Here is a 144179-nt window from a genome sequence, read left to right as displayed (position 1 = left end):
TGATTGTGAAATGCTCATGGTTACAAAGAAATACTTGAAAATTTTTGTGGTACTTGTAGACTGGTTGATGATTATTTACATGTAAATTTCATGGATTTTGGATTCTTGGTGTTTGAGTTAGAAATTTTGGAACCTAGGTGTGACAATTTGTGTCACACCTCATTGTGTCAACTTTCTGGATTTATTTGAATGACCTATACTTGTTAGAATGATGTGAAATTTTGCATGGAGGTTCATTAACATGTTAAGGAGCTATGTGAATTTTTGTGGAATTTTATGTGGCATTTTCAAATTGATTGCTATTTTTCATCTCTGGTGTTCAATTGTGCAAGCTTGTGTGACATAGGTTGGTAGATTTAATGTGAAATGCTCATATGGTATTGAATGATCATGAAATTTGGTATGATTGTTGTAGACACATGATAGGACATCCCTGTTTTGGTCCCATTCATTTCTTTATTGTTTTCATGAACTTATGAATTTTTGAAGTGAATGCATGTGTTGATGCCATGGTTTGGAGCATGCAATTGTGTCTGTTTTTGTTGATTTTCATTGACATAGTTCCCTTTGTCCAATTGAGCTAAAATTTGACATGCTAGGCCTTGAATATGTCCTGTTTAGGTGTAAATTATTTGAGGATTTTTGGAATTATTTTGATATGGAATTGAATGCAATAGTTCTATTTGGATGTTTGAGGTTCCATTTGAACTAGTTTGGATTGTTTGGTGCATAAAATGGACATGGGGAATGATATGAACATGGGACCAATTGTGTTTGCTTTGGTTTGACATTAATTTGACTTTGGTTTGAGAATACCTTGCTGTTTAGGGATTTTTCTCACCTTTGGACCCTAGGCTTGGCCTAGTGGTCTTGTTGCTAACATTTGCTTGATTTTTCAGGATGAATAGCACTATGCACATGGAGAGTGAATCAAGTTAATTGAATTGGTGTTGTGTGATGTTTGTACACTAACATAGCTTTGTTTTGTAGGTTGTGAAGCTTGGGCTTGAGCTCATAGCTTGCTTTTGTGTGCCTTGCTTTGTATAGTCTAACTGATTGACTGTTTGCTGTTTATAGTTTATCTGCTTGAGTACTGACGATGCTTGATTGATTTCAGGTACATTTAGTTGCTCAAAGTTCATACTGAACTTGCTTTTGCTGCTTGCTTGGTTGTATAAACCACTTGAGGTAGGACTTCTAATCTTCATGTAGTCTGGAAGACCTGGTCTGTTATTTGGCCAGGCACCTGTCTGAAGTCCTCCTTAAGAGGCAATGCTTGTGATTGTTTATTTTTGAGCCCAAGCAGGTAAAGACCTCTATGAGGCAATTGGTGGAAGGTAGGGATAAGCAATCTATCCCCCACTATTCTTGTTGTGTCATCCCTTTGCTCACACTGCTGTGTGTTGATGCATTGGGATACAAACCCAAGATCTTGTGCAATGCACTGTGTGTCAGAGTCTCTGAGTATAGAAGGGTTCCCACATTCTGGACCCATGCTCATTTGTCAGAAGCTCTCCCTGGCCAAGGATAAGAGCTGTGAGGTCTCATCCTCACTTCATCCTTTCATCTGCTTCACCTTAGCCTCTCAATGGCAAGGTTAAGAGCAAACACAGCCTATACAGATGACTTGCTGAGGCAGTCAAACCCATTGATTGAGCCCACTTGATTGGTTATAGTGTGTGCTATGTGGATATCTGTTTTAGATGCTTGTGTTGATTGAGATGCCTGTTCTCATTTGATGTATGTTGTATGCTTGTATGCTTGCTTCTTTCCTGGTTAGGATTAGCTTGCTTATGCAAGTAGGATAGAAAACCTGAACTTAGGGCAATGATGCATGATAACACTAGGCTCGAGTACAGCTCCCTGGTAGTGTGTCTCCCTTTGTTTCTGGCTAGATTTTCAGTCCCTTGAGGGGGAACTACATCGCCCTGATCCTTGTTCCAGACGAGGTATGTAGGCAGGTGGTCGTGCGAGACCACTCCGGGCAACCTTTTTCTTTTTTGTGTGTGTTGTTTGACGCTTGCTAGGCTCGAGTTCCCGACTCCTTAGCCAGTTGTTGTTTGTTTGTTTGTGCTTGTTGTGTGCTTGGAAGCTGATGTAAGTCCATTGAGTGGCATTCGGGTTCCAGTGTGGGTTTGTTGGGTTCGGATGCTGACTTAAGTCCAGGGATTGGCTGTCGGGCTCCACGTTTGCCCTTTTGCGTGTGTTTTGGTTCGGATGCTGACGTAATTCCATTGAGTGGTAGTCGGGCTCCATGTTTGCCACCCTTGTGTGTTTGATATGTTTGTTTTGTTTGGCGTGCGTGAGCCGAACTACGGTAGCTCTGATTCTCGTTCCCGACGAGATACGTAGGCATAGGATGCGATGTCCTATCGAGCCCCCTTCTTCTAACCCCACCTGTGTATCCGGTAGCGCGTGTGTATGATGTTTATAGCAACCTTTTCTTTTCTAGAGCGTGGATCCCGTCGAGTACGACGGACGTGAGGGGTGCTAATACCTTCCCCTTGCGTAACCGACTCCCGTACCCATTCTCTTTGGTCGCAAGACCATGTCCTTTCCAGGTTTCTCTGAGCGTTTCCTTTCCCTACCTTGGGATAAATAACGTTTAGTGGCGGCTCTGTGTTGTTTTTATTTCAGCGCTCGCCGGTTGTTTTTCGCGGATGCGACAGTTGGCGACTCTGCTGGGGACTAAACATGTTGACCTATGCTGGTCCATTGTCCCTAAGCGAGTCTCTCCTAGCGCTTTAGTGTAGGTTTGGTTGCTTGTGTTGTTTATTTATTGCATTCATTATTCTAACCCTTGTTTATATCTGCATTAAATATTTGCATGCATCATTACTGTCATGTTGCCATCTTCCTCTGCAGGTGGTTCTGTTATTTGGGGTGGGTGTTCTGAGTGGGGCTAAAACCCAGGCCCGAGTGTACACCTAGGATTAGTGTGGTCTCACGTCGCTCATGTGCCGGTTGGGCATATTGTGGCTACGTGACATACCACAAGTCGGACGAGGTTCATCTGAGAAGTGCTCTTCCAGTGGGGTTTTCCACTTTGGTTGGGTTATCTCTTTTGGGCTGTTGACTCTGATGACCGATCATTTCTCGGATCTTTGGTTTAGACGATCTTAAGGGAGCTACAATGGCACACCCGAAAGGGCAAACCCATTGAGTATCTCCGCCCGATTGTCGAGACTATTATCCGCCTTAGGGTGACCTGATTAGAATTTACCTGTGAGGGGAGGGGTGATTTATTCAGATGCATATTTAGATGGTGACTCAGATGGTGACTCTTTGTTCCGTGGATCAGAGGCATATTTTTGAGTCGGATTTATGGCCATTTATTTCTGTGACGCCGGAGTACTGTCCGTGATTTATCAGTGGGGATCCGTTTATTTCAGGATTCCCCGGGCCGAGATATTTATCAGTGGGGATCCGTTTATTTCGGGATTCCCCGGGCCGATTCAGATGATTGGGAATGTCTGCTCAGAGACCAGTGATGATGATGATGTATCTGTCTTCCGTTTATTTCGGAACCCGTGGGTCTGATTGATGGTTGTACCCTCCTCAGATGGTTATGATCAGTTCAGGAACCAGATTCAGTGCAGATGATCAGATGGCTTGGAGGATGGCAACGCATTGCATTCATTCATCAGCATCATTACATCTTGCATTAATTGCATCTAACACATGTTTACCCATATGCAGGGACCCTTTTGATCGAGATCCTGGTTGAGAGATTTTCTATCCAGATATGAGAAGACCCGGCTTGAAGGACGATGTTGCTTACAGTTTCTTCGACCCAGATGTCAGTGTATTGAAGGATATGATAGCATTGATTACTCCTGACCATGTGGGGTTGTTTCGTGAGGTGTATGGGGGTATTCTGAAGGTGGTTATCAGACTCGCCGACAGAGACAGGAGCGCCATTCATACTCTTCTTCAGTTTTATGATCCCGAGCTGAGGTGTTTTGTCTTCTCAGATTATGTGCTAGGGCCCATGTTGGAGGACTATGCTGATATTTTGGGTATTCAGATCAGGGATCAGGTTCCTTTCCGTGCTACTAAGGAAGAACCTGATATTGGTGGGATTTCTCGTGCTTTCTATCTGAGTCCAGAGGTAGTGAAGGGTAATTTGAAAGAAAAGGGGAAGTTGCCTGGTTTTCATCTGAGTTTCCTGGAGGCTATGGCTAAGGAGCAGTCAGAGATGGGGAATTGGGAAGCTGTCTGTGCTTTGGTTGCTGCGAGCATTTATGGGATCATTCTGTTTCCTAACCAGAAGAATTTTGTGGATATTAATGCCATCCGTCTGTTTGTTCGAAGGAATCCTATCCCTACATTGATCGGAGATGTATATTATTCGGTTCATAACCGGAATGAGAAGAGGCGTGGGGGATTGATTCGATGCTGTGCGCAGTTATTAGTCAAGTGGTTTATGGGTTACTTACCATCCAAGGGCGCTTTTGTTCTTCTGGGCCAGAATGTTAATTGGGCGACCAAACTGATGGGTTTGAGGGCTAAGGACATAGATTGGACTCACAGTAGCGGAGTTGGACAGGATTTTATCTGCAGTTGCAGGGGTTTTCCTAATGTGCCGCTTATAGGGGTTCAGGGTTGCATCAATTATAACCCGACACTTCTTAAGAGGCAGATGGGATTCGCTATGGAGCTTCCACCGTACAAGAGTGAGGTTCAGGAATCTGTGTACTTCCCAGTTGAGGGTAATCAGGATAAGGTGAAGCAGGTATCCGAGGCATGGCGCAGCATTCAGAAGAAGGGCAAGGCTTCCTGGGGTAGAGCTAATAATAGATCTTTTCCTCCGTTCGATGACTGGCTCAGTAAGAGAGTGGAGCTTACTTGTCTACCATTTCCTATGGTCGATCCGTGGTATCCGTTGATTGAGGAAACTCCTTCTACTGTTAGTATGGATGAGTTCTTGGAGATAAAGCGGGAGAGAGATCAGCTGCTTACAGAGAAGACAGAACTGGAGATGAGTGTTGCTCGGGTTCAGAGAGTTAATCAGGAGCTCAAAGCGAAGATGGAAGATCAGGACAAGCGACATGCTTTGGAAGCCAAACGCTTTGAGATGGATACAGCCTATTATGGGAAGATCAGTCAGGCCTTAGCATCGTCCAACCGGGAGCACGACCTTACAAAGGAGAAGCTGTTCAGAGCATCCAAGGTGATTGAGGATGAGAAGAGGAGGCAAATCATTGTCAGGGATCAGAGAGAAGACAGAGTCAGAGGTCTCATTGCTGAATGGGAGGCAAAGCTGCAGGTCAAGGAATCAGAGAAGCTGAAGATCATCGCCGAGAGAGATCACTACATGGTTGAGAGAGACCATTACTTCAGGCAGATGAAGATTCATCAGAAGGAAGTCGGAAGACTACAGCAGGAGAACACCGAGCTCAGGTTTGCCGCAGAGTTCGCGAGGATGGAAGACGAGATAGGGCCACCTGCGGGACCCTCATCCAGTTAGCTCTTTCATTTGTTGTTGGATTACCGTCAGGCTTGTTGACGGAATCCACTTGTCTGTATTTCTTTCCTATTCTGGAAGATTGTATTTGACTTTGTCAGCTTTGATGTATGACTATGGCACTGTTGGTGCACTTCTTGCTATGTGACGGTGATTTTCATTCAGTGGTTAATCTTCAAGCTTTATTTGCTTTACTGTATGCACTTACACAAGCACACACATGGTTGGGGGTATTCATGCTAAATCACATATCTCCGATCTGCACGATGAAATCAACACTGAATATCAGAATGTTAATACCAGATTGTTTGTCTCAATGATGCCAGGATCGAGAGATAAAGTGTCCTTCATATGGATAGACACTGCATTCATGCATAATCATAATAACTTGTGTTTTATTTTGCAGGTGACTATTACTAACGTGCTTGTTTGTGACAGGAATCATTGCTCGTGCTCGCCGAGTCGTACCTCTGCACTCAACTCGCCCTCACCGATATTATACCAGAAGAAACACTCCCAGACTCATGGAGCTTCCAAATGCTGACATTCTCGAGCTAAAGGACAAAATGAGCGAACTGATCAATATAATGCAAGGTTTTGCAGTTGGTCAGAAAGCTCTGGCTGACAAGGTTGAAAAGCTCGAGCGGGCTTCTGCAGCAAATAGTGGAGTTAACTTGGATGGAGTCTCCAACCAGGGCATCGGGGGCAGTAAGAGAGCTACTGTCGGGATGGTGAACAATCCTGCTGGGCCGAGTCAGAATCAGAGAGATAATCTGGTGCCTCCGTTTTATGGTTTCGATGAAGATCAGGAGGAGGATAGGGAGGCTGACCAGTTCTCGATGCAGAACGAGCCGTTTGTGCCTTATAACGCTCCACCTCAGAATAGGGAGATTCAGCTGCTGGCTGAAAAGATTAAAGTGCTTGAGAGCTATGCCACGCCTGGGGTGGTGAATATGTCTAACATGGGGTTGGTAGAGGGGATTGTGATCCCTCAGAAGTTCAAAGCGCCGGCGTTTGACAAATATAACGGTAGTTCCTGCCCAGAAACTCACCTCCAAGCTTTCGTGCGCAAGATCTCTGCGTACACGACAGATCAGAAGCTATGGATGTACTTCTTCCAGGACAGTCTGTCCGGGGGATCTCTAGAATGGTACACCAAGCTGAAGTCTGCTGATATAAAGAACTGGCAGGATCTTGGGGACGCTTTCTTCAAGCAGTACCAGTTCAACGCTGACATGGCTCCGAGTCGTACCCAGCTGCAGGGTATGTCTCAAAAGCACAATGAAGGATTCAAGGAGTATGCTCAGCGGTGGAGGGAATTGGCTGCCCGGGTGCAACCTCCTCTTGTGGATCGCGAAATGTCTGATTTGTTCATGGGGACCCTGCAGGGGCCGTTTGCAGAAAGGATGGTGGGTTGTCCCGTCACCAATTTCTCTGACATTGTGGTGGCAGGTGAAAGAATTGAAAGTTGGTTGAAGCTGGGTAAGATCCAGGGTACTGCTTCTGCGTCTTCTTCCGGTTCGAAGAAACCGTTTGGTAATAATGGTGGGCAGAGGAAAAAGGAAGGAGACACAAGCGCTGTTTATACTCAACGTGGACCCAGTAGGGACCGTTACTTCCAGCACAATGCTGCGGTAACTATTCCTGCTGAGCCTCAATCAGCACAGCAACAACAGCAGCAACAGCAGCAGAGACAACCCTTTCAGCAGAGGCAGCAAAGGGCTGGTTATCAAGTCCGGGGCAGAGCGCAGGACAGACAATTCGATAGGCCTCCGGTGACTTATGCCTTCTTGTTCAAAAAGCTGCAGGATTTGGGCCTTGTACAAACCAGAACCCTGGCACCTTTGAGACCTGATCAAAGGCCAGCCAGCTATGACGAGAATGCCAAGTGTGAATTTCACTCAGGTGCGCCTGGGCATAACATTGAGAACTGTAAAGCTTTTAAGCACACAGTTCAAGATTTAGTGGATTCAAAGGCCATTAATTTTGCTCCATCTCCCAATGTCAATGCCAATCCCATGCCTGCGCATGGTCAGAGGGGGTGAATGCCATCTCCGAGGAAGATAGAATTGGGCTGTCTGATGTTGATCAATTGAAGACGCCTCTGGCTGAGGTCAAGAGGTTGTTGTTGAAGAATGGGGTTTACCCGGGCTGCGGGTCTGAGTGTGCTGAGTGCACTATTTCGGTGAATGGTTGTGAGCTTCTGAGGAAGCATGTCCAGGGTCTGATGGACGAAGGGGTTATTATGATTGAGAGGGCTGATGGAGGAAAAGATGAAGTCTCCACCATAACAATATATTATGATCCGGTTGATTTGTCAAACCTTAGTGAGGAGGCTCCAGTTACCATCACGGTACCTGGGCCAATTCCCTACGACAAAGATGATGCCGTGCCGTGGCATTATGGTGGGGAGGTGTACTGTAACGGAGAGAGATTGGAAGAGCAATCTGCTAGTGAAACCACCGTGCTAAAGGTAGATAATGCCGGTCCCAGTGGTTTCACTCGCAGCGGTAGGATATTTGCTCCGGATACGTTGAGAAGGAGTGAGGAAGAAAAAGAGAAAAAAGAAAAGGCTGAGGCTTTAGCCAGGGCAAAGGGGAAGGCTGTGGTTGAGAATGGAAGTACTCCTGTGATGACACCGACGCCTGCGGGGTCGGATAATAAACTTGATGATGAGGCTGAAGAGTTCCTGCGAATAATCAAGAAGTCGGAGTATAAACTGGTTGATCACTTGCAGCAGACTCCTTCCAAAATTTCAATTCTTTCACTGTTGCTGAGCTCGGAGGGGCATAGGGAGGCCTTGTTGAAGATATTGAAGAAGGCCTATGTTCCTCAGGAGATCACCATTAATCAGTTGGAAACCGTGGTATCTAACGTGCATGCTAGCCATGGGCTGGGTTTCACGGATATGGATTTAACTGTGGATGGGAGAAACCACAACAGGGCGCTACACATAGCAATGGAATGCAAAGGAGCCGTGCTTTCGCACGTGCTGGTCGATACCGGCTCCTCTTTGAATGTGTTGCCGAAGAAGGCCTTGGCTAAGTTGAACTGTGATGGGCTGATTTTGACCCCGACTGATTTGATTGTGCGGGCGTTTGATGGGTCAAAACGGGCCGTGTTCGGAGAGGTGGAATTGCCGGTAAAGATTGGCCCTGAGGTGTTTAAGTCGACCTTCTATGTCATGGATATCCAACCGGCTTACAGTTGCTTGTTGGGTCGCCCATGGATCCATGCTGCGGGAGCAGTCACCTCGACTTTGCACCAGAAGCTGAAGTATATTTGGGAGGGCCAAGTCGTTACTGTTTGCGGAGAGGAAGACATCTTCGTCAGCCACTTGTCCTCGTTTAAATACGTTGAGATGGACGGAGAGATCTGGGAAACGCCGAGCCAGGCTTTCGAAACCGTCAGGGTGGAGAATGCTCTGTTCGCGAAGCGAGATGAAGAGAAACCGTCCATCGCTTCCTACAAGCAGGCTGCTGAGGTGGTTAAAAGCGGAGAGGCTCCTGGCTGGGGCAGAATGATGGAGGTCCCTGCGAAGAAGGACCGTTTCGGGGTTGGATATAAGCCGAGCCGAGGCTCTGGGCCAAGCAGGGGAGGTCGTACGTCGGTAACCTTCGCGAGTGCCGGAATGCTGGATCCGGACCACATCTGCATGATGGGTGAAGATGCTGACAGCGACTGTGACATGGACCGGTGGATAAAGCCGTGCGCACCAGGGATGGAAATCCACAACTGGAAGGCCGAAGAGATCATCCGGGTCACTCTCCTCGAAGAGTAATATTTTTCCTGTTTTCATTGTTATAAGCATGCAAACCATACGTGTTGCCCGACACGTGATGGTTCATTGTAAGGGCCACCTCATGTTCATAAATTTGCAAGATTTTGCATCATAAATAAAGGATGTTTTTCAGTTAAAAGCGGTGTTCCCTGTTTTTCATTTATTTTTGCAGTTTAAAAATAAAAACAAATAAAAATGGCAATGTTTTCATTTTTCTTTTCAATTTCACACCGGTTCTAAAGTAATGCATGAATCAACATTCATGCAGATGCGATTCCTCTCCGGATCTCATTGATAACAATTCTGTTACACCTTCGTATGATTTCGACAATCCGATCTATCTTGCTGAAGAAGAAGACGAAGAAGATTGTGAACTGCCGGAGGAATTAGCCAGGTTGTTAAAACAAGAGGAGAAGGTGATTCAGCCGCATGAAGAGCCGATTGAGGTCGTGAACTTGGGTACCGACGAGGTGAAAAGAGAAGTGAAAATCGGGGCTGCTTTGGAGGAAAGTGTCAAGAGCAGATTGGTAGTGCTGTTGAAAGAGTATGTCGACATCTTTGCCTGGTCTTATCAAGATATGCCAGGGTTGGATACCGACATTGTGGTGCACAAGCTACCGTTGAGAACAGATTGTCCTCCAGTAAAGCAGAAGTTGCGCAGAACTCGACCTGATATGGCAATGAAGATTAAGGAAGAAGTGCAGAAGCAGTGGGATGCTGGTTTCCTTGCTGTCACTAATTATCCGCCATGGGTTGTGAACATCGTGCCAGTCCCGAAGAAAGATGGGAAAGTGAGAATGTGTGTGGACTACCGAGATCTGAATAGAGCTAGTCCGAAAGATGATTTTCCATTACCTCACATTGATGTGTTGGTAGATAATACAGCTCAATTCTCGGTGTTTTCCTTCATGGATGGGTTTTCTGGCTATAATCAAATCAAAATGTCGCCAGAGGATATGGAGAAAACAACGTTCATTACACCGTGGGGCACTTTTTGTTACAAGGTGATGCCGTTCGGTCTCAAAAACGCCGGTGCTACTTATCAGAGGGCCATGATGACTTTGTTTCATGATATGATTCATCATGAAATTGAATGCTATGTTGATGACATGATAGCAAAGTCCCAGACAGAAGAGGGGCATTTGGTAGATCTGGCCAAGTTGTTTGACCGGTTGAGACTGTTCAGACTGAGGTTGAATCCGAATAAGTGCACGTTCGGAGTGCGGTCCGGTAAATTGCTGGGGTTTATTGTGAGCGAGAAAGGAATCGAGGTTGATCCTGCAAAGGTAAAAGCGATAAGAGAAATGCCTGAACCGAGGACGGAGAAAGAGGTTCGTGGTTTCTTAGGTAGATTGAACTACATTTCGCGGTTCATATCTCATCTAACTGCCACGTGTGAACCTATATTCAAGTTGTTGAGAAAAGATCAAACGGTCAGGTGGAACGATGATTGCCAAGCGGCATTTGAAAGAATAAAAGAGTATTTGCAGGAGCCTCCGATTCTGATGCCTCCTGTGGAGGGAAGACCGTTAATTCTGTACCTGACAGTCCTCGAGGGGTCTATGGGGTGTGTATTGGGGCAGCATGACGAGTCTGGTCGAAAAGAGCATGCCATATACTACCTTAGCAAAAAGTTTACCGACTGTGAAACAAGATATTCACTGCTCGAGAAAACTTGCTGTGCTTTGGCCTGGGCTGCTCGCCGACTGAGACAGTATATGCTGGTTCATACCACTTTACTGATTTCCAAGATGGATCCAATCAAGTACATTTTTGAAAAGCCAGCATTGACCGGACGGGTTGCGAGGTGGCAAATGATCTTGACTGAATATGATATTCAGTACACCTCTCAGAAAGCAATAAAGGGGAGTGTATTGTCCGATTACCTCGCCCAGCAACCTATTGATGATTATCAACCGATGAAGTTTGAATTCCCTGATGAGGACATCATGTTTCTCAAATCGAAAGATTGTGAGGAACCGATCCCGGAGGAGGGGCCCGACCCTGAATCCGAATGGATTCTGATGTTTGATGGGGCCGTTAACGTGAATGGAAGCGGTGTTGGTGCTGTTTTGGTTACGCCGAAAGGATCTCACATTCCTTTTGCTGCCCGGCTAACATTTGAGTGTACCAACAACGTAGCTGAATATGAAGCTTGCATATTGGGGATTGAAGAGGCGATTGATTTGAGGATCAAGAACCTTGTGATATATGGAGATTCAGCCCTGGTGATAAATCAGGTTAACGGAAAATGGTATACGCATCAGTCTCATTTGGTTCCGTATCGAGATTATACGAGGAGATTGTTGACGTTTTTCACCAAGGTGAAGATGCATCATGTGCCCAGAGAGGAGAATCCTTTGGCAGATGCCTTGGCTACTCTAGCTGCCTTGATTAAGGTGCAGAGGTGGAATCAGTTCCCCAGTGTGGAGATTGGTCGTCTGGATAGACCGGCTTATGTGTTTGCTGTTGATACAGCACCTGATGATGAGAAGCCGTGGTATTTTGATATCAAACGCTATCTTGAGACGCAAGAGTATCCTGAGGGAGCATCCAAGAAGGACAGAAAGACTCTGCGGAGGTTAGCCATGGTATTCTACCTGAATAAGGATGGGGTTTTGTACAAGAGAAATTTTGATTGGGTCTTGCTCAGGTGTGTTGATGATACAGAAGCAAGCCAATTGATGAAAGAAGTTCATGAGGGTTCGTTTGGTACCCATGCCAGTGGGAATGCAATGGTAAAGAAGCTGCTGAGGGCAGGTTATTACTGGATGACAATGGAGGCCCAATGTTTTAACTTCGTGCGGAAGTGTCATAAATGCCAGATTTATGCTGACAAGGTGCACGTGCCTCCAAATCCGTTGAGCTTAATGTCGTCTCCATGGCCGTTTGCTATGTGGGGCATTGATATGATCGGAAAGATAGAGCCTACAGCTTCGAATGGGCACAGATTCATATTAGTGGCTATTGATTACTTCACCAAGTGGGTAGAAGCGGCCTCTTATACGAACGTGACAAAGCAGGTAGTGGCCAGATTCCTCAAGAGAGACATCATTTGCCGATATGGGGTTCCCGAGAGGATCATTACTGATAATGGTTCTAATTTGAATAATAAGATGATGGCAGAGCTGTGCCGGGAATTCAAAATTGAGCATCATAATTCTTCTCCTTATCGTCCGAAGATGAATGGGGCGGTTGAGGCAGCCAACAAGAATATAAAGAAGATTGTGCAGAAAATGGTGGTAACCTATAAGGATTGGCATGAGATGTTGCCGTTTGCATTGCATGGGTACAGAACGCCGATACGTACATCTACTGGGGCAACTCCTTTCTCATTGGTATATGGAATGGAGGCGGTGTTACCTGTTGAGGTTCAGATTCCCTCTTTGAGAGTCCTGATGGACGTAAAGTTGCAAGAGGCTGAATGGGTAAGGGCCCGGTATGAAGAGTTGAGCCTAATTGAAGAAAAGAGGCTGGCCGCCATCTGTCATGGGCAGTTGTATCAGCAGAGGATGAAACGTGCTTTTGACAAGAAGGTGCGACCTCGGGTGTATCACGTGGGTGATATGGTGCTGAAAAGGATCCTTCCTCCTCAAAATGATCGAAGGGGCAAATGGACACTGAATTATGAGGGTCCATTCGTGGTCAAGAAGGTTTCCTCTGGCGGAGCCTTGTTGTTAACGACCATGGATGGTGAAGATTTTCCATCCCCTGTGAATGCAGACGCAGTTAAAAAATACTTCGTATGAAAGAGACCCGCTGGACGAAAAGAATAAAATAGTCCAGGCAAAAATGGGCATCCCGGCGAACCAAAAATAGCAAGAAAGGTTCGGGCAAAAATTAGGGATAAAATGAAAAATGTACACCCGGCAAGTCGAAAACCTGGAAAGGCGACTTGGGCAAAAATGGGTATCCCGGTGGACTGAAAACCCGAAAGGGCGGTCCAGGCAAAAGAGGGATTGAAACGAACAACTGCGTCTAGCATGATCGTTTGCGCTTTGGTTAAAACATCTTGGATAGTACCCGGTAGGGATCAGTTGGAATTGTCTTGTTCAGAAGGCAGAAAGCAAGGAGAGTCTGAGGACATATGGGGTGTAACTGAGTTGGAACTCGATGAGATCACGGGTTTCACATTGCCATTAGGATAGATTTTTCCTTTTGAGCGCAATTACCTCTTTTCAGGAATTGCTTCCTTTTGTATTGCTCATTTGAGCCACACTTTTCAATCAATAAAATGCACATTCAGTCAAATAATTTTGTTTTTGTTTTTCATTATCGCTTTGATTGCAAGAACATCCAATTATTTTTGATAAAGAATCTTTGCATTTTAATACATACAGGTTCCTTCCAATGCATGTATATAAGATTGAAGCTTGAAATCTTATTTGGAAGGTCGAGTGACCCAGGTGTTGAAATCTTGACGCGTTTGGGGCACGGTTTTATCTAACGGTTTGTTTTGCAGGAACTGTTAGATATTTTTTCCACTCACTTGCAGGTTGTGGTGTGGAAGCTTTGATGAAAACAAAATCCCCAGCGGAGTAGCTTTCGTTCCTCTAGCAGGGTCTGGATGGTATTCCCCCAGCAGGTTGAAGGTTGCTCATTTCCCCAGCGGGAGTGTCTGTGAGGGTTCCCCTAGCAGAGTTGGGAGTGTATATCCCCAGCAAGTCCAAGAGGCTGTTATATCCCCACAGAGTATGGTGATGGTTCTTCTTCCCCAGCATGTCCTCGAGAGGGTTGGGTGCAAAGGAGATATTCTCCAGCAAGGGTTGCCTATTTCCCAGCAGCAGTGCTATTCCCCCAGTCGGGTGGAGTCGGAGCAGTGACGAGTTCCTCAGCAGAGCATCTCGTATTCCCCAGAAGGGTCCCTTGAGGGGGATATTTTTTATACATTCATCATGAAAAAATAGCATGGCATATTGCATAGAAAAATAAATAAATCGCGTAGCATATCCATGTTTATGGAGCATTACGCAGAAAAATCAATCATACATCATTGCAGGCATAAGCTAGTCCCAAACCGTGGTTACCGTTTGCGAGGTGGTTTTGCCGGAAAGTGAAGGTGTTACTCCGAGGAGTTTAGCCTCATGATTTGATCAAAGTGATTCCCCAGTAGTGCGATACTGGAGGAGGTTTCTGTCGTGCGAGACGAAAGGTGAAGATGTTACTCTGAGGAGTTTAGCATTAGAACGTCAGAGCAGCAATGTTCCCCAGTAGTGCGATATTGGAGGAAATTTTTCCGTCGGACAGAGATGGAAATAAAATCAGAAGACGTTTTGCGATCAGCGCAATTTCGGGGTTCAAATGGAGAAAAGGAAATGTTGAGGCATTTTCTGGGGTTCAAATGGAGAAAGGATATGCTGAGGCATTTTCCGGGGTTCAAATGGAGAAAAGGAGATGTTGCGACATTTTCTGGAGAACGGGGTTCATTCTGGCGATCGAGAGTTATCGTCAGGCGACTGGGGTTCAAATTGGAGGTCGGGGTTCATTATGTTGGCAAAAAGGAGTGCTGAGGCATTTTCTGGGGTTCAAATGCAGAGATCTGAGGATCGTTTGCGCCAAGGAAAAATTGCGGGGTTCAAGAAAACGAATAAAAAAAAGAGTGCTGAGGCATTTTCTGGGGTTCAAATGCAGAGATCCGAGGATCGTTTGCACGGAGAAAAATTTCGGGGTTCAAGAAAATGAAAAAGAGATAAGAAAATTTTCGGGGTTCAAGAAAACGAATAAAAAAAAGAGTGCTGAGGCATTTTCTGGGGTTCAAATGCAGAGATCCGAGGATCGTTTGCGCGGAGAAAAATTTCGGGGTTCAAGAAAATGAAAAAGAGATAAGAAAATTTTCGGGGTCCAAGAAAAACAAAAGAAAGAAGAGAATGAGAGTCCCGAGTGGATGTGTGGTGTTCAGGCCATGGCTATCCCTGCGTTACCATTTATTTTGGTATCCAGGTCGACGTTTCGTTCAGAGTTTGTTTCTTCGCCGATGCTGACAGGCGTTGTTAATTATTTTCCCATCAGAGTGCAAATTGTTCGTCTGTTCTTGGTATTCAATCACTCTTCATCCTGATCATCCGAAAGCCGAGGCTATTCGTATCGACAGGTTCACAGTGGATTGAATAGGGGCAGCTGTAACACCTCAAAATTTGCCCTCCTCTCTTGGGACTAGCATTAACATATTGCATTTCATTTTTAGGTCATTAGGCATCTCATATTGCATATCATGTGGTTACATTGTGCAAGCCATCTTCCCAAGTCTTGATCGGAAGATGAGGAAGTCAAAATGCAGCTAGGGTTTTACTGATTGATCATTGGCCATCTGAGGATTGGGCTGTGAATTAGGGTTTCATGGTTCTCAATGGATATTGGTCTTCATATTGATTGAATTGATACATCATCATCATCATGATTTGATTTAATCAAGTGGTTGAAGAAGATTCCTTGAGATTAGGGTTTTGACCACTGGTCAACCCTAATCAGTTGTATTGGGCCAGTAAGGGCTGGATCAGGAGATGGGGTTTGTGATGGATATGGGGTTCATTTTGTGATTATATTGAGATTATTGAGGCTAGGGTTTCACCCTTGAGCCATTTCATCAGGAGATTGGGGCTCAATTTGATCAATGCATTGCTAAATTCATCTATCAGCTGAAAAGTCAATTGTGGTCAACTGTACATGATCTGATGGATTTGGAGGTGGAAATGAGTTGGATACACTTCATTCATGTTGGAACAAGTGTTATATGACATCTCAAAGCTTAAAAATGAAGAAAATCAAGTCAGGACAAAAACTGCCAAAAATAGAAAGTGACTTGTAATGGAAGTTTCCAAAAATGGAAAGTTTTTGACCTCAAAATAAAATGTCCAAGGAAGCTTCTAATGAAAAATTGTTCAACATGAAAGTTGTAGATCTTGTTCTCACCTTTCCAAAATGTCCAAGAACTTGAAAATCCCATGTATGGTTGGAAAATTATGGCTCAGTGAATTTCAAAAATGACCCGTAATCAGGAGGCCATAATTTCCACATGGAGCATCCAAATTGCAAGTTCTTTATATGCACAAACTCCATTTGACATGTACTTCCATGGTGCATAATTGGATTTTCTCAAAAGTGGTCAATGCAAAAGGTCAAATTTCAACTGGACAGTTAAATGGACCAAGGGCAAAATTGTCCAACTTGTGAAATAGTTGGAATTTTTGAGTGGGGATTTTTGCTACACTTCATAAATGGTATTTGAAAGTTGTTGGAATCATCATAACATGGCTAGGCTTCATGGTTTGGAAATTGGCCATTGAAATGAAATTGCAAAAATGGACAAAGTGCCATCACATAGTGAAAATGAGAAATATGCATCCAATGAGAGTGAAACAAGTTGCAACAGCTCACACATGTCATTTTGAGAGTGTGTGAGCTGTCAATGAGCTGGCATTGGCTTATATGTGAAAGTACCATTTTGTCCCTAACTTGAAAATTAGCCATTTCACTAATCATTCCATTTGGTTAGTTAAACATGGTTAAGTGGTGATTAAGCAATCATATATATTCATAATCATCATCTAATCATAACAGAAAAACACATTTCCCAAAATCAGATCTCAAATTCTTGGAATTCTCTCAAATTCTTCAAGAACACCAAAAGGCCAAATTCACCAAAACTTCTTCAATCCTTGCTCAAGTGCGAAATTTCTTTTGGCATTGATCTTGATTCATCATCATCTCCATCTGTTTCTGCATTTCATCATCAAATTCGCACCAAAACTCAATTGTACAAGATAGCATCATCCATGGCAAGTCAAGACTTCAAGCACTAGGAGCTACTACAGTCGAACCTGATTGCATCATTCACCTTCTGGAGGATATTGCTACATCTGTTTGTGGAAAACACGCACGAATTCCATCAAGAACAGCACTGCATTCCAGGTACTTGATTTTTTCGAGTGTCACGATTCTTCAAGTGCTTAGGTGCGTTTTGTAGAGCATAGAACGTAGGTCATCGTGATATAGGTGGTTTGTGAAATAGTGAACTGTAGGCTGAGAAATCTTGATTTGAAGATATGTAACCAAACCCTAACTCCATCGATTTAGAAAATAGAGGAACAGTTAGGTCGAATTAGGATGATATTTGGATTCTACATGTTAAGACGGTTCTAACCATATGCCACATGTTGATTTTGGTCTTGGTTCATGGATCATCGTGTTCTTACTTTTTCTGGAAATTTCTGGGCAAAAACGAAGCATGAAATGGTGTTTGATCCAAAATCCGGTTTGAATATTTGAACTGAGTGTTTACCGCCCCCGCGTTTCCATAATTACCACTATGCCATTGGTTAATTTAACTTAATTATATTAATTCTAAAAATCATTAAAAATTCACAAACATCTTAAAAAATTCATAAAAAATTCATAAAAAATCAGAAAAATATGGGGATTTTTGTGTTGACTTCCTTTTTGACTCTAGAATTTTATTGACCTATTGATTGAAGTTGTGCATGGTAATATTTGTGTTTGACTTAGGGTTGTTTCACATGTGTGACATTTTGATACATTGTGCCATTTTGATTGTGAAATGCTCATGGTTACAAAGAAATACTTGAAAATTTTTGTGGTACTTGTAGACTGGTTGATGATTATTTACATGTAAATTTCATGGATTTTGGATTCTTGGTGTTTGAGTTAGAAATTTTGGAACCTAGGTGTGACAATTTGTGTCACACCTCATTGTGTCAACTTGCTGGATTTATTTGAATGACCTATACTTGTTAGAATAATGTGAAATTTTGCATGGAGGTTCATTAACATGTTAAGGAGCTATGTGAATTTTTGTGGAATTTTATGTGGCATTTTCAAATTGATTGCTATTTTTCATCTCTGGTGTTCAATTGTGCAAGCTTGTGTGACATAGGTTGGTAGATTTAATGTGAAATGCTCATATGGTATTGAATGATCATGAAATTTGGTATGATTGTTGTAGACACATGATAGGACATCCCTGTTTTGGTCCCATTCATTTCTTTATTGTTTTCATGAACTTATGAATTTTTGAAGTGAATGCATGTGTTGATGCCATGGTTTGGAGCATGCAATTGTGTCTGTTTTTGTTGATTTTCATTGACATAGTTCCCTTTGTCCAATTGAGCTAAAATTTGACATGCTAGGCCTTGAATATGTCCTGTTTAGGTGTAAATTATTTGAGGATTTTTGGAATTATTTTGATATGGACTTGAATGCAATAGTTCTGTTTGGATGTTTGAGGTTCCATTTGAACTAGTTTGGATTGTTTGGTGCATAAAATGGACATGGGGAATGATATGAACATGGGACCAATTGTGTTTGCTTTGGTTTGACATTAATTTGACTTTGGTTTGAGAATACCTTGCTGTTTAGGGATTTTTCTCACCTTTGGACCCTAGGCTTGGCCTAGTGGTCTTGTTGCTAACATTTGCTTGATTTTTCAGGATGAATAGCACTATGCACATGGAGAGTGAATCAAGTTAATTGAATTGGTGTTGTGTGATGTTTGTACACTAACATAGCTTTGTTTTGTAGGTTGTGAAGCTTGGGCTTGAGCTCATAGCTTGCTTTTGTGTGCCTTGCTTTGTATAGTCTAACTGATTGACTGTTTGCTGTTTAAAGTTTATCTGCTTGAGTACTGACGATGCTTGATTGATTTCAGGTACATTTAGTTGCTCAAAGTTCATACTGAACTTGCTTTTGCTGCTTGCTTGGTTGTATAAACCACTTGAGGTAGGACTTCTAATCTTCATGTAGTCTGGAAGACCTGGTCTGTTATTTGGCCAGGCACCTGTCTGAAGTCCTCCTTAAGAGGCAATGCTTGTGATTGTTTATTTTTGAGCCCAAGCAGGTAAAGACCTCTATGAGGCAATTGGTGGAAGGTAGGGATAAGCAATCTATCCCCCACTATTCTTGTTGTGTCATCCCTTTGCTCACACTGCTGTGTGTTGATGCATTGGGATACAAACCCAAGATCTTGTGCAATGCACTGTGTGTCAGAGTCTCTGAGTATAGAAGGGTTCCCACATTCTGGACCCATGCTCATTTGTCAGAAGCTCTCCCTGGCCAGGGATAAGAGCTGTGAGGTCTCATCCTCACTTCATCCTTTCATCTGCTTCACCTTAGCCTCTCAATGGCAAGGTTAAGAGCAAACACAGCCTATACAGATGACTTGCTGAGGCAGTCAAACCCATTGATTGAGCCCACTTGATTGGTTATAGTGTGTGCTATGTGGATATCTGTTTTAGATGCTTGTGTTGATTGAGATGCCTGTTCTCATTTGATGTATGTTGTATTCTTGTATGCTTGCTTCTTTCCTGGTTAGGATTAGCTTGCTTATGCAAGTAGGATAGAAAACCTGAACTTAGGGCAATGATGCATGATAACACTAGGCTCGAGTACAGCTCCCTGGTAGTGTGTCTCCCTTTGTTTCTGGCTAGATTTTCAGTCCCTTGAGGGGGAACTACATCGCCCTGATCCTTGTTCCAGACGAGGTATGTAGGCAGGTGGTCGTGCGAGACCACTCCGGGCAACCTTTTTCTTTTTTGTGTGTGTTGTTTGACGCTTGCTAGGCTCGAGTTCCCGACTCCTTAGCCAGTTGTTGTTTGTTTGTTTGTGCTTGTTGTGTGCTTGGAAGCTGATGTAAGTCCATTGAGTGGCATTCGGGTTCCAGTGTGGGTTTGTTGGGTTCGGATGCTGACTTAAGTCCAGGGATTGGCTGTCGGGCTCCACGTTTGCCCTTTTGCGTGTGTTTTGGTTCGGATGCTGACGTAATTCCATTGAGTGGTAGTCGGGCTCCATGTTTGCCACCCTTGTGTGTTTGATATGTTTGTTTTGTTTGGCGTGCGTGAGCCGAACTACGGTAGCTCTGATTCTCGTTCCCGACGAGATACGTAGGCATAGGATGCGATGTCCTATCGAGCCCCCTTCTTCTAACCCCACCTGTGTATCCGGTAGCGCGTGTGTATGATGTTTATAGCAACCTTTTCTTTTCTAGAGTGTGGATCCCGTCGAGTACGACGGACGTGAGGGGTGCTAATACCTTCCCCTTGCGTAACCGACTCCCGTACCCATTCTCTTTGGTCGCAAGACCATGTCCTTTCCAGGTTTCTCTGAGCGTTTCCTTTCCCTACCTTGGGATAAATAACGTTTAGTGGCGGCTCTGTGTTGTTTTTATTTCAGCGCTCGCCGGTTGTTTTTCGCGGATGCGACAGTTGGCGACTCTGCTGGGGACTAAACATGTTGACCTATGCTGGTCCATTGTCCCTAAGCGAGTCTCTCCTAGCGCTTTAGTGTAGGTTTGGTTGCTTGTGTTGTTTATTTATTGCATTCATTATTCTAACCCTTGTTTATATCTGCATTAAATATTTGCATGCATCATTACTGTCATGTTGCCATCTTCCTCTGCAGGTGGTTCTGTTATTTGGGGTGGGTGTTCTGAGTAGGGCTAAAACCCAGGCCCGAGTGTACACCTAGGATTAGTGTGGTCTCACGTCGCTCATGTGCCGGTTGGGCATATTGTGGCTACGTGACATACCACAAGTCGGACGAGGTTCATCTGAGAAGTGCTCTTCCAGTGGGGTTTTCCACTTTGGTTGGGTTATCTCTTTTGGGCTGTTGACTCTGATGACCGATCATTTCTCGGATCTTTGGTTTAGACGATCTTAAGGGAGCTACAATGGCACACCCGAAAGGGCAAACCCATTGAGTATCTCCGCCCGATTGTCGAGACTATTATCCGCCTTAGGGTGACCTGATTAGAATTTACCTGTGAGGGGAGGGGTGATTTATTCAGATGCATATTTAGATGGTGACTCTTTGTTCCGTGGATCAGAGGCATATTTTTGAGTCGGATTTATGGCCATTTATTTCTGTGACGCCGGAGTGCTGTCCGTGATTTATCAGTGGGGATCCGTTTATTTCAGGATTCCCCGGGCCGAGATATTTATCAGTGGGGATCCGTTTATTTCGGGATTCCCCGGGCCGATTCAGATGATTGGGAATGTCTGCTCAGAGACCAGTGATGATGATGATGTATCTGTCTTACGTTTATTTCGGAACCCGTGGGTCTGATTGATGGTTGTACCCTCCTCAGATGGTTATGATCAGTTCAGGGACCAGATTCAGTGCAGATGATCAGATGGCTTGGAGGATGGCAACGCATTGCATTCATTCATCAGCATCATTACATCTTGCATTAATTGCATCTAACACATGTTTACCCATATGCAGGGACCCTTTTGATCGAGATCCTGGTTGAGAGATTTTCTATCCAGATATGAGAAGACCCGGCTTGAAGGACGATGTTGCTTACAGTTTCTTCGACCCAGATGTCAGTGTATTGAAGGATATGATAGCATTGATTACTCCTGACCATGTGGGGTTGTTTCGTGAGGTGTATGGGGGTATTCTGAAGGTGGTTATCAGACTCTGCGACAGAGACAGGAGCGCCATTCATACTCTTCTTCAGTTTTATGATCCCGAGCTGAGGTGTTTTGTCTTCTCAGATTATGTGCTAGGGCCCATGTTGGAGGACTATGCTGATATTTTGGGTATTCAGATCAGGGATCAGGTTCCTTTCCGTGCTACTAAGGAAGAACCTGATATTGGTGGGATTTCTCGTGCTTTCTATCTGAGTCCAGAGGTAGTGAAGGGTAATTTGAAAGAAAAGGGGAAGTTGCCTGGTTTTCATCTGAGTTTCCTGGAGGCTATGGCTAAGGAGCAGTCAGAGATGGGGAATTGGGAAGCTGTCTGTGCTTTGGTTGCTGCGAGCATTTATGGGATCATTCTGTTTCCTAACCAGAAGAATTTTGTGGATATTAATGCCATCCGCCTGTTTGTTCGAAGGAATCCTATCCCTACATTGATCGGAGATGTATATTATTCGGTTCATAACCGGAATGAGAAGAGGCGTGGGGGATTGATTCGATGCTGTGCGCAGTTATTAGTCAAGTGGTTTATGGGTTACTTACCATCCAAGGGCGCTTTTGTTCTTCTGGGCCAGAATGTTAATTGGGCGACCAAACTGATGGGTTTGAGGGCTAAGGACATAGATTGGACTCACAGTAGCGGAGTTGGACAGGATTTTATCTGCAGTTGCAGGGGTTTTCCTAATGTGCCGCTTATAGGGGTTCAGGGTTGCATCAATTATAACCCGACACTTCTTAAGAGGCAGATGGGATTCGCTATGGAGCTTCCACCGTACAAGAGTGAGGTTCAGGAATCTGTGTACTTCCCAGTTGAGGGTAATCAGGATAAGGTGAAGCAGGTATCCGAGGCATGGCGCAGCATTCAGAAGAAGGGCAAGGCTTCCTGGGGTAGAGCTAATAATAGATCTTTTCCTCCGTTCGATGACTGGCTCAGTAAGAGAGTGGAGCTTACTTGTCTACCATTTCCTATGGTCGATCCGTGGTATCCGTTGATTGAGGAAACTCCTTCTACTGTTAGTATGGATGAGTTCTTGGAGATAAAGCGGGAGAGAGATCAGCTGCTTACAGAGAAGACAGAACTGGAGATGAGTGTTGCTCGGGTTCAGAGAGTTAATCAGGAGCTCAAAGCGAAGATGGAAGATCAGGACAAGCGACATGCTTTGGAAGCCAAACGCTTTGAGATGGATACAGCCTATTATGGGAAGATCAGTCAGGCCTTAGCATCGTCCAACCGGGAGCACGACCTTACAAAGGAGAAGCTGTTCAGAGCATCCAAGGTGATTGAGGATGAGAAGAGGAGGCAAATCATTGTCAGGGATCAGAGAGAAGACAGAGTCAGAGGTCTCATTGCTGAATGGGAGGCAAAGCTGCAGGTCAAGGAATCAGAGAAGCTGAAGATCATCGCCGAGAGAGATCACTACATGGTTGAGAGAGACCATTACTTCAGGCAGATGAAGATTCATCAGAAGGAAGTCGGAAGACTACAGCAGGAGAACACCGAGCTCAGGTTTGCCGCAGAGTTCGCGAGGATGGAAGACGAGATAGGGCCACCTGCGGGACCCTCATCCAGTTAGCTCTTTCATTTGTTGTTGGATTACCGTCAGGCTTGTTGACGGAATCCACTTGTCTGTATTTCTTTCCTATTCTGGAAGATTGTATTTGACTTTGTCAGCTTTGATGTATGACTATGGCACTGTTGGTGCACTTCTTGCTATGTGACGGTGATTTTCATTCAGTGGTTAATCTTCAAGCTTTATTTGCTTTACTGTATGCACTTACACAAGCACACACATGGTTGGGGGTATTCATGCTAAATCACATATCTCCGATCTGCACGATGAAATCAACACTGAATATCAGAATGTTAATACCAGATTGTTTGTCTCAATGATGCCAGGATCGAGAGATAAAGTGTCCTTCATATGGATAGACACTGCATTCATGCATAATCATAATAACTTGTGTTTTATTTTGCAGGTGACTATTACTAACGTGCTTGTTTGTGACAGGAATCATTGCTCGTGCTCGCCGAGTCGTACCTCTGCACTCAACTCGCCCTCACCGATATTATACCAGAAGAAACACTCCCAGACTCATGGAGCTTCCAAATGCTGACATTCTCGAGCTAAAGGACAAAATGAGCGAACTGATCAATATAATGCAAGGTTTTGCAGTTGGTCAGAAAGCTCTGGCTGACTGCAACACATCCTTATCATTGGCAAACTGCAACACATCCTTATCATTATTCAATGACCTAAGACCATATGCAAAGATGAAGATAGGGTTCCAATGCCACAAACACTTTATGTATACATTACCCTCTTTTTTAATGAATCTCTCCACATCCATGTATGATATGAAATCCATATCCCACCACCAATTCATCTCAATTACCTCTTTACTAACATACCACTTAATAGGTTAAGAAATTAATTTCCCATATGGTGTATTCTTAACCTAACCTTATTAGTTTGACTTAGTCTGAAAATTTATTGAATACATATGGAATAAGTTAACATTCAGTGGGACCACAACAAATATTAAACAAACATGGCTGACCATAACATTAGAATAATACACGTAAACAAGAAACAACTATGGGACCACAATAAGTTCACATGAATGAAAAGGATATTGGACCACGACTAAACAAATAACACGCAAAACAAAACAATTGGGACATGGTGACACTCCAAAAAGGGCAAGAAAATATACCTTAAACAGAACTTCACTTGTCCACTAGTCATATTCGTGAATCCCATGTACGAAATGCTGCAATTGTGAGCTTCGTATTTGATGTTTGAATCAGTGTGATTGAGTGACATTAGGGTTCTTCGTGTTCTTCTTCAGAGAGAGAAAGAAAATGTAATTAGGGTTCAAAAGAAAATTGTGACTTCTGGAAATATTACATTTTCATTTTATAATGTTTAAAAGTAAATTAAAATGATTTACATAAATTATAAATATTTTGTAAAATAGAATATAAGTAAAGACCATTAAAATATTTTTAAAAAATGTGATATAGATCCACATTGGTGTTGCCACATCATTAATGAGTATGTCAAGTGTTCAAAAGTGGATGATACCATAGAAATCTCAAGAAAAATAAATTTTAGGGATTAGAAATATAATTTTTAAAATGAGGGAATTAAATAAAAAAAACTTTAAAATAAGATAACAAATATGCATTTAAACCTAAAATAAATTAATTTATTAAAATAAATTCGTTTATAGTTTGTTTGTCTCCTCTATATAATATATAATATAAAATAATTTAGTAATTTTACAAAAAATACTATTCCCAATTTTGTTTTAAACATAATAATATATTGGATCGGACTCTCATCATATATCAATTAATTCATCCAAATATAGTTATGTGCATATCTACATATAAAAAGGCAAAGTTATCCTACCAATTTTGATAGACGCCTCAAAAATCTATCCTCATAGTGAGAGTTTATACACTCTCTTATGATTGCATGTACGTCCTGGCAAAATAATTCTTTTGGTAAAAATGTATTCATTCAAGTTACGCCTGGCGATTTAAAATTTTGAAACTCTTCTTCTATAGGTTAATCATAGTTAAAGTATTGCAAATTAAATAAAAAATTTATTATATATTGTTTTAAATCTGACAATATTTTCATGAAGTTGTTTTTAATCACGACTTAAATGTATGCGTTTGTTTGTGTAAAAAAAAGTATGCATCTTGTCCATTATGTTATCTTAAGTAGCATTCACTCTCCCTTTATTAACATTTTTGACCATTGGGTCTACACTTGTGCAATTAAATATTTATACACAAAAGTCAAATTGAATTGGTTAATATTAACTATTTTTTAGTATGATGATGATTATATATATATATATATATATATATATATATATATATATATATATATATATATATATATATATATATATATATATATATATATATATATATATATATATATATTATATATATATATATATATATATATATATATATATATATATATATATATATATATATATATATATATATATATATATATATATATATATGAGATTAATTAATATGCACTGTCAGTGTAAATAGTTTTACACTATGGATTCATCACCATCACTCGTTTGCATTACTTTATAGATTTTAAAAATAAAAGTCAAATTTGTCCCAATATCCAACGGTTATAATTTACTGACGGTGTAAAATTCTTTTACACTGACAGTGTATATCAATTAAATTATTATATATATATATATATATATATATATATATATATATATATATATATATATATATATATATATATATATATATATATATATATATATATATATATATATATATATATATATATATATATACTACAACAAACAAGACCTTAGACAGCGCTTTTTTTAGCCTTAGACAGCGCTTTAAAGCGCTGTCTAAACCTCCGCTGCTAAAGGTTTAGACAGGGCTTTTTTAAATCTTAAAAGCGCTGTCTAAGCCCCCCCCCCTTAGACAGCCTTTGGCCAAAAGCGCTTTATAAGACCCTCTTATTTTAAATTTTTTAGGTATACCTTCAAAAGCGCTGTCTAAGTCCCCCCCCTTAGACAGCGCTTTGGCCAAAAGTGCTTTCTAAGACCCTCCTATTTTAATTTTTTAGGTATACCTTAGACAGCGCTTTTCAAAAAGCGCTGTCTAAGCCCCCCCCTTAGACAGCGCTTTTGCCTAAAGCGCTGTCTAAGCCCCCCCCTTAGACAGCGCTTTTGCCTAAAGCGCTTTCTAATCCCCCCCTTAGACAGCGCTTTTTACAAAAGCGCTGTCTAAGGTATACTGTCATACGGTGAACTGGACTTTTTTGTGTTTTTTATCGCAATGTCGCGGTTAGCAAGAGTCGCCACCGACTTTTCTTTTATCCAATAAGGAAAGGTGGAAAAGAACAGGAAAGACCTTAATTTAGATTTTGGGTTCGGGAGGTACATTATACAAAGGGAAGGTGTTAGCACCCTTTGTATCCATGGTTATCCATGGGCTCTTAATTGCTCGATCACTTATATTATTTTTGTCTGAAAAAAAAAAGTGTTTGTGAATTGTTTGGAAAATTGTTTTTGGAAAGAGAATTTAACTTTGTAATGATTCTTGTATGAATGTATACAAAGTGGTTATCTCGTTTAGTTTTGAAAATTGTTTAGAAAAATATAACTCGGTAATGATTCCAGTATGAATGTATACCAAGTGGTGATTTTCTGAAGGTATTTTGAAAGGTGTGAGGTGTGAAAAAATGTTTTAGGTTGTGAGCCAGCAATTAAGAGTTATACCGACCCAAGGTCTTTACGGGCATTTCCTATCCTTATGAGGGTAAAACTGTCCTTATTATTGAGAAATAAGTAGTTTTATCCTTTGGATGTAAAAGGGTCATCGTAGGGTCATCGATTGGTCATTGAAGGCAACAGTTACGAGGATACCTTAGCATTCGAAGGGACTATCATCATTTAACCGTAGGCAACATCGGAGGGTCATCGAGGGACAAAGTTGTATATTCGAAGGCAACATCCGAGGGACTATAATTTATTTTATGATGATTTAACCGAAGGGTCTTTGCTAAGGGTATCCCCACGTTCGCGGGACATGACCGTAATATCGTAATCGTAAGGCAACAAAGAGAGGTCCAAGATCACTTATTCAAAGGCAAAGTTTTACAATTAATTATATAATTAGGATGAAACTCCACATTAAAATTATTAAAAATAATATATTAAAAAATTAATACATTAGAAATTAATACATTAAAAATTAATTTAGGGTGAAACTCCACAAGGGTATCCCACAAATAAAGTGGAATACCTAGCCAATAACCTTTTCCTGGGATATGTGAACCTTTACGAAACTCAAAAAAAAGAAACATGTCAGAACACCAAATCAGGGTGCAATCGAAGATTACACCGGAAAAATATCACAACAATAAATAGGATAGGATGAATAATGCATGGCTATGATAAAAACATAAAAAAAAAACAGACTAGAAGAATCAGGTACTGTCTCGTTCGCCTCTGCCTCGCCTAGCGAAGGCCACGGATTTTGAATTTGAAAACAGCCCCATGTTAGGAACTTTGAATTTTATGGCATTTTATCACAGGAATAACATGGTCAAACATTCAGGGTATTCAGGCATATTTAAATTCCCATACGAAAGCACATTATATATCAACATTTAATCATGATGCATTATATATGTAGATATGGCCAATTGAAAGTATAAACAATAGAGATACGCAAACCTGTTTGCCAATTCAAGGTTGAAGGGATTGACCACTTGTAGTATCGGAATAAGTTAGGCAGCGGGAATTGGACGGCGATGGCTTCGGTGCAGATGGGCTGCCTTTAGGGTTTCTTTACTCTGAATTCTCCGGGTAGGCAGGGTTCCTATGCCAAAGTTTCTATCCGTCCTTCTCTGTTCTCTCTCTTTCTTTTTCCTCAAGGTTTTGTTCCAAGGAAACCTCAGAGTGTTTTGCTTCTCTTCCTTCTTTCTCCAGTGAATCTCCCAGTGTAAACTCCAAGTCTAAACTCCAAGTGTCCCTCCCACCTCTGAAACTTCAGTATTTATAGACTAATTTCGTGGGTAATGGGCTTGAAATGAGGGAGACCCAAGTCCAAAATAATTTGTTATATTTTATTTATATATTTATTTTAATTATTTAATTAATTAATTAATTAATTAATTAATTAATTAATTAATTAAATTTTTTTTTTTTTCGTTTTTTTTTTTTTTTTTTTTTTTTTTTAGGAAAAATGATGGGTAATTTTTGGGGTATGACAGCTGCCCCTGTTCGATATTCTTGAACCGAGAGAGTTAGAATGGTGTATACGCCATTCGTGGTCTGGAGGTGGAAGATTATTGAACACTAGAATGCCCCAAAAATTTGCACTTGAGAATCGACAGTTGGTCTTGATGGAGATGGGCTTAAAGATGCCATCCGGGAGGTTTGATGACGAAAGCTTCAGATCGCGCCGTATATTAGGCCAATTTGAAGACATGGGTGCCACACTGGGTCGTACGTTAGACCGTATAATGAGTCATCCATTAGGCTGCCGACTTCGCTGGGGAGTCGGAGTGTGTCATATGCTGTTGGGGATAAAGGATCAGAATGGACCATACGCTAGATCGTATCTGAGTTGCAGAATGAGCCGTACGTTAGGCTGAATCTGATGACGAAAGGGGTAGTCGTACGTTAGACTACACTTCAGAAATGTACCGTATGTTAGGTAGCATTTGAGGGGATGGACATCCGAACGGGTCGTACGTTAGACCGCGTTGGAGTTGCTGGAGTTCAGAATGGATCGTACGCTAGATCGTATCTGAGTTGCAGAATGAGCCGTACGTTAGGCTGTATCCGAAGAAGAAAGTAGTCGTACGCTAGACTACACCCCTGAATGTACCGTACGCTAGGCAGCATCTGAGGATTTGAAGGTCCAAATGGGTCGTACGTTAGACCGCATTGGAGTTGCTGAAGAAGTCATATGTTGGGCTGAATCAGAATGAACCGTACGTTAGGCTGTATCTGATAACCTGTATATGTTGTACTTGCAATAAATGTCTGGGATGGGCTTAGAGATGCCATCGTTAGGAGGGTATCGAAGTGTTGTCAGAATGAATGTTCCCATGAACTGTATTTGAAATATGTATCTGAATCTTGAATGTGATTGATAAAGGTGTCTGTCTGAATGAACCTTCTACTTTGACTATATCAGGAGGATAATTAACCTGCAAAGAAAAAGTTAGCTTCATGCTATGTCATGATGCATGAGATGTTTCGTGTTATGCTAAAATAAATGTGAATGTTGTATGCATGCGTATGCTGTGAAAGGATGTAATGAATGAGTTATGCGTATGAGAAGTTCTGCTTGGGGACTCTACTGGGGAAAATAAATCCCCATCTACTGATTTGAGACATTTGTGTCGATGACCCTTTCTCGGCTGGGGATGCTTGATTTCTGTCTGATGGTGGAAATATTCAACAGAGCCTGGCTGGGGATGGATGAGATGATCAATCTGTCTGGTGACGCCGACCTCTGTTGGGGAGTAACTGGCTGTGCCTGGGGATACTGCCATTTTCTGAGGAAAAAAAAACAGGCTTGCTGGGGAAGAGAATTGGTAGCGGATTCATTGGAAGCATGATTAGACCTTTTCCTTGATCCTGAAGTCGGGTAGTAATTGCTATTGCTATTCTATGCATGTATTTTTGGTAAACATCAGTCATATTCAAATGCACATATTAATTCAAATTAAATCAATGGACATTTACGCAACCAAAACAGAAAAGTAAAAACAAAAGCATCTTTTTTTTGAAAGAGGGTTGTATTGATTTTGAAAGGAGGCCTATAAACAGGCAATTTGTGTACAAGGAGACAGAAATCCTAGTAAGAGGAAATTGTCGAAAACAAAGAGAAAGCTATGTGGAAGAAGTCCTATTGATTTTAAAGCCTACTACTGTCATTATGTCTTCGAGCATCTCATCCCTTGCTGTCGGATAGAAGTGATTGGCTTGGTCAGTCCCTCGAACTTGGATGAAAGTTGACTGAGAACGGGACATAGTCATACGCTTTAATCCCTAATTTTTGCCTGGACCGCCTTTTCAGGTTTTCAGTCCACCAGGATACCCTTTTTTGCCCAAGCCGCCTTTTCAGGTTTTCGACTTGCCGGGTGTACATTTTTTTTTTATATATATCCCTAATTTTTGCCCGAACCCTTTTGGTTCGCCGGGATGCCCTTACTTTTGCCTAGATACGTCGATCTAGCGGGTCTCTTTCATGCGTAGTATTTTTTAACTATGTCTGCGTTCACGGGATGTGGGAAGTCTTCACCATCCATTGTAGCGAGTATCATGGCTCCACCTGAGAATACCTTCTTAACTACAAATGGCCCTTCGTATGTGGGAGTCCATTTGCCTCTGGGGTCAGTTTGTGGTAGGATGATGCGTTTGATTACCAAGTCGCCAATTTGATACACTTGTCTCTTGACCCTTTTGTTGAATGCCCTGGTCATGCGCTTCTGATATATCTGCCCGTGACATACAGCCGCAAGTCTCTTCTCATCAATCAAATGTATCTGATCGAGTCGAGTCTGAATCCATTCGTCCTCGTCTAAGCCCGCCTCTTTCATGATCCTTAGAGAGGGAATCTGAACCTCTACTGGTAAAACGGCTTCCATTCCGTAGACTAAAGAGAAAGGAGTTGCCCCTGTCGAAGTTCGTACCGAAGTACGATAACCATGAAGAGCAAATGGTAACATCTCATGCCAGTCTTTGTATGTTACCGTCATCTTTTGTATAATCTTCTTAATATTCTTATTAGCCGCTTCTACAGCGCCGTTCATCTTTGGCCGGTACGGAGAAGAGTTATGGTGTTTTATTTTGAACTGCGTGCAGAGTTCAGTAATCATCTTGTTGTTCAAATTAGTGCCATTGTCAGTGATAACTCTTTCAGGAGACAGCAGGTTTCTCGAATGTATATTTGATAAGATCCATCTTAGAAATCAATAAAGCGGTATGGTTCAACATATACTGTCTTAGTCGGCGAGCAGCCCAAGCCAAAGCGCAGCAAGCTTTCTCGAGCTGTGAGTATCTTGTTTCACAGTCGGTACCTTTTGCTAAGGCAGGGTATGACATGCTCTTTTCGACCAGACTCGTCATGTTGCCCCAGCACACCCTATTGAATTTTCTAACACGGCCAAATACATCGTTAGAGGTCTTCCTTCAACTGGTAGCATCAGAATTAGAGGTTCTTGGAGATATTTCCTGATTTTGTTATTCATCATTCCATACCATCTCTTGATTTTTCCTTTTTAGTAATTTGAAGATGGGTTTGCAAGTAGCAGTCAAGTGTGGAATGAATCGGGCAATGCAATTCAAGTGCCCCAAGAAAACCTCTGACTTCTTTCTTGTCTATTTCAGTACCCAGATTTACAATTTCAATTGATTCCTCATGCGACTGTATGGTCTTTTCTTCTTGTAGTACCAGTCTGGCAAGTTCTCCAGGGACTTCACAATCTTCCTCACTTCCATCCTAGGCTTGGTAGATCGGATTTTCAAAGTCATAATGAACAGTAGCAGAGTCATTACCAACAGGATCCAGAGTGGATATGGATCGGCAAATTGTTACGTGAGTGTGTGCAAAAAAAACATAGCTTTGTTTAAAAGAAGACAGGAAAGATAAAGAGCGCAATATTTGAATGCAAAAAGTCCATTGATTCATTGAATGTGAATATGCTTATGAAAATGACAGAACCCTTGAAAAATTAGCTATTGTGCCCCGGGTATAGACACAATGCTTTAAAACACTAAAATAGTAATAACAATTACTCCTGACTAAAGGAACTCAGGATAGTGTCTTCAGCCTTCCAATTGTTGAGTCCGTCACCAATTGTTGGGAAAATCCAGCTATCCAAGTCGCAATCGCTATCAGCATCTTCTACAGCATTAATCTGATTTTTGACTACCTTTCCAGAGTTAAACCCCAGGCCAGCTTTATCAGACTTGTACGGTACATTGATCAATTGACCCCAACCAGCACGATCACCATTTTCAATCGCGGCTTGAGCATCTTTCAGAGAGATCATGACAGGGGGAGCACGAACAACCTTGGGCACAAGGGGAGTTGGCTTAAGGACAGGACTGGGTGGAGGAACCACTTCAAATGACTGAGAAGGAGTCTCAAAGAATTCACCATCCATCTCGACGTATTTGAAGGCTTGCACACTACTGACAATATACTCTTCTTCTCCACATACAGTGACAACCATGCCTGCTATTGGATACTTCAGCTTTTGATGAAGCGACGAAGCTACCGCATCTGCCCCATGGATCCAAGGGCGCCCCAACAAGCAGGAGTAGGCGGGACGAATGTCCATCACGTGAAAGGTAGTGTTGAAGACTTGAGGTCCTATCTTGATAGGGAGAACCACTTCACCATAGACAACACTCTTCGCACCATCGTAAGCACGCACCACAACATCACTAGGTTTCAGTTCAATGCCTTTGTAGTCAAATTTATCGAGTACAGCTTTCGGGAGCACATTCAAGGAAGAGCCGTTGTCGATCAACACGTGAGCCAGGGTGATCCCCTCACACTCGATGGAGATATGCAGAGCTTTATTGTGATTCTTTCCTGCTGGCGTCAGGTCAGCATCGGAAAAGCCTAGGCCATTATCAACAGTCAAATTAGCAACATAATGTTCGAATTGATCGACGGATGTTTCTTGAGGCACATGAGCGGTCTTCAAGAATTTCATCAATGCATTGGCATGGGATTCAGAGGATAATAACAAGGACAACATTGAGATTTTAGACGGAGTATGCCCCAATTGTTCCACTACATCAAAATCGCTCTTACGGATGATTTTCAGCATCTCTTCCATTTCCTGTTTGGCAACATCTTCAGAAGTAACTTCGACCGATGTCTCTGACTGAGGAGGATTGACTGGTCTTTTTCCTCGAATTTCGGGAGCGGGAGGTGAGATTTCTGGGGAGTAGATCCTTCCACTTCGAGTAACTTTACTAGTCCCCACAATATCATTAGGATTAGCAGAACTACCAACTTGCTTTATGCCATGGATGTAAACGTCGCCTCCATAGTTCCACGGAATAGCTTTGCTGGAGGAATATGGCACGGGGCCAGGTGCGGTAATAATCAGGGGAGCCACTTTGGGCTCAGCGGTAATCTTCACAGGCACTCTAGTAGCGGTAATCTTCACTGGAGCTTTGGACCTAGCAATCACAGATACCTCTTCAATAGAGTTGTCCACCTTAGGAACCCTTTCAAATAGAATTGTACGATCATCCATCAGCCGTTGAATGCCGTTCTTCAACTTCAAACAATCATTGGGTCGGAGTACACAGAGATCGCAATCTTCAGCACAACCTGGAAATAAACCAGCTTGCAATAAATTCTTCTTAACGATCAGGAGAGGAGATGCTAAATCAGCAACGTCAGTAACGTGAGAATTGTCGTCCACAACATTAACATTCTGGTCATGATTAGGCATAGGTGCTGTGATGACATTGGGGGTCGCCGGAGGATCAAATTCAATTTCTCCAGCGTCGATTATATCCTGAATCTTGTTCTTCAACAACCAGCAATCATTCGTATCATGCCCGGGGCTATCGGAGTGATAGGCACACCTGGCGTTGGGATTATAACGAGGAGAAGTAGTGTTGGGATTTGCAGGAGGGCCTCTGAGGGTAATCAAATTGGCCTTTAACATACTCTGCAGTGCTTGGGTTAAAGTCATATTGATCTTGGTAAACTGTCTTCTCGACCTGTCTTGTCTGTGTTGGAAGTTCTGAGATGGCGGTGCGGCAATTGTAACTGCCCCAACAGTATGGTCACGATTCTTCTTGTTATGCTTCCTCTCACTGTACACAGCATTTGATTCATTCTTTCCCTGATAGGACTTTTTGGTGCTTGCAGAAGTAGCTGCCTGTATCTTTCCACTTCGAATGCCGCTTTCAACCCGTTCACCTGTCAAGATAAGTTCAGTGAAACCTGACGAGGAACTTCCCAGTAGATGGCTGTAGAATGGGCCAGTCAGTGTACCCATGAACATGTCCACTAACTCTCGATCAGTCATAGGGGGTTTGACTCTGCCAGCCAAATCTCTCCACTTTTGAGCATATTCTTTGAAACTTTCTTTAGAGCCCATAGTCATATTTTGTAGCTGTAGCCAAGTAGGCGCTAACTCAAAATTATACTGGTAGTGCGTGTAGAAAGCTGTTGCTAAATCAGTCCATGTGCGGATGTTAGAGCTCTCAAGCTGATAATACCACTCTAACTGTGTGCCAGACAGACTCTCTTGGAAGAAATGGATCCACAGTTTCTTATCAGTAGTGTGCGGCTGAATCTTTCTCACATAAGCCCTTAGATGCATCTGAGGACAAGAGGCGCCATCATACTTAGTGAAAATGGGAACCTTGAATTTGCGGGGAATGACCACATCAGAGACCAGACCCAAGTTTTCGAAATCCAGACCGGGCACTTTCTGCCCCTCCATAGCTAGCATACGTTCTTCCAGCAACTTGTACTTATCATCCTTCGGAGAGTACTGTTCATGTTCATAATCTTCATCGTCGTCCTCAGAATTGACGAGATTAGGATTCTCATCTTCCGAATCATTCTCGGTTTCTTCTTCTGAATCCTTCGGAATTCTAATCTTGACTCCTGTAACCTGTCCCTTAAGCCTTCTCCCCGGGTTGATGTAACCCACAGGTTTCTGGTCCTTCTTCTTCTCCATCAAAAGAGCTTTCAGTTCTTCCTGCCCCTTAGATAAGCTCAGCATCATTTCCTGGAATTGAGCATTCTGGGCCTGGAGATCTTTGACAGTTTGTTCGAGAGCCATTGTTCAATCTGTTTGAATCTGCTGGAATCTGTTTGATAGGAAAATCGTGAGAACACTGATCCTTTAGAATACCTGTTATGCGATGCAATGCAATGTATGAAATGTTTTCAAGGACTTTCGGGATTTAACTTTGCATAAACTAACAAAAAGAGCTTTTTTTTTCTTTTCTCTTTTGTTTTTGCTTTTGTTTTTGTTTTTTCTGTTTTTTTTTAGCAGAGTTAAATCCCTAAATCCTTGAAATGGTTAGTACAATGCCATGATGTTATGATGTTATGTTGTTATGATGTCATGTTGTTAGATAAATAACAAGCACAAGCAAGTCACACAACAATCATTCCTAGGTTTTAAGGCTTGCGTGAGTTCCATAGGTAAATACCCTCCCCACTGAAGTTTGGTTGGTTCAACCTGTCTTAGAATAGTAACCGGGTTCTAGAAGGATCTCAAATCATTGACCTTTCCTTAAGTCCACTTCAGTGCAACACCAAGTGGTTGACCGAGGCTTCCCTAAAGTCCAATCTCAAAGAGTGTAGTATCGAGTCTCAACCAACTCCAGTCGGAACCGAAGCCAGTTATCTCACTACTTTCTAATGGCCAAGATGAGTCAATTAGGGTTCTAAAGGTCTGGTTAATGCTTTTATGACACCACGCGAATGCCAAATATTTCCTCAACTAACATGAGGAACATCAGGACATCCAAAGTGCCACATTAACCGTAGCCATCATTTTGACCATTCCAGTATACGCCGGACAGTCGCGATGATCTCTTGCTACTTACCTAAGGTACACTAGATCCGGGTGTAGGATCTTTCACTCAAGCATAACATACCCAAGCAATCCCTTAAAAATAAATCAGACAAATTGAATAAGTGATCTTGTTTTTAAGGTAACCTCTCTTTTTAAATATTTAGGGTCCCCAGCAGAGTCGCCAGTTCTGTCATACGGTGAACTGGACTTTTTTGTGTTTTTTATCGCAATGTCGCGGTTAGCAAGAGTCGCCACCGACTTTTCTTTTATCCAATAAGGAAAGGTGGAAAAGAACAGGAAAAACCTTAATTTAGATTTTGGGTTCGGGAGGTACATTATACAAAGGGAAGGTGTTAGCACCCTTTGTATCCATGGTTATCCATGGGCTCTTAATTGCTCGATCACTTATATTATTTTTGTCTGAAAAAAAAAAGTGTTTGTGAATTGTTTGGAAAATTGTTTTTGGAAAGAGAATTTAACTTTGTAATGATTCTTGTATGAATGTATACAAAGTGGTTATCTCGTTTAGTTTTGAAAATTGTTTAGAAAAATATAACTCGGTAATGATTCCAGTATGAATGTATACCAAGTGGTGATTTTCTGAAGGTATTTTGAAAGGTGTGAGGTGTGAAAAAATGTTTTAGGTTGTGAGCCAGCAATTAAGAGTTATACCGACCCAAGGTCTTTACGGGCATTTCCTATCCTTATGAGGGTAAAACTGTCCTTATTATTGAGAAATAAGTAGTTTTATCCTTTGGATGTAAAAGGGTCATCGTAGGGTCATCGATTGGTCATTGAAGGCAACAGTTACGAGGATACCTTAGCATTCGAAGGGACTATCATCATTTAACCGTAGGCAACATCGGAGGGTCATCGAGGGACAAAGTTGTATATTCGAAGGCAACATCCGAGGGACTATAATTTATTTTATGATGATTTAACCGAAGGGTCTTTGCTAAGGGTATCCCCACGTTCGCGGGACATGACCGTAATATCGTAATCGTAAGGCAACAAAGAGAGGTCCAAGATCACTTATTCAAAGGCAAAGTTTTACAATTAATTATATAATTAGGATGAAACTCCACATTAAAATTATTAAAAATAATATATTAAAAAATTAATACATTAGAAATTAATACATTAAAAATTAATTTAGGGTGAAACTCCACAAGGGTATCCCACAAATAAAGTGGAATACCTAGCCAATAACCTTTTCCTGGGATATGTGAACCTTTACGAAACTCAAAAAAAAGAAACATGTCAGAACACCAAATCAGGGTGCAATCGAAGATTACACCGGAAAAATATCACAACAATAAATAGGATAGGATGAATAATGCATGGCTATGATAAAAACATAAAAAAAAAACAGACTAGAAGAATCAGGTACTGTCTCGTTCGCCTCTGCCTCGCCTAGCGAAGGCCACGGATTTTGAATTTGAAAACAGCCCCATGTTAGGAACTTTGAATTTTATGGCATTTTATCACAGGAATAACATGGTCAAACATTCAGGGTATTCAGGCATATTTAAATTCCCATACGAAAGCACATTATATATCAACATTTAATCATGATGCATTATATATGTAGATATGGCCAATTGAAAGTATAAACAATAGAGATACGCAAACCTGTTTGCCAATTCAAGGTTGAAGGGATTGACCACTTGTAGTATCGGAATAAGTTAGGCAGCGGGAATTGGACGGCGATGGCTTCGGTGCAGATGGGCTGCCTTCAGGGTTTCTTTACTCTGAATTCTCCAGGTAGGCAGGGTTCCTATGCCAAAGTTTCTATCCGTCCTTCTCTGTTCTCTCTCTTTCTTTTTCCTCAAGGTTTTGTTCCAAGGAAACCTCAGAGTGTTTTGCTTCTCTTCCTTCTTTCTCCAGTGAATCTCCCAGTGTAAACTCCAAGTCTAAACTCCAAGTGTCCCTCCCACCTCTGAAACTTCAGTATTTATAGACTAATTTCGTGGGTAATGGGCTTGAAATGAGGGAGACCCAAGTCCAAAATAATTTGTTATATTTTATTTATATATTTATTTTAATTATTTAATTAATTAATTAATTAATTAATTAATTAATTTTTTTTTTTTTCTTTTTTTTTTTTTTTTTTTTTTTCGTTTTTTTTTTCGTTTTTTTTTTTTTTTTTTTTTTTAGGAAAAATGATGGGTAATTTTTGGGGTATGACATATACGAAAATTTTTGAAGCTTTTGTTTTAAACCACATTTTTTCCAGGTTTATAAACCAGAATTTCTACCTGTTTTCAACCAGATTTTGACAGACAATTATCACATTTTATATATGCCATTTTGGCATTTTTTCTACCAATTTTTGGCTAACAAATATATATATATACCAATTCAAACCAATTTTGCCTTAAATGTATCAAAATATATACAAATTTATGTACACATTTATAAGTCATTACATATACTACAAATGTACACATTAATTACACAAATTTATGAACAAACATTGAGCTCTAACATGAATTGACACCACTCCTCTTTGATTTCGTCCACTTGATCCTTTGTATAAAATGCACACTTGAATTCCTCAAAGTACTACATAATAATATAACATATTTTGAATTAATTCCAACTATTTAATTATATGAGATATGTGTAAATATAAAAATAACTCATAAGTTAGAAATACATACATCGGTGGGAATCTTTAATCGGCCCAAAGCAAGAGTATCTCGCATAAACCTCAACATGAAATACCCGCAATCTATTTGATTACGTTGTTGAGGACACTACATATGAAAAAAAAATATGGATTATAAATCCTAAGTTTTATCAAGTGTCATCACTAATATAATAAAAAATGTGGTAATTAAAAATATACCGCCACTTTAATCCATGTAATGGAGTTGGCGCCCCTCCTTGTGGTTTGGATATCTCGTTGGGCCCGAAAAGCTTGTAGGACGCTAATAAAATAAAAATGAAGCAATTAGAACAATTCACATAAACTAAGAAAATTTTTGAACATTCTCACTTACGTGTCAATTAGGACCTTCATATCCGGGTATGTTGTCCAATCATTTCCTAACGAGTCAAGATAATACACAATTTCTCGGATAGGATTGATTGCGAGCAACAACCAATGTCCACTGTAATGATTAGGCAAATGTTAGATGGTAACTTGGAAAATAATTATAATAGATGAATTTAGAATGAAATGCTAACCCGGTATTAAACGGTATAAAAAACAACTTCTCCGCATCTTTATTGTCCATGAGGATCCGAAGAACGTACTCCGTCACGGTATCCGGTCTACTTACGATTAAACCTAAGTTGACGGTCGCGGGTGCTAAGAATCCGAATGACACGTCCAAACCATTGGGGCACATCAATTTGTCATACAAAAACCTAATATAAAAACATCATTAACATAAAGTAAACATCATTAACATAAGTTGTTTAATTAATAAAACAAAGTAGACCGGATTTACCTAATATATGTATTGACAACGTTGACGCCGATTTCTTCACGACTAAAAACTTGCATGAAGTCTTCATTACCAATCATTTGGTCGTAATCAAAGCCGAAAATCCCTACCTCCATATGTACAGTCCGAACACCTCCGGTCGATATATCGGGCATCTCTAGAGATGTCCTGAGGCACGACCTATACTTGGTGGTAGGTTTTTTCCTAGCTGCGGTCTTCTTAGCACCAGAATTTTTTACCCGTGCGGAGGCGTTGCTAACCTCCTTTTTTTGTTGTGCGGAGGCATTGCTAACCTCATTTTCTTGAAGCTACATGTCATATAAATAGTTAGATCAAATTAAGAATGTAACAACTTCCATGAATATATGTCATATAATTGTATATTACCTCTTTTCTTGAAACCGTGGACTCGGTATGCCGTGGAATCGCATTATCTTTTGATTTGGATTTTGTGGGAGTCTATTTAACATAACCAAGGAAAATATGTAAGTAAAATTTTAAGCATAAATTTTAAACTTTGAATATACACATTAAAGTTAACATAAGTTTTAAGCATACCTCATATCCTACGCATATGAAGTTTGTCGGCCATGCAACAAACGAACCTACTGCTTCGTGCACCGTTGTTGCATCCGAATCATCGCTAGGATATGGTAATGCTGCATTCGGCTCAACTGCAATATCAACTGATACCTTCAAACATCCAGCAGGGAGCTCTCTAGTGTGGAGTAATACTCCGCTAACGTTATGCACTTTTCCCTTGCCAACCATCCGATAGTATGGTGACGACAAATACAGCTGACAATGGGAAATGCCCTAAAACCAATATAACAAGAAATCGTTAATGTGTATATATGTCAAATACATAATTTAAGCAAATAGTTCAATTTAAGACAATTATATGTAATTACCTCTGGAATGTTCGGCTGAAAGGTACAGTTGATACTGCCTTTGTCCGAAGCATCTCTGTATACTGTTGAGAAAATGTCATCGAGAAAATGTCTCACGTACAAAGACTTCCAATATGGCAATTCAAAAAATATCGACCTTTTCTTCCACCCACCTTTCACAATCTTATGTGCAAAAGGCTTGCCAAACTCAGTACGCACATCTTTCACCTTTTCAAAAACTTGTTCACCTGACAATGCGGGTGGAGCTCTACGATGTTCGGTGTCTCCATTGAATGCTTTTCTCCACCCACGGTAGTGATGTTTAGAATGTAAGAATCTACGATGACCGAGAAACACATTCTTCTGGCAAAGTTCCAATCGAATCGTATCGGTTCCGTCTTCACAAACAGGACACGCACGTTGACCTTTAATGCTATACCCAGATAGATTCCCGTATGCTGGAAAATCATTAATTGTGCCAAACAACATCGCCCTCAAATTGAAACTTTCTTTCCTATATCCATCATAAACCTCCACACCGTTCTCCCACAAAATCTTTAAATCTTCGATCAGAGGTGTCAAGTATACGTCTATGTCATTCCCTGGTTGTTTAGGCCCAGAGATTAACATAGATAACATCATGTACTTACGCTTCATACATAGCCACAGAGGTAGGTTATAAATCATAAGAATCACAGGCCATGTGGTATGTGAGATACTTTGAAGACCATGTGGGTTCATTCCATCAGTAGATAATGCCAATCGAAGGTTTCTTGCTTCTGATCCAAACTCAGGATAATCATTATCAATCTTCGACCACTGTGGTGAATCAGCCGGATGCCGATACTTTCCATCAATAATTCTTTCATCTGCATGCCAAGTAAGATGTCTTGCATCGGTTTCACTACGAAACATGCGCCTAAATCTCGGAATTATCGGAAAATACCATAAGACTTTTGCGGGAGATAATCTTTTCTTATATCGAGACAAACCGCATTTAGGGCACTCAGTTAACATTGCATATTCGTTACGAAACAAAATGCAATCGTTAGGACAAGCATGTATCTTATCATAGCTCATGCCAATAGAGCACAACATTTTTTTTGCCTCATAGGTTCGATTAGGAAGAACATTATCATCCGGTAGCATTTCTCTCATAAGGGCCAACAACTCTGTGAAACTTTTATCCGACCATCCATTGCCCGCCTTTAAGTTGTACAACTTTAATACCGCAGAAAGTCTTGAGAATTTAGTGCAACCTTTGTACAACGGTTTCTCTGCATCACTTACCATCCTCTCAAACATTTCAGGACAATCATGAAGATCTTCTTCCAGTGCTTCTACAATCTCTTCAACTCGATCACAATCGTATGTTTCCGTGTCTTTGTCGTATGAAGCATAGGTCGTATTACTTTTTCCACTTGATTCAACATTCTCGTTAATTTTCTCACCATGAAATATCCAACACTGATAACTTTGATCAATTCCATGCCTCAGCAAATGCGATTTCAATCCATGTGCGTCAACCTTACCAATATAACAACAACGCAAGCAAGGACAATGCATTCGTCTGGGGTTTTCAGCGTGTTGAACAGCATACTTAACGAATTCCAAAACCCCACTCTCGTACTCTTTGGTCATTCGATCGGCACAGATCCATGTTTTATCCATGGTTTTCCTACTTATTAAAGTAAACAATTAATCCAGACGAAAATACATAACTAAGGTAGTATCACTAAGGAAACATGAAGTTTGAACAATATTGAACATCTAAATCCAAAATGATATTTAGAGTTTAAAGTCAAGTAGACACAGACACTGTAACAAAATAATGTATGAAATTTAATAATACCTACCTACCTTTTTAACATAACAGATTTAGCCATAACTAACTAAACCAATACCACACCATCCATTCAAGCTATGACAGTCCAACTTCATTTCATTTCACTAACCTTCTAATTGAGCTAACTCAACTTAACAGTACTCTCATTCACTAATTGATATCATAACTAACAATTAAAACAGTTTTTAACTCTTTCCTAACTAACTAAGTGAAATTAACACTAACTTAGATTCTAACATCATAACTAAATTCAGAAACCAAGGTTAACAAAGGCTAACAGAATTGCTAACTGCTAACAACCAAAACCACTGAAAAACTAACAGAGTTGCATTCTCAAGAACAAAATATAGCAATTAATCAGCCATTGTTCTCAAGCTTGTAGAATAGTTTAGGGTTTGAGAAGAAAAAATCAATTACAAACAATTTAGGGTTTGAGAAAGAGACTTACCAAGGTGTGGTTATGGTGAGAAGTACGTGAGCACCGCCGGTACAGTGAGAAGGAAGGGTTTGTTTCGCTGCCGGTATAGTGAGAAGAAAGGGTTTGTTTCCAGAGAGAAATACGTGAGCACCGCCGCCGAGAGTGAGAAGGTAGGGTTAGTGTCGCAGAGAGAAAAGAACAGAGAACGAAAAGAATAGAGAACGAAAATTGAAATGGAGTCTGAAATTTTATTTTAATTAGACCTTAGACAGCGCTTTTGTGGAAAGCGCTTTCTAAGGTATGCCTTAGACAGCGCTTTCCAAAAGCGCTTTCTAAACCCCCCCTTAGACAGCGCTTTTGGTTTTAATTTTTTTTTTAATTTAAAGACTTTAGACAGCGCTTTATCAAAAGCGCTGACTAAGGTCTATATTTAAAAGCGCTTTCTAAAAGCGCTGTCTAAGGGGGGTCTTAGACAGCGCTGTCTAAGACCCCCCCTTAGACAGCGCTTTCATTATTTTTTTGGAACATTTTCCGTGTTTTATTTTAATTTTAACCTTAGACAGCGCTTTCTTTTAAAAGCGCTGTCTAAGATGCGCTGTTAAAAATCATTTTTGGCGTAGTGATATATATATATATATATATATATATATATATATATATATATATATATATATATATATATATATATATATATATATATATATATATATATATATATATATATATATATAAAATAAATAAATTTAACAATGAAAGGAAGTTAATGCAATGTAGTAAATTCTTTCTTGAGATCAAATAAATATGATCGATTATTTTCATTAATATGTATAATTTGATTGAGTTTATTGATATTTTATATTGAAGTGGGTGGGGGTATTTTTCATCTCATCTCTGAGTATGTTATAGGGTAAAATGAAGGGCCTTTATGGGAATGGGAGAGCATGGAAGGCACTTAAATTTACATTAATTCTTTTATATAAAAAATAACAAAATAAAGATTTAATTATAGAAATATTTTGGACAGCTAAGTGCACATGCATGCATTCACTTTTAACGCGTATGTAAATAATAAAGATAGGAGCATGTATAATCTTTAGGACCACCCAAAAGCAAATTTCCTTCTTCTGCACTCAATTTCATTATGGTTCCTACCTTTTCCTTCTACAAAATTGACCAACTTAATTATCATAAATCATTGCAGATTCTAATTAAGTTTAAATTATGAAAATGCAAAAATTAAAAATTAAAAATTATTTTTAATATATATATATATATATATATATATATATATATATATATATATATATATATATATATATATATATATATATATATATATATATATATATTATATATATATATATATATATATATATATATATATATATATATATATATATATATATATATATATATATATATATATATATATATATATATATATATATATATATATATATATATATATATATATATATATATATATAAAAGGATAAGAAGAATATTGAAAAGTATTGGTGAGTAAGATTAGTTATTCTCCACACTTGAGGCCCATAACCTCCATGAGACAAGCATTAATTAAAGATCAATGAGGATAGCTTTCTTTAATGGTTTGTACAAAATAATGATTTTGTCCATTGAGAAAAAAAATACCCACGGCCAAAGATGGAAAAAGATTGTTAAATTTTGTTTAATTGTCTAATGAGATTGCTAATGATGGTTTTATTACTGTTTTATTGTAAATAATACAAATCAATGATTGTTTAACATCAACTGAAATTTTCATTATGAATTTTATCCGAACAGAAAGAAGGAATAAAGCTTGTTTGGTTATGATTTTACAAGGCAAGCAAAAAGCATCACTTTTATGGATGCTCCTACATGTAGTGTCTTTGGTATGCACTTGTTTAATTTGTAGGGATATGCACTACAGTACACTATCTTCTAAATCACTATCCATTTACATAATTAGCATTCTTTTTTTGCCAGGGTAGTTTCAAGGCCAATATTAGTAGGGTAAAGGCCATAGATAGACCTATTTTTTTAACTTAATTGAAAAAACACTTATATTAGCTAAAATGCATCTTATTCATAATTAAAAAAAATAGATTAATGCCCTTTCTCTAAAACTAAAAGAAATCAATTTTAAACACTGATCTAGGCAACACTCTATGTTTGGCCAACAACCCTACTTTTTGTCATTCAACTTTCACATTGAATTTGATTGCGATGCTTGGTATTATGGTGAATTTGACTAAATCATAGTGCAATAGACTTTTGCCAAAAAAAAATATTTTAGTCCTCTCATTTTAACTTTTATAATTTTTTTAGTGTCCTTTAAAAAAATCTTGCCACATTATTTAAAATTAATTATTAATATTTTACATAATTATTATTTATATTTATCATAATTATTTAAGAAGAAGTGAATACAAATGTCGAATTCCATCATCTTCCTCTCCCATCTTTTTAAAATTCTAGAAAATTTCGCATGCCATTTTTTTTGCATTGTTAAGATTATTTTTTGTTTTCCATCGAGTTATACTTCATCATTGCAAATCACCATGTCTCAATGCTTGAAATCAAATAATCGATCCATTTCGTGTTCCTTCCGGGACGAATATAAATGTGGACTTGAATCTCCATTAGTTACATTTTAGACCGATTCGAATTTAGATTGTCATTTTTATGGTTGTGGGATGTATAAGGTACTACTAGATTTGAGTTTTTCATGATATGTGTTTTGGCATATTTCTTTAATCCTTTATTTTTTTGTTCTGTAATTCGAGATGCATGTGTATAAGAGATGTAATCATTTCATTTGGTATGATGAAGAATTATCTCCAAAAGCCAAGGATTTAATCTCTTCACTGTATCAAAAAATAATTTGAATGATGCCAAAATCAAAGAGACAAAAATGAAGATGAAGATCAAATTTATGAAGATAATGATCAAATTTAATTTGTCCATATTGTCAATTGAATTAGTTGTATCTAATATAATGAAGTAGTTAATTTGGTTTAATTGAATGTGATATTTTGTCCACTACTGAATTTTTAACCTATGTTAACTTTGAATGTAACATTTTATGGTTGAATGAAGATGATGCTCATGTGACATTTTGTTATTTAAATTCACTTTTGTATTGTTAATTAAATTTGTTGTATCTAATGTAATGAAATAGTTGATTTGATTTAGTTGAATGTGATATTTTGTCCATAATTGAATTTGTAACCTATGTTAACTTTGAATGTAACATTTTAAGGTTGAATGAAGATGATGTTTATGTGACATTTTGTTGTTTAAATTCACTTTTGTATTGTTAATTGAATTTGTTGTATCTATGTAATGAAGTAGTTGATTTGATTTAATTGAATGTGATATTTTGCCCACAGTTAAATTTATAACCTATGCTAACTTTGAATGTAATACTTTAAGGTTTAACGAAGATGATGTGCATGTGGTATTTTGTTGTTTAAATTCCATTCCAGTTAATTTTGATAGCATTTAACTTATTGATGCAGTTGGACTATACTAAAGTTATATATAATTTTAACAAGTTTGACTTATTGATGCAGTTGGACTATACTCAAGTTATATATAATTTTAACAAGTTTGACAGGTCAATTTTAACAAAATGGAATAAGAATAAGTTTATTAGTTCAATTTTAATACAATCCAATTTTAATAGTTTGGACACAATCCAATTTTAACATTTTGACAAATTTTAACCGTTTGTAAAATTTCCAAGTTTGACATAGTCCAATTTTAACATAATCTGATTTTAACAAAGTTTGCATTATTCCAAATTGGCACAGCTTGACATTGTAAAAAACCATGTTGAACATAGTCCAATTTTAACAGTTTGACACACTATTCTCATGACATAATACTACATATATTGTGACAGTACCAAGTGTAACATACAAACGAAGTTTAACACATCAAAATAAAAATTTGTGATATAATCTTGCATTGCATTAAAATATCAAACATTACATCTTGTTTATGACACAAACTGTGACATTACATAAATAAACATTACAACTTTGTTCATAAACATGTAGAATAGCAAACTATACCAACTTGTTCATGACACAAATAGACGTTACAATTTTTTTCATAAACATAAAACAAACATAGGACATCCTATATTCACTCTAAATCTATTCTTGAGTTAATTGTGTATGATGTGGTGATTGTGATAAAGTGCCAATTTTCTATTTTAGTGTTTGTCTTTGCATTCTTGCTCTTGTTATTTTTAATATTTGTCTTCGTTTTTTTGATCTTGTTTCCACCATTTGGTACAACCTTATTCACATCTCTCTTCCGGTTACAACTCCTCGTATTGTGTCTCATGACTCAATAGTTAAGGCATATGACTGTTGCAAGCTTTCTTGGATGCACAAATGAATTTTTATGCTCATCATTAGCCTTGTTCCTCAAATTTTTGGGACGTCCAAGGGCCTTCTCATCAAGGGTGTACTGAATGCTAATTGCCCATCTAAAGATCACAATTGTGGTCCATTAGTTGGGTAGATTATATGTGAATAAGTGTTCTGAAAGGTAGCTTTCTTGCATATAAATACACCACACAAGCAACGTTTAAGCGTTATAAGTTCAATACATAAGCAACATATGGAACAAATATGTAAGAATCCAATACATATACCTCTGATTGTTTCTTGTTTTCCCATATACATGTTATGACATGGCTGCAAGGGATCCCACACAAGTCTCAGTTCCTACATGCACAAGTTTCTTGTTTGAGATTGATACAATAAATTTTGTTGCCATTAGTTACACAAAATATGACCAATTCATTATCACCATACCATGTAAGAGTCCAACCTTCTGCAAGTTTCTTATTTTTTTTCAAGTATCAATTGGATCTCATGGCAAATTTATCCAACATACTTATTCACCATTCCTTCTGACTAATAATCTTTTTAGTCAGATAATATTTAATTCCTTTTAACAAAGTGATTGTAGATTTGTCTTGACGTTCTAAGAATGCTCTGTTAAATGCCTCACATATATTATTTACCTATATGTCACACTTAAAATAAGTATTGAAGTGTTTATTGCTCTAATATTATGAAGATACATCCTTCATTTTTTCCAGGTAGCCTCATTCAATGTTTTCATCCTTAATATCGCGCTCTCCAATTTTGAAATTGTTGCATCCCATACTGCACTCCACACACTTTCTTTCAAATTCGTCCCAAGATATTTTTTTTCCAATTCCCATACATATGCTTCACACAAAGACATTACATGAACACTGACACTTTGAGCTGTTGGGATCATTCTCTACGGTACAATAAAAAAACACAGAAATACAAATATGAAATGAATGCACAAGACCAAAATAAGTTAATTTTAAAACATAATTAATATAATACTTAATAAAATAAAATGTTTTTTAAATGACATGACAACTAATTTTAATATGTGGCGCCACATGCTCATTATCATGTCATAAGTTGGGATGTCATGTCTACAAATGTGAAGGGTGATCATAAAAAACAATAAATATGAAAAGAAAAAAAACCAAAAAAATAATTTTTTAAAAGGACTAAAAAGATAAAAATCAAAATAATGGACTAAAATTACATTTAAGTCAAATATGTTTTATTTATATTAAAATATCACAATAAATAGAGAGAATAAAATAACTCAACTGATATGCGTTAGTTGAGTTAAATACATGTAAACAGTTTAAGACAACTCAGTTATAGCTGTATAAGGATCAAATGCAGGGATGCGAGTTTGAGCCCACGATATTTTATTTGTTAATTTTCAATAAGGTGGATTCTAGTAACTAGGCTATTTAGCCAAAAAATAGTTCAATCTCAGGTGACAATATTTATTTATATTTATGTATTAATGTAAGCAAATTATTAATATTTATAAATAAAAACTTTTAAATAAAATCACAATAAATAATAAATTTTTTAAATCGAGTATCATAATTAGTTAATATATTAATGATGAACTTTTATGTTTTTTTTTTAATTTTGGTTTTTATTGAATTTATATTAATTAAGGTGGTAAGCTACTATTTGGCGCAAGAACATAATTAGAAATAACTACTATATATGAAAAAAATAAGGATCAATTAGCCGCATATGTAGTAAATGGAGAGAATATAATTTTTTTGGATCTTTTCTGCAAGTGCTTCATATATGCAGTCGTCTTTACAATCAATATATGTTCACGTTTTTTTCATCTTTGTGGATCTATGTTTTTTCCTCTCATGTTTATGGATATATGCAACCGCCTTATATTATTGTTGGTGCACAATGTGATAAAGATGAATAATGGAAATAAGAGAGAAAAGAGAGAATAATAACAAACTTCCACTACTCTAAAACGGTTACAACAAGCGCGCACGCGCGCACACACACACACACCGCTATTCTCTACACTAAACAGACTGCAAAAATGAATAATAATGCTATTGTTCACATCAATCACTTGCTTAAATACAAGGGAGACTTAAGTAGAAATACTGAAATACCCTCTAACAAACTTTGTCTACAAGTTACTGAAAATGAATTAATTATAACATCACCCCTTAATTCATATTCAACTTAATCAAAACTAAAAATACCAATTTCATCCCTCAAGCGGAGAAATTGATCAATCTTGATTGTGTTCGTCAGAACATTTTCCAGCTGCTTCTGGGTGCTACAGTGCACAACTTCTAGCACTCCATTTTAAACCTGATTTCTCATAAAGTGATACTTAGTCTCAATATGCTTGCTTCTCCCATGCAACACTAAGTTTTTGGAAAGATTGATTGCAGACTTGTTATCAATCATCAACTTTAGAGGCTTGTTTACTTTGATCTTCAGATCCTGTAGTAAATTCAGAAGCTACACAACTTGACTTGCAGCCACAACACCTGCAATATACTCTGCTTCATAGGTTGACAAAGCAACAACTGGTTGCTTCTTGGAACACCAAGAAATATGACTTATCAGAAACTTAAACAAGTACCCAGAAGTACTTCTTTTGTCAACTCTGTCTCCACACCAATCAGAATTTGAGTAACTCAAAAATTCTGAGTCAATTTCATCACCCGAAGGGAACAAAACTCCATACTTTAGAGTTCAATTTATATACCTCAGAATTCTGACAGCAGCTTGGTAATGAGACCACTTTGGTTTACTTATAAACCTACTCATCATTCCAATTGCATAACAAATATCAGGTCTGGTATTGCACAAATACCTCAGAGAACCTACCAACTGCTTGGACATTGTCGCATCTACATCATCACCATCAAAATCAAAATCCAATTTCTGATTTGTATCAGTAGGTGTGATAACAACTTTACAATTCAGCAGCTCAAATCTCTTCAGAAGCTCAAGTTCATATTTCAGCTGATGTAAAATTCTGCCTTTCTCAGAGTACATAATCTCCATCCCTAGAAAATAAACCATATTTTATAGGTTAGTCATCTCAAACTCATTCATCAGCTCCTTCTTGAACTTAGCTATCTCATGTTCACAACTTCCTGTTAGCATTATATCATCAACATACACACACACCAGAATTATATTGCCTTCAGAAGCATGATGAACATCGACACCATACTCCATCTCACATTTCTGAAATCCATTCTTCTTGAAAAATGAATCAAATTTCAGATTCCAAGCTCTAGGGGCTTGCTTCAGTCCATACAAAGCTTTGTGTAATATGTACACAATCCCTTCCTGATTCTTTTTCTCAAATCCAGGAGGTTGTGACACATAAACCTCTTCTTCTAATGTACCATTCATAAATGTAGATTTCACGTCTAAATGCATCAAAGGTCAATTCCTGTTAGTAGCTGTCGCAATCACCAACCTGATTGTTTCATGTCTTGCTACAGGCGCAAACACTTCAAAGTAATCTAACCCAGGTTTCTGTAGAAAACCTCTCATAATTAACCTTGTTTTGTGTTTGCCAATTGATCCATCTGGCTTTAGCTTCTCCTTATAAACCCATCTCACGCTGATGACTTTCTTGTTCTTTGGAAGTTCTATCAACTTCCAAGTCTTGTTTCTCTCTATGGCATCAAGTTCTTCTTTCATGGCCTTCAGTCAGACTTTCTGCTTGAGAGTTTCTTTCGTACTCACGGGTTCAAAGTCTACTAGTATGGAACACTGAATAACTCCCCATTTATAATCTACTTTAGTATCTTGCAGCATGTCAAACTCCGCAAACCTTCTCAAAATCTTTTTGATTCTCTGTGGCATCTGAACTTGTTCAGAACCTTCTAATTCTGGAACAATATCAAATGATGGAATTCCAGAATTACCGGCTTGAGAAGCATGATCACCTTCAAAATCTAGAATATTCTCAGAATCTGGACTACCACCATAATCAGAATCACCATCAAAATCTGGATCACCATAATCTAAATCAACATCAGAATCTGAATCACTAGAATCCGAATCACCATCAAAATCTGGATCAAAATCATATTCTTCCTCAGAATCAATCTCGCCTTCTAAATCTGACTCACTCTTAGAATCATTTTCAGGCTCGGAACTCATCTTCAGAATCAGAATCAATATATTCAGGAGTTCTTCCTTCAGAAGCTCCATTTCTAGATATTGGATTACCTCTAGATTCTGGATCATCATTAGAATTTGTATCGGAATCAGATTCACCTTCAGAATCAGACTCTCCTTTAGAGTCTTCTTCATCTTCAGAGTCACCTTCAGACTTATTTTCTAATTCTGACTCACCTTCAGAGACAGAATCCTCTTTAGAGGCAACTTCTCCTTAAACTTCAGAGTCATCCTCCGACTCAACTTCAGATTCATAGTCCTCTTCTTACTCTGACTCAACTTCATAACCCTCAGATTCTGACTCTGCTTCAGAACCTTCATATTCTGACTCATCTTCTTATTCTGACTCATATTCAAAATCAGACTCGACTTTAGATTCAGAGTCATCTTCTAACTTTGACTTATATTCAAAGCCTCCTTCAGAATAAAAAATCATCAATCGCACAGGATCATCATCATCAGATTCATAAGCCATCAATAACACAGGTTCATAATCAGAATCTCCTTTGGATATGTTTGCTTCTTCCAACTTCCTTTCCTTGTTTGACCAACATTCCTTAGCAAAGTGGAAAAACCTTTTACAACAGTAACATTGAACCATTCTCTTGTCAAGCTTCTCCCTTCCCTTCTGATGTTTCTTCTTATGGGAATTGGAGGCTTCTGACTCCTGAGACCTACCATGTCTTTTCTTGGCTTCTAACCAATACTGCTTTTTGTCTTTCTTGACAAAAGAAGCTTTCAGAGTCTACTTTACCTCTCTCTTAGAGGTTCTTTCAATCAGATGCAACTCTTGCGTCTCTAGACTGCTTTGCAGCTCTTTTATTCTCATGGTGCTCAGATCCTTAGAATGTTCAATTGCTACAATGATATAATCAAATTGAGGAGTAATATATCTAAGTACCTTCTCAATGATACTTTCTTCAAAGAGAGTTTCTCCACACGAATTCATCTCATTTATGATCAGAATCACTCTAGAGATGTAGTCTGGTACATTCTCATTGTTCTTCATGCTGAGATTCTCGTACTGCTTACATAGAGACTGAAGCTCCACCTTCTTCACTGATGCATCACCACTGTAGCACCACACTAGTGTGTCCCACACAACTTTCACCATCGTCGAATCAGTGATTTTCTCAAACACGTTCACATCCACACACTGATGGATGTAAAACAACACCTTCTGATCCTTGTTCCTTAGATCACGCTGAGCATATCTCTGCGCATCTGTTGCATTTTATAAAAGTATAGCATAACCGTCGTTGACGAGATCAAGAACATCTTAAACTCCAAACAACACACGCATCCGAATCATCCAACCATTCCAGTTCTTACCATCGACCACTAGAAGCTTGGTACTCAGATTATCGTTTCTGTTCATCTTCATCTTTATGCAATACACTCAGATCTCACCTAAACACAGTGTTTCCCAATCCCGCAGAATCAAGATATATGATTATGTCATGATTCTGATCATAAATTCAACACGAATTCTTCGAACAGAAATCAATCAAACAACTCCTCATCGTTTCACTCGTGTTTTCCTGTGGATATGAAGCGGAGCTCTAGATACCAATTGTTGGTGCACAAGGTGATAAAGATGAACAATGAAAATAAGAAAGAAAAAATAGAATACTAACAAACTTCCACAACTCTAAAACGGTTATAGCAAGCACACATACACATTGCTCTTCTATATACTACACAGATTGCAAAAAGGAATAATAATGCTATTATTCACACCACTCACTTGTTTAAATACAAGTTGGACTTAAGTAGAAATATTAAAATATCCTCTAACAAATTTTGTCTACAAGTTACTAAAAATGAATTAATTCTAATAATTACCGACTTCACGTAATATATTTTGCTGAACTCATATTACTTCTTTTTTGCATTTCATTTTTCTTTCCTAATTTTCATTTGCGTTTAGAATTTCCTGCCAACTAACTCACTTTTTCTTTCTTTTAGTTTCGTTTTTAATGTTTGGTTTCAACCCCTGCATTTTGAATTTTCCTTTTCTTAAATTCTTTTTTTAGTTACACTGTTTTTGAATGTTTAAGCAAGTACTCCCTCTATCTTATACAAAAGGTCACATTTATACATTTTCTATGTCTTAAAATAATTGTCCATTTATAATATCTATGCAATATTTATTACAATTTTTCCTAACTACTCCCTCCGTTTCTTTTTAAGTGTCACTTTTTTACTTTTTACACATACCAAGGAAGCTAATCATTATTGTTACTTTTCAAACAATAATTCTTCTTTTACTTATAATGCTCTTAATTATTTATTACATTCACTTTACTTTTTCTCTCTCTGCAATCATTATATAGGGGTAATTTTGACAAAATAACAATTAATACTACCTTGAACTTTGCAAGTGACAATTAAAAAGAAACAATTTTTTTGTAAGAAAGTGACACTTATAAAGGAACGGAGGGAGTATAACTAATAAATGTATTATAGTAAGTGGTATTAATTTTATCGTTAAAATCAACATATCTAATCACTTTTTTAAGAACCATGCATTGCTCAAATAAGATATTTTTATGAGATAGAAGTAGTATCTTTTTGAAATAATCAGTTTTAAATGTGCATTTTGAATATCAAGGGGAATCATTTGTAAGCTCCAACAGTGAAAGTGCACCATCATTTAACATGTTCAATGGAGCATAGATCATGGATCACATGTATCATAGATGATAACTAGCTATGCAAACTCTGTTGAAGTGGAAGATCAAGGTTAACTCTCGTCTATGTCACAATCTAATGAAATTAATGGAAACCTTCAAAGTTCCACAAACCCATTTTCCAGAGAGTTTTGAGGAGCAGATTATGCATGCTAGCTATGGATGTCTCTTTAAGTTAATGTAAGTTGAAGGACCAAACCATGATAATCTAGTACCATATAGAATATAAAACTAAGCAATGCATTAAGTGCCGACAACAAAATGTTTTGTTTCTAACAAATATGATTCAACTGAATGCTTATTTTTTATCATGTTTTCTAACATGGATATATTTGAGACTCTACATTTAAACAGTGTCGTTGGATTACTCCTGGACAAAATTATATACAAACTGCTCCTTATGATTTTGGATTGATTGATTACTTCACTTTAAATTATGAAAATGACTTGGAATTGATTTAGGAATTAAACTATCCATGGATGAAGAAGTCGTTGTGGCTGCATCTCTACACAAATATAATAATGATTCACATTTTGGCCTGATCAGAATGTGAGTTTCATTTATCCTTGCTCAATATTTTTCTATTTTCCAATGACATAGAACACTGTTTTTGAATCACATAACATATATGAGTTACACTTATCTACTTTTGAATCACATACCATTAATATAACTAATAATCTAATTACCTATATCATTTCAATCTAGGAGCATATTAATATGTTAACGTGGGGTGAAAGACATTTTTCATGGTTGAATTGAAGTTTGGATTGAAAAAATTAAACTTATTTACATTTTCACCGCAGTTGTACATTTTAAGACTCTCACATCTTACTAACAAGTTAAAATGATGGAGAATTTGAGATTCTTATTTTAATATTGCAATATTGTATCATATTGATTAAGTATTTTAACCATTAGGTATTGTATCGTGATGTGAATTTCACGGGTTTGTGTGTATGTGTGTGTCCGCATGCCAATTCTATGATAAGTTTATTTCTTAGTATTAATGATTCTTTTTTTTTTTTTTCAGGTCGGTTAGATTTGATGCAGAAGAATGGACTTCTCTTCTCGAAATATAAATGTGGACTCTATCCTAAAGTATTTTGTAATAGAATTCTCAATCATAACTGAAATTTAATACTCAGTTTGTATGTGTATGTTTTTTTATTTGTAACTAAAATGACGACTTTTTAAATATTTGTGTTCTTCAAGTCACCAATGACTTTTTTTATATTTTTTTCTTTTCTGTTTTTGCATGTTAATTTATAATTTAACAATTTCATGTTGATTCGGTATTCCATATTTTTTGTTATTTTGTTAGCACAAAGTTGTTGAACTAAAGAAAGACAATCAAATAAATTTATTTATCAATGTTCGAATAAATATGATAATACAACATACAATATATACTGATACTACTACTTTAATCACTTTTATAATTTTATTCAATAATATTTGGTGATTTGCATTTAAAAAAAAACTAGAATAAAATAGATTTAATGATATTAAAGTTGTTTGGTGTTAACTAATTCTTTTTATTGAATTTAAAAATAAAAAAGTTTGAAAGTCTTAGATTATACTCCCTCCGTTTTTTATTATAAGTCGTTTTTGACTTTTCACACGTATTAAGAAATGTAATAATTATGGTATGAAAAAGATAAATTATGAATGATTTTACAAAATTATCCTTTATTAATGGTATTGGAAAGACAAATTAACATAATTGAAAGGAGAGAGAATAATAAATATTTAAGGGTATAATAGGAAAAATAACATTAATGATTCATTGGTATTGTAAAACGACTTATATTGTGGTACAAAATATTTTTCCAAAGTGACATATAATAAAAAACGGAGGTAGTACTTTAGAATCAAATCTGTTATCTGATTGTAACAATTAATTTTTTATAATTAGGTTTAATTTTTAAAAATTATTTACTCCAACTGTACGTGATAAAGTACAATTAAATCGTTCACCCTTCAAGAATTTATTAGTATTTGTGAATACAAATAAGAGAATAAATCAATCTAAATGCATATTTATGAAAGATAAATAAATTATTATGTAATTAATGTATAATTATAAAAGATAAAAATATTTAGAGTAATAGTACTAAAAAATAATGGATATAAATTAGGAAATTAAAGTTTAATATAAAATAAATATTCTATACAATAAAAGTGAATAATAGAATTTACAAAAATAATTTTTTATGATCCAAATATTTTTATAAATGGTTTTACTTTCTATACGGAATTTTCTTTTATTTTATTGTTGATTTAAATATTTTTTTATACAATTTTTTTTTATTGTTGAGTCAAATAAGTTGGAAAAAATGTATTATTAATATAATATTTTTATAAATAAGAAAAAGTGTATTATTGATACAAATATTTTTATAAACGATTTTTTTTATTATTGATACAAATATTTTTGTAAACTAAAAAATATAAATATTTTTTTTAAATGCGAAAAAGTCTGATACAAATATAATCTTAGTTCTTACTACTAATAATATTTCTATTCATTAGTAAAAAATCATTAAAAATTAAAATGAAATATATTTCTTAAAATTTATATATATATATATATATATATATATATATATATATATATATATATATATATATATATATATATATATATATATATATATATATATATATATATATATATATTACAAAATTTATATCAAATATCCCACTATAATTATATAAATTGGTTAAAATGTAAATAAATTCACTCATTTAATAATTATATAATAGGAGGCACGGTCCCTTGCTAATTATTAATGATGATCTATTATCGTATTTTCTTTAAAGATTTTATATTAATTAAGGGGGTAAGCTGACGCAAGAACATACTTAAAAATAATACTATATATGAAAAAAATAGAAAATTTGCTTCTAACTTCTTTCTATTTGATTTTGTAAGCATCTGATTACTTTAATTAATGACTAAAAAATGTCGTATTGTCGTATAGATTGGATTGATGGAAGAGGAAATTTCTGAAAATAAACCATGTATGGTAGGTAATGTATTATCAAGTAACAAAAGCAGCTAAACTTTTCATCAAGTACTAATATATAATTTTCTCCTAACTTCTAACCGATTCAAGTATATATTTTAATTTAAGCATCACTTTACTTTGCCACTTTCATAAACTTTGTTAGATTGGAATCATATTAATATGTGACTAGATTGCTAATTAAAGAGAAAGTGAATAGATTTGACTAGAAGAAAGAGTTTGATCACATTTTAAGAAAAGAAAGTACAAAATCATAAGAGAAAGAAAAGTAAAATATGAGGAATAGTTGGTTAAGTGGTCCGTCCGTTTAAAGCTTGTGTTACTTAATTTGATGATTAGTTAAAATCAATAACCGAACAACCCGTACAAGAATAAATTAATTGCATTATAATATGATTAGTTAGATGATATATGAAAGAATCATCACTTCTGAAACACTTCAAACATTGTTTATTAGTTTTACAAGTGGATTTCCATTGTCCTTAACAAACTATTGTTGGCCTACTTTGTGATAACCTATGGAAAATTAATAATAATATTATTAATATATTAAGATAATTTTTTATGAAATATATAATTAAATAAATTTTAGAATAAGATGAGTTTAACTCATTTCTATAAAATCAGATCCCAAGATGAATGATATATCTATATAAATTCTTTTCAATATCTATCTTTATATATTCATTACGTCCAATAATATTATGTTTGGTGTGTCAATTAGACATGACAATATAGAACGGGACGGAAACTATTTTTACTTTTTTAAAACTCAAATCAAAATCCCTAATATATTTCCATTATATGTCCCGATCCTTGTTGAGGATGAAATATTGAACCACAAATTCATCCCAAATAGGTTTGAGTATCCCGCCACAATCCCATTGCTCTGGTGTAATATTTTTTTTTAATAAAAACAATCTTTTTACTTAATATTAAATTAAATTACAAATGAAAAAAAATTAAATAATACAAAAAATTTCCAAACATGCATTTCACACTATTATATAAAAGGTCTTTCACCACGGTTGGAAAATGAATATCATCACGATTGATGAATCGTGATAACATCTTAGGGTGTGGTAGTAAGTATGCTACTTTCCACCGCAGACGTGTGATTGTGGTGATAAACTAGGTAGCATGACATATTTCACTACAATCATCATAATCAACCGTGATGAAATATTTAAAGGTCATGAGTTCGATTCTCAGCCATATCATGATATATAATATTTGATGCTCTACTTTTCACCAAAGTTGATTGTTGCAACCATGGTGAAGTACTTTATTTTTTTTATAGTTTTTTTTAATATTTCATATATACCCCATTTTTTTGCTACCTATATTATATACTATATTTTCTACAACAATAGAATATGAACCATCAAGCACACAATTTTTAAAAACTAAAATATGACTTATATGGTTTATATGTATATATTATATGGAAACACTAAAATATGACTTCAATATAGTACCAAAATGTTAACAAGCCTAAATATTATTTACATCAAACCCAATTTTTTTTTGCAAACATATATTATAATTTGATCAGTCTGACCTATGAATGACATTGAAGCAAGATGCCAACGCATACAAATGTCTTTAAAGTCTTCTTATAAGAATGATGTAGTATCGTTAAACATCTTTATAAAAAATGGAAGAAAATGAAATATCACTTGATTTGAAATAATAACAAACTTTTATGCATGTGATATAAATAATTAATATGTTATTGTAAATATATATACATGCTCCCAAGAATCAACAATGTCGATAGAGATAATGTTTATCATGTGTTTCTTAACATACAAACGAGGGTCTAATCATCTACGTCAAAGGAACACAAGTTAACTCCTAAAAAAGGGAGAATTCATACCATAACAAGTCCAAGTTTTATCATTAACTCAATTGACAATTATCACCCGAGTTGCGGACTTGTAATCTACCCATCATTGTAGCACCTCTAGATTTTCTTTTCTTTTTTTTCTCTATAGTAGAACACTCATTTGCATGAGTTTCTTCACTAGATGAATAGTCCATATATGTTCAAAACAACAACAAAAGAAAGACAACACCATAACATTAAACCAATCTTAACAACAAAAACAAAAATATATATTATCCTCAATCATTCACGTAACAACATAACTAGAAAACCTTCACATATCAATAACACAAAATCATCATTTTACTCAAAAACAACAACCACAATAAACATATAATTGAACATTAACAACAACAATAGCAACATAATTACAATATATCTCAATAAATGAACCTTTAGGATTTAGACACTAAACACCATCACCACCACCACCACCAAAAACAACAACAACATAAGCACTAAATATTCATTAACATTATCACCACCAACAACAACAAATAAACTTTAAATTTTAGGCACTAAACACATCAACAACAACATAATCACAACATACCTCAACAAACCAAATACGATAACTTCTTTAACATTCTCACCAACAACTACAAATAAAGTTTTAGAGTTTAGGCACTAAACATCATCAACAATAATAAAACAGACACTAAATATTCATTAACATGCTCACCAAAAAATAAAACCTTTAAGGTTAGGCACTAAACATATTAACAACAACAACATAATCACAATAACACCATAAATAACAATAATATATATCTCAATACCAAAACCTACAATATCTCAATAACACAAAACTATCAATAACAAAACCTACAATATCTCAACAACAACAACATAAACAAACATATTTCAACAACATATCTCAACAAAAACAACAACAACAACAACAATATAAACAAACATATCTTAACAATAAGAACAACACAATATATCTCAATACCAAAACATACAATATCTTAATAAGACAAAACCATCAATACCAAAACCTACAATATCTCAATAACACAACAACAACATAAACAAACATATCTCAACAACAATAATATAAACAAACATATCTCAACAATAATATATATCTCAATACCAAAATCTACAATATCTCAATAACACAAAACCATCAATACCAAAACCTACAATATCTCAATAACACAACAAGAACATATAAACAAATATATCTCAATAACATTTTACTATTACATGCATGATATATATATATATATATATATATATATATATATATATATATATATATATATATATATATATATATATTATATATATATATTTTATGCACCAAAAACATGATGAAGAAGCCAAAGAGCTAAATCGTGTGGGTTACATCCTTCCTTATTGCAAGTATCTTCAAGTTCCTCCTTAGTTTTTCCTTAGTTTTTGTTACTTTTTACGTTTAGTGAATGATAATGATGGTGCTTTTCCATGTTTACTGAAGAATGATATTGATGGTAAAGAAATAATGTTGAACGTTCTTTTCCATGTTTACATCCCATTTAATTTAATTTCATAAAAGCATTCATTTTTAACTATTTAAAAATTAAAAATGGGAAATCATATCACCAGGTTTGGTTAAACCAAGTGTTCTGATATCTCATTAATTTAATTTAATAAAAAAGAGTCAGTTTTTAACCATTTAAAGATTAAAAAAACGGGAAATCATATCACCACGCTTGGTTTATTCAATCGTAGAAAATATTGATTATTTTTAATTTAAAAATAAATCAAAAAGAAAGACGTCATTATAACATTAAAGAAATCACAAATTTACTGGCGCTGAGATTCAAACCCATGAACTTTATGAAATTTTACCGCGGTTGCTTTCTCCAACTGTGGTAATATGTAAACTATTTTTAATTAAAAATAAAGAAATATGATGGCGTGTGATTTTAAAGATATCACCACGGTCCTTCAATGAACCATGATGAAATTGGCGTCGTAGTATGTACTTTTTGTAGTAGTGTCAAATAATAAAGTAAAAACCAAAATACAATAGTATTGAAGATACAACTAATATTCTAAAATATCAAAAACTAAATAATAAAGTACAAATTGATATAAATGGGGCAGGTTCGGGGTGTGTACTAGTGTCCATATAACCTGACCCGTCCCCGTATCATGTATTCGGGTAAAACCTAAACCCCGTAAAAGCGGGTTCCAAACTCAATCAAAGTGGACTTCCATATCAAACTATGGGAAGATTCAAGTGGGTATTGTCGTATATAGAAAAATAATACCTACGAGCGTTCGTGCGCTCGCATAATGATTGAATATAGTCTCCATCGAACTTTACTTATTCCAAATAAGGAAGGTAAATATCGTTAAAACCCTTAAAAGAAAAAGAAAATGGTCGTCACAACCAAATTCGGGTTCAGGAGTCGATTATGCAAGAGGAATGCATTAACACCTCTCACGTCCGTTGTACTAAACAAGAACCATTTAGTTAGATTTGAGATTATAATATTAACGCATGTTATTTGTTTTCTTTGAGTGATTGAAAGTTCAAAAGGAAAAGAAAATGGGTCGCAAAAAGGTTTTTATTAGGGTGTTTGACGAGATTGTGGGTCTTGATCCTATGTATCCTTAAGTACAATGAGGAATTCAAAGCTATGTAGTTCTTGGTAGAAAACTATGTATTGGTTGGTTGATTTTATTGAATGATTGTTTAAATCGCGCTCTAGTGATTAAATGTTGGCTTGTATGCTCGCGGGGGAGGCTTAAGTGCTTGTTGTATTCACGGTAGAACAAACTAAACAACGTTCTTTTTGAAAATGTTTTCGATCACACGTGGAAGAGAAAATAAGTTTGATGTGTTGAAAGTTTAAGTGGAATACGAGTATTCGAACAATGAGCTCTACAACAATGTCCAAACATTCGGGGGGAGGAGAAGGCCTACACCTAATAGATTCTTTTTCTTCTAATTTATTATGAAAAAATATGTGGCGAATAAGTCAAGGTTCTTTAACGGAAGACGATTATTCGCACATCGAGCTCTACAGCCAGTGTCAAAATAATAGGGGAAGGAGAAGGTCTACACCCAATAAATCTTTTTTCTTCTTTATGAGACCCAACTACATTTGGTTAATTATTGTGTTTAATATGGAAGACATGCATTCGAACATGAAGCTCTACAACAATGTCCAAACATTCGGGGGAAGAGAAGGTCTACACTTAATCAATTCATTTTCTCCAGATTTATTATGAAAATAAGATAATAGGTTTTTAATTTAATTAAGGGAGTACACTCGATAGGATCGAGGTTTGATTCACATTGATTTGAAATTAATTGAAGGAAACGAATTTTGAAAAAAAATCACTTGACGTTGGACCAAGAGTTTTAATGCATTTAATAAAATATCATTTTATGTCATCTCAATATTTATCATTTAACTATTAATTATAAAAATAATTAAGAAAGGGAATGGATAAAGAAATGGTCAAGGATTTTCATGGGAATGCATGATTATGAGAGAGATATAATGAAGCAAATAACAATTAAACAAAAAGGGATAATGTTTAATTAATAAAATTAATTGATTAAAATTTGATTAAATTCATTGATTAGGTTAATTACAACTAATTACCATAACTAATTGATTAAAATAATTAATTCAATCATTAGTTAAGTTAATAAAATTCAATTAACAAAATTAGTTAATTAAAACAAATTTCTTTAATTAGTTTAAATAAGAAAACCAATGTGAAATGCAAAATAATGGGGTGCAAAGAATAAAAAAACCATGGCTTGCTGATTCAGGACTAGACCTAGGGTGATGGCCTAGTTGGAATTACATCCAAAACAAGAAAGGGGTGCGCTGGTAGGAAGTGAGGTGTGCGCTGGAAACAAAGTGTTTTGCTGAATTAAAACTGTTTAAGATAGGGATGGCAATTTGACCCATCTCCAATGGGCACCCGCAAATTTACCCATAATGGATAGGGTAAAAACCCGCAAAAATTGGTACGGGCATGGGCTCAGGTAATTACCCATAAAAAAAGCGGGTATGAGCACCTTGGTACCCAGCCCACCTCATACCCGCATACTATATATTTATGTAATTTTATTTTTATTTTATATATTTTAGTTTATATTATTGTATAAAAATGTATGTCTATCAATTATAAAACTTATATCAATGTTAAGTCATTACATATTTAATATAAGTGTTTCTTTATTTCAAAAATAAATTGTTTGAATTTTTTTTAATATTTTTAAAAACTTAAAATTATATAATATTTTATAATTGATTTATTTATTTTTAATAGGAATGCGGGTCACGGGTACGGGTATGGGTATGGGTATTTACATACCCATAGGGCCCGGGAACGGGTGCTAACTTTGGCACCCAAGCGGGTATGGGCTCGGGCACGAGGATTTTTTCAAATTGCGGGTATGGGGATGGGTATTATAGTACCCTGCCCAAACCCTGCCAATTTCCATTCCTAGTTTGAGGAGCACTGGGCCCAAGTTTGTTGACCCAAGTGAAATTACATAAATGAGGGGATGCACTGAAATAAAATTATAGGCTGGAGATTTAAAATGGTTTCTGGCCAATAGCTCAAACCCTATACCAAATCTGACAAACCCTAACTAGTTCCCCCCGCCTCCATTCATTAATCCTCTCTCTCTCTCTCTCTCTCTCTCTCTCTCTCCCCTTCTGCAACTCTCTCCCTTTCTCACCTTACCTCGCGAGAGATGGACAAAGTCGATAACCCATAGTGGTTGTCGCCGTATTCTCCGACCACCTCTCCTGAAAACCAAAAATAACAAAGACAGACTCCCTTATTTTCTTCTCCTCTACCTAAATCCTGCCTCCAAACAAGCCAAAACTCCACCAAATGGCTGGATCAGGGAGTCCGAAACTTACGATCCCCAATCTGAAAACTTAACGAATCAGATAAATTTCAACACTAATCTCACTCATTTATTACTTGAAAACATGGATTCAAAGTAAAACACAACAAACGAACAACCAATCGTGCATTTTAAAACCCTTAGCCCCAAATTGGAAACCCTACCTCCATATTTCACTATGTTAGAGTTATTACAGTTTACAATTGGAAATGAAAAATGAAAAATAAAAGAGCAATAGTTCAGTAACAAATTAAAATTAATGGAGGTCTACTAAGCTCTGTAAATTTCGAAGGTGAAATCCTAGTAACAATTTTTGATATCTCTGCTTCGTTTATTTCAAGCCTGCCTCATTCTTCTTCTCTGCTTTAATTGTTGAATATGTATGTGAGTTAGGGCTAGGTGTTTGTTGTTGATCTGTAGCTCAGATTGTATCAGAGTTTCAGTATGAAACTCTGGGCAATCTTTGAGTGGAGCTCTGAGTGAAATTTTCCAGGCGTTCAATATCTCTGAGTTGTGTCCATGATTGCCAATCATTGGCTCTATTTTTACGGAAGTGAATGAGAATGAGGCGAGTGCAATTCTGTTAAGTTTGGAGGGAAATATGTAAGGTGAGAGCTAGAGGTTTAGGATCCGCGCGAATATGTTTGATTAAGGGTGGAGATTGAATGAAAATGTGCTTTCTATTTGTTATGAATTTCAATTTCATTTGGCTTGTATTTGTGTAAATTCAAATGAAGTTAAGGTGAATTATGAGTTTGAATGGATGGTAAACATGAAGTTTGAGTGGTCCCAACTTTTTGTGATGTATGTATGTTCATGTGGTATGTATATTGAATTTGGATGTGATATGCTAACTGACTTTATTCTTTTGTTTTGCATATGGATGTTGACATGATGGTGGGCGTGGAGCTTGAGGGTGAGGATGGTTGTGCTTCAAGATGACTGGAATGAGCTTGAAACTGATGATGATGATGATGTAGTGTTAAGATAACCATACATTTATTTGTTTCTTTTTTGTATTCTCTGGATGAATGTGTACTGTAAACATATGCATGATATTAATGTATGGTTAAGATGAAATAGAACAGGATGTCTATTTTGTCTCACTCTCTTTTGTTTTATTCAAACTTGTCCCTTTTAATGTGTAAGCCCAAAAAAAACTCATTTTAATTACATTATACCTTAATTAATTTGAGATTGTATATGCAAAGTAATGAATACAAATTAATTAAAATATGATGCAATATGATGACTTAAAAATGCATTTGAGTTTTTTTAATGAAGTATTAAATACAATATGCAAAATACAAAAATGTGACCAAAATTAAATTTGTAGTCTTTTATGAAGAACCATTTAGAAAAATAGTCCTTAAATTAGAAATGTTCAAAGAAATGACATAGCATATGACATGAGATATACACTAAAACATAGATAGGACATATGAATGCTTCTGAAAGAAGTTAGGTATGAATGAATTTTGAATACGTGATGATTAGAGGAAAAGTCAAATTGTTTACTTCTATCCACTATTAGCAGAGGAATGATCTTGACTTGATTCAATGCATGACCAAATGCACTGGTCGTGATATGCTAATGCAGATGGAAAACTAGAACTATGTTATGCAGATGGTGAGACAAAATTTGGGTATGACAGCTGCCCCTATCTAATTTCCTTAAGCCCGGGAGAATGAATTATCATAATTTTCATACCTTCAGGGTAGAAGACAATTATATACAAAAGGCCCCAAAATTTTGTCTTAAAATGGAAAGTGAAGTGAACTTATGAAGGATTAACCTTGTCGGGGATATAAAAGGGGTTGCCTTCATACTGCGATTGGGGTTTCACCTTTGAGGATGAATTTATGCAAGGAAATGATAATTGAATTATTACTTGAGACTTAACAAAGGCTACTTTTGATTACCAAACATCGAAAGTTTCTCTGAGAGTTGTCGAAGTAAACTTTCAGCTAGCAATCATTGTAAGGACTCCTTGAGACTTAACAATGAATATGTTCAAATGTCAAATACATAAAGACTTCTTCAAGAATTAACATAGACAACTTTTATTTAACAACTATTGAAATATCATCCAAGATCTAGTGAAGTGAGCTTTCAACTAACTGTTATTCAAAAGATTCCCTGAGAACTATCGAGAGTTCTTTCATCTTAGTAAGTGAGGATGGAAAGAATTTTTAGTTTTTTTTAAAGAAAATGCATGAAAAGAAACAATTAAAATAACAACCATTGAAAGTATTTCCTGGGAGTTATCAATAACACCCTTTAAAATAACAATTACCGAAAGATCCCTGGAGAATGACCAAGTGAACTTCTAACTAATCACCATTTGAATGGTCCTTCAAGAACTAACCAAGAAAATCTTCAATTTAGCAAGTACAGACAAACTCTATGAAATGAAAAACATGCATATGGCGATCATTGAAAGACTCTATGTGAAATGGACAAGGTGAAATTTCAAATAACAATCATCGAAAAGATCCTTGAGAGTTGACAAAGTGACCCTTCACTTAACCGCCATTCTTAAAATTCCCCAAAAGTTAATCGAGAAGACTTTCAAATAGTCATACTAAAATACACTTTATGATTTTTTGATAGATGGAATGCAGATTTCCCGAGAAAAATTTGATTGAACATCATTGAAATATTTTTCCGTGAACATGCAGATACAAGTTTCGTTTAACAACTATCAAAAGATCATCCAAGAGCTAATGCCCTGAACTTTCAAATAATTGTCATATAAAGGTTTTCTCCAAGAATTAACATAGCGAAGTTTCAACTTTGCTTCATGAAAATTTCCTTTGATACTTACGCCAAAACTTCTGACCAAGAATAAATGTGAATGATAAATAGGAATATTATTGGAAATAAGAACTTTAAAATAGTTGGTGAAGGTAACAAACGGAAGATCCTCTAAGAGTTAATAGAGAAATTACTCCACAAAATAAAAACCGATTGAGACTCTCCGAGAATTAACAGAGAAGGGCCTCAAATGATTACATAACAATCGGGAGATGCTCTGAGATTTGATAGAGAACAACACTCCACGGAAGATAGTTGAGACTTTATGAGAATTGACAGCTAGGATAGTCAACATAATACCATCAAGACTCTCTTAACAGAGCAGGATCTTGAATGATAAAACAATGGGAAGATACCCCGAAAGTTAACGGAGATCAAACTTCACAGAAGACAAAACAAATGAGACTCTCTAAGAATTGACAGAGCATCATCTCACATGTTATAATTGAAACTCTCCAAAAATGGAGCAACATTTCCATTTATATAACTGAGACTCTCCGAGAATCGACAAAGCATGATCTCTCATGTTCATTTATTAGGGACAACAATCTAGAAAAGACTTGCTTGAGAGAAGGTTTATTGGGCAAAACTCAGCAGGAGAAAAAAAAATCTGAGGAGACTTTTTAGGGTAATCTCTGCTTAGGGAGAAAAACTTAGTTAATTCGCTGGGGAATATCACCATCAACAACAAAGTTGAATAATAACTTGCTGGAGAAAAATCCCATGAACACATGCTGCGTTGGAACTCACTTAGAGAAATATCGCCGACTTGGCTGAGGACTTACCTGGACTCTCATGATTGGTCTCAGATCCTGACTATGTTATGTATGCATTGTTCAAGTTTTGTAATACTCCACATCGGTGGAAATACTATGCATGAGATGCATGCAGAAATACAATTGATTGAAATAACTAAATTAAACACAACGCAACAAGCAAATAAACAAACTTAACAAATTGAATTATTCAAAATGAACAACACATACATGTAAACAATGATGTAACACAAGATATAACTTGAGATTTGGAGAGAACAACATAATAAACAAAAGAAATAACTGAATTAAACACAATGCTGCAAGCAAATAAACAAACTTAACAAATTGAATTATTCAAAATATACAACACATACATGTAAACAATGACGTAACACAAGATATAACTTAAGATTTGGAGAGAACAACTTAATAAAATAAAGAGCTACAGAGGATTTTAGAGAAAAATTAAGAAAGTTAGAATAAGAGAGAAAGAGGAAAAGAGAAAGACAATATGTCTGGCTAATCTTAAAAAAATGGTGTGATAGACAATCGACAATGGTAATTATTAGAAGTAATTCATATTTATTAGTTGTACTATTTTCTTAGCCCCTAAGTTTGTTAGAGGGTATTTTAGTATTTTATCCTATTCTAGTAACCCTAGTTTTAGCTTATAAATAGGGTGACAATCATTGTAACTTTTATCATGTTTTTGTAGTCGTCATTCTCTTAATAGAATATTTCCTTCCATCATTCATTCTACCTTTGCATCAACAATTGGTATCTAGAGCTCCGGTTCGGATTCATTGGGAAACACGAGTGAACGTGAGGTCTTATGTGTTTGATTTTGATTCTTAGATTCGTGTTGAGTCTTGAACAAAATCTGATCAGAATTTTAATTCTGTGGGTTGGGAAACACTGTGTGAGAAATCTGAGTGTACTGTGCAAGGTAGAAAGATGAACGGAAACGGCAACATGAACACTAAACTTCCAGTATTTGACGGTAAAAACTGGAATCGTTGGATGATCCAAATGCGTGTACTGTTCGGTGCTCAAGATGTTCTAGATCTTATCACCGATGGTTATGTTCCGGTAGCAGCAGATGCGACGGATGAACAGAAAAACGCGCAGAAGGAAGTAAGGAAGAAGGATCAGAAAGCATTGTTCTTCATTCATCAATGTGTTGATGTAAATGTGTTTGAGAAGATTGCAGATTCAACGACAGTAAAGGCTGCGTGGGACACATTGGTTAGATGTTATGGTGGTGACGCATCAGTGAAGAAGGTGAAGCTTCAGTCCTTGAGAAAGCAATATGAGAATCTCAACATGAAGAATAATGAGAAAGTTTCTGAATACATCTCCAGAGTGATTCTGATCACTAGTGAGATGAAAGCGTGTGGAGAAACTCTTTCTGAAGAAACAATCATGGAGAAGGTATTGAGATCCCTTACCTCTCAATTTGATTACATTGTGGTAGCAATAGAACATTCCAAAGATCTGAGCACCATGAGAATTGAAGAGCTGCAGAGCAGTCTAGAAGCACAATAGTTGCGTTTGACTGAGAGAACTTCTGAAAGGGAAGTAGAGCAGCAGGCTCTGAAAGCAACTTCTGATAGGAGGTATCAGAAGCAGTCAGAAGCCAGGAGAAGATTTGATGGTGGTCAGAAGTCAGAAAGCTCAACCTCTGATAGACAAAAGAATGCTCAGAAGGGAAAAGAAAAGTATGACAAGAAGAAGATCCAATGTTACTGTTGTAAGAAGTTTGGTCACTTTGCTAGAGACTGTTGGTCAAACAAGGAGAGAAAATCAGAAGAAGCAAATATAGCCAGAAGTTCTGATGACGAATCTGTACTATTGATGGCCTCTGAATCTGGTGATATGGATCTGATAGACTGGTGGTATATGGACACTGGCTGTTCAAATCATCTTACTGGAAACAAGAAATGGCTGGTTGACTTTGACTCTGAAAAGAGGACAAAGATCAGATGTGCTGATGATAAATATCTTAATGCAGAAGGTATGGGAAATGTCAGAGTGATTCTGAACAATGGGAAAACAGCATTGATTCAGAACGTGTGGTATGTACCTGGCATCAGAAGCAATCTGATGAGTGTGGGACAATTAATTGAGAAAGGTTTTTCAGTTACCATGAAGGATAATCTTCTGAAGTTGTATGACTGCAATCAGAAGTTGATTATGGAGTCAGAACAGGGAAGGAATAGAACATTCAAGGTGAATGTCAGAACTACAGACTCAGAATGTCTTAGTGCAACAAGTGCTGAGAAGGAGAGTGAGCTATGGCACAAAAGATTTGGTCATTTGAATTTCAGAAGCTTAAAACATCTGAACTCAAAGAAGTTGGTACATGGAATTCCTGCAATTAAGAAGCCTGAAAAGTCATACAAAGTTTGCATGGAAGGAAAACAACCACGATTGCCATTTGCGTCAGAAACTGCTCCAAGAGCAAAACATGCCTTGGGAGTTGTACATTCTGATGTGTGTGGTCCATTTCCAGTAGCATCGATTGGAGGGAATAAATACTTTGTGTTATTTGTTGATGAATTCACAAGAATGACATGGGTATCCCTTATTAAGTTTAAACACGAGGTGTTTGATGAATTCAAGAAGTTCAGAATGAAGGTTGAGAATCAGAGTGGTCAGAAGTTGAAGATTCTTAGAACTGACGGTGGAGGTGAGTATAACTCCAAAGAGTTCCAGAAGTTCTGTGAGGAGAATGGAATTGAGCATGAGGTTACTGCTCCTTATACCCCTCAACACAATGGTCTTGCTGAAAGAAGAAACCGCACTTTGCTTGATATGGTGAGAAGCATGCTAAAGGAGAAGAAGCTTACTCAGAAGCTCTGGGGAGAAGCTGTTGCCACCGCAACGTATGTACTCAACCGATGTCCTACGAAGAAGTTGAAGGAAATAGTTCCAATAGAGAAGTGGACTGGAGATAAGCAAAGTGTTAGCCATCTGAAGGTGTTTGGTTCTGTTTGCTATAAACATGTTCCAGAAGCCAGAAGACAGAAGCTGGATGATAGAAGCAAAGTGATGATTCTGATAGGGTACCATAGTACAGGTGCATACAAGCTCTATTGTCCAGAAACCAATAAAATTGAATTCAGCAGAGATGTGATTGTGAAGGAATCAGAAGTTTGGAATTGGGATAAGTCTCAATCTGATTCTGATGTTAGAACATCTGAAGAAAGGTCAGAGTTAAGAATTTCTGAAGTTGGAGTAAACTCTGACGTTGATTCTGATTCTGATAATTATTCTGACTTTGGAGAAGACTCAGAAGATGAAGGTGACTCTGATGATCCAGACTCTGATGACCCAGACTCTGATGGTAATCCAGATTCTGGTGGCAATTCAGACTCTGGAAATATGCCAGACCCTGAAGATGATCAAAGCTCTAGAGGAAGTCAACCATCTGAAGCTAGAAACCCTGAAGCTCAAGACTCTGAACAAGTTCAGAGACCACAAAGAATCAGAAACATCCCCAGAAGATACGCAGAATTTGATATGCTAAAAGACACTGAAGTAGACTCTGAAGGAGAAGTTATTCAATGTGCCATGTTAGTAGACTCTGAACCCATAAGTACAGAAGAGGCTCTTAAGCAGAAGCTCTGGCTGAAGGCCATGAAAGAAGAACTTGATGCTATAGAGAGAAACAAGACTTGGAAGCTGACAGAACTTCCAAAAGACAAGAAATCCATCAGCGTCAGATGGGTTTTCAAGCAGAAGTTGAAGCCAGATGGTTCAATTGGCAAACATAAAGCAAGGTTGGTAGCCAGAGGATTTCTACAGAAACCTGGGCTGGATTACTCTGAAGTGTTTGCACCTGTAGCAAGACATGAAACAATCAGAATGGTGATTGCAATAGCTGCTAACATGAATTGGCCTCTGATGCATTTAGATGTAAAATCTGCATTTCTGAACGGTCCATTAGAAGAAGAAGTTTACGTGTCACAACCTCCTGGATTTGTGAAAAAGAATCAGGAAGGGATGGTGTACAGATTATACAAAGCTCTATATGGATTGAAACAAGCGCCCAGAGCTTGGAATCAGAAGATTGATTCATTTTTCAAGAAGCAAGGCTTTCAGAAATGTGAGATGGAGTACGGTGTCTATGTTCAGCATACTTCTGAAGGAAATATGACTCTGGTATGTTTATATGTTGATGATATACTGCTGACTGGAAGTTCTGAACATGAGATAGCCAAGTTCAAGAAAGTTCTGATGAATGAATTCGAAATGACTGATCTAGGCAAAATGACATACTTTCTAGGGATGAAGTTCAGATACTCTGAGAAAGGTATTATTTTGCATCAGCTCAAGTATGAATTAGAACTTCTGAAGAGATTTAATCTAAAGAACTGTAAGATTGCTGTCACACCTTCTAATACAAATCAGAAACTGGATTCTGACTCTGATGGAAAGGATGTGGACGCTACAACCTTCAAACAGTTGGTTGGTTCTCTGAGGTATTTGTGCAATACCAGACCTGATATTTGCTATTCAGTTGGGATGGTTAGTAGGTTCATGAGTAAACCTAAGTGGTCCCATTACCAAGCTGCTGTCAGGATTCTGAGGTATATCAAGGGAACTCTAAAGTATGGAGTATTATTTCCTTCTGGAAGAAAGGATGAGTCAGAACTTCTGAGTTATTCAGATTCTGATTGGTGTGGAGACAGAGTTGACAGAAGAAGTACGTCTGGGTACTTATTCAAATTTCTGGGAGGTCCCATTTCTTGGTGTTCCAAGAAGCAACCTGTTGTGGCGTTGTCAACTTGTGAAACTGAATACATTGCAGGTGCTGTTACTGCATGCCAAGCTGTGTGGACTCTGAATCTATTGCAGGATCTGAAGATTAAAGTAAACAAACCTCTGAAGTTGACGATTGACAATAAGTCTGCAATCAATCTTGCCAGAAACCCAGTGTTACATGGGAGAAGCAAGCACATTGAGACCAAGTATCATTTTCTGAGACATCAAGTTCAGAGGGGAGTGTTAGAAGTTGTACACTGCAACACTCAGAAACAGTTGGCAGATGTTCTGACGAAAGCTATCAAGACTGATCAATTTCTCAGATTAAGGGATGGAATTGGTGTTACAAGTTTTGATGGAATGAATTAAGGGATGGTATTAGAAGTAATTCATATTTATTAGTTGTACTATTTTCTTAGCCCCTAAGTTTGTTAGAGGGTATTTTAGTATTTTATCCTATTCTAGTAACCCTAGTTTTAGCTTATAAATAGGGTGACAATCATTGTAACTTTTATCATGTTTTTGTAGCCGTCATTCTCTTAATAGAATATTTTCTTCCATCATTCATTCTACCTTTGCACCAACAGTAATTAAGCAATGGAATCAACAAAATTAATTTCTTTTTTAATTGATAATAATTGGCAAATATGCATTATTTTATATAGAATGTGATAGATATGTTTATTTTTAATTTTTACATTTGATTGTATTATATTTATCATTTATAATATTATTATTCTTATAATATTTTTATAATACTTTTCTAAATATTAGATAATTATAATTTAAAATAATTTTCTTAAATAAATATTTTTTGGTCTAATCTTAATTATAAATTTATAAATAACTATTATTTTATTTCTCTTAATTATTATTTACAAATATTACTAAAATTTGATTTTAAATATATGGGATGAGTGTACCTATTATTATAAACATTTTGAATAATTTATTTTCAATTAACATGTTTGTTTTATGTATATTTTATCATATCAAATACTTTAAACTAATAGATACTTAAATTGCAATTACATCAGTTACGTGTGTATGGAAATAATTCATTTTCTTTTAATACAATTTTTAATGCATATTATTACTTCTTCAAATTGTGATAACAAAAATTATTAAAATATTAATATAAATTAATGAGAAGATAAGATATATTTATTATAGGCAATGTTAAAAAAAACAATCATTTTTTATCGAAAGAACAAATGAAACTTACAAAAATATATTATGTTTTATTAGCTTTCAAAAAAATGAATTCATTATTAAATTATTTCTTTGGTTTAAAAATATTTATTTAATAAATATACTTAAAAATACTATTATAATTACAGTTAAAAAATTTATTATAAACAAATGTTATCTTTAGTATTATATACTACCTCCATTTTTTATTATAATTCGTTTTGAAAAAATATTGTGTACCAAAATATAAATCTGATTATGTTAATTTGTACCAAAATATACTACCTTCATATATTAAATCGTTTTATAATCTTAATGAATTATTAATATTATTTTTTATATTATATTCTTAAATGTTTATTATTTATTCTCCTTTCAATTATGTTAATTTGTCTTTCCAATACCATTAATGAAAGACAATGTTGTAAAATCATTCTTAATTTCTATTTTTCATACCACAATTATTACATATATATATATATATATATATATATATATATATATATATATATATATATATATATATATATATATATATATATATATATATATATATATATATATATATATATATATATATATATATATATATATATATATATATATATATATATATATATATATATAGGTAATGCTAACTTGTGTCCTAGGAGCACAAAATAAGACATTCACGGGTAGAAAGTTTGTATTAATTTTATATCTTTATTAAAATTACAAGTTATCATTACTATATATATATATATATATATATATATATATATATATATATATATATATATATATATATATATATATATATATATATATATATATATATATATATATATATATATATATATATATATATATATATATATATATATATATATATATATATATATATATATATATATATATATATATATATATATATATATATATATATATATATATATATATATATATATATATAACCGTCTTCGAGTTATTCAATATGAAGTTCGAATGATCATTGAATAATGATTTAATGATTTATAAAAAGTTGATACACACTTCTGTCAGATGATATGTGAGGTAGAGCGGTCAAAATATGGACTCGAAACTTACTACCCGAGTCCAGTCTTAGATGAAGTTCGATTATCCGACTATAAACGAGTTTTATTTTAATAATATTTATTATAAATAAAATTAAAAATTATATTACTTTAAACCTGATATATTTTTAAATATTATATTATATTTTATAAATATTATAATACTTAAAATATTATATATCTAAATTGTATAAAATAGTATCTAAATTGAATATAATAAATAAATATATATATATACATATATATATATATATATATATATATATATATATATATATTTATATATATATATATATATATATATATATATATATATATATATATATATATATATATATATATATAATTTTATTTAAAATTTATAACTATCCGAGTCTAACCGACTATTCACTATTTATAAGGGCTTTTCGAGCCTTACCAACCGGTCTATATCCACTAGTTCATTTTGACAGGTGTAAGACACGTCACATATGCGGTAGTGCAACGAATACGTGAAGATGATGAGTCTATGTAAATTGGGCCTGTCTTGTGATTCGTGGGTGAAACTAGAGACAATGCATTGGTTGAATAACTCCTGAGTGAACAAAGTTTTAAAATAAGTTTAAATCTCATACATCAAGCCTTTACTTTCTTTTATGACATTTTGAGCCAATTTATTTTAGTTTTTTTTTAAAATGATTTTTATAATATTATTTTAATGTAAAAAAATTTTACAAAGAATTTTTTTATAAAAGTTTCTTTGAAAATTTGATTTGAATAGTTATTCTAAAAATCTTATTTTTGGTATTTCATTGTTTTATCGAAAAAAAATTCGGATATCAATTTTTCAAAAAATCATTTTATTTTGTAGCTATTTCAAATAGTTTTTTATAAAAATCATTTTTAAGATACAACTTTTTGAAAAAATTGTGATTTTGACCATGTTTTGATCTTCAATAATGTATATTTATGTTATAGAATTAACAATTTAATCTTTTAATTTATAAAACCAAAATTTAAAAAATTTAATATTTTAAAAAATATTTTTATAGAATCCATTTTCAGAAAAGATATTCATTTTTTTTTAAAGTTAAAACAAATTGAGCCTTTATCTTTTATTCTCAACTACCTGAGACTTGATGATATTTTTCCTTTTTATTCTCATGGAAGTGGAATTGAATTTATCCTTTTTTTTTAGCCTTAACAAATGTTTATAGGTGAAAATAATCTTCACAAAAAGATTTTGTAAGGTTGAATATGCCCAATCACATCTAAGATGGTATCCGAGCCTCAAAAACTTGATTCATTCTTATTTTCATTTTATTCAAACTTTTTTTTTCTCTATATTGCAATAGTGGCTTTACAGTAGGAAATTGGAGCAAAATTATTCTAATTCATTGATGAAACAACTCAAGGAGGAAAACCAAAATAATTTCTCAATGATGAAGATAAAAACTCAACACAAGAATAGTCTATAACATTTTTGACTTTAAGCAACTAAACAATAGACAATAGCTAAAAAAACTGTTGCCTAAAGTGGGTAATAACTGCGCTTTAGCTGTGTTGCCGAATTTCTAGTAATATGCTGAAAACAGTCCTTTTTAAATTTTTTACTACGCTTTTAGAAGTGTGGACATAAATTAACCGTTTGTTTTCTGCCATGATTTCAAAGTGTTGCCAATTTTATTTAAAAGGCATTGGCCTATTGTTAGAGACTACGGTTTTTGATTTTTTAAATAAAAATTTGAATTATTCGCTATAAAACCAAATGTATAAAATTGGGAATTAAACTCTTGTCTTGAAGATCAAAACACTGCATTTTATAAGATTTAATCATTTATTAGGCTTTAAGATTTAATAATTTATTAGACTTTAATAAAAATGAAAAATGAAATTCAATGGGATTTGTGTCACAGCTCGAATTCAAATTCAATTTTCTTCCCCAATCACACCAGCTTCGCTGCCATTAAATCAATTATGATATCTTATAATATTCTTCCTTAAACATATTTATAAATATAAGTGTAATATATTTTTTGATTATAAAACTAGTGTAAAAGCTACCAATAAATTTGCTCAACTAATCTATATTATTTTCCCACTTTTTCTTAATCAATTAATTAATATATATTTTCTATCTATAAAAAACTGTTATTCATTTATTATGCTGAATTGTGTCGAAGTAAAATGGGTGGTTTTTTAATTATTAAAAAAGGAATAAAATTATATACTTAATTTCACTATTTTAAAAAAATAATTTTATTTTCTAAGGAGAAGAATACTAATACTAATCATAAATAAGCAAGGGACTTAGTTTGATTCGTATAAAAACTTTTTATTCAGAATATTAATTAAAATTTTAAAAATTAATATTCATAGATTTATGTGTAAAGTTATTTTATTAAAAAGTAAAAAAATTATTAAAAAAATTATTTTTCATAGTAATAATATATTTTTTATTCTTCTCTTTAGTACTATATTTTATTCCTCAGTATAACTTACAAGTATAATTATGTGCCATAATCAAGTATAATTTCTTAATTACGAAAAAAGTTTAATAAATATAAATATAAATATAAATATATAATAATAAAGGGGTGCCTGTATTGTTTCTTTAGTTTTTACTTTGGTAAACAAGTAAGGTTCAATGTTGAAAAAGAAATATACAACTTTATCAAATTAATCGACTTTTCACGTTCCATCAAAATTAGTCTACCTTTTAGACTTTACCACTTGCCCTAGCTGTTCGCTCCCGTATCGATTTCATTCTCTGTTTGCATCCAATTTGATTTCGTTCGCCGTTTTTCATCCGCATCCGTTTTGATTCTGTTCGACTCTGTTCTCTACCTTTCGCCACCATTTTGATTAGGTTCTCTGCCATTTTGATTATTTATAGTGTACTCTTGTATAGATTTGTTTATCTAATCTCACTAGTGGAACTGATGAGACTGATGGATGAGGCTTTCTCGCCTACTGAGGGACCCATTTCATAAGAAGCTCTTGAAAACGTCTGAGCTGCTTTAGGTAAATCTGATGTTTATTTATTTATTTATTTATGAATTTGTACAATTTTATGATGATTTGATAATGTTTCAGTGCATTATTTGAAATTAGCCTTTTTGTAAACTGCTCAGGAACAGATGAATCTCCCCAGGAACACATGAGGCGCAACTGGTCTATTTGAATAAGGTATTTTGGGAAATTAGACCAGTTGATAATGTTTCAGGGCATTGTTTGAAATTAGACTTTTAGGAAAAATGGGAGAGATGAATCTCCTTAGGAACACAAACCACCTATTAAGTACATTCGCCTTCATGAGTGTGACAAATTTTCTGTAAGGATTTAGATTTTTTTTTTTGTATTCTGCAGCTTGTCCCTGTTTACTCTTTGTTACTCTATTTGAATATATTTTTAGCTTGGATTGGACCATGAATTTTAGATTCTCAAGGGATGAGGTTTAAATTTGCTTCAGTGTGATGATTATAAGTTTTTAGCTTTTGAATGTGTGTTAATCTTGTAATTCTTTTTGTGTGAAAGAGTGTCTTTTTTTCTTCTTAATTTTTGAGTTAATTTTACCTATTCTTTTTAGTTGTGTAATTTAATTGAATGAATGTAGAGTGCCTTTTTTATCTTATAATAACTAGTTTTGTTTGGAGCTTTCAGTGATGAAATTTATTATATATGCTCTTGCTAGTTTTGTTGTCAATTCAATTCCAAACTTTGTGAATTGTTTAAGAGATTGTTGTTTGATTATTCAAAGAGATTTAATGAGTGCTTGGTAAGTGGTAAGTTGATTATTCAAAGAGATAGTGATGGAACTCCCTGATATGATTTTGCAAACTAATTTTTTGAACATAGACATGATCAAACACATATGAATGGTGGAGTTTGGCTTCAATCTTTAGATATATGAATAGGGTTGAAAATATATTTTTCAATTATGAAGAAAATTATTAGTATTTTATGATATATCAATAACACAGATTAGGTTTTAATGGTTTTACTAAGCATATGACATGTGATTCAAATTATTTTGATTTTTTTCTAAATTACGCTGAAATAGATCCATAAGGAGGATAATAAAAAAATAAAAAATTGGCTCAAATTTTTTTAAAATCCGTTCTCTGGCTAGTTACAAGGTAAACCGTGGTTTGTTCACGGATTTTAGGCAACGGTTGGTATTTGTGTGGGTTAAAGTGCAAAAACCGTGCCTTATTAGAATAGGCAACAGCCGTATATTCCACGTGTGAAAAACCGTCACTGTAAATGTTAGGCAACGGTTTTTTAAGTTTAGGCTGCGAATTTCTGTTGTTGCCTAAACTCATTTTTGTTGTAGTGAGTTATGATTTTGATTGATACATGCGAATAATAAACATAGAGGCCTTACTTATGGCCATGGAAGAAAAGCTAGCAATAACCAAGAATGCAGATGAAATGCTAGTTCAGAACATGCAAGCCGAAATGCTAGTTCAGAACATGCAAGCCAACTATGCCCAACACACTAAATTTAGAGATGGAAGATTCAGAGGTCGTGGAAATTACTCCAATATTAGGCCCTTATCTTAGACCTTACTATAAACACAAATTGGATTTCAAATATCAACAATGTGTACTCTTAGGCTATAGTGATAATCACAAAGGATATATCTGTCTGAGTATTTATGCCCCAAAATCAATTTAAAATTGCATGATCATAATCCTAATACTTATGCCCCAAAATCATCTAAATATTGATTGATTTCGACGTGCCATCAGTAGTTTATGTTGTGTTTCTCTATTAAATGCATATATTCTATTTTCTCAAAATATATTATGTTTTGAAAAGAAAACATCATCCTCTATATTAGCATGAACAAGATTTGGTTGCTTATTACACGCCTTCTCCACATTATCATCATTAATTTCCATCAATGAAATATTCTCAATATTGTTTCTATAATTGGAAAGAAATGTATGATTGCTATGCATGCAATTGAATTCTCCATCACAGTGTGCATTATGTGCATTCAACATAGCAATTAATCGACTCATTTAATCATAATAACAATAATTAATAATTATTTCCATCTGATTTGCTCTCTTTATATATACATACTATATGTGTATATTTTGAATCAACCTTCAAACTTTTTTCCCTTTGAAACTCAAAATGCTAACCTCATGCTATGTTACCCTCTTTGTTGTTCTTATGTTTTCTTTATCTAATGCTTCCATAGATGTTTTTATCCATACAGAAGTGTCTCTTGCAGTACACTATAAATGTGTCCCGGGTGAAGCCTTTTTTGGAGAGTTTGGATCTACTCATAAATTTTCTGTTGAACCTTCCAAGGATAGCGTTTGTCATGTGGTATGGAACAATTTGGAGGGCACATTTGTTGCACTAGAGGGTGCATATGATAGAAATCATAACCCAGTTTATTGGTCTGTAAGACATGATGGTTTCTATCATAGTTGGGACAATCAAACCTATGTGAAAAAGGAGACTTGGAGTAAGTGAAGACAAATATTTCAATTCCTCTATGTTATTTCTATAACTAAGTATGTTTCTATCAAAGAAAATAATTAAAAAAATTGTTTGATTACCATTGTTTAAATTGTTTTATTTAATTTTGTTGTTGTATAGAGAATTATACTGATAATCGAAATCCTGAATATGAAATGTTGAATGCAATTTATATTAGAAAATATTAATATATTATATTTTCTTTTAAAAATAAAATGAATATATTCTTAGAAATATTAATTTATAAATATTTTATAAAAATACTAACAGCTAATTTGATATTTTTTATAATATATATATATATATATATATATATATATATATATATATATATATATATATATATATATATATATATATATATATATATATATATGCAAAATTTAATCAGTAGCTAATCTTTAAATTAGTATAAAAATATCAGATTAGCTGTTATAATTTAGCTATCAATTTTATTAGTGTTAATCCCAAGTTATAATAGTAAGGAAAACTAGTATTCTTTTTAAGTTTTTAATTGATTGCTTATAGTATTTGTTTTAAGTTTTTAATTGATTGCTTTGTGAAATTGTTTATTATTAGGTTTAATTCATCTTTTAATTTCTTAAATTAATTTATTGTTTCTATATAATTATTTAATTAAAAAATGTTATATTTCGATCCCTTAAAATACCTCTGTTATCCTTACGCGTCCCTTATGTTAAATTCTATTGGAAAGACTTAACAAAGGCCTACGTGGCATATTGCAAATATTGACATGACGTTTTGTTTTTGTTTTTGCAATTATTAATAAGCTTATTTTAATTTAGAGTATGAAATATCAGTTCCAAGGATAGAAACATCATTTATGAACTCTTCACCTATCAATAAAAGTAGATTTCTCTATCTAAACTCTTTAGTTTCGAATCCTAGGACATTTTTCTACTCTCTCATAGTTTGAAATCCTAGTCGCGAAGAAGAAGATTTGGAGCGATAGTTGGAGCCATGAAGAAGACGATACTTATCTATTTTCACCATTGTTCATTTTCAGTCTAAGGTACGATTATGCATTTACTATATTAAAAAGCAAACTTTTAACATATTCTCATTCTTCAAAGACTCATATCTGTGTTATTTGGTGTGATTAGGTCATGAGTGGTAGGTTTGAGTGTGTTATCCATCATGGATGTGTGTTTGTTGAGTTTAACAGATTAGGTTACAAGAGGTTAGATGAGGTTTGGCAAGTCGATCCTGATTTATGGAGTTATTTTGAGGTTCTAGGTGGTTTAAAGGACTTAGGGTACCCAAAAGTGGAGAGTTTGTGGTAGTATGATGCAATGGATATTAATGAGATAGTTTTATTGAAAGATGATACATGAACAAATAGAATGAAATTGATAGCACTGATTAATGGGAATGTGCATTTATATGTCATACATCTAGCTTATGGGAAATAGCCAATATTGTCTCTAGAAAACAATGTAGGACCCAATGGTGTAGAAGAAGACAATTTGAAAAATGGTGTGAAAGGTACTTTTGAAGATTTGGGTACTCTAAATAGTTTAGAATATGACACATTGGATGAGTTGAATAATGGTGTAAAAGAAACTTTTGATGATTTTGGTACTTTTGAAGATTTGAATAATCTAGGTGACAAGTTTGATGAAGGATGGATCGCTGGTATAGAAGATAGAGATGCAGTTGACCAAGAATCTTCATGTGAGGATGTTAATTTAGATGGGACCACTGCGAGCATTGACAAAAAAGATTCATGTCAGGATGTTAACTTTGATGGGGTCATTGTGTCTAAGGATGCAATCGTGGATATTACATTGGAGGGACCACTGATTATATGGCATGTAATTAAGGAGCCGATATATTGGATGACACACCTTATCTGGTACATGCTAAAAAAGATTTAGTAGTTGAGGGATTTATTTGTAACGAAGATGAAGATACGAGACTAGGATGTAACCAAAAAGATGGTGGTGATAGTGAAGATGAAAGTGCTTAAAATATGTACTTTGAGGATTATGATGAGGATGTTATATGAATTGGTGAAGAAATTGTTGTTGATAAATAAGATGACAAAGAAAAGGGAAAAGGGAAGGGCAAAAGTAAAGGAAAGGGGAAGGGAAAATGAAGGAAAGCTAAGGTTGGGAGATCAATGAAATAAAGGGAGATGGAAGAAACAATTGAAGGTAGTGGTTCAATTGATGATGCGAATAAAGGCGAGGTTCCAAAGGAAATCTTTATAGGTTTGCATGACATTGAGAAATATGATATTGATGAGTTATCCCAAGAGTATGATAGTGAAGATGAAGAGGTTTTAAAATATTATTTTCAAATATTCAAGCTTCCAAAAAGAATGGAGGATCACAAGTGGGTATTAGGAACTTATTTTGCTACTAAGGAAGACTTTAAAGAGGCTGTTAGAACATATGCTATTCATTCAGGTAGAAACCTTAAATTTAAGAAAAGCGATAACAAGAGGATGAGAGTCATATGTAAGAAAGGTTGTCCATGGGAGTCATACTGTGCAAAATTACCAGATGAAGACACTTGGAAGTTGAGAAAAATTATGGACAAACACACATGCAGTAGGGATTATAAGGTTAGATTCCTTAATTGCAAATGGTTGGGCAAAAATATTTAAACTAATGTAAGAGAGAATCCTAATTTAAAGTTGAGCGATATAATGGAGAAAACAAAACAAAGGTGGAATTTAGGGATCAATAAGACACTTACATACATAGAAAATTCACTTGCTGTTGACATTGTTGATGGTTCATTTAGGGAGCAATATACCATTATACATGATTATGGTCATGAGTTGTTAAGGTCAAACACTAGATTAACTCTGAAAAATTACAAGTCAACAAATTCAAGGTGGAAAGGAAAGTAGTGAGAATCCTGAGAGGTATTTGAACCCACATTTCCAAAGGATTTATATATGATTCAAAGCTTGCAAAAATGGTTTTTTAAAGTGCAGACCTATCATAGGATTTGATGGGTGTTTTTCAAATGGCTATTATGGTGGACAAATACTTGCAGCCATTGGGAATGATACAAATAACCAAATGTTGCCAATAACATTTGCTGTAGTTGAGGGAGAAACCAAAGATTCATGTAGCTTGTTTTTGGAGCTATTGACATCTAATTTGGGAGGTGTTAGATTATGAATGACTTATACATTTATAAGTGAGAAACAAATGGTGTGTATGAATGGTCTATTTTAATTATTACTTACATATTAAGTAGTTTTAGACTTACATATTCATGACTATAATGCAGAGTTTATTGCCTGCACTTGATGAGTTGCTACCAGAGGTTGATCAAAGGTTTTGTGTTAGGTACTCATTATTGTTAAGTCATATTTGATATGTGATATTTGTATACTTGATATTAATGATATTTGATATTTTGGATACTTGATATATGTGCTAGGCACTTATGCAACAATTTAAGAAAGAAGTTTCCAGGTGTTAAACTAAAGGAACTGGTGTGAAAGGTTGCTACTGCTACTCATGCAAATGCTTGGAAAAAATAATGAGTGAAATGAAAAGTGTTAATGAATAGGAATTAAAGCACCTTTAGAACTAGTCTAAGGTGTGATACTTTGGTGAACAACATGTCAGAGGCATTCAACTCAGTATTTGTAGCTGCAAGAGCCAAGCCTATTGTGACTATGATTGGAGAAATAAGAGTGTACCTGATGCAAATGTGGGAGTCCAACAGACATAAGATTGCCAAATATGATGGTAACATTCTACCAAAGAACAAACAATTGGATTGTTAGGTAATACAGGTTCATCATTGTTTGAGACATTAATATATGACTTGATTTAGCATTGGTCCATACTGGTTGATAATTGTTTTCTGCTTTTGTAACAAGCGTGCAGGTGAATCTGGCTACGAGGTTAAGCATATATCATTCAATATAGAAAAGTTTGTTGTTAATCTTTCAAAGTATGAATTTTCATGTAGAGGGTGGATGCTGACATGACTGGCATGGTACCCATGCAATCTCATGCATGAAAGATCAACAATTAGAAATTGATGATTTTGTGCCTGATTGTTACAAATGGAGTGCTATTAGGCTTGCTATGCACATGTGATTTATTCAGTTAATGTAGAATCTCCATGGACAAAAATAGATATTATTGATCTACAACCACCACCCATAAAAAGGAAACCTGGTAAACTCAAGAAGAAAAGGAACAAAGAGGCTGGATAACAAGTGAGAAATGAGTCATAGCTCAAACGAGCAAAAGTTGGTATCAAATGCAGTCGGTGCCATAATGATGCTCTCAACAAGGCCATTTTTAGGCTTCCTACAACTTCAACTCGGCAAACCCCAACTGCTGCTTTAGCTTAGTTAACCCCAACTACTACTTCAAGTCATTCATCACTGCCTGCTACTTCAAGTCAGCCAACTATTGCTTTAACTCATCCATCATAGACTGCTGCTTCAAGTCAACCAAATGTTGCTTCAACTCATCCATTACTGCTTGTTTCTTCAATTCAGTCAAGTCAGTTAATATCAACTGAAGTTTCAACTCAGCAACCATCCAAAAAGAAAATAAGACTTCAAAAGTGCCTTAAATATATTCTGAGCCAACCCTAATAGTTATGCTTTATTATTTTGATGTGTACTAGTTATGCCACATTTGGCCTACTTTTTGAGGAAAGATTTTCTAGCTTGACGCTCTTATGGGATGCATACCCACAAGAAATATAAAATTCGTCTGCTTCTCTTATCGGGATAGGTGATGCTTTGAGCACCCTTAATCTTCCTAGATCTCTAGTCGACCAAGTAATTATTTTGGCAAGAGGTGCAACAAGGAAGGATAAATGTCTAGTTTCAACCCAAGCTACTTTATCATTCACTCAACCGTCTCTTTCTATGGTCCGCTACTAGTATTGTGGTTGTTTTGGAGTCCTTTGAGAATGCCTTGCTGCAAGTGGATCACTTTCACCATCCTCTGCATGTTTCGATGGAGCAAATTTGGTCGGACCGGATGCTCAAAGATGGGAAGATCGTCTCCCTTAGGATTAGTAACCCCTTTTTGTCACATAATGTGCTATAAATTTTAATTAAAATGACCTAGATGTGGTATTATTTTTAACTATTTAAAGTATACATGTTTGGTCCCGAATACATTACTTTGGGATTTTTGCAAACTTAAGAGGTCTTCCCTCAAAGTTTATTGGACGTCTCTAGGGTCGTGGTTGGGCAAAGGTCGCTACCCTCTCCCACAAGGTGGAAACCTGGTATGAGGTTGACATGTGATCAAGCCACCACGCTATTTAGAGTGGCTTGGTACTAGAGGGTGTGGATCGTTATTGCTGCTTGAGTGGTTTTTTTCGCTTTCTTTGTGTGTGTGATTCGCACTGTGGGGTTTTTATCATTATAGATACATGCGCACGGTGTTTGCGATAGCACCCCTCAGTCTTTATGTTGGGTTTTGATCCCCTTGGTCATACCCCAAAATCGTCATTTCCTTAAGCAATCACAAAGAAAGTAGCCGCCACTTGTTCTCTCTATCCTCTATCTCGTTAAACTAGAAACTTTTAAGAGTTCAGATGATGATGCTCTTGAGCTGACCGTTTAGGTATGCTACATTAATTTATGTGGCCTTACTTTCTCCTTTATTTTGTTGGAGTGCTTGATATATCCTTTTGGCCCCTTCAAGATCAGCATTAATCGAGACTCGTTCGTCATGAAGGTTGTGAAATTTGAGATAGAGGTGAACTGGTGAAGCCACAACATCTAGAGCGACCACGAATGGTATGCCAAGAAAGCATTTGTAAACAATTTTGCAAGGGACCACCAGAAGTTGTAACCTCACAGCCCGGACATCCGTCTCTCTTCTATATATATCATCAACTCGATATACCCCCACGAGCGTCCCTCTCTCTCTTATTAGATATCATTAACTCGGTAAACATCTGTAAGTTTGAAGCCTCGTAAGACCACAAATTTCCCCTCTTAAGACCCATCTTCTCAAACAACTTTTAGCAAATTATGTCACATGAACTTCCGCCATCTATTAAGATTCACGAGACCTTGAAATGCACGATCGTAGCAATTATGATTAAAGGGAAGATTTCATTTGGGGTTCCCCGAATTTTATCGCAATCCAGAACCCGAGAATTGGCCTTTTAGGGATCTTGGTCGACATGACTCCCTCCTTCTTATGGACGACCAACATTTTAGATTTTTTTTATCTTCATCGTTCCTTTGGATGGGACATTCTCCCATGGCGCTCCTTCGATAATGGAGGCATTGTATTAACACTCTCCTTTACTTGCTCCCTTATCCTCTCCATGGGTCCTTTTTCCACGAGTCACAATATCTACAAGTTTCAAAGGGGACTTGCTCTTGGGGTGACTCTTATCTCTCTAGCTTCTTTATCGCCCTTGAGATACTCAAATAAGTGACATCTCTTTATAAATCCCTTGATGGCATCTTTAAGATGGATGCAATCCCTGATGTTGTAGCCATGGCCTTTATGGAAGCAGATATATTTTGTCTTGTCCATTCTAGATGAAAATATGATGGGGAAGGAGTTTCTAACTCCCCTCATTCATAACTGCGTGTTGGCGCACTCTTACTAAATCTTCTCATGTGATGCATTTAAAGAATTCTAATTATTGTATCGACCATGGACCCCATGGTCAGACTCATCCTTTTTGTCGGTGAGAGTCTTTCTCATATGAGCTAATAGAATTTGTGTGAGTAACGAGCGGGTTGTCAAATTGGGTGTTAAGTGAAGGTGTAAAAAACACAAGAAATAGGGGGTTTGAATTGGGTTTTACAAGCAAAAGCTTTTTCCAAAAGAAGAACACCACTAACAAGCTAATAACAAAGAGATAAAAACACAAGTATTTTTATCCTGGTTCGCTTGAAACTCAAAGCTATTTCAGTCTACCCGCCAAGGTGATTTTGCCTTATACACAAGGACTTAATCCACTATAATCAACAAATTCTAAATCACAAAGAATAACCTTCTTTGTCTTCTCAAGGATCCAACTATACTATAGTCTCCTTAAGGGCTCACAAAGAACAACCTTCTTTATCTTCTCAAGGATAAACTCCTTAAGGAATCAAACAAAGAGTTTGAATAATATTTTTGTGTGTTACAAGATGCTTCTAATATGTGCTTGAGCTCTGTCGGCGAAGAGATTAGCGTAGGTAGGATCGAGTTGAATGGCCTGAGAATAGAGATCAACTGCTAGGGAAAAATCGTTATCGATAGAAAGAGAGACTTTTTGCACAAGTTCATAATTGGTTTGGTTTATTATCGAAGTAACCCATAGACTGCCCAGAGTGGAGGTCATAAGCAAGAACACGATTTGCACCTGCTTCTATAATAAAATTTGCTACAAGCTTAACATCAATTGATTCACGCCCTTGAGTCTGAAACAATGAGCAACGACCGTGTTTAACTAAACTGAACTTGAATGTCTGATCTTTTCAAAATTTTCATAAAATAAACTCGATAGCACTATACAAGTAATACCAGTTAACATTTGTAAAGCTGGAAATATATGACTTCAGAAGTTGTACTCGTGAAGATGCATGTAGAATATGAATGGTCTAATTACTTGGATATTGTCATTTTACATCTAAACTATGATACACAAATGAGATATGCCAGTATAAATGAAGCTGACATACAGACCTCTCTATCAGCTCTAGCATATCCAAAATACGGAATGACTGCAGTAATATTCTTGGCTAAAGCTCTCCTACAGGCATCAATCATTACGAGAAGCTCCATAAGATTCTCATTTGCAGGAGGACATGTGGACTGCACAAGAAACACATCACACCCCCTGACACTCTCTTGTAGTTGGACATATATCTCGACATCGGCAAAATGTTTTATCTTAATTTTTCCCAGATCCAGGCCCATATAGCATGCAATTTCCTATTTAAGTGCAAATCAGAAATTTTAATAAACAAATATTGTTCAATGTTATAACAAAACCATCTTATAAATTCACAAGTTCGATACACATTATTTACTAAGCAAAATCATATTATATCATGATCCCTTTTGGTATCCAAACATTTTGTTAGTTATAGACAGTTTATTTTATTATTATAAAATGTTGTGTGTGCAGTAACGGCTATGTAACTGCGTTAGGTAGTCAAAATTATAAATATAGGGTGAAAGGGAAAAGGGAGGGGATTAGGTATTTTGTATGTTGGTTGGTTTGAGAGACTAGGCGCTCTAATTACTAAGTTGTTTTATTTGTCAATTGTTGATTTTAAACAATTTGTCCTAATATCTATGACTGGTACATCACCAGTTCTCTAATATATTGTCCTATAAACAGTCACAGTGTCAGTTTCTATCACATCTCTACTGGAACATGATGTTTTTCTGGACTTATCTAATGGTATAAACACTTGACAGGATGTTTGAGAAAACATATGTAAATGAACTAATAACATCTCAACAAGCTATTTTCAATACGCTTTTGAAGATAAATAATGAAAACAACTTATAGCTTACATAAATTGTTTATCATATTTAATTTTTTACTATAGAAACAGATTAAATGTAAGTACTTATTTGGTAAGTGTTTATCCTATAAAACGTTCAATTAGATTATAAGGAAGCTTGCATAATTATAGATGCATCGCTTACAATGATGCAGAGTGTGATGCATCTATAATTTGGTCAAGGATGCAAGTTTTTAATTTAGCAAGTAACATAAACTCATGTAGTAGGGTTAACCATATTTTATTTATAACTTAATTATTAATTAACAAATAATAAATAATAAATAGTTTTTAATAATGTGTTAATGGACGGTTAATGTGGTGATGATATGAGAGATAGGGTGACAAATAAGGAGGTTAAAATAGTAAATTGAGTGGGAGCATTTTCAATCTGTTCAAGTTAATTCAAATATTTTATTTTTATTTAATCTATTTTTTTTCCTATAAAAAAACTGAATTAGAATATAAATTATATATGATTAAAATTTAAATTAGATATATATTAATTTCTTTAAATTTAAAAATATTTGTTTTTAAAAATATTTTAAAACTAAAAGATTATTATTTATACAAGACGTCTACCCGTGTGATGCATGAATAAACTTTATTAAATTATTATTATTATTCTAATTATTTAAAAATATTATAGTTTAAAGAAACAATTTAGATTGATTTAGTGGGAGGTGTTAGAATCCACATTTTGTTAAAAAAATATAAATATTTTATGATTCTTCCCAGTCTCTTTTTGGTAAAAAAAAACAATAATTAGTAAAAGTGGTGCTATTTATAGCGAAGAAAATCCACACAAAATTCACTATCTTGATTTCAAAATACACCTAAAAAAACATAATCAACAAATAACAAAACATTAGAAAATTGAGAGATTGAAGAAATTTTATTAACTTAATAAAACATAATTAACAAATAGCACACATCAATCCATATTAGAAGAAAATAACAAAGAACCAGTTTATGAAAAAAAAAATGAGAGATTGAAAAAGTTTTATGAACAAACCTTATTTTGTAAGTTTTCAAATTAGACCTAAATACATAAACATAAATAAATATTAGAAAAAATTGACAAAAAAGCAATTAATTAAAAGAAAGTTGAAAGAGATTGAAGAAGTCTTATAAAGAATTTTGCCATAATATTTCTATTTATTTCTCTGTTAACTAACTGCTTAAATTTGTAACGTGATTATTGCATTATCAAAACAAATGTGGTCAAGGATGCAAGTTTTTAATTTAGCAAGTAACATAAACTCATGTAGTAGGGTTAACCATATTTTGTTTATAACTTAATTATTAATTAACAAATAATAAATAAAAAATAGTTTTTAGTAATGTGTTAATGGACGGTTAATATGGTGATGATATGAGAGATAGGGTGACAAATAAGGAGATTAAAATAGTAAATTGAGTGGGAGCATTTTCAATCCGTTCAAGTTAACGTGTGTTTGTAAAAGTTAATTGAAAGTTTTCATTCCCAATAAAATTAGTGAATGAATCTTTCTTCATTATTATCAAATACATCAATGATATATGAAATTAAATTATTATTATTATTTTATAATCATGATATCACCTACAATAAATCTTTTTAGAAGATTATTTATAGAGCCATAGAACCATATCTAGGGGTGGAAATAGGCTGGGCCGAGTTAGGCTTTGCCAAGCCTAAGTCTGGCCTGCCAAAAAAACCGAAGCTTAAGTCTATAGGTTTATTTTTAGGTCTGAGCCTGACATTTTCTTAGGTCTGGTTAGCCTGTTAGCCTACATAAAAACCTATTATTTTAGACATATATAAATAAGAAATTAAAATAATGTTTAAATAAATTAACAAACTAAAAAATCAGTGAGACTAAACATTTATTTGCATTGACTTATTTTAACTTACCTATTAGCATAAGTTTTGTGAGACTATTTGTTTATGATAACGTATGAAAATTACTTATAACATTGTTAATACGGTGTTTTCATCTTATTTTCATAAGTTCTCATAGATAACCAATTTTTCTTTATTTATTTTAGTTCAAAGTACAAAATATAACATAATGATAATAAAATAAAATATTCATATTTATTTAGATATGCCGGCCTGTTAGACTTAAAAGGTTTTTTTCATGGCCCGTGGCCTAGCCTTTTTAACTAAATAGACTTATAAAAAAGCCTAGGCCTTTTCTATTTAAAAAAAAATTTGACCTGACCTGAGCCTGTGTAGGCCTAGGCCATAGGCCCCTGTTATTGGCCTGACCTATTTCCATCCCTAACCATATCGATTACTCTATTATTTTTTTGTAACTATTTCAACTTGATCAATTATATTTAATACATATGTTTAAATTAAATTTAAGATTTAATAACATTTAATTATAGAAATAAATACATTTTTAATCCTTTAAACATGATAATTTTGTTTTTCATCCATTTAAATATAATTATATTTAATACTTATGTTTAAATTATATTATATAATTATATTTAATACTGATGTAGGTATCTTTAGGTGTGTTTGATGCACCTCATTATTGTAGAAATAAATTTTATAGATTGAGATGGGATTGATGTGATTTAAAATAATTAATATTAGAAGTTTTATGAACATACCTTATAAATTTCAAAATACACCTAAAAAAACATAATCAACAAATAACAAAACATTAGAAAATTGAGAGATTGAAGAAATTTTATTAACTTAATAAAACATAATTAACAAATAGCACACATCAATCCATATTAGAAAAAAAATTGAGAGATTTTGAAAAAGTTTTATGAACAAACCTTATTTTGTAAGTCTTCAAATTAGACCTAAATACATAAACATAAATAAATATTAAAAAAATTAACAAAAAAACAATTAATTAAAAGAAAGTTGATAATTTGAAGAGGTAACCCCTTTTAATAGACAAGGTATCTTTAGGTGTGTTTGATGCACCTCATTATTGTAGAAATAAATTTTATAGATTGAGATGGGATTGATGTGATTTAAAATAATTAATATTATATCTAAAATTTAACAAATATATACAAATTTCTTCATAACAAATTAAAACAATTTCATTCCAAAATCAATCAAATATATATATAACATATATTTATTTGTGTAGCTTTGTTATTGGATGTATACCCGCCCAGCAGATGGACTTGTGTGTTACTATTCCTCTTTGCCAGTGCCTATAAGGACTGGGGTTCGAATCCCACCCTCAGAGAGGAAAAAAGGGTTCGAATCCCACCCTCAGAGAGAAAAAAAAGAGGACTGGGGTTCGAATCCCACCCTCAGAGAGGAAAAAAAGGAGAATAGTTATTTTGGTAGATACATGGAGAAGGTAAACATTTAATATATCTTTTGTTCTATAATAGATGGTTTCATTGCATAAGTCAAATTAGTGTGGAATATAATAGTTACTTTCATTGCATGAGTCAAATTAGTGTGTAAAAAAATAGCTAAAATAGTATAGACATACGCAAAATTTGTTATATATGTCATAATGTCAATTTAGGAAAAGATTACCTTCATACCAAACAACAAAGAAAGGTTAAAAAATAAACTCGTATCGTATACTCAATTTGAAACTTGTCTCTTAAGGTAGTGCAGATAGAACAACTACAATCAATTTTAATATTCTGTATCTGTTTGAGTAGTGCAAGATAAAACAATTATAATTTACTTCACAGAAAATAAATAAATCTTACACTTTAGAAAGAAGTATTAATGGGTCAAATTCAATTTCACATTCATATCAGCCCTTCAGAATTTGAAGTAGAAGTGTCAATTTAGGGGGTCAGGGCCTAATTTTTAAGGCCCAAAAAATATAGGGGGCCCAAAATTTAAAAAATAAATGAGCCCTAAAATATATGGGGCCCCTAAAATAAAGCCCATAAAATTCAATTGAGGCCTTAAGGCCCCATCATTTTTTGAAATTGATTTTTTAAAGAAAAATTTGTTTTTTTTAAAGAAAAATATATTATTTTTTATTTTGATGATTTTTTTTTTCGAAAAAAAAACGACTTTTTTAATTTCATAAAAAATCGATTTTGTTTCAAATAAAACTAAACTTTTTAATAAAAAAAAATCGATTTCATTTTTCCAGAAAAAAATCGATATTTTTTCTATTTTCGGGAAAAGTCGGTTTTTTTTTTTCGAAAGAAGGCATTTTTAAAAAAAAAGTCACATTTTTTTTATTATTTTTGAAAATATCGACTTCTTTTATTTATAAAAAAATGACATTTTATGTTTTGAAAAAAAATCAATTTTTTTGTTGGAAAACATTAATTTTTTTATTTTTGAAAAAAATCAACTTTTTTTTTCGAAAAAAAGTATTTTTTTTTTAAAAACAAATCGCCTTTATCATTTTAAAAAGAAATCAGTTTTTCTTTTGTATTTTCGAAAAGATCAACTTTTTTTCTATTTTTGAAATTTTTTTTTTTCCCAGAAATATCACTATTTCAGAAAAAATAAAAAATTTAAATATTTTAAAAAAAATCGACTATGTTATTTTTTTTTGAAAAAAAATTAATGTTTTTCTTGAAAAAATCAACTTTTTTTTTTAACTTTTGAAAATAATTTTTACTTTTTTTTTAGAAAAAAAATAATTTTCTGATTTTTTTATTATTTTTAAAATATATATTTTAAAAAATAAAATATTTTGTTTCAAATAAATTATATTTTGAGCCCCTCACTTAGGCCCCTTAAAAACCAAAAATAAGATGGGGCTTAAAAATAAGGGGTCAAAAAATTATTGATTTAGTAGGGGGCCTAAAAAAATTGGACCGAATAAGGGGCTCAATTGTTGGGGCTTTCTTATTTAGGGCTTTTTTGACACCTCTAATTTGAAGGAGAAGATGAAACTAAGTGAATGTTTTTGGTTTTAGTTTGGATCATTTATAATTGATTCTTGTGTACAATAACTGTAAATATAGTTGCTCTTGCATTTAATTTTAAATTAAGTTACATATTCTTAAATTAAAAATTATAAGAAACGTTTTAATCATTTGCTCCAAGAATGTAACAAAGAACAGAGTTATCTTCTTGAATTTTTAAAGAAAACAATAAGAACAAAACAATATTTTGCACCAGCCGGGAATTGAACCCGGGTCTGTACCGTGGCAGGGTACTATTCTACCACTAGACCACTGGTGCTCGTTAAGTTACATCTAACTTGTTTAACCTAAAATAATTTCTTTTAAAATTCTAACCTTTTTATTATCACTTTATTATTATTGTTATTTTATTATTGCTTTATTACCATTGTTTATTTATTATTTTATTGTTATTTGCTTTTATCTATTCTATTTTTGCTTCATTATTTTCCTTATTTTAATTTTGTTTTATTTATGATATTAGGAACAAATGTATAGGTTGTAAATTTATTCTTTCTCGCCTGATTATTATGTATTTGTCCCATAGCCATGTAATAGTTTAGGAATTTATTTTTCTTGCATTTATTTTTGTAAATATTTATTGCGTGGTTAGTAATTTAGGGAGTGCAAAAAACTAACTGTAAATAATTGAACTTAGAAAATTAAATTCAAGACAAATATCTGAAAAATAACACTCACACACGTAAGTCGATCTTTGATCACCATCTGTACTTCCTAGGGTATTCCTCTTGGTTGCCTTCTTTAAATGGTCAAGTCCCTCGAAGATAGGGGTGTCTTAAGCAAAGTCCCTTCAAACAGAAAAATCATCAAGTCCCTATAAACTTAAAAGATCAAGTCCCTACGAGGTTGCCTACGATATAATGATCTTGTCCCTTCGGTAAATATGATGATAGTCCCTACGAGTTGCTAAAGACACCCCTTATGTTGCCTTCATTGACCATACGATGACCCTACGCCCGTCCCTTAAACACATCCAAGGTAATGACTACCTATTCCTTAATAATAGGGACAGTCTTACCATTGAAAGAATATACGAGAACACGAAAGACTTAATCTAGGGTAGGTATCTCATAGTTACTTGCTCACACTTTTCAAAATTACTTTTACACCTCACAATTTCTAAACTAGGCTTTGTATACACCCATACGAGGGCCATTACAAAGTACTTAAAGAAATTTTTCTAATCACACACTACACTCTTGCAAACAAACAAAGTGAGCTAAGTAACTAAGAGCCCATGGATAACCATGGATATAAAGGGTGCTAATACCTTCCCTTTGTATAACCTACCCCCCGAACTCAAAATCTTTTTAAGGTCTTTCCTGTTCTTTTATGTCCTTTCCTTTTGGATAAAATAAAAGTCGGTGGCGACTCTTGCTATCCGCAACATTTAACTAAAGTCTGTTCTCCCACCGTGTTACACATGGCCAGAAGCCCCTTGATGAAAGGCACAGTGAAGCTCTGGTTTATACCACCATGGAAGTGGTTCTTGAATCTGTGGAGGATTTCTTGGTTGTAGAAGGTTCTTAAGAACCAAATATGGATAAAATTCAACATAAGACATAGGAATAGGGTCAAAACAGACCTTCTTCCTCTCGAAATTCTGTTGTTGTTGATGATTATTGTTGGTGTTGGTGATGTTGTAGTTGTTTATTCTTTGTTGTGGCTGTTGTTGACGTTGTTGTTGAACTGACATTGATTGATTATTGGAAAATACTACAATAACAGATGATAATTGATGTTGGTGTTGACGGGGTTCTGGACTTCTTCTGACATGAGGCATCCTCTGCCTCCCAACGGATATTGCATTAGTCTCAGCTTCTTTCTTCTTGGTGAAACTGTTACCATACCTCTTGCTTGAAGACACCTCCTCTTTGGACAACCGTCCCTCTCGGACACCTTCTTCTAATATTATCCCCGTATTTACCATTTCGGTAAAGTCACTAGGGGCACTAGCAATCATCCGCTCATAGTAAAATGAGCTCAGGGTCTTGAGAAAAGTCTTGGTCATCTCCTTTTCTTCCAAAGGAGGGTTGATCTGAGCAGCAAGTTCTCTCCATCGCTGGGCATATTCTTTAAACATCTTCGTATCCTTCTAAGACAATGACCTCAATTGGTCCCTATCTGGCGCCATATCCGCATTATACTTGTATTGCTTCACGAAAGCCTCACCCAAATCATTAAACGTCCAGACACTCACACTATCCAAACCCATGTATCACCTCAAAACAGAACCAGTCAGACTGTCTTGAAAATAATGAATTAGTAACTGATCATTATCAGTTTGCGTTGACATCTTTCTAGCATACATGACGAGGTGACTGAGTGGACATGTATTCCCTTTATACTTTTCAAAGTCAAGGACTTTGAACTTCATCGGGATCTTAACATTGGGAGCAAATCAAAGTTCCACAACACTCTTTCCAAATAAATCCTTTCCCCTCAAGATCTTCAACTCCTTTTGCAACTCAAGGAATTGGTCTTTCATTTCATCCATCTTCTCATAAACATCCGGACCCTCAGACGGCTCAGAATGATACATGGTGTCCTTAATACAAGGTTGGGTATGAACAACCGGTGGCAACACAAACATGACCATGCTAGATACCGGCATGGAAGCAAAGGTAGGCACAAAACCCTCGGGCACAAAATTGGGCGGCAATCCCCACGGAAATCTGGTAGGCATGGCGGGAGCAAACCGAGTGGCAGGCACGGTTGAAGAAACAACCTCTAAAATGGCAGTCCTCTGGGGAAGGGGAGTTGCAGTTGTTGGAGAAGATTGACTTTGAGCAGCTAGAACTGACTCCATCATGGTAGTCAGGCGGGCAATCTCGTCCTTCAAGTATCTGTTTTCTTGTTCCAAGTGTTCCATGATTCTCTGATGATTGGCACGGGTATTGCATCGATGAGTCAGCTTGGCTGAAGCGCAGAAGAATAACCAACGAGACATTTGGCGAAAGAGAAACATGTTATGCAAATTATGCATGAAATGCAATGCTTTGATTGTTTTTATTTTCAAGGAACATACTATTTTATTTGAAAATATATAATAATAACAATTGCACAATCTTGATTGACCATAAAAATCTCATTTATTTATATAATTGGAAGGATCACACTGAGTACAATTTTAGAAACCAAAATAAAAATACAAGAGGAAAAGAGACTAATAATCCTAAGGATCCCCTAACAACGGTGGTGTCAGATGATCTGGCTAGAGGTGCATACTTCCTTCGGATGCGTTGAATCTCGGACTCAAAAGAAGTCTTCATCTGAGTCTTCTCGAGGACAAGCTGATCAACAATCTTCTTCCAAGCAATGGAAGACTAAGGTATACTAGAGGAAGATAAAACCTCTGGCTCTCTCTGTCTCTTCACTACTCGGTCTTCAAGAAGCTGAATTAATGCATCTTTATCCTTAAACTCGAGCTGCAATTCCTCATGCTTTATGCTCAAAGCATGGAATCGCTCTTCCCACATGTCTTTCTCTTGCTTCATCTTGGCGAGTGCGTCTTCTAACTCCTCTACATCTTGGTTAGGGAGAGTTAATGGCTCAGCCACAACCAAAGACATAGGTCTTTCACAAGCATAAGGCATCTTCAACTCCAAAGCTCTCTTCTTCACCCAAGTAGTGTAAGCTTCCAAAGTTACACAGTTGCACGAACCAAACTCGGATCTTCCTTTCCTATGCACATTATGCCAAGCATGTATCATATTCTACTTCAAATGTTGGGGATCTTTACCCTCTTGATAGAAAAGACCTTCTAACAAAGTGTTATTAGGTTTGTCTCTCAAGGGGAACCCAAGTTGACGACGAGCCAAAGCAGGGTTATAGTTGATTCCTCCTTGTGTACCAATGAGAGGTACATTATAGAATTCACCAAAACAATCAATAATATCCAAGTTACTCAATGAAGAATCACACCAAACTATATCATCATTAGTGAGAGACATCTCCGAGACCACCATAAACATTATTTGTTCTCCACAAAAGCGGACGTCTGAGGCAAGTGAGAAATAAACCACTTATATAGAAGAGGAACACAACACACAATAGTTCCACCACCTTTAGAATTTCGTTGATTCAAAGAGAAGTATATATCATCCAACAGAGTAGGCACAAGATTCCCAATCAAGAAGATTCTACTGGCGTTAACATCAACAAAACCGTCAATGTTAGGGAACAAAGCTAAACCATAAATGAGCAACACAAAGATAGCTTCAAAAGCATCCACACTGTCGGCTTGAGCAAAGGCAGTAGCTTCCTTGATGAGGAACTCAAAGGTTAACCCAAACACTCCTCTTTTCTTCACCCAATGAGCCTCAATCTCATACTTCTTCAGATAAAGGGCTTCAGCTATAATATGAGATATAGGAATCTCCTCAAATCCATTAAAAGGCACTTTGTTAGAAACAGGTATTCCCAAGAGATGGGCATACTCCTCTAACGTATGCACAAGCTGATAATCAGGAAAAGTGAAGCAACGGTAGAGAGGGTCGTAAAACTGAACCAACACACTCAAGAGTCCTTCAACCACATCAGTAGACAAAATAGATAGAAGTTTCCCATGACGTTGCTTGAACTCCAAGGGATCTAATACAAAAGATGATAGCTTCCTTAACTTTTTCAAATCGGGACATCTGAAACTGTACTTCTTAGTGTTCCTTCGTCCATAATCCATGGTCTAGAAATATTTACAAATAAAACCTCAGTTCCTTGAAGTTATTTTTTGTGTGATGAATGTTATGATGCGCATGAATGCATGAATGCAACAATCACAAATAAGGGATCACACACAAGGCAAACAAACAAAGGTCAAGGGATGAATCAAGTCATTGTCAAGATCAATCATCCATTTTGGTGGTTATGGTTTTCACCTTATCAACACCCCAGTTCCATTGATATTGGCAAGACTTGATTGGATCAACCAAGAATAAAAGGGTTTGTTGTGAGTCATGAGCATGGAGTCTGGTTAAGAACCATTCCAAAGGAGTGTACTAAGGATAAAAACCTGTAGATTATGTTCTAAAAAGTCCCCATAGTCTTAATTCCATCTATCAGATATTACAGGTTATGATGACTGACTCATCAACCCATAATATTCTCAAGAGAAACTCGTCTGAGTGTAGTATTGTGTAACAACTGTTATCAAGTCTACACTTGGACAGTCTCCGCACTACGTCCTAAATATGCCAAAATGGGTTAAATGTTCTACGGTCCTTAGCTTCTCGGACCCCAAATCAGAGAAAGTAATGCCTAACCACAAATATCTGGTGTGACATTAATAACTCCAAAAGAGTCTCTACTGAGTAGATGGGTCTCAAGCCAACTTGTTAAGGACTACTCCACACAAGTCAAACATGACTATACCATCCTTCTATCTTAATTGTACTCAAGTCCGGGTTAGAACTTATCTCACCACTCAGAGATCACCAAGCACAACAAGAAGATTATATCACACAAACAAATATACATACATCAAATATACAATTATATATACACACACACACAAAAGTAGGTTAAACCCACTGGAGACTACTCCCCAACAGAGTTGCCACTTAATTTCTATAGCGGTAAATTCATGACCATTAAGCTATGGATAAACTTAACGTCAATAAAACCAGAGTCGCCACCGCGCTTTTATTGTTTCCAAGGGAAAAGGGAAAAGTTCAAACAAAACCCAAAGATAAGAAGTTTTCAAATCAAAACTAATAAAATGCCAGAGATTACAGGTAAGGGGGGTGGTTACACATAGGGAAGGTATTAGAACCCAAAGTGTCCTAGGTACTCATAGGGAGCCCTTTTTTGTGTGTACATGTGTTTTGGTATAAAAGATGTTTGCAATAAATAGAGTGCGGGGATGAGAAAAGAATTCATTAATTATATTTTTGTGTTTGACAAGACCTTCAGACTTGTGCCTACGTACCAACATAAAATGAGGGATCAAAACCTCGTAGTTCGTGGTAACAATTTCAAAGTGAATGAGTTACTTTTAACAAAATTTTAAGTTTAACAAAGGCACAAAAGGCCTCAAAAGGTTTGAATGAGTGTTAGTTCTTTTTGTCTTTTGAAATTTTAAGTCAATATGGTTAGATTCATTTACAAATTTGATTAAGAAAAGAGTTTGAAAATGCAATGGCATAAGGCCAAAGTTTCTAATTTGCAACAAGGTCTAAGTTTAGAAAACACAAGCAAAGCAGATTTTAAAAAAGGAGGGAGAGATTTAAAATTAAAGAAGTGGGAGGAGATGAAGAGACTAATCCTAAGCAAAATTAAAAGTTAAGAGTTGAAAAGATCTGACCAATGAAATGCAATCCAATAGACAAGAATGTCATATAGAAACTCAGTTTTCCCTTGGACTTTATAATCAAGCCATATCAATACACATAATAGCAAGGTGAAGAGCAAGACATCAAATAAAGATAGCCACATCCAAGCTTAACAACTTCATGATCTTCTTCATAATCTCCCATGTATCAGATGACATATTCCTTGAATGGCTCAGAGATAGGAATTAGACATAGGTTCAAAATAACAGCTTCAATAAGACCATGTAGCAAATGAACTCAAATGGGATCCCAATACTTGCATCAGATGAAAGTTCACTTCACAAACACTTGGTTTTAGAAAAGTTGGCATTGGCCAAGTCCTTTTACATAGGGAGTCTTGACTAATTCTAAGTCCAATATCTCAGATCAAAACTAACAGTCCACACAATTCGTTTTTAGGGTTTTTGTTATTATGTGCATTAAGGTCAAATGACCACAAAAACCAAACAAGATACACAAACAAGTATATACAATCACAATATAATCACAAGATATGGCTCAAGTGAGCAAAGTGTAAATGGCATTAAAATGAACAAGTTAAATGGTATGAATAATGGCAAATGGATAGATACTTGGATTTAAAGTGCATAAAAATAAGTGACTTGAAATTAAATGTTAGTTGATTAAAAGTTAGTATTGCTTTTGCTTTTGTTTTATTTAAGTCCTTCTTTGGAGAACACTCAACCCTCTATTCACAAGCATGGATCCTTGAACCAAGACATCTTCTAAAGGAAGGAAAAAAGGCCAAGTTTCCACATAATACCATGAAAGGGGGGAGACTTACAATCTCACTTACTAGAATGCTATGCCTTTTGTGTCAAAATTTAGCGCTATATTAAGCAATCGTAATTGGACTTATGTAGAAATCACAACTATTTGAGGTCGGGGAATAGAAATTTTTGTGTTAATGCATGTTAGAGACATGGTATTATGAACCATACTCATAAAACATACCATACTTAAAAGAAAATGGCAAAGGGATAGACCTAATCTCATCCATACTTATGTTGATTTTGCAATCAACTAGCCTTAGGATATAGAGATATCATAGGTCAATGAAATGAATGAGAATAGAATGGGATTGAGATGAAGAGGGAGGGGAAATGGAATCAACACAAATTGGTCAAAGGAGGACTTTTATCAAATTAAAATCATTCATTCATTTTGGGAGATGAAATGTACATTTCATCAATGGTATTGGCCCAAAATGACATATAATGTCTTCTCATATCACATGCATTTAAAAGTTGAATTTGCTCTTCCTCCAAACATCAACGTTGAAGTAGCCATCTTGAATTTGATTTTTAAACTCGAATAGCTTTCATCTCATAAAAATTGAGCAAGTTATAGTCTTGGGAAGTTGACCTCCAAATTAGGGTTTAGACAAAATGACCTATAATCTTTCACCATAAAAAAAGATTTTACAAGCAAAAATAGCTATATACTTCAATATGAAAGTTGTTTGGAATTTCATTTAGAGTAAAGTTTATCTTGGAATAATTTTCATATGATGAAAATTGTAGGAGATAAGGTCTAGGGAACCCCAGTTTTGACCAGTTGAATTCCTCTAGTCAACCACCATAAACCTGAAGGAGAATTGCCATCCAAGGCGCAACGGAATTTAAAAAAAAATCTCCTTTAATGATCCTTACGAATGGGCATGATCAGTGATAGAATCGTTATCTCTTGTGGCGATTCAAACCTTTGGTGCAGATCTCTGATAATGATCAAAACCTTGATACAGATCCACGGGGCGATCACGAACGTTGAACGATGACAACGTCTCTACTCAGTCCACACGAACGGATTCCTTCAATCGCAGTGCTAGCTGTTATGAATGAAGGCTTTGAGTGAGAGAGAGATACGAAATTCCAACTCTTCAGTAGTGTTGTATTCCCATACAAAGCTTCTGCACAAGAGCTCTATTTATAGAACCACTTGTGTGGGCTTCAAGCCAAAAAGCCCACTTAAGTGCATTTTGGCCCATATCTCATAATATGCCAAAATCACTTAAGTATTTGGTACATTACCATATTTCGTATTCTACTTAAGTACACCGTACCTTACGATGTTCCTTAATTATTCTATCTCTCATCAATCCGTCCTTTGTGTGTGACCCTATAGGTTTTCGCGACGTTGACAATTATATTAAATCACGCATTTAACATAATAAACAGTGAGCGGTATCTAGCAACACATCATGCTACCCAAGTCACGAAAATGTCATGTGATCTGACAAAACCTCCTGTGATAATAATTATGTGTATAATTACCCCTTTGCCCTTATGTCTATATTGAACACAAGGTATAGACCGTGTCACCCTTGTCCAGTTCAATATTGGGCCCATAGACATTTATCCTGTTACGCAGGATTGACAAATTCCATCTAGGACACTCATGTCCCTCAGCATGCTTCGTGGAGTACCCATCAACTGTCTTTATGGTTATCCAGTTATGGACAACGTTGGATCAGCAACAAAGCACTCGACTCTACATCTAGGATCCATAGTGGTTTTAGGTCGAAGAGTGGTATACACTATTATCACCATGAGAATAACTTATGACACTTTGCATAACTTTCTATATAGTATTCTCATAGCGGGTCAATACGGTATAAATATTACTCCTAATATTCATACCTATGTTTAAGACTTGATAACTCCTTATCCATGATCCATGAGATGTGATCATCAGTCTACAAACATAATAGTCTTAATGCTTTAATGTTATTCCACTTCACACTAAAGCTCGACTACGGATACTTTAAGAATAATGTCCTTATGTTCAATGTGTTCTCATGATTAAGTCACACTTAATACATTAAACGGACTATCTATTCCAGGGACTTTATTAATCAACCATTAATAAAGAAAATGCCTTTTATTATTAATAAATAATTCGATACAAGTACCAAAAGTATTGGCCTCTAGGGCTTACACCAACAAAACCAACTTGCTAGCTTGATATTCTCTTGACTTTTGGGACTCATGGAGGATCATATATGCATAAGATGATGAAATTTGAAGTATCCATTGAAATATTTGATCAAGTGGTGAAGAAGCTTGTTGAAGAAGTCACATAAGATACCCATATGAACTAGGGTTTCCAAGGTAAACCAACTCCAATCTCTTGATGATTTATTGATAAAAATATCATGTGAAGGTCATGGGAATTCATATATGATACTTAGAGTCATAGTAAACCAAATATTGATTAAGCTCATTGCAATGAGGGTCTTAAGCCCTATATATGAGCTTGATAGATCAAAGGTGAACATGTGCCCTATCTACAAAAGAGTTAGATTATACAATGACATATTTTAGGTATTTTTGTTAGTAAAATAAAGGTAAAATGAAGTATGATACAATCAAATTGTGCTTGGTGATCTCTCCCAATGCAAATCCAATGAATAAGGGGTAAGAGGGATGCCAAGTTGTGATCCCAATGTTAAGGCATATGAAAATAGCATGAGGGGTCTTAGGGTCAAAATTGGGGTCTTACATCTGGTTCGAATGAGGAACCATTGCGGGGTTGACGAGATCAGTAAGAAACTTCCGATGTCTAAGTTGGTACCACATGTATATCGTCTAGTTGTGAGTCACATTGTATACATAAAGGTTATGTGAATTGAATTGTTGTGTTGTTGCATAAATTGAATGTGTGTTACCGATTGGGTGATTTTAAGCTACCCTTGAATTATTTTACACTGTAAATATATTTGAGTGTATTCTCACCCCTTTCTTGTTTGTTTTATGTTGTTTTATATATTATTTTACAATTACTCAAGATGAGTAAGTGTTGCTGTGAGATGGAAGATGGCTTGGAGCTTTATTCATTTTTTTGATCATTTATCGCTCTTTAGTTGGTTTAATGCTCTGATCTGTAACATCAGTGAATGAGACATTTAAATTGTTTTATGTTAATGTTTGAATTTTGTTAATTCCATTGAGTGCTTCATTTTAAGAGATGATTGAAGTTTATGTTATTCATTTTGAATTTTGTTGCGAGTTCTGAAGTTAATTGAATAATATGCATGTTATGATTGAGTAGCATCCTAAAATGATAATTGTATTCTTTAAATTAAGATTCAGGTTTTTTGGGTGTTACATAGTGGTATCTGAGAAGGCTAGTCCATCCGCCCAGGATTTATAATAATTTTATTCTTCTAATTATTATTTACTGGTGTGCAGAGAAATGGCTGGAAAAAATGATCGTGCAATCGTTGATGCTTTGGAGGTTATGGCTCATGTGATGGGTCAGGTGAATCAGGCGCTAGAGAATTAAAATGGGATGGTAGACGAGTTCAGAGGGCTGCTCAGGTTTGGTTGCAAGAGATTAAGAAGCTGTTTAGGGTGATGGATTGCACCAACATGCAAAAGGTCCTATTTGGTACTCATATGCTAGCAGAGAAAGCATAATATTTGTGGGACAATGCTCTTTAGAGGCTTGAGGCTGCAGGTACTGAGATCACTTGGGAAAATATCAAAATTGAGTTCCTTGAGAAGCATTTTCCTATTGATGTTCATAGCAAGAAGGAGATCTAGTTCCTTGAGCTAAAACAAGGAAACATGATTATTGTTGATTATGTTGCGAAGTTTGAGGAGCTGTCTAGGTTCTGTCTGCATTACAATGGGGTAGAAGCTAAGGGTTCAAAGTGTATCAAGTTTGAGAGTGGTTTACGTCTAGAGATCAGGCAATTCATCCGATACCGGGAGATTCGTGAGTTATCTATGCTGGTTAAAAAGTGTAGAATCTACGATGAAGATAGTCGTTCTATATCTGCTCACTATAAGAGTATTAGTGAAAAGAAGAGTGAAAACTAAAATTATGGAAAACATTATGGGGATCCAACTGATAAAGGGAAGTGGAAGGATTCAAGTGGGAAAAAGATGAGTGAGGGAGGCACTCTTGCTTCTTTTAGATGTTTTAATTGTCGAGGTATGGGTCATCGTGCTAGTGAATGCAAGAGTTCTGGTAAAAAATGTTTCAAGTGTGGGAAGCCAAGACACCGTATTGTTGATTTCAAGAGTAATGTGTTGACTTGTTTTAATTATGGAGAACCATGTCACATTAGTACTCATTTCCAAAAACTTAAGAAAGCTCAGTCTGAAGGGAAAGTTTTTACTTTAAGTGGAGCAGAGACTACTAGATCTGATAACTTGATTCGAGGTACATGCTTTATTAATGATGTTTCTATGATTGTTATAATTGACACAAGTGTGATGCATTCGTTCATATCTCTTGATTGTGCTAGAATGTTTAATCTTAAAGTGTATTCTATGGTTAGGAGTATGGACATTTATACCCCAACTAATATTTTGGTGACTACCTCATGAGTTTGTTTGGATTTCCCTTTGACTATCTTTTGTAAGAACTTTGATATTGACTTAGTATGATTACCGTTAAGTTAACTTAATGTTATCATGGGAATGAACTAGTTGGAGTTGAACCATGTTCATTTCAACTGTTTCGACAAGTCCGTGATTTTTCTATAGTTCAAAGAACGTGAAAATTTGATGTTTATGTATGCTAAGAAAATGAATGAGTCATTGAAGGATGATGCCCGCGTGTTTATGATGTTCGCCTCGTTGAAGGCAGAAAGCAAAGCTATGGTTGGGGTTCTACCAATTGTGTGTAATTTTCCAAAGGCGTTCCCGGATGATATTGGTGATTTCCCACCAAAGCGCGAGGTTAAGTTCGCCATAGACTTGGTATCTGGTACTAGTCATGTGTCCATGGAACCTTATCAAATGTCGGCTTTAGAGTTGAGTGAGTTAAAGAAGAAAAATGGTAGCATGAGTTTGTGTGTTGATTACCGACAACTGAATAAGGTTAATATCAAGAATAAGTATCCTCTTCCGAGAATTGATGATCTGATGGATCAGTTACTTGGTGGTTATGTGTTCAACAAGATTGATTTGCAACCAGGTTATCATCAAGTTCGTGTGAAACCAGAAGATATTCTAAAGAGTGCATTTAGAATTTGATATGGTCACTATGAGTATTTAGTGATGTCGTTTCGTGTGCCTAATTGCCAAGTGTATTCATGTAGTATATGAATATGATCTTACATCCACAATTAGATTAGTTTGTGGTTGTGTTAATCGAGAATATCTTAATCTATTCCAAGACAGATGAAGAACATGTAGAACATTTGAGGATTGCGCTACAAACTTTACAAGAGAAAAAGTTGTATGCTAAGTTTTCCAAGTGTAAGTTCTGGTTGTGTGAAGTGAGCTTCCTTGGCCACATGATTTCTAGTGGTGGTATATTGGTTGATTCATCAAAGGTCAATGTCATATTGTAATGGGAGACTCATAAGTCCGTTATAAAGATCAGAAGGTTTTTGGGTTTGAATGGTTATTACAAAAGATTTATAGAAGGCCTTTTGAAGTTAGCTTTGCCTTTGACTCTGCTGACTCAGAAGGGTCAAGCTTAAGTGTAAGATGTTTAGCGTGAAGAGAGTTTTCAAGAATTTTCTCGTGTAGTCGATGTTTGACATTTATTTGGGGGTATTTGACATAAGTAATTAATTGAGGTGAATTATTATGATGATAAATTAATAATTGAATTAATTTTCATAATTATAAGCGGTGAATTATGATTATGTTTATAAGTTGTGTTATTTATGTGATGTGAACGTAATTGTATGTGTTATATTTAGGTGTGTAGTTCAGAAGTGGGGGATACTGTGAATGATATATTGCATGTTATTTATGGTTAGAATTGGAACCATAAATATTGTTGTTGTTGCATTACTTTGTATCTCATACATCATTGTGTGTCAATGTGTTGAAATAGGCGAGTCACAAGTTCAGAAATGGGGACCAATGATCGTTCAGGATTCAGAAGTGGGGACCCAGTTTGAATGAGGAACCGTTGTCGAGTGTAAGAGATTAATAATAAATCTCTAATATCCAAATTGGTACCACATGCATATAATCGTGTTGTGAGTCACATTGCATACATAAAGGCTTTGTGAATTGAATTGTTGTGTTGTTGTGTAAATTAAATGTGTGCTGCCGATTGTGTGATTTTAAGATACCCTTGTATTCTTTTATACCATTAATATATTTGAGCATATTCTCACCTCTTTCTTGTTTGGTTTGTGTTGCTCTATACATTGTTGTACATATACTCAGTAGGAGTAAGTGTTGATGTGAGATGGAAGATGGCCTTAGAGCATTCTTCGCTTTTTTGATCGTTTGTCGCTATTTAGTCGGTTTAATGCTCTAATATGTAACATCTGGGAATAAGGCGTTTAAATTATTTTACGTTAATGTTTGAATTTTGTTAATTCTGTTTAGTACTTCATTTGAAGAGACAATTGAAGTTTCTGTTATTCATTTTGAATTCCACCACGAGTTTTCAAGTTAATTGAATAATATGCATGTTATGATCGAGTAACGTCCTAAAGTGATAATTTTATTCTTTAAATTGAGTCGGAGTTTTAGGGTGTTACATGTCATAACTTTTCATGACACTAGATGCTCTTTGACGTCCACCTAGGTCTGCACATAAGAAGATCTTAGAGAATGAGCAGGTCAGGGATGACCATGCCATTAATGTGTTGTCGATCTGTCAAAATATTATGCGGATTATGTATGAGGGCGTATAGTCTAGGCTGTTTGAGAGAGGTGACAATGATGCGGTTGTCCCAGCACATTCATTCTTACTGAGGCACAAAACGTCTTGGGTTATCGACGTCAGAGGATGAGCCAATGGGTTGGGATTAAGCATACACAATATGTTATACTTTTATTTGTATTTTGTGATATTTTTTAGTATTATTTTCCATACCTCGAGAACAATGATTGTAATATTATGAGATTTTTTTTATTAATGCATTATCTTTTTGTGTGATGTTTGTGTTTATTAATGTTTGAATCAAATTATGGCACTGTTAGTCGAATTAAAATGATTTTGATTTTAAAAAAATACAAACTCGGGACTATTAGATTTAATTATTAGATTTAATTCATATTTAAGTTTGTTAGATATTAGATTTAAATATTAGATTTAATTCATATTTAAGTTTGTTAGAGGGTATTTTAGTATTTTATCCTATTGTAGTAACCCTAGTTTTTAGCTTATAAATAGGGTGTCAATCATTGTAACTTTTAATCCTTTTTGTAGCCGTCATTCTCTGAATAAGAATATTTCCATTCATCATATATTCTACCTTTGCACCAACAATTGGTATCTAGAGCTCCGGTTCAGATTCATTGGGAAACACGGGAAACACGAGTGAACGTGAGATCTTGTGTGTTTGATTTTGATTCTTAGATTCGTGTTGAATCTTGAACAAAATCTGATCAGAATTTTAATTCTGTGGGTTGGGAAACACTGTGTGAGAAATCTGAGTGTACTGTGCAAGGTAGAAAGATGAACGGAAACGGCAACATGAACACCAAACTTCCAGTATTTGACGGCAAAAACTGGAATCGTTGGATGATCCAAATGCGTGTACTGTTCGGTGCTCAAGATGTTCTAGATCTTGTCACTGATGGTTATGTTCCGGTAGCAGCAGATGCAACGGATGAACAGAAAAACGCGCAGAAGGAAGTAAGGAAGAAGGATCAGAAAGCATTGTTCTTCATTCATCAATGTGTTGATGTTAATGTGTTTGAGAAGATTGCAGATTCAACGACAGCGAAGGCTGCGTGGGACACACTGGTTAGATGTTATGGTGGTGACGCATCAGTGAAGAAGGTGAAGCTTCAGTCCTTGAGAAAGCAATATGAGAATCTCAACATGAAGAATAATGAGAAAGTTTCTGAATACATCTCCAGAGTGATTCTGATCACTAATGAGATGAAAGCGTGTGGAGAAACTCTTTCTGAAGAAACAATCATGGAGAAGGTATTGAGATCCCTTACCTCTCAATTTGATTACATTGTGGTAGCAATAGAGCATTCCAAAGATCTGAGCACCTTGAGAATTGAAGAGCTGCAGAGCAGTCTAGAAGCGCAAGAGTTGCGTTTGACTGAGAGAACTTCTGAAAGGGAAGTAGAACGGCAGGCTCTGAAAGCAACTTCTGATAGGAGGTATCAGAAGCAGTCAGAAGCCAGGAGAAGATCTGATGGTGGTCAGAAGTCAGAAAGCTCAACCTCTGATAGTAAAAAGAATGTTCAGAAGGGAAAAGAGAAGTATGATAAGAAGAAAATCCAATGTTACTGCTGTAAGAAGTTTGGTCACTTTGCTAGAGACTGTTGGTCAAATAAGGAGAGAAAATCAGAAGAAGCAAATATAGCCAGAAGTTCTGATGACGAATCTGTGCTATTGATGGCCTCTGAATCTGGTGATATGGATCTGATAGACTGGTGGTATATGGACACTGGCTGTTCAAATCATCTTACTGGAAACAAGAAATGGCTGGTTGACTTTGACTCTGAAAAGAGGACAAAGATCAGATGTGCTGATGACAAATATCTTAATGCAGAAGGTATGGGAAATGTCAGAGTGACTCTGAACAATGGGAAAACAGCATTGATTCAGAACGTGTGGTATGTACCTGGCATCAGAAGCAATCTGATGAGTGTGGGACAATTAATTGAGAAAGGTTTTTCAGTTACCATGAAAGACAATCTTCTGAAGTTGTATGACTGCAATCAGAAGTTGATTATGGAGTCAGAACAGGGAAGGAATAGAACATTCAAGGTGAATGTCAGAACTGCAGACTCAGAATGTCTTAGTGCAACAAGTGCTGAGAAGGAGAGTGAGCTGTGGCACAGAAGATTTGGTCATTTGAATTTCAGAAGCTTGAAAAATCTGAATTCAAAGAAGTTGGTACATGGAATTCCTGCAATTAAGAAGCCTGAAAAGTCATGCAAAGTTTGCATGGAAGGAAAACAACCACGATTGCCATTTGCGTCAGAAACTGCTCCAAGAGCAAAACATGCCTTGGGAGTTGTACATTCTGATGTGTGTGGTCCATTTCCAGTAGCATCGATTGGAGGGAATAAATACTTTGTGTTATTTGTTGATGAATTCACAAGAATGACATGGGTATCCCTTATTAAGTTTAAACACGAGGTGTTTGATGAATTCAAGAAGTTCAGAATGAAGGTTGAGAATCAGAGTGGTCAGAAGTTGAAGATTCTTAGAACTGACGGTGGATGTGAGTATAACTCCAAAGAGTTCCAGAAGTTCTGTGAGGAGAATGGAATTGAGCATGAGGTTACTGCTCCTTATACCCCTCAACACAATGGTCTTGCTGAAAGAAGAAACCGCACTTTGCTTGATATGGTGAGAAGCATGCTAAAGGAGAAGAAGCTTCCTCAGAAGCTCTGGGGAGAAGCTGTTGCCACTGCAACGTATGTACTCAACCGATGTCCTACGAAGAAGTTGAAGGAAATAGTTCCAATACAGAAGTGGACTGGAGATAAGCAAAGTGTTAGCCATCTGAAGGTGTTTGGTTCTGTTTGCTATAAACATGTTCCAGAAGCCAGAAGACAGAAGCTGGATGATAGAAGCAAAGTGATGATTCTGATAGGGTACCACAGTACAGGTGCATACAAGCTCTATTGTCCAGAAACCAATAAAATTGAATTCAGCAGAGATGTGATTGTGAAGGAATCAGAAGTTTGGAATTGGGATAAGTCTCAATCTGATTCTGATGTTAGAACTTCTGAAGAAAGGTCAGAGTTAAGAACTTCTGAAGTTGGAGTAAATTGTGACGTTGATTCTGATTCTGATAGTGATTCTGACTCTGGAGAAGACTCAGAAGATGAAGGTGACTCTGATGATCCAGACTCTGATGACCCAGACTCTGATGGTAATCCAGATTCTGGTGGCAATTTAGACTCTGGAAATATGCCAGACCCTGAAGATGGTCAAAGCTCTGGAGGAAGTCAACCATCTGAAGCTCAAGACTCTGAACAAGTTCAGAGACCACAAAGAATCAGAAACATCCCCAGAAGATATGCAGAATTTGATATGCTGCAAGACACTGAAGTAGACTCTGAAGGAGAAGTTATTCAGTGTGCCATGTTAGTAGACTCTGAACCCATAAGTACAGAAGAGGCTCTTAAGCAGAAGCTCTGGCTGAAGGCCATGAAAGAAGAACTTGATGCTATAGAGAGAAACAAGACTTGGAAGCTGACAGAACTTCCAAAAGACAAGAAAGCCATCAGCGTCAGATGGGTTTTCAAGCAGAAGTTAAAGCCAGATGGTTCAATTGGCAAACATAAAGCAAGGTTGGTAGCCAGAGGATTTCTACAGAAACCTGGGTTGGATTACTCTGAAGTGTTTGCACCTGTAGCAAGACATGAAACAATCAGAATGGTGATTGCAATAGCTGCTAACAGGAATTGGCCTCTGATGCATTTAGATGTAAAATCTGCATTTCTGAACGGTCCATTAGAAGAAGAAGTTTACGTATCACAACCTCCTGGATTTGTGAAAAAGAATCAGGAAGGGATGGTGTACAGATTATACAAAGCTCTATATGGATTGAAACAAGCGCCCAGAGCTTGGAATCAGAAGATTGATTCGGTTTTCAAGAAGCAAGGTTTTCAGAAATGTGAGATGGAGTACGGTGTCTATGTTCAGCATACTTCTGAAGGAAATATGACTCTGGTATGTTTATATGTTGATGATATACTGCTAACTGGAAGTTCTGAACATGAGATAGCCAAGTTCAAGAAAGTTCTGATGAATGAATTCGAAATGACTGATCTAGGCAAAATGACATACTTTCTAGGGATGGAATTCAGATACTCTGAGAAAGGTATTATTTTGCATCAGCTCAAGTATGAATTAGAACTTCTGAAGAGATTTGATCTGAAGAATTGTAAGATTGCTGTCACACCTTCTGATACAAATCAGAAACTGGATTCTGACTCTGATGGAAAGGATGTGGACGCTACAACCTTCAAACAGTTGGTTGGTTCTCTGAGGTATTTGTGCAATACCAGACCTGATATTTGCTATTCAGTTGGGATGGTTAGTAGGTTCATGAGTAAACCTAAGTGGTCCCATTACCAAGCTGCAGTCAGGATTCTGAGGTATATCAAGGGAACTCTGAAGTATGGAGTATTGTTTCCATCTGGAAGAAAGGATGAGTCAGAACTTCTGAGTTATTCAGACTCTGATTGGTGTGGAGACAGAGTTGACAGAAGAAGTACGTCTGGGTATTTTTTCAAATTTCTGGGAGGTCCCATTTCTTGGTGTTCCAAGAAGCAACCTGTTGTGGCGTTGTCAACCTGTGAAGCTGAATACATTGCAGGTGCTGTTACTGCATGCCAAGCTGTGTGGATTCTGAATCTATTGCAGGATCTGAAGATTAAAGTAAACAAACCTCTGAAGCTGATGATTGACAACAAGTCTGCAATCAATCTTGCCAGAAACCCAGTGTTGCATGGGAGAAGCAAGCACATTGAGACCAAGTATCATTTTCTGAGACATCAAGTTCAGAGGGGAGTGTTAGAAGTTGTACACTGCAGCACTCAGAAGCAGTTGGCAGATGTTCTGACGAAAGCTATCAAGACTGATCAATTTCTCAGATTAAGGGATGGAATTGGTGTTACAAGTTTTGATGGAATATGAATTAAGGGATGGTATTAGATTTAATTATTAGATTTAATTCATATTTAAGTTTGTTAGATATTAAATTTAAATATTAGATTTAATTCATATTTAAGTTTGTTAGAGGGTATTTTAGTATTTTATCCTATTGTAGTAACCCTAGTTTTTAGCTTATAAATAGGGTGTCAATCATTGTAACTTTTAATCCTTTTTGTAGCCGTCATTCTCTGAATAAGAATATTTCCATTCATCATATATTCTACCTTTGCACCAACAAGGACAATGTTTTAGTCCAAGATGCATGCAAGTTTTTGGAGCTGCATATCCGAAATAGACATTTCTCATAGATGCGTTTTTAAATTACTCCAGAAATATTTGCAGATGCATCTTCGAATCCATTTTTAACAAAAAAAAGGATGATTATTTGATATACAAAAGATGAGAAGATTTAGGGCTTGTTTGATTCAATTTCAATTTTTTGTTTTTAAAAACTGTTTTATAAATTAGTTTTAAGAATTGTTTTTAGGATGAAAACAAAATAAAAATTTATTTGGAAGTTTTGTTTTGTAAAACTATTTTTAAGATGATAAAAGAAAAAACTTGTTTGGTTGATTTGTTTTTAAAAACTAATTCAAATATTGTTTGATTTTTACTTTTCTAAATGATAAAATATTATCTATATTAAATAGTTATTAAAAAAATATAAAATTATTTCACTAATTAATTAACCTAATTTATTTTTTTAATTTAAAATTTTAAACTATTATTTTACAATTGAGAAAATGGAAGATACATTGATAATGTAAATTAATTTTTACACTTTCGATCATTAACGGTTATATCCCGCTAAATCATATTAATTTTTTTAAAATTATCTATATGATATAACAAAATGATATATTTTTATTGAATGATCGTGTAATTGTTTTTTACTAGGTTAGTACATCTCCATTAATCTCTTTATAATTTATTTTAATTTGTTGTAAAATACTATTTACAAGTTAATTTTATTCCAATCATATCATTTTACTGTATTTTTGTTAATTTAATTTTCTTAAAAAAGATAAAATTTACAAATTATTATGTTACAATTTTACAAATTTTTATTTATTTTCTATAAGTTAAATATTTTTGAATGTAATTTCACGGAATGTTCATGTAAAAAACATAAACAATCACATAATGAATATATAAAAGAATGATAATTAAATTTTATTAAAAAATAAAAAGTAGATAAATATATAATGTACATGTTATAAACATGAAAAAATAAAAAGTAGATAAATATATAATGTACATGTTATAAACATGAATATATAAAAGATTCTGTAATAACTTTTGAATGAATTTTATCTTTTCTTGGAGTTTAAACACAAATGCTTGTTTGGAATTAATGAATCATTTCATTACATTTAGCAAAATATAGATACTAAGGGTCTGTTTGGATCTCTTCTCAATTTTAGTTTTTAAAATCTATTTTACAAATCTATTTTGTAAATTTGTTTTTGAGAAAATAAAATAAAAAGAATTCATTTGGTTATTCAATTTTTGAAAACTGTTTTAAAAATTAAAAAGTGAAAAAATATGTTTGATAGTATAATTTGTAAAAACTGTTTTTTTTTAAAATAGGACAATATAGCTTGTTTGATAATCTATATTTTAAAAATCTATTTTACTAAATAAAAATAATTGTGATATATTCTTTGAAAATATTAAAATTCAGCTAATATACATTTAAGTTTATTAAAATATTTTTAATAATTAATGATAAAATATACAATTCACTTAATGTATAAAAATTATATTTTAGTGTTGGTTTGAATATATATACATAATTCATTTAATGTATAAAAATATACTATTCATGAGGATTAATTAAAGAGAGAATAATTGAGACTGAGAATTTTAATTTTCATTAACAATATATGAGGATTAACAATAGATTGAGAGTGAAATATTACAATTAAAAAATCTTGCAAATAATTACTATAATCCGATTAATGAAACCGTATTTTTTTTCCAGCTTACCTCAATTGAAAATTAAAAAGTAAAAGTGAAAATTGAAAATCAAAACATATTTTGATAGTTTCAGTTTTTTAGATTTTAAAACATTTGATTCAATTTCAACTTTTTGTTTTTAAAAACTGTTTTATAAATTAGTTTTAAGAATTGTTTTTAGGATGAAAACAAAATAAAAATTTATTTGAAAGCTTTGTTTTGTAAAACTATTTTTGAGTTAATAAAAGAAAAAACTTGTTTGGTTGATTTGTTTTTAAAAACTAATTTAAATATTGTTTGATTTTTACTTTTAGAAATAGTGTGATTATAAGTAAATGATAAAATATTATATATATTAAAGAGTTATTAAAAAAGTATAAAATTATTTCAGTAATTAATTAAACTAATTTATTTTTTTAATTTAAAATTTTAAACAATTATTTTACAATTGAGAAAATGGATGATATTGATAGTGTAAATTAATTTTACACTTTCGATCAATAACGATTATATCCCACTAAATCATATTATTTTTTTTTAAAATTATTTATATGATATAGCAAAATGATATATTTTTATTGAATGATCGTGTAAATTGTTTTTACTAGGTTAGTACATCTCCAAAAATCTCTTTATAATTTATTTTAATTTATTGTAAAATACTATTTAATTAATTTTTTTCCAATCATATCATTTTCTTAAAAGAGATAAAATTTACAAATTATTATCTTACAATTTTACAAATTTTCATTTGTTTTCTATAAGTTAAATATTTTTTAATGTAATTTTACGGAATGTTCATGTAAAAATATAAACAATCACATAATGAATACATAAAAGAATGATAACTAAATTTTATTAAAAAATAAAAAGTAGATAAATATATAATGTACATGTTATAAACATGAAAATATCCGACCAATTAAAATGTATTCTCTTGTGCAAACGTAATATTTTTTATCTGTTGAGTTTTTCCGATGCAAATAATTATCTTATAACAAAAACATATTTTCTATTACAAATTCATATTTAAGAAATCAACGTAATTACTATTAATAATAAAAATTTATAAATTTTTCATGTGTTTTCAGTTTTTGTGTTTTAAAAATTCAAAAGTAAAACAATTTTTAGTAGTTTTGGTTTTTTAGTTTTTAAAACTAAAAAACAAAAACAGTTTTCAAAACCACTTTTTTAAAAATTATTTATCAAATGAGTTTTTAATTTTTAAATTTTCAAAAACTAAAAAACTGTTTTTAAAAAGGAATCAAACAGGCCCTTAATGTACTTCCAAATATGCATATTCGAAAATAACTAAAGTTAAAATTATGTTTTGGGATGGAAACGAAATTTCCCAAATTTAATTGGAAAGGGGCGGAACAATTTCTCCAAAACAAACATTTAAGTGATGGCCCAAGCCCAACCCACTTCCCGAGCCCCATAATCACTACCGCCTTGCCCTTGTTGTATCAGAACAACTTGCTGAAGCACCCAACTCAACTTTCTGCAAAAACCAAAACCTCGCCGGAAACGCCGCCGAAATTAGACGGCGCCCACCAGAAACTGTGTGAAGAAATTTCATCTTTTCCTCTTTCCATTTTATTTTAAATGATCTTAGTTCTTTGCAATCTTCATTGTAGCGAGCGCGAAACTCCGCGATTTCAGCGAGTCGCGCCGTGTTGTTCTCGTGAAATGCACGAGGCAGCCGCAAGCGCCGCATCTGTCATCTCTGCAGCGGCAGCGCCGCCGCCGCGATTAACTACGAACTAGGTCTACTGTTTAAAAAACTCTGATATTGCAACTCTCTTTTAATTAAATTACGATATAGATGCTTTTTCAGTGTTTCAATAATGGGTAATTAGGTTTACAATTTCACGTTTCACTCTTTTAATTTGGAATCAACCATTGGTTTGTTTCACTTTGAAAATTTGTGATGTAATAATGTGTTGGTTGCTTCTGCAGTGTGATGATCCTTGTTGCGTGAAACGAATTGAATTCGAATTCATTCACAACAAACCGCTTCGAAAGAGGGTTTTCTTTTTGCTTGTAAGCATAAACATGTCTGCTTCTTTGTCCCAAAGAGAAGAACAAATAGAGAATGTTTCGAATAGAACTATTCCCAAAGTGCTAATCCAATGTGAAGAATGCAAATCTAACCCCTCAAAGTACAAGTGTCCAGGTTGCTCGATACAATCGTGCAGTCTTCCTTGTGTAAAAGCTCACAAAGTTCGGACTGGGTGTAACGGCAAGAGGAACCAGACTCAGTTTGTTCCTATTACACAGTTTGATGACAATATCTTGTTATCTGGTACTTACTCTTTAAACTGTGTTATGTTATGCCTTTGATCTTGAGAACATTTATGTAACAAAGACACTTCGGATTGAAGGAATGTGAAATGTTTGACACAAAATTGACACATGTTTTTTCCTTTAATAACTCATTTTTTAAAAATTGTTACTGCTGTCTACATATTAGTGTCGGTGTGTGGTAACCTTGTAGTATGTATCAGTGCTTTATAGGCTTTTTTTTTAGTTGGAGTGAATGAACTTATTCTTCTTGTTTGTGTTATCCTTGGAGATAGGGAAAGGACCATTCATTTTGGGTTCCTTTGGATATTTTACATTAGTACTTCTTGTCTTAAATTCAATGTTCTTTTTTGGATTATTTTATTTAGCACATTTGAATTTTACTTAATTTTCCATGCTTCTTGTTATTGTCCTTTCCTCCATGTAGATTATAATTTGCTGGAGGAAGTGAAGAGAGTGGCTGAAGTTGCTTCGAGAACAAGAACAAAGTTAGGCATGTCTACATATCTTAAGTCGCCTCATCCCCTCAAAAGCCTGCAATATGCTGCTAGAAGCCGGAGCACAAAACTATTGGTTCTGCCTAATGGAATGTCAAAAAGAGAGAATAATCAATCTCGATTTGACGATAGGTATTATCATCTTTCATGACAAACATTTGTTGTTTTAGGAGGGTGGTACATACATTAGAGAAATTTGAACATACCGCTATTTTTTGCGATCTGCAGTTGACATCACTAGATTGTTGGACTGTTCCATATTTAGATTATTGAGGTGAAAGCTTTTGTTTCAAATAAAGTACAAATATGTTTATGCTTTACTTTCAGGAAAAAGTCTATACATTGGACAATAGAATGGCGTTTTCACTCGACAAATATTGTCTTACACGACCACGGGTAAGCCATTTATATGATGCGCCTTATCTTGTTACATGCTTAAGAATTTAGAGAATACAATTTTGAAAGAATGCTACACTCATTTCTTCCAGAGTTCATGAAGATACAAGCTTTTGCACCATTCTAGAGAAGCACCTCAAACCAGGTCCTTGGAATCATCAACTAAAGGAATTTTGTGATGACCAGGATCATCTCAAGCTCTTCATTCGTAAATATCCAAAGGTGTTTTTCTATACTTTTTATGTGGTAGAAATGCAGTATAAAAGCTAGTAGAGTTTTAGGGTATGTTTGGATAGAGGATTTTTCAGGGGAAAGGAAACTTATATGATCATCTCAACCATGTTATTCGTTCAATATAGATTTAGTCCTCCAAACTTTCCATCCAAACATATACCCTTAGTAATTGATTGCCTACATCAAAGTTGACTTTATTTTACTTATAAATTTCATCTTGTTTATGTTAATATAGGGTCCCAAGTCACCCTTCAAAGAATTGGATTTGAAAGCACCAATCAGACAACAATTGAAAAATGTAGTCATTTTGGAGTATCCCGTTGTTTTTGTTTTCTTGCCGTCTCACACTATCAATTTCGAAGTTATTAAGAATGTCATTCCTAGTATGCCTAAATCACCGCAGAAAGATAGTGAAGTTAACCTAATACCAGAAGGTGTATCATTCAGGGAAGAGGAGATTGAAGATGACAACAGCTTTGATGATCCTAAGGTTTTTGATCTTATAAAGCATTCAGAATCAAGCCCATCACATCAAGTGCTTACTGAAAATATTCTTTCCGAAAAAGCACCAAATGATTCATTAGATATACCAGTGTTTGAAGGAGACGTTGAGAGAAATCTTTCGCCCTATCTTTCATAGACACGGATTTACAACAATTGTCTGAATCTGGGATGTTTGACTTTGAACAAGATCTTATGTATGATGATAATTCCTATGATCTTATGTATCAATTCAATCCCACAGTCTTCCCAGATTTTGGTTGTGAATTTGCAAAGAAAGATGAAAACGAAATAGATGTGTTTGACGCCATTAACAAGCTCCCTGTGATAAGGCAGCCTGAGCAATTGGAGGAAGGGGAAATTCCCAATTGATTGCTAGCTATAGCCACTTCTGCTGAAGAATTGGGAAGTAAACGCGACCAGATTATCGTATCTTTTGTTGTAAAGATGAAGTTGCCGCTTTTTGTACAAGGTTTCGGGCAGAGTACAAAAGCTGATGGCATTGGCCTTCTTCTCATCACTTCCGATCAAATTTTGGTATTGAATTATTTTATTCTTGGTAACATCCTTTTCGAGAGAAATTGTTTAAAACATATTATTAATTTAGTTCAGCTTCAGTTACATCTTTCAATCATTAATTGAATTTACATATCTGCATCTTAATTTGATTGAGTTTTAAACATGTCATTGTGAAGATTGTGCACTTCACAATGACAATACTACTATAGGTTGTTTGTCCGTAATATACGTGAATGCTATTTTAAAAATTTATGTATGCGCGATCTGAAAATTTTGCAGTCCTGCCTGTTTTTTTTTTGGTACGGATCCGCGTCCATGTAACAAATGTCCTCTGCCCTTGGTACATTATGATATATTTTAGATTAGCTGCTAGCTTTTAAGGGCTTCTTAAAGTAAGCTCATAGGTATGTTTTCAGAAAAGCTAACTAGAGATCTTTTTATGAAAATTGAGAAGTTTATCTGAATTGGCTCACTTGGTCTAAAGTGAGACATGCCACTATAAATTCAATAAAAACTACAATTTCAAGCTTCAATAATCAGGGCAACAGTGATTTTGTCAGATCATGGTTAATTTAAATATCCATTAAGTGTTAGTAAAGTTTGAGAAAGTCAAAGTCCATGTGAGATGATTTTATTCTGAGATGGTTGTATAAATTTGTCATGTTTCTTCTTAACGATTGTCACCCTTTGCAGCTCTTTATCAATGAAGCACGTACATGATAGAGTGTATCAGATTGTATCAGATATGGCGATAGGTCATTAATTGAAAATATGCATATAAAAATTATAATTAAATATTTAACTAAATCATAGCTGAAAAGTATATTAAATGGAAGATATTGGAATAGTATCCTTCTTAGCCATCTTAGGTTAAAATTTGTTTCATCTAGAAGAAGAAAGGAATTTTGCCAAAAAAAGAGAGTCCCAAGCAAAGTATCATCATTCTAACTCAAACTTTCCATTACAAATAATCTTAATAATATGTAAAATGAGATAATAATTAATATGAATTAAATTTTAGATATTAGTATTGATAAGAAATTATGGAAAATAAAACTAATTTAAAAAAATAGTAACAATGCGCAATTAATTAATTAGGATATTAAACAGAATGACTAGAAGGGTCATTAAAAGGGGAATGAAGGGTTAATAAAAAGAAAGTAAAGAGTCATGATTGGAAACGTGTTGCCACCCTATCAGAATTTTTTATCCACGTTGTATCAAAAATATATATATCGGAAACAGTTCAGCATATTGATTGTTACTAGATTATTAAAATTGTAACTTCGACGTGTTTATTAATTTTAGTATAATAGATATAATTTTATTGATTTGTACCTTTTTCTATAAACAAAATATTTGATATAAAAGAGTATAAGGGGTATTCAACTCGTATACAAAGGATGGAAAAACAGAAGAAATTATAAAAGAAATTGCAAGAATACAAGCAATAAGATCCACTAGAAAATTCTGCCAACTACATCTCCATTTCCAAGATAGTTTTTTTTTTCCCGTAAAAACCAAAGATAGTTATCTATGAAACCCCTTTGAAACCATTCTTGACAAGAATATCAATTCTAACAATCTAAAGAGACAAACCAACCGTATGCCAAAAAAGGAGATAAAAGAACTACCAACTTTTGGTCTAAGCAATGAAAGATACTCAGTCAAATTATCACCCACTAAAACATCATAAGAAAAAGGATAAAGATCAATCCACCTAAATAAGAGAAGTCAAACCTTTGAAGCTATTGGATACAAGAAAAATAAGTGGAGGAGATTTTCCTCCGAGCCTAAACACATTGGGCAAACATGATTATGATGGCCACTTAAGATCCCCCTCTTTCCTAATTGATCACGTGTTTCCAATCGGTTAAGCAAAAGTTTCCAAGAAAAACTTTGCTATTGCTTGGAACAAGGGACTTCCACAACAACATGCAAAAAGGCTCGATGTGAGTTAACGACCGGGAAACAGTAGAAGACAACGAAGAAATCCTCACCGAAGCTAACTTGACATGATATTTACTGGCATTTCGCCACGAAATACACAAGTCAACCACATTTGCCATGAGATTGATATGAAACAAGCAATTTTGCAGTAGGCAACAAAGCTTTATCCAAGTTAAGATTCCAAAGCCACACACCATTTGATCAAGCACCTGTATCGCTAACTATACAACGATTGGCCTGCACACAACCAAAAAGAATAGGAAATTGCATATACAATGGAGCAGGGCCCAACCACATATGACGTCAAAAATCCATAAACGATTTGTCACCCAACTTACACACAATAGAATTTCTAAACTGACTGCTGTCATCTTCACAAGAACCAAGAGCGAGGCGTAAGTCTCTCCACCATAAAGAAGATTTCGAGTCATTCGCCTTTCAAGAAGAGTCCAAGATCATAATCTTAGGATCTTCGTATTTGAATATATTTAAAGATCTCCATTCTGAATACTCCTCTGATAAAATACGCCAACCCCATCTACTCAAGAGGGCTCTATTGAATGACTTAACTTCCATAACTCATAACCCACCTTTAGATTTCGGCTTATAAACCGTGTCCCACACAACCTAATTGATTTTCCTTCAATTTTCTTCACCAATCCACAAAAGGATCTCTGAATATTAGTGATTGCATGTGACACAATCTTAGATGCCATGTAAAAAAAAGATAAATAGAGGCGCATATAGGATAACACACAATTAATTAAAGTGACATGTTTAGTTGCATGTCCCTAATACATTCAGGGGGAGTATCTCCAATACAGTGATTTTGTTGCTTATCTTATCGCTTTCATTCTCATTTACCTTTAATTATTGAGTCTCCTTCATAATTTCACATCCTCTCTAAATCAAGTTTTGAAACGATTTGTTTTTAGCATGCATTACATTTGAGTTTTGAACATGATGATTTAAGTCAATTTCCTAAGTTAGTGAAACAAGAATCATATGTGATATCAATTCAAGTCATGTGGGAAGTGAAATCTCAAACTATTTTAAAAATTTTAAAAATTGAGATTTCTTATGTGTGTGTGTGTGTTTTTCAAATCACTCACAATTCATGATTTGAATTAATTAAAATAGAGGCAAAACAATAAATTTTGGATGTCTGTGATTCAAATCACAGGTTACACCTGATTCGAATCACAATTTGTTCATGACTCGAATCATAAACTTCCTATTTTCGACTGCCATGTCTGATTCGAATCAGGCTTAACACATGATTCAAATCATGAACCTGTGTGACTCGAATCACAATTAAATCACAAGATTTCTTTATGAGACATTATTTCACACTACTTGCTCACTTGACTAAAATCATGAAATGCACTTGACTCGAATCTAACTAACTTTTTCCATCTATTTTTGTGCTTAATCTCAAGCACATATAAATTTATTTTTTCATCATTTTTCATGTGTGAATCTCATAACCGACATTATGATTTTTGGTGAAACCAACTCCCTCTCACTTTTGTAAGTTCAAAAACTCATGCAATCGATTTTCTTTTGACTTCAACTTCTTTTTTATTTCAAATCTTTATCATGAGAGATTTGTAATTTGATTGAAGGAGACGTTGTCTTAAAACTAATTGTTCTTGAAGATTGGGTAAATATTTTTAGGTAGCTTGCATGACCGAGGTTGTTGTCATTGGTGCTGACAAATTCCAGTGAAAAGAAGGAGGTTCTTCTCTCTAGATTGCCTTGGTAGTGGCTGTATAGAAGGTTATAGACAATGCAAAGTTCTCCTCAAATCTTTAGACAATTCATCGCTCAAGGAATTGATATGATCAAGGGGTTGATTGCTACACACGAAGGCTTGAAGCAGAATTATGACATTGGAAGATTAAAGAAGCGTTAATCGAGTAAAGATTATGCAGAAGAGTTTGGTATTACACTGTATGCAAGTCAAGATTCAGATATGAGATTATTTTTCTCAACATTATTGTGGATTGGTGATTGTATGAACTCTTGTAAATATTTGTCAAATAAAAAGAAAAAAATACAAATTTCAATGGAAAAACATTGAAGAATGCACATAGGCAAAGCGAAGACGAACGCCGAAACACTATAATCTCGGTTCATCTATCTCCTTTACTCTTGAATTTAACTTTTGTAGGATTTTCATGCTTAGGTGTTTCAATTCTATCATAGTTTATCATTTACTCAATTGGCATTTATTATGTAAGTTTAGGTTTTGTTTGAATTGGTGTCTAATCGAGCTGAATTGGTGATTAAAATTCAAAGAAGCAATTGATGTTAGAATTCATTGATATTGAATCGTTGTATAAACACATCTCATGGAATATACAATTGAATAATTAAATACCTTTGTGTATCATCATAATACCATAAATTGATTTTTGTAGATTGATTAAGCACTAACGTGATCAAGTTTCAACAAGTATAATTTTCATATTTTTGATACAAACCTTCTACGCACACTTTTGAAAAATATATGATAATCAGTTTTTGAAAAAATGGTTCAATTTTTTACAAAGGTCTAGTCACCCCTCTAAACTTTTTTCTACTTTCATATTTACACCCAACAATACCACCAACAATTAAGATACACTTTCCTTTCCACACTGCAAACCTGCTTTGGAGCTTAACCAAGATTGCATCCCAAGACGAAGCTCTACAGGGATTAATCCCATAATGGATCCCAAGGAAAATGAACGAAAGAGCGCTAACCCGACAACATAGGAAATTAGAAGCAACTTCCAAAAAAGAATGATCAACATTGCAACCCAAAATCTTACCTTTGTGAAAATTCACAATAATGAAAGTTTGAATTCGAGTTTTGAAAAACTCGGTAAAAAAAGTTTGAATTCACCTTCTGCCATATGAAGATTCTTCTGTTTTATCGATTCAAAAAATTTAATTATAAAAAATAATGACATGACAGAAGATTTTTTCAAAAATCTCCAATTTTATCAAAAAAAATAAATATAAATTCTTAAAAATTACATGACATTTAACATGTTATTGATGAGTATATTTTTTGAGGGGACAAAACAGGAGAATCTTCGTATAATAGAGCGAATTTAATTTTTTTTAACGAGATTTTCAAAACTCATCTAAATATCATATGACAAAAGACATATTAACCCTTTATTCTATAATAGATGGTTTCATTGCATAAGTCAAATTAGTGTGGAATATAATAGTTACTTTCATTGCATGAGTCAAATTAGTGTGTAAAAAAATAGCTAAAATAGTATAGACATACGCAAAATTTGTTATATATGTCATAATGTCAATTTAGGAAAAGATTACCTTCATACCAAACAACAAAGAAATGTTAAAAAATAAACTCGTATCGTATACTCAATTTGAAACTTGTCTCTTAAGGTAGTGCAGATAGAACAACTACAATCAATTTTAATATTCTGTATCTGTTTGAGTAGTGCAAGATAAAACAATTATAATTTACTTCACAGAAAATAAATAAATCTTACACTTTAGAAAGAAGTATTAATGGGTCAAATTCAATTTCACATTCATATCAGCCCTTCAGAATTTGAAGTAGAGGTGTCAATTTAGGGGGTCAGGGCCTAATTTTTAAGGCCCAAAAAATATAGGGGGCCCAAAATTTAAAAAATAAATGAGCCCTAAAATATATGGGGCCCCTAAAATAAAGCCCATAAAATTCAATTGAGGCCTTAAGGCCCCATCATTTTTTGAAATTGATTTTTTAAAGAAAAATTTGTTTTTTTTAAAGAAAAATATATTATTTTTTATTTTGATGATTTTTTTTTTCGAAAAAAAACCGACTTTTTTAATTTCATAAAAAATCGATTTTGTTTCAAATAAAACTAAACTTTTTAATAAAAAAAATCGATTTCATTTTTCCAGAAAAAAATCGATATTTTTTCTATTTTCGGGAAAAGTCGGTTTTTTTTTCGAAAGAAGGCATTTTTAAAAAAAAAGTCACATTTTTTTTATTATTTTTGAAAATATCGACTTCTTTTATTTATAAAAAAATGACATTTTATGTTTTGAAAAAAAATCAATTTTTTTGTTGGAAAACATTAATTTTTTTATTTTTGAAAAAAATCAACTTTTTTTTTTTCGAAAAAAAGTATTTTTTTTTTAAAAACAAATCGCCTTTATCATTTTAAAAAGAAATCAGTTTTTTTTTTGTATTTTCGAAAAGATCAACTTTTTTTCTATTTTTGAATTTTTTTTTTCCAGAAATATCACTATTTCAGAAAAAATAAAAAATTTAAATATTTTAAAAAAAATCGACTATGTTATTTTTTTTTGAAAAAAAATTAATGTTTTTCTTGAAAAAATCAACTTTTTTTTTTAACTTTTGAAAATAATTTTTACTTTTTTTTTAGAAAAAAAATAATTTTCTGATTTTTTTATTATTTTTAAAATATATATTTTAAAAAATAAAATATTTTGTTTCAAATAATCTATATTTTGAGCCCCTCACTTAGGCCCCTTAAAAACCAAAAATAAGATGGGGCTTAAAAATAAGGGGCCAAAAAATTATTGATTTAGTAGGGGGCCTAAAAAAATTGGACCGAATAAGGGGCTCAATTGTTGGGGCTTTCTTATTTAGGGCTTTTTTGACACCTTTAATTTGAAGGAGAAGATGAAACTAAGTGAATGTTTTTGGTTTTAGTTTGGATCATTTATAATTGATTCTTGTGTACAATAACTGTAAATATAGTTGCTCTTGCATTTAATTTTAAATTAAGTTACATATTCTTAAATTAAAAATTATAAGAAACGTTTTAATCATTTGCTCCAAGAATGTAACAAAGAACAGAGTTATCTTCTTGAATTTTTAAAGAAAACAATAAGAACAAAACAATATTTTGCACCAGCCGGGAATTGAACCCGGGTCTGTACCGTGGCAGGGTACTATTCTACCACTAGACCACTGGTGCTCGTTGAGACGTAAACAAGTTAAATTATTTCAGCCATTCAAAAGTTTCTTCCACTACTGCAAGCAACCGTATCGTAAATTTCAACTCTATCAACCATCACTGAAGTTTCTTCCATTCAAGTTTCTTCAAGGTTGTCGGTTTATTCCATCAAAGGTATAATCTATCACAGTTTATTTTACTTATTTAATTTCTCCATGCAAAATTTGATGTGTTATTTGATCTCAGAATGAATCTGAATGATTGTTTAAGTTTGAAATCACTATAGAGCTAATTAGGATATTTTGAAAAAGTTAAGGTTCTTTAAATTATGAACACAAATACTCGTATTCATGCCTATCGTAGATGCTGCTGAAATTTTTCTAGGGTTCTTTAAATTTTATTGCAAATTGTTCTTTAATTTTATTTTTCAGTTGCTAGAAAAAGAACAAGAACGTTCGACTGTCGTAGTGGTGGTAACAGCAACAGGAAAATGTCTATCGTAGATACTGATGAAATTTTTAGACAGCTCAGGTTTGCAAGATATGGAGAAGGACAGTTCTCCCAATTTAAAAACGGGAGGGATCCACACTTATGGCAGAAGTTGCTAGATATTTTGATTTATAGGCGTTCTTTTTCTATAAATTTGGAGACATTAGTTTCGGTTGTCTCCGATTACGCCAAAAAATATGATAAAGACAAAAGTGTGAGATGGCTTGAGGACAGTGTCTTAAGAAAAGATGTTATTGCAGTGTTCAAATCGGAGCACTTGGTTGACCAAAAGGGCTGCCTATCTTCTGAGGATCTCTAAATAATAATGCAGAAAATGAATGTAGTTCATGAAGAAGTTGATGAAAGCAGTAGTAATGTCTAAGAGATTAAGAGAATCATCATCATCAGGTAACAACTTGCTGCTTAAACCGCTATTGAACCGTATAAACCGGATACTATATAAATAACATATTTAGTGCTAATTTTTATAAGTAATTAATTAAAAGATTAACAAACTCAGTCAATGTCTAAAACCATAAATATTTGATGCAAGGAAAAATCAAATGTAATGATGAAGCAGTATAATTTGTCACTAATCAACTATCATCACTGTTTGTGAAATGAAGCAAAACTGCAAGTGTAATGATGTGCTATATTGGAGTTGTCCTTCAATTGAAATTTATTTGACAATAACAGACATAACAATTTCTATAGAATTATTTGAAAGTTATATCGAAGAAGTAGTGGAAGTAGGAATAAATGATGAAGTAATGGAATGGTGACATGTATCAATACTTATAAACTTGTTCCATAATATAAGTATTGTTATCAAAATCAGGAACCTTACAAACCTTCAAACATTATTTTTTTATTTCTATAAGGGGTTATCTTACTTGCTAATGATATTTTCAGCTGGCAGGAGACTAATTGACAATAGACTAATATGCAAGGAAAATTTTAAAAGTATAGGTAACATATTGCAGCTTACATTAGTGTACAAGGATGCTTGTCATGCATTACTTTTTTTTTCTAATGGGGCTTATCTTACTTGCTAGGGATTTTCAGAGAAGGATAATGAGAATATTTTTGAACAAATCGCTTTTCTTCGCAATATGAATCGTCTGACTATTCGGCAAGTGAGGGATGCTAACGACCATTTTACGGGAGAAAATGATCATAGGCATTTATCAAGAATTAAAATGTGGTTATCATTGTCATCGGATGACCAGGTTCAATATATTGCAACTCTCTCCAGGTAGGTCTGCTCTTCACTTCTTCTAACTTTTATTTATTTAATTAAAACAAAGGTAGTGTTGTAACTTTAATTCTGTAACATAACTCGTTGTACTGGTTGATCCTAGCATGTCTTATGCTAGTTCTTTATTTTAATTTAATCCTTTTGCTTTTTCAAAAAAAAAATTGTTAGTTTTTGCATCAATTTCATATTTTTGGCAGTTCTATCTATTGTAGTTATCTAATATTTCTCCCTATTTTTTAGCATGAACAGAGGAGTTATCATTAACAGAGGAGTTAGCATGAACAAAGGAGTATGAAGACGAGAATGATGTTGTTTCATGTTTCCCTTAGTCATCCGATAAGGATGCAATTATATAATTTTTGTTTTGGGGGGTGCGGCTTTGTCCCCCCTTTTGCTATGACTGTGAACTTCGCCCTCTGGGCTTTTCTATTTTGATTTGCCCTTCGAGGCTTTATGAATGTTTCGTCGTTTTCCTTTGCCATATATTTTATTTTAGTCGATTGATTTCTTCTATCAATGAAATAGTGATGGGATTAGAGGAAGAGTTTGGATGTTTGTGTTGCTTATGTTAGAGCTTGGGTTTTGTGATATTGCAGGTTGAAATAGTGATGGGATTAGAGGAAGAGTTTGATGCAGAGGTTAAACCGTGTGGGTTTACCTGAAGGACTCTAAAACCGCGTGGTTTTACTGTTTTCATAATTAAAACAATATTTATAAATATTATGTTATTAGTTTATTTTTATAAAACTAAATGATTGTATAGATATTTTTATAAATAATGAGAACAAAATTAATATTTACTGTTCATTCAAATATTTGTATATATGGAATAATTATATTTATGTTACAAATTTAAATTTAAAAAAATTATTTTGAAAATAATAAATTTGGTTAAATAATTTTATCTTTTTATTTTTTAATTTATATTATATTTTTGAAACAAATGCGTATAACACACCGATATTGTGCAAATGCACAGATATTCCACTATTACACACATATTTTTTTCTTTAATTAATTTATAAATATTTAAAATTATTAAATATATTGATTTTATTAGATTTTTTTTTATTTTTTATAAAAATTCATTTTAAGACAAATGCGCGTCACCAACGGGTACCCGTGCGAACGAACACACGTGTATCATATTAGTTTTTCTTAAAAACAATTTTCTAAAACTAATTTATAAAATCATTTTTAAAAACAAAAAATCAAAACTCAATCAAACGGGTCCTCAATGTTCAATCGCTCCTCCGTCTCTCTCCGGTTTCTCCACCTGCCATTGGTTCAGCGGCAATCTACACCATTGAATTCACTTCAATACAGCTTTCTTAATTTTATTCATTTCCTTTAAAAATTTGTGGTAGTTGGATTTGATGCATGATGGGTGGCAGAACACAAAGGGCTGGAGATGATCCATGCGCAGAAAGACTTCAGTTCCCAAGCTGAAAACAATTTCTCTTTGTTGCAGAGCTATATAGGGGTGGACAACGGGCCGGGTTGGACGGGTTCGGGCCCAAAAGTGTCACCCAATCCAAACCGCGGTTGACTTTATAAGACCCATTACCGCCCAAATTTGAAATCGGATTTGACGGATTGGATTTAATCGGGTTGCGGGTGCATCTACACGGTTCGTGCGGTTATGAGATTGACCACATTTTTAGGCCCAATAAGATTTTTTTGCCTTTTGAAACAGTTTTAATATACTTATAAATTTAAAACTAAGTAAACTTAATATTAATAAATTTGTAATATACCAAATTATATAAAATTTAAATAAACTATTTACTCATTAGGCTCGAATAAGTAAATTTAACATTAGAGAACAAAAAAAAATCATTACTTCTATCAACATATGAATATAATATAAACAGGTTAATATGAAAGCAACTATTCATCTTTTATTGTATATCTATGTATCCAATATTTTACAGAACTTTTATGATATATCTTTTTCAATTCCAAGAATGTTGCTATGCAACCATATCTTCATGAGCCCTGTCATGTACATTTATTAAAAAGAGTATATGTATGAACTAGCTAAAGGTGACCAATTAGAAAGTACCAGCAGAGTATATGTATGAACTAGCTAAAAGAACAAAGTGTAAAACCATATATATAACTGAGCTTTTTAAAGTTCATGAACCATCAACAAGTAATAAACAAAGAACAAAGTGGAAGTTATAATTTTTATAAATAATATATGAACTAGCTAAAAGAACAAAGAAAAAAACTGCAATTAAGAAATCCAGAAACACAGTAGTAGCACCTTCAGGTTTTAGCTTTATTTATCCCTATATAACATTGTAAAAATGCCAACCATTTCACACTACATGGAATGGACCCTTAAATTAACATGGTATAAAAATCTCTTTGGACACTCCAAAAGGTAAATCAAACATCCTGTTTAGCTACTGTCATGCCAAATATTTTGGAATCCAAATCTTGATTTAACGAAGAGTGATAAAGTAGCTTTTGCACTGAGTTGGATATTTTACTGTAAGTTTTACATCAAACCAACTGTTTAAGTATAAAATCACTTGAACATTAATTACTGTACTTTAAACTCAATTGTAACCAAATCAATTTGGCAAAAATAATTCTAATCAAAATCACATTTATAGAGCAGTTGCCCAAACAAACATTATTCCCATGGGAGTCTTTACCTTTATTTCGTCTACTCCCCTCGTTCCTAGTCTCGTGTCAACATCACATAGCAAGCTACAGATGAGATCCTTAGCTTCAGCTGATATCTTAGGTTCTTCGGGGAATTTCAGGCATGCTCTCCAATTCACAATCTGACACAATACAGGAATATCAGCTTGTTAGAAATAATTAATTTAGAAGTTATAGAAAAGATGGATAATTCAATCAACCGCAATACCTTTATAGACCATTCTTTTACCTAGCTTAAACAATCAAACAACACATTCAAATGAAATGTCAAGCCCATACAAAATTGTGAACTAACCAATCATCCATGCTACTTTGACCTTGATCCATCATACAAACAATATTGAAAGGAGTTTAATACACTTACAGTTACATTGCCCCAACTCTAAAACTTTTTCCATACTGCTACTTTGACCTTGAGCCATTTGTTTAAATCAAAACAACAATATCAAAAATCAAAACAACAAATTAGATCGAAGATCACAACTTCAATTTGGCCCTCTGTTCAACCAACCACTGGAATACAAGCCCTCTTCAATAACTGCAATATCTAAATCAGAACCAAAACCAAGAACTACTATCAGATGAATCAAAACCAAACCCAATTCAAAACCCTAAATAGAAAAATCTAACAAAACAAAACACTAAAACTGAATCAAAACCACCAACCTTGCAAATGAAAGAAGAACAATGGTAGACCGAAGATCTTAACTTCAAATGGTGTTCATGAAGGTCGGTGAGAGAAGGAGATGTTGTGTGTTCTTCTTGTTCGAGTAGTGGTGTCGGTGAAGGAGAGTAACTGTGTGCTATGGTGGTTGGCTAGGGGTTCCTTGTGGTGGAGTTGAGGGTGAGCAACGGTGGTGGTGATTGATGAAAATAGAAGAGAAACAGTGGAGATCGCTCTAATAGGGTTTCATTCATCTGAGAGACGGAGACAGAGAGTGTTTGCGTTAAAGTGAAAAAAATGAGGGAACAGGGAAATGAGAGCTGAGTTATGAAAACAACATCTTTTGGAAAATGGGCTTCGGGTGGGTCAAGGTACCCGCGGTCCAGTCATTTCTACCCGGACCGCCCATTTAAAACCAATTGAATCCGCAATTTTCGCCCGTTGGGCCCGTTGGACCGTTTGGGTCCGCCCATTTACATTTTTTCTTTCGGTTATTCCTGGGTTGGGTTGGGCCATCGGTTCCTGTCCACCCCTAGAGCTATATATTTACTATATAGGTTAATTACTATATAGGTTCTGAGGTGATATTAACTTTAGTTAATTATACATATGACAGTGTAAAATTATTTTGCAAAACTAATTAATTATAATGTTAAATTTTAAAAACTATTTTTTTATAGTTATTTTTAAACTCATCAATAAATAATTATAATGTATTAACTATGTAAAACTTTTTAGCAACAATATAAAAATTAAATCTTAAATTAGAATCTACAAATTATATTTCATCTTTGTAAAAATTGATATTATTAAGTGTAATTTTAATAATGGAATTTTAATTTTAGATCTTAGTGGAATTTGAATATTAGATTTTAATATATAAATTTTAAAAACAATATATCTTAACATAGTTTTTATAAATAAATAAAAAACAAAAACTATTCATTTTTATTTAAGTTTTTGTATTACAATTCTATCATTTAAACTAATATAGCGAATATAGGATATACTTAGATAATTTTTTATCATAAACTATTTAAACAAAGCTCTTATTTGATATTTTTTTTTATAATTTTTATAATAAAAATATGCAATACTTTAAAAAAAATTATATAAATATATTATTCATTAAAATATATTATTCTTTATGTAGACCAAGCTCTTATTTGATATTTTTAAATTTATATTTTTCACAAAATTGATTAAAATAATATATATATTTTGAGATAAAAAAAAATCATTATCTTCTACTTTTTAGTTATGATTGTTTCACCTACTTAAAGGTAGTAAAACCTATTCTAATATTTTGATAGTTTTTATAAAAAAAAATGAATATTTGTGAATTTTATAAAAGATGTGTCATTTTTATTGATTATTTCCACAAAATTCCACAGCCCTTAAGACGATAGCCATGCATCAAGACACAACAATAGTTCTTTAAAGGTTTTAGTTGGGGATGAAGTTTTGTTAAAAAATAAAAAAAAATGAGTTAGACAAAATTTTGAAGTTGAAATAAGTTTTGGAGGTGAGAGAACTAAGTACAATTCAAGAAGTATCTTTGAAAAATGAAGTGCATAAGTCTCTTAAGTTAGATAAGTCATTGGGAAATTTTGCCAAATGACCATTCAGTCCCTCTTTGGTTTCTGATGCATAAGAACCCCATAATCCCAACGTCCATAATTTGGACCAACCAGTGCATGCCACACAAACCCTTTCAACTGCCCTTACATTATCGCGTGCCCCCGCCCCAGTCTGACCCCACAATACTTTTCTCCTCCTCATCGCGTTTCTGCAGCGTCTCTACACCTAGCTACCATGTCGGCGAGTACCAAAGTTCAGAGGGTTATGACCCAACCCATTGTATGTCTTCTCAATACACTGTTTTTCTTTCAATTTCACTATGCTTTGTCTCTAACATCTTAACCTAACCTGCTTTATTTTTTTTGGTTTTTTTCCAGAACTTGATCTTCAGGTTTCTTCAAAGCGTAAGTTCCCACACTCATTTCGGTTGATCCTAATTACCTTAATATTATTTTCTAATCTGATTTCGGTTTTAATTTTTTTTGCAGAAAGCTCGCATTCAGATTTGGCTCTTTGAGCAAAAGGATTTGAGGATTGAAGGAAGAATCATTGTGAGTTTTAGTTTCAAGCCTTGTTTTTCTATGCCTATCTACTTTAGTGTATATAATTATGTAGTTAGGGTTTCAGCAATGCTATCAATGATTATGTTTCACGTTGGCCTAAGTTCCAAATTGTTGTAGTAGCTCATAGGAATTTTGAACTCCAAGTTCAACATGCATGATGAAATTCTTTAACCGTAAACCAACAAGAAAAAGACTTCTTTGAAGATGACAAATTTGAATGTTTGAAACTCTTTCTTTCAAATACTAATTATCAAACAACTAAATCAAGCAAATGAGGTAAAAACAGAACAATTTTGTAACATTGGAACAAATCTTCACTCATTAAGAATACAAATGTCACTGCCAATGAAATTTTCATTTAGCATATATGTATATTTTACAATTGAAAAAAAAAGTAGAAGTGTTAACATTTCCTTGGTCAAACTCAGAAACCATCACTTGCCAAAGGGATTTAGATAGATAAACCTCACTATGATCAAATGTGTCAAACTCAAACCCTTCCTTCATATCATGGTTTTAAGGAGTCGTCGCGGTTGGGGTCGCAGTCGCAGTTAAATTGCAACCTTTCGCAAAAACCCCAAAATTATATATTGTTTGAAGACCGCAGTTTAAAACCATATTTTTCTATGTGATCAATGAAGTAAGATACTCAAAAACAACTTCATCACAAGGAATTGTAAGTCCCATGTCATGATTGAATCCGAATTCTTCCTCAGCTATTTGAAGCAAACACTGAAACTGTGGATGAGGCAACCATGAAATTGGAACAACATATCTTGTTCTGTTTTCTCCAACATAAACAACAAAGTGACCTTTTGGTACATCTTCAGGATGACCCTCTTGATTGTAACCCTGTTTCTTGCCGAAACTTGAACATCTTTTAAGAATTTGCTTGATAATAACTTCAGGTTGAGGTAGCTTGTTGGATTTTCTTATGGCCATTGTTGTGTTTTTGTGTTTCTTTTCTCTCTCTTGTAAATAGAAACTTTTGAATGTGTTGAATGATTGTGTGTGGTGATTGTTGAATGAGAGAGGGTTTTATTTATGGTTGAAGAATGAGGAGTGTGGAAAAGAGAAATAGAGTTTGAGAAAACAGAGTCACGTGGATGTGGGGACATGTAGCAGACAGTACCTAAATTGTTTCTATATGTCAAATGGATTAGAGCTGCCTTTCAAAACTTGATATCCCGACTAATCTAAGAGAATGAGTCTCAATCAGAGCAAATTGTCTCTGTCGAGCAGGATTTGAATCTCAGACCTTAAAAGGAATATAATCTGATGTCTCAAACCTTCGTGAATAGACCTATTCTTTGTGTTAAAAATTTAAATATATAATATATTATTTTGGTAAAGATTGGGTGGGGTGAGTTGTTATGGGCATGAAATGAAAAATTGAAGTGGTGTGTGTTGGTACCATATGTTGTTTGATAAGGCAAAAGAATGAAGCATAAGGTTAAGATTAAGATGGAATGAGGTTTTAACTTATTATTTAGAAGGGAAAGCAAGTTACGAGTGCAACCCCACTGGGCTTTCTTTTGTCTCTTGCTTGACCAATAAACACTGGGCCATTCTAAAGGGTTGAGGGAAAAATAAAGATTTTTTAAAACTATTTTGAGAAAATGTTTTAATAGAGAATAATAAAAAATATTTATTATTAATATTTTTTTTTAATTTTAAAAATATTATAATAGTATAAATTGATTTTTTAAAAATTATCTAAACTCTTTAAAATCTCTAAAGCTTTCAGTATCATACAATTTCCAAATCCTTTAGCAATGAAACAGCTCAAAATTTTGTATTGAATTACAGTTTTGAAGAATTTAAAAAATTTAGATAGATTTTACAAATTCAATTTATATTTTTATGATATTTTTAACATTTTATGCACCCAGTCCCTCATTTTATGTGGAAAAATGAGCATAAAATTGTTGAATTTGGTTCTAACATCTTGCACCCAGTCCCTCAGTTCTTCAGTCTCTACTAGTTTTGACCCTTGTAGCTTATCAATTTGGAACATTTTATGCTCTTTTTGTGTGCCAGTTCCTAAACCTGTTTTGTTTATGAATTTGTCTGTCAATTTTTAATTTTGATGCTAGGTTGTGGATTGGCTGTTTTAGTCTGCTCTGATTAGATAACCAATGCAGAAAGTTAGATTACAATTTCCCTCCTTATAGTAGTTGAGACAGGAATGTGTTGTAGTTATTCGATTATTGAAAAGGCTTGATTGTTGTTTTTGCTAGTGTAGACAGCACATGTTAATTAGAAATTGGATCTTTGAGCAGATGGTTGATGATCTTGTGATTTTATTTTGTTGTTTTAAATAGGGTTTTGATGAGTACATGAATTTGGTTTTGGATGATGCTGAAGAAGTAAACGTCAAGAAGAAGAGCAGAAAGACATTAGGTAAAGATAAGCTCCTAAATTTTTTCTTCTATTTGTCTGTCACTTATGCATTTTCTAATGATGCCATTGTTTTGATTAGGGAGGATCCTTCTTAAAGGAGACAACATCACTTTAATGATGAACACGTAAGTGATATTTAAATCATATTTTTATCAATTTCTCTGGTTTACATCTTCTAAATTTAAGTGATATAATTTGCTCTTACTAATTTCAGGGGGAAATGATGATGAGTCCATGTTCCATCCAACAAGAAGACCGATTTTATCTTTACATTTTTCAGTTTAATGACTATTTATCCCGTCAACATGTTGAATATGCTGTTTAAAATGTAATGTTGGCAATATGAAATTTTTATTCACCTGATAAATACTTGGTTGGTCCTATTAGTTATGGCTTCTTTCCTATTAGTTATGGCTTCTTGTTGCCTGTATTAATGTCTAGCTTCCAAAACCTAATGTAACACCAATATTACAAACTTTCAGTGGTTCTTTTTATCATTCTATATTGCGTCTTATTTATTTACTTGGAGATTGATTTCTTGTCAAAATTTTCGTTTTATTGTATTTGTTATGCAATGGAAAAAATTCTTATACCAATAGATACCATTTACCTCGTGGCACTTGCAAGAATTTCTTGATGACGTTCTACGGTAACCATCTATTTTCAGTTTTCACTGTGGTAATTATCCTATTTTACTGGCGTATTGACTTTAACGTGACTTTTGTGACAGATTTTTCTACTGGTGTGGTTGTAGTTTCCAACTCTGTCGAGCTTTGAAGAGTTTTTTTTGACGTTTCAACGGCGATGTATGCTCTGCCCTTGTTGGTTCACAGAAGCTGTCTTGAGTTCAAAAGGAGCAATCCTAACCAAAGGTCTAAGTATCACTTATTCATTTCCTTCTAGCTGTAAATTCCATGCGACACTAAATTACGGTCGATGTCATTATAGCATACGTTTTGATGTTTTTATCCTTTAGAACACACCTCTTGCATCGAAGGTCTTTGAAACTTCCTCTGCCATTGATCTAAAAGGAAGTGGAACATTGCTTGGTTTGTCTTAGGAGCAGTGATGGATTTCATGATTGGACCGAACCTGGATTAGTTCTGCATCATGGCCTAGCATTGGTACAACATAGTAGTATTTGCATTCCTACTGCCCTGTTTCTTACTGCTAATGAATGTGTATTTTGCTGGTTTAGCATTGGAGTGACCTTGGTCCTCTTTTGCAGGTTGGTGTTATTTATGACAGCAATTGGTGAAGGGCACATCTTCTGTAACCGGCTTCTGCCTTAGTCTGCAGCATGATCATCGTCCCATGGCATTTTCTTATTGCAACATTGGTCGAAGCTTAATGATCAGGTATTATTGGCCTGCCCCCTTGGTGCAAATTAGTATGTTTACCCTGCATTGTCACTGACTGCTATACATTGCTAGGTGATTGCTACCCATTGACGCCGTTTGGTTAGTTGTTGCAAGCTAGTGTCGATTTTTCAGCAAGCTATGGTAACATTTCCTTCCGTGCTTTACTCATTGGTTTTCTCTTTAGAGCATCGCGGTAAAGTCCTCCTGTTTTATCTCTTTTGTTGGCTTATTGGTGTTTTGGTAGCAAGTTTTTGCTATGGTTCAGTCTTTGGAATAACATCTGTCCTGGTTTGATAACAGATTCTAATATAACCGGTCTGGAAGCTGTGTAACACTGTCTAAAAGCATAGACAGAAGCCATTTTAAAGGCAAGTTCACTGGAATCAACAACATGAGCAGCACCATCTGTCAAGACAACTCGGAGATTTTCAACTGGATGTCCAATTAATGCTTTCAAATTTGATGGAACAGCTTCCAATTAATGCTTTCAACATGGCAGCTTTCTCAATTGCAGGGATAAAATTTGATGGAACAGCTTGGCCAACAAGCATGCTTTCAAATTCAAACTTAGTTCCCAACTCAGTAGGAAGTGGTTCAATATACCCAATCACACGTCCATATTGTCCTCGCCCTCCAGATTGCTTCTTATGTAAATAATCCAAATCAACATGCTGGGTAACAGTTTCTCTGAAGTTTACACGGGGCTTTCCAACTGCATCAACCTTGTATTCCCTCACAATGCGTTCATCATAGATATCTAAGTGTAGTTCTCCCATTCCAGAAATGATTGTCTGCCCATTCCCTGGGTCCAAGCCAACACGGAATGTAGGGTCCTCTCTTTGGAAGCGGTTCAAAGCTTTCGAAAATTGCTCTCCAGAATCTTTTGAGACAGGTTGTACAGCTAAAGACATCGCAGGTTTAGGTACATCATAGAAGTCATTGTGTATTTAACCGACCCATCAGTAAAAGTATCTCCTTGGCTTGCTGTTTGTATTAATGTGGAGCTTCTGCGGTTTTTGCAGGTTGCAGTTTTGGGTTTATGTTATACACGTTTGGATTTGGCTTGCAGCAGGTACTATACTTATAGCAGGCGGCGACAACAGAAACAAACCATGTATTCATTTGCATTTCCCTGGCGCACATGGACTCTTGTTCACACTGACGGCACGGTTCTGCTGGCTCTTGGATTTGCAGGTCAGAGTATGGTGCTGGAGGATACCCGTGCGGTTCTAAACGGTCTGTGGAAGCATAATGCAGGGAAGGGCATGGGCGACTGTCATGACAGGATGATGTGTATTCTTTGTTTTTTTCTTTAGAAAATTATTTCTTCCATTTGGCTTGGCTGGCTGTAATATTATTCAGAACCTAGGATTGCTTGTAACCGACAACATGATGTATTTCCACTGATGGTATTTGAAATAAATATGTCTGTTACCCCAGAACTTTGTTCGGATAATGCGATTTCAAACCGAAATTCTAAACCAAACAATGTTGCATCTTGAAGTCCATGGGCCTGTTAATGCATAAATAACCACTTATTACCCATTCTAAGAGACTCCTCAATATATCACTCAAAAGAATTGCAAATATAGATGAAGAAGAAAGCTGTGAATTTATTTTGAATTTATTTTGGACCTTGTTTGGAGAGGTCGAGGAACGTTGCATGATTTTTCTTGGTCCAGATGATCGGATTTTTGTTTGTCTTTCTCATCATTTGAGTGTCATTTGTTATCTTTCCCCAGTTAGTATGCCCACCTTTAAATACGGCCTCAAGCAGATGTGTTCAACAATGTTATCCATATTTCTTTGAAATTCCCTAGTACTAATCATAATTTTGTGACCTTTGAGCCTACTTTTCCTTCTTCCTTCTCCTGTGGAAGATTTCTATATCATTTCTTAATATTTTACCATTTATGTCGTCCAGCTCATGAGCCCATGTGTCTTATTGGTGACTCTTGTCGATCACACTTTCTTCATAGATGGTCCAATGACCACTACTCATTACTTCCTCGAGAATTTTGTCTCATTTCTGTAGAGAACTTGTTGTGTCCGTTTATTTTTTAGCCTTGTAGTTTTCCCTTCTTATATTTGTATTTGTTTGGTTTCTACTATGCTGTAGCTTGTAGTACATTTAGTTGATTTTATTGAAAACAAGTTTTTGGTTGGTCAGGTAAAAAACTTAAATTAACATTTTAGTTAAGGACAGAATTTAATTACAGTTTGATCAGATGCTAGATTATTTACCTATGAATCCAACGAACCAAAACCAACATGCAAAACAGTCGCAAACCGAAGGCAAAGAATCAATAGACTCAATTGAAAAAGAATGGAATCGTTTCATTTCTTTTCCCCTTCCCTATATAAATATCTTTTCCATACAAATTGCTAATGGCCTAGAAAGAAAAACACTCCTCAATTATTTTCTTTTTCATTGCTGCATCTTTTTAGCCTATAACATAGTCTTCAAATCCATAATATATTAATCGATTGAAGGTCGAGTTGTGTTTGGCAATCTCCTACCATTCACAAAGGAACTGAATAGATGCAGTGCTCTAGAAGGTTGCGCATATGGTACCATGTGTGCTGCTCCTCTTACCGTAGCGAAAGTCAGCAAATTTCCATATTCGGTTGCCCAACCTCCAACCTGCCCTTTGTGGAACCAAGCTCCATATGGGACTGTAATCTTGAATTTCAGGTCATGAGCTAGTTCGCGAATCAGTGTTCGAGAACCTAGTAATGGCACGACAGAATCTTGGTCTCCGCTATCATAACAATTTCACATGAACAATTAGCATTCTGTAACATAACTTACTATCAAATTGTATAAGTTAAATAGCCAATGCGTTTTGGTAGTTGAAAATAATTACCTAAAAACCCATACAGGAATGTGGTTTTGAACAATCCGTTTGAGAGTTGGAAGCATATCTGTGTTAGGATCTGTATCGCTGTAATTTAAAACGCTGCAACGGAGAAAAAGTGCGAATAGTAGTAAGATTTCAAGACATTTGACCGATAATAGTTACATCAAAGTATGCATTATAAGTTATACTTACCGACTGCACATGGACCATGGATACGGAAGATTGGTTCGGTTAGCATGGAGAGCCTTTTGAACCTCGGGGAGGTTGAAGTAGAAACGCCGTTCGTAACTCATGCAGACATCTACACCTAAACTAATTTTAGTAGCCTGCTTGATAAAATAACCGAATTCGTTAGTCTTTAAATATATCGAAAGTTATAAGTATCATCACCAAGATGCTAAAAAATACCATCTTTTTCAATCTCAGTTCTTGTTCAACTATGGCCGGATAACAAACATCGAGAAGCACATCATAGCTGTTTATATAATCGCCGACGATTTTATTAGCATCATTTAAGGCATTGTTGCATGATTCAGATACATTATGAGGAGATGCAAATGTATAATCATCAAAATCACAATCATTTGTAATGGCAAGACCAACTTCATCGGAAATCATTCCGTGTGACCAGAAGTAATCGTATGTTGCTTGCATATCACGATCCAGATTCAATAATGGATTTCCAATCTGAAAAAGTCCAGAAAAAAAGGTTAGATTACTTTAATTAACTTCCAAAATTTGTTAATCAATAGCCAAAAATACTAGATCATATGAATGGGATCTTACAGCAACTCCTTTCAATTTGAATTTGTATCCGGTTGAACGAGCATTATAATCGAGAATAGCGTTCGCTAACTGAGGTATGTAATGTCCTGAAGAACATTAAAATAGAATACTTTGTAACACAAGACCAACTTTTGCGAATTTCGAAACAAAAAACTAGTTATTATAACCGAAATCTGATTATTGTCTTTGTTGAACCTGCATAGCTTTCTCCGGTCAGATACAACTCTCGCGATTTGTAGGTAGGAAACTTCTCGTACCATTTGAGCAAGAACAAAAGCGAATCATTGGCTGCAAAAAAAAAACGAATTCAAAAATCATGTCCATACCTAGTAAAACCAAATAACCGCATAGATAATAACTACATAAAATTTATTCACATAAAGTTAGATTCAATACCTGTGGAGACGTCACCGATGTTATAATCGGAAGTTGTGTTTGAGTATGACCAACCAACTCCAGCAGGAGACTCCAAAAAGAGAAGATTCGAAGCTATGAAAAAAGAATACACATATATTATATAATCAAGAATCAATCTACAAAACCATGAAGCACGGACACTAACACAGACCAGACACTACACCAGACACGTCGACACAAGTGTTGTTACAACCCAAAATACTCTCCAATATCAAAATACAAACATATATATACCTCTATTCCAAGACATTGAATTCTTTCGCAAACCTCGTCCATCGCCGGTAGGATAAAACGGACCCAATTCAGTAAAAGCACCTCCTCCAATTGAAGAACATCCCGGACCTAAAAAAAAATTAACAAAGATACCACTTAATTTGAATTTAATGTAACAATTCTAACAAATATATAAAAATTGAAAAAGTGTCTCATCTTTTGCATAAAGTTCAGTTAAAAAATGCCAGATTCCTCAGATTCTGTTCTTGTCAAGAAAACAAACAAAACCTAAATTGGTAGGGACAACACAACACAACACAAGGACATAGAAATGACAACCACATATGCTTTTCACAAAAAGATAACAAAAACATAAAAAAGAACCTATTATTATTATTACCTCCATTGAGCCAAAGAGTGAGAGGTTTCTTGTTAGGTTCATGCTCAGCTTCAACAAAATAGTAAAAGAGGCTTCTGCCATGTTTTACATCAATATCAACATAACCAGAATATTGATTGAATTCAACTTTAGATTGTCCTGGAAGCTTCACAACAAGATCCTCAATAGGGTACCCTTTTGTTTCCAATAAACTTCCATAGATCACCACTACCAATGCACCAACCAACCAACACTCTCTCATTGTTATTGTTATTCCCTCACAAGTTACCCAGGCTCTATCTAGTTTCTGATAAGTTATTTAAATAATGGTATCAGATTTGAAATAATAAATGTTAATGTTGGATAAAGTAGTAAATAAAATATTGTTTTAGAGTCAATAGTCAACAAGAATGAATTTGGAAGTTAGTTTGTACGAGTATTTAAATACTATTAAATTGAAAATTTTGCCGTTACTATTATACTCATTTAGTTCCAACATTTCTTCTTGTTGTGACATAGACATCATGATTGTTTACTTTTTTTCTCACCGTGTATTTCATCGCCACGCTTGAAGATTCTTCGTCTGTCATTTTCCTTTAAGACTCTCATTATAGATGACATTTTTTTTCAATTTTTGTTTTAATGATTTAATGAATATAAACAATAGTTTTTTTATAAATATTATCAAAGAGATTATTTATTAATTAATTTAATTACTATTTTTTTAAAGATTATAAATTTAGTTAACTAAATTGAAAGGAGAGCTTTTATTTGATAGGAAGATAAGAGTTTTTTTTATTGTAATTTTGCCTAATCTTTCATATTAGACAAGATGAGTGGTGTTATTGACCACACAATGTAGATTCCTCTTGGAAAAATTGATGAAAGAATCATTTTGACTCGTAGAAAATTGAGGTTAAAGATTTATTGATTCTGTCATGTTACACAATATGTTGGATATTGATTTTTATATGGACATTGATTGAAATTGATGTAAAATGTTGTGTGAGATTATATTAGTGGTTGAAGAACTTTCTACCGATATGAAAGTTGTAACATAAATTTTCAATCTGATTTTTGACACATAAATTATAAGTATTAATAAAGATAATATCAATTTGTTTGGAATATTCTAGCTTCAAAAGTGAAGAATTTCTTTTTACTATTTATAAAATATTCCTTTAATTTTATTTATATAATTGATTTAATAATTAATATATTTAGTCTATATATTATTATTCAGATACATTATTTATTTAATAAATTAAAAAATAATTAGAGATAGGACTAGGGAAAATGTTAGTAGCCTAGTTTTCAAGCCCAAAAAAGACTCATTTCACTTAAACATTTTTATCTTTACTAATGGAGTGTAGTAGCATATTACGCTAATTTTATTATATCAGTTTTTTTGTCTTTTAAAAAGTGGTCAATGATTCAATATCATTAGTAAATCCTATATTTGTATTGAAATATGTAAGTTGTCTTGATTAATTAATTTTTTTGAAGTTTGTTTTATTTTTCTTCCATGGTAATTTAGATCTATTTTATTAACCAAACATTAATCTATAAATTCATCTTTTAAAGATTTGGATGATGTCATTCAAACAACTCATTTGCATATTGATATGTCTTTAACCACACCCATCATCAAATTAATGAGAGATTCCAAGCTGTCAGCCAAAATTTGGAACTAAAATTAGGAAATATTCACACCAAAATGAATAGTCAGGAGCACGTCCTTAACTCTAGACATGAATATGTTATGACTATTCTAACAAAACTAATGCTTCAACGTGGAGTGTGAACTTGCTCTTCCCTCTAGGACTTTGGTTTTGTTGTTTGTCTCGTTTATTATCGTTTATTATTTATCACTTTCGTAATTGAGTCTCCTCTAGTTAGATCTCTGCAAATACTTTAGAATTAATACATGCTTTTTAAATGGTATTTTGTATTAAATCTTGTTTTGCATACATAAATCAAAGTGTTTGTTTTTTAGTGCAAGTAATATGCTTTAAATCAATTACTCGAATTTTTGGATCAATAACCATATTTGAGATTGATTCAAGTCATGACAATAGTATCATTTCAAAACACTTTTAAAACTGTAATTTTTTTTGAGATTTTAGGTGTGTGATTCGAATCCCACATCCTATGATTCAAATCAAATACAATAGAGACTTTTAGGAAGTTTATGAATATGTTATGATTCGACTCACAATTAAAACTTGATTCGACTCACATAACTCTGTGATTCGAATAGCAAATTTCATGACTCGAATCATATGAAGTGGTGCAATCCCATGTTCTACCTTATGTCTTGTTTGATTCGAATCAAAGTTTTCATGACTTGAATTATAGTTTTGCCTTGACTTAAATCATATTGTTCATGATTTAAGTTACAAAAATGAGTTTCTCATATGTTTTAGATCTTGATTCATATTACTTTGCCACTTGACTTAAATCATACATGTGCTTATGACTCAAATCAAACATCATTTTCACTCATTTTGTGCATAATATCAAGCACATATATAAATCATTCTCTCTCTCTCTCTCTCTCTCTCTCTCTCCCTCTCTCTCTCTCACACCATTATGTTTCAATAATTATTGTGATGATAATCATAACTTTGAAAGTATTTCTAAAATCTTAAAAAACAACTTTCAAAGAACACATTTTCACATCTATCTTTTACATATGAACTCATCCTTAACCTCTAGCAAAATAAACATCAATTATTTATCAATTCTTAGAGAATGCGAGATCTATCATAAAGGAGGTTCATTCTTCATTGATGTTTGTGAAGTTCTTGAGTTGTAGCTTAAGATTCAGATTATATGGTGTTGCTGGAGTTTGGCAATCCAACAAGAAAAAGAAGAAGTATTTTCTCCAGTTTACTTCGATAGAGCTGTGTGGAAGCATATAATTGAAGTCAAAGTTTCTATGCTCCTCAAACAGATCAATGCTCAAGGGACATATAGGACCGATTAAAGGTTGTTGTAGAATAGAGGCTTGAAAGAATTATTGATTCTGAAAGAGTTAAGTCGAGATCACATGGATCTTGTAAGATTGGCGAAGCATACACCATATGCAACAAGAGAGGACCAAGATAAGAAGGCTAGCCATCTCTAGGAGGTCTAATATCTTGACTACTTATAGGCATATCATCATGCAAACAAATGATCCACAACTATGACCCAATGCTAAAACTGAACCAATGAACCCTCCAATCACGAGGAGAGCTATTAATCATCTAAAGAAGAATAGTAATAAGGCAAATGATGAGATGAGAAATACAAACACTTTATTCATAAATCTTCAAAATGCGAAATGTAAAAAACTATGGAAATATGGGACATAACAAGCAAACATATAGAGGGAAGAGGGATGTTGAGATATCAATACCTAATGGTGGAAATA

At 34.7% G+C, this 144179-nt stretch overlaps 7 protein-coding genes, 2 long non-coding RNA genes, 2 other non-coding genes and 1 pseudogene across 21 annotated transcripts; 6 read left to right on the top strand and 6 right to left on the bottom strand.

The window, feature by feature from the left end:
• Positions 1-3991: 3991 nt before the first annotated feature.
• On the top strand, positions 3992-6025 carry LOC127093669 (uncharacterized). The gene is made up of 5 exons (XM_051032604.1): positions 3992-4257; positions 4315-4597; positions 4643-4735; positions 4895-5320; positions 5906-6025. The coding sequence occupies exons 1-5, from the start codon at positions 3992-3994 to the stop codon at positions 6023-6025; spliced, it is 1188 nt and encodes a 395-aa protein (XP_050888561.1).
• Positions 6026-76687: 70662 nt separating this feature from the next.
• Positions 76688-77541, top strand: LOC127092370 (uncharacterized). Its single transcript, XR_007792169.1, has 2 exons — positions 76688-77063; positions 77174-77541. It is a non-coding gene; the product is annotated as an uncharacterized LOC127092370 (long non-coding RNA).
• A 9262-nt stretch (positions 77542-86803) lies between these two features.
• LOC127093668 (ribose-phosphate pyrophosphokinase 1) lies at positions 86804-94847 on the bottom strand. The gene is made up of 4 exons (XM_051032603.1): positions 94692-94847; positions 90644-90664; positions 87207-87455; positions 86804-86941 (listed from the first exon to the last, which is right to left on the bottom strand). The coding sequence occupies exons 1-4, from the start codon at positions 94845-94847 to the stop codon at positions 86804-86806; spliced, it is 564 nt and encodes a 187-aa protein (XP_050888560.1).
• On the bottom strand, positions 93106-93176 carry TRNAG-GCC (transfer RNA glycine (anticodon GCC)). Its single transcript has one exon. It is a non-coding gene; the product is annotated as a tRNA-Gly (tRNA).
• A 9339-nt stretch (positions 94848-104186) lies between the features above and the next one.
• Positions 104187-105233, top strand: LOC127093667 (uncharacterized). The gene is made up of 3 exons (XM_051032602.1): positions 104187-104528; positions 104742-105077; positions 105132-105233. The coding sequence occupies exons 1-3, from the start codon at positions 104187-104189 to the stop codon at positions 105231-105233; spliced, it is 780 nt and encodes a 259-aa protein (XP_050888559.1).
• Positions 105234-115183: 9950 nt separating this feature from the next.
• LOC127092369 (uncharacterized) lies at positions 115184-118367 on the top strand (annotated as a pseudogene).
• Positions 118368-125022: 6655 nt separating this feature from the next.
• On the top strand, positions 125023-127664 carry LOC127092368 (uncharacterized). Of its 8 annotated transcripts, none has more exons than XM_051031226.1 (5): positions 125023-125284; positions 125542-126007; positions 126512-126568; positions 126665-126854; positions 127107-127315. In XM_051031226.1, the coding sequence occupies exons 2-5, from the start codon at positions 125947-125949 to the stop codon at positions 127150-127152; spliced, it is 354 nt and encodes a 117-aa protein (XP_050887183.1). In that variant the 5' UTR covers positions 125023-125284; positions 125542-125946; the 3' UTR covers positions 127153-127315. The 8 variants fall into 8 exon arrangements, 5 of the variants coding, with proteins under 5 accessions (XP_050887183.1, XP_050887185.1, XP_050887184.1 ...); XM_051031228.1 differs by lacking the exon at positions 127107-127315 and adding an exon at positions 127454-127664 and having other exon boundaries at positions 125024-125284; XR_007792166.1 differs by having other exon boundaries at positions 125030-125284; positions 126655-126854; positions 127098-127315.
• Positions 125061-125131, bottom strand: TRNAG-GCC (transfer RNA glycine (anticodon GCC)). Its single transcript has one exon. It is a non-coding gene; the product is annotated as a tRNA-Gly (tRNA).
• Positions 127665-128738: 1074 nt separating the features above from the next.
• LOC127092366 (uncharacterized) lies at positions 128739-130557 on the bottom strand. Of its 3 annotated transcripts, none has more exons than XR_007792164.1 (3): positions 130200-130491; positions 129524-130080; positions 128739-128855 (listed from the first exon to the last, which is right to left on the bottom strand). It is a non-coding gene; the product is annotated as an uncharacterized LOC127092366 (long non-coding RNA). The 3 variants fall into 3 exon arrangements; XR_007792165.1 differs by lacking the exon at positions 128739-128855 and having other exon boundaries at positions 129287-129655; positions 129742-130080; XR_007792163.1 differs by lacking the exon at positions 128739-128855 and having other exon boundaries at positions 129287-130080; positions 130200-130557.
• A 1192-nt stretch (positions 130558-131749) lies between these two features.
• Positions 131750-135246, top strand: LOC127092365 (uncharacterized). The gene is made up of 6 exons (XM_051031223.1): positions 131750-132057; positions 132156-132182; positions 132267-132329; positions 134666-134744; positions 134824-134869; positions 134959-135246. Exons 1-6 carry the CDS (start codon positions 132013-132015, stop codon positions 134966-134968), a joined length of 270 nt encoding a protein of 89 aa, XP_050887180.1. The 5' UTR covers positions 131750-132012; the 3' UTR covers positions 134969-135246.
• LOC127092364 (protein SMALL AUXIN UP-REGULATED RNA 12) lies at positions 132622-133678 on the bottom strand. The gene has a single exon (XM_051031222.1). It carries the CDS (start codon positions 133281-133283, stop codon positions 132966-132968), a length of 318 nt encoding a protein of 105 aa, XP_050887179.1. The 5' UTR covers positions 133284-133678; the 3' UTR covers positions 132622-132965.
• Positions 135247-138421: 3175 nt separating the features above from the next.
• On the bottom strand, positions 138422-141114 carry LOC127092363 (serine carboxypeptidase-like 42). 2 transcript variants are annotated; one of them, XM_051031220.1, is made up of 9 exons: positions 140783-141114; positions 140404-140511; positions 140149-140241; positions 139948-140040; positions 139753-139838; positions 139375-139653; positions 139159-139295; positions 138973-139065; positions 138422-138867 (listed from the first exon to the last, which is right to left on the bottom strand). In XM_051031220.1, the coding sequence occupies exons 1-9, from the start codon at positions 141021-141023 to the stop codon at positions 138585-138587; spliced, it is 1413 nt and encodes a 470-aa protein (XP_050887177.1). In that variant the 5' UTR covers positions 141024-141114; the 3' UTR covers positions 138422-138584. The 2 variants fall into 2 exon arrangements, with proteins under 2 accessions (XP_050887177.1, XP_050887178.1); XM_051031221.1 differs by having other exon boundaries at positions 139159-139292; positions 140783-141107.
• Positions 141115-144179: the final 3065 nt, after the last annotated feature.

This window comes from Lathyrus oleraceus, chromosome 6, assembly GCF_024323335.1.
Source record: "Lathyrus oleraceus cultivar Zhongwan6 chromosome 6, CAAS_Psat_ZW6_1.0, whole genome shotgun sequence".
Taxonomy (NCBI): Eukaryota; Viridiplantae; Streptophyta; class Magnoliopsida; order Fabales; family Fabaceae; genus Lathyrus; species Lathyrus oleraceus.
This window is presented reverse-complemented; position numbering and strand designations above follow the sequence as displayed.

Excerpts from the sequence above, each read along its gene's own strand:
- LOC127093669 (XM_051032604.1), top strand. The coding sequence starts at position 3,992 with ATGTTGGAGGACTATGCTGATATTTTGGGTATTCAGATCAGGGATCAG. Across the intron at positions 4,258-4,314 it reads AGCATTTATGGGATCATTCT|GAATCCTATCCCTACATTGA; the intron begins GTTTCCTAACCA and ends GTTTGTTCGAAG. Across the intron at positions 5,321-5,905 it reads CCGAGAGAGATCACTACATG|GAATCATTGCTCGTGCTCGC; the intron begins GTTGAGAGAGAC and ends TGTTTGTGACAG.
- LOC127092368 (XM_051031227.1), top strand. The coding sequence starts at position 125,947 with ATGAAGAAGTTGATGAAAGCAGTAGTAATGTCTAAGAGATTAAGAGAA. Across the intron at positions 126,569-126,664 it reads GGAAAATTTTAAAAGTATAG|AGAAGGATAATGAGAATATT; the intron begins GTAACATATTGC and ends AGGGATTTTCAG. Across the intron at positions 126,855-127,097 it reads TATATTGCAACTCTCTCCAG|CATGAACAGAGGAGTTATCA; the intron begins GTAGGTCTGCTC and ends CCTATTTTTTAG.
- LOC127093667 (XM_051032602.1), top strand. The coding sequence starts at position 104,187 with ATGGGTCATCGTGCTAGTGAATGCAAGAGTTCTGGTAAAAAATGTTTC. Across the intron at positions 104,529-104,741 it reads ATCTTAAAGTGTATTCTATG|TTCAAAGAACGTGAAAATTT; the intron begins GTTAGGAGTATG and ends ATTTTTCTATAG. Across the intron at positions 105,078-105,131 it reads ATTACCGACAACTGAATAAG|TTACTTGGTGGTTATGTGTT; the intron begins GTTAATATCAAG and ends CTGATGGATCAG.
- LOC127092364 (XM_051031222.1), bottom strand. The coding sequence starts at position 133,283 with ATGGCCATAAGAAAATCCAACAAGCTACCTCAACCTGAAGTTATTATC.
- LOC127093668 (XM_051032603.1), bottom strand. The coding sequence starts at position 94,847 with ATGGTAAATACGGGGATAATATTAGAAGAAGGTGTCCGAGAGGGACGG. Across the intron at positions 90,665-94,691 it reads GGAGGCAGAGGATGCCTCAT|GTGTATTTTGAAATTTATAA; the intron begins GTCAGAAGAAGT and ends ATGTTTTTTTAG. Across the intron at positions 86,942-87,206 it reads ATGCTAGAGCTGATAGAGAG|ACTCAAGGGCGTGAATCAAT; the intron begins GTCTGTATGTCA and ends TCATTGTTTCAG.
- LOC127092365 (XM_051031223.1), top strand. The coding sequence starts at position 132,013 with ATGTCGGCGAGTACCAAAGTTCAGAGGGTTATGACCCAACCCATT. Across the intron at positions 132,330-134,665 it reads GGATTGAAGGAAGAATCATT|GGTTTTGATGAGTACATGAA; the intron begins GTGAGTTTTAGT and ends TGTTTTAAATAG. Across the intron at positions 134,745-134,823 it reads GAAGAGCAGAAAGACATTAG|GGAGGATCCTTCTTAAAGGA; the intron begins GTAAAGATAAGC and ends TGTTTTGATTAG.
- LOC127092363 (XM_051031220.1), bottom strand. The coding sequence starts at position 141,023 with ATGAGAGAGTGTTGGTTGGTTGGTGCATTGGTAGTGGTGATCTATGGA. Across the intron at positions 139,296-139,374 it reads AACTGAGATTGAAAAAGATG|CAGGCTACTAAAATTAGTTT; the intron begins GTATTTTTTAGC and ends TATTTTATCAAG. Across the intron at positions 139,066-139,158 it reads CCATGGTCCATGTGCAGTCG|CGTTTTAAATTACAGCGATA; the intron begins GTAAGTATAACT and ends TCTCCGTTGCAG.